We start from the raw sequence: 144,179 nt of genomic DNA on the forward strand, positions 1-144,179 counted from the left end.
TCTGATTGTTCTTGCATATGTTGAGTCTTGACAGTGTTTAGAACATGTGTACCAAATAACCGTGTCTGATTTACATGCATTTATGTGCCAGACCACACCCACGTGAATGTTTATTAGTCTGTAGCTGACATGTTGTTTGAGATGCTAGCTTGGAAAAACATAATTTGTGAGAGCTTGGTCATTCGGTACCAGAGGAGTAGCATTTAAAGTGCAAAAAATATCAAATGAAATGGCAGAAAATCCATCATTGCGGAACTTAAGGATCCTTGAGACACATTTGTTCCTTGTGAGGAGAGGGACCGATGTACCAAATTTCAAGACTCTAGGCCACACGGGGTGAGGGGCGTGCCCTTTCAAATTTAGCATTTTTGGAATTGCATACATAGTCCCATTGCCCTTTACCATCTTGCAAAGTTGCCCCCTCCTGGGACTTTTGTATTTTTTTCACCAAATCGCCGAAAGGAGAATGATATTGAACGCCAACATACAGTATATGCCCAGCTTCGCTACTTGAACCCCTAAATAGTCATTGATCAGTAAACTTGTGACTAAAACACATCAAGGTAACTGATACACTTCCCCATGGCGGTTTATGAATCCCCTCACGTTCAGCAGCTGTCATCAGGTCACCCCGAAAGGGGCTTGTGAGATGGATGACAGGTGGAAGATAGACCAGGAGGGATGTAATGAAAATGGCCCAGCCCGGACTGCATGGCGACAAAATGTTTCAAGAGCCTTAATAGCTACGAGGGGCCAGACAAGCCTGAGAAAAGAGATGCTGTCCAGACTCTCTCCCTGTAAGTGTTCATTCCACGAGTCACTGGGTGGAAGAGTGTTGTAAGGAGCCGAGCACAAGTAGCTGTTCATCTGCTGACTGTCCTGTCTATGATCTCGCTCTGCTTCGCCGAGTCAATGGCAGATGGGAATGCATCAATATTAGAGGGAAGCCTCAACCTGCATGGACACGTAGCGCAAAGTACAACAGTGCCAGGCTCCTCTTTGACTGTTGTTTGCCGTTTTAAGGCAGCTTGCTTCTGCCACTTTAAAGAGAGTTTCAATGTTGAGGATTCACCATGTCAACTTGTTGTGGTGGTTTAAATGTTTGGAAACCATGTTATGTCGGCCAAAGTAAATCCTTGACAGAAACCTCTAAGAAACTAAAAGAAGCCAGACACACAGAGAGGTCATTATAGGTCATTCAATATAGTCAGTTGTGAAAGGTGCCTGTAAAAAAAAAAAGAGTTGTGAACCGTTTGACCCCCCATCCAAGACCAAGACTTAACTCATAGAACACCTGCAAGGCACACAAAGCTCTTATCATTGATGGCATGAAACAAAAATAAGACGAGACTTAGTCACCCAACCTGGCATAAATTGACTTATATCCTACTCAAGGAAGCATCATATCTGGTTTCCATGGGGTTATTTTTTACTCATTTCCATTGGCTAATGCATTTTCCTCCTGGAAAAAGGCTAAGTTTGACCAACAGATACATTTCACATGACATGTTGAAAAGGGTGTCCACCTTACTCACTCTTAATCCAGATATCTAAATCTTGACACTTTTATGGAAGGATAGGAAAAAGAGCGTGGAAGTTGCATTACAGTGGAACAAAACAATCTCTTGGCTACAGTAGCTAGGAATTTGTCCATGGTGGAAAGAAGCAGATATGAAAGATTAAGTTTCAGATGTGTGCTGACACACCAATAGCCAAGAAGCCTCTGCAACAGCTCACTGAGGAGATATGCACTACACTTTCCGTAGGCCACGAAGCTAGTACGAGATTAATTTTGCTGTGATATACATATCACATTTACACATTTAAGTCAGTAAATGTTTGGTCATTAAATAAAATGTAGATAACATGACAGCTGATCATGAAATAGCTGACAGGCATCTTTTGGCACTATGATCATGCACCTCCTAGTCACCGCAAGTGGATTGACCCCCTTTGAAATTTGAGACTTAGTTGTACTGTGGAATTTACAAACTTTCATCTCTATAGTCAAAACCTTTCACCGAAAACAGCTTAAAGGGTTGATCTGCCGTCAGTTATCTCAAGTAAAAGTAAACACTCTGAAAAAGGCATACACTTTGGAGAAACGAAACACTTTTTTTAGGATTACGTGAACTATGAAATCAATTTCAATTGTGAGAAAAAAAACACTTGTATACTTTGTGTAAGTTAACTATAACAAGTGCTATGAAGCAGCCTTCACAAGGTCATGACATCTTGGCAGATAAGTAGGCTATAGGTTTACCTCAATGTTTAATCTCTGTGCAGGCCAGTGGAGTTCTTCCACACTGATCTCGGCAAACCATTTCTGTATGGACCTCACTTTGTGCTAGGTGTAGTCATGCTGAAACAGGAAAGAGACAAACTGTTGCCACAAAGTTGGAAGCACAGAATTGTCTAGAATGTCATTGTATGCTGTAGCTTTAAGATTTTCCTTCAATGGAACTAAGGGGCCTAGCCCGAACCAGGAAAAACAGTCCCAGCCCATTATTCCTCCTCCACCAAACTTTATAGTTGGCACTATGCATTTGGACTGCCAGATGGTGAAGCGTGAATCATCACTCCAGAAAACGAGCTTTCACTGCTCCAGAGTCCAATGGCGTAGAGCTTTACACCACTCCAGCCGACGCTTGGCATTGCACATGGTGATCTTAGGCTTGTGTGCAGCTGCCCGGCCATGGAAACCTATTTCATGAGGCAGTTTGGAACTCGGTAGTGAGTGTTGCATCCGAGGACAGACGAGTTCTGAAGTTGCACGCTTCGGCACGTGCGTCACGCCCTGTTCTTAGTATTTTGTGTTTTCTATATTTATTTGGTCATGCCAGGGTGTGACATGGGTTTATTTTGTGTTGTGTTTATGTATGGAGGTTTTTCGTAGGTTTTGGGATTGTGGCTTAGTGGGGTGTTCTAGCAAAGTCTATGGTTGCCTGAGGCGGTTCTCAATCAGAGGCAGGTGATTCTCGTTGTCTCTGATTGGGAACCATATTTAGGCAGCCATATTCTTTGAGTGTTTCGTAGGTGATTGTTCCTGTCTTTGTGTTAGTTGTCACCAGATAGGCTGTATAGGTTTTCACGTTCCGTTTGTTGTTTTTGTATTGTCGTGTTTATTCGTCATTAAACATGTATCGTATTAACCATGCTGCATTTTGGTCCGACTCTCTTTCGACGGAGGAAAACCGTAACAGAATCACCCACCACACCAGGACCAAGCAGCGTGGTGACAGGCAGCGGCAGCAGGAGCAACCAAGGTTGGAATATACGACTTGGGAGGAAATAGACAGGTGGGCGGTCGACCCAGAGAGAGTGCCGGAGCCCGCCTGGGATTCGCTGGAGCAGTGCGAAGAGGGCTATAGGAGAATGGAATCGAAGAGACAAGCACGGCGGCGCAGAAGGAAGCCCGAGAGTCAGCCCCAAAAATGTCTTGGGGGGGGGGGCTCAGGGAGAGTGCGGCAGAGTCAGGGTTCAAACCTGAGCCAACTGCCCCTGTTTATCGTGAGGAGCAGCGATCACAGGACTTCTGGACGTGGGAGGAGATATTGGACGGAAAAGGACCCTGGACACAGCCTGGAAAATATCGCCACCCCAAAGAAGAACTGGAGGCGACGAAAGCGGCAAGGCGCGGGTATGAAGAGGCAGCACGGCGACGTGGATGGAAGCCCGAGAGTCAGCCCCCAAAATTTATTGGGGGGGGCTCAGGGAGAGTGTGGCAGAGTCAGGGTTCAGACCTGAGCCAACTCCCCCTGTTTATCGTGAGGAGCCAAGGAGGAGACCAGAACCAGAGCCGGTGTTGGAGGTGAGTGAAGCAGAGACTGTGAAGGAGTTAATGGGGAAAGTGGAGGAGAGAGTTATGAGGGAGTTGCTAGGTTGGTGCTTTAGATACGATATTCGCCCGACGGAGCGTGTCGGGGATTTGATGGCATCTGGGTCAGCGCTCCATACTCGTCCTGAGGTGCGTGTAAGTCGGTTGGTGAAGAGTGTGCCAGCCTCACGCACTAGGCCTCCTGTGTACCTACCTAGCCTTGCACGTCCTGTGCCAGTCCTGCTCTCAGGCTCTCCAGTACACCTTCACGGTCCGGTCCATCCTGTGCCACCTTCACACACCAGTCCTCCGGGGGCAGCTCCTCGCACCAGGCTTCCTGTGCGTGTCCTCGGCCCAGTACCACCAGTGCCAGCACCACGCACCCGGCCTTCTGTGCGCCTCGCCTGTTCAGCGCTGCCAGAGCCTTTCTCCTCTCCAGCGCTGTCGGAGTCTCCCGCCTGTTTAGCGCTGTCGGAGTCTCCCGCCTGTTTAGCGCTACCAGAGACTTCCTTCTCTCCAGCGCTGCCGGAGTCTCCTGCCTGTTCAACGCAGCCAGAGCTGCTAATCTGCATGGAGAAGCCAGAGCTGCCAGTCTGCATGGAGCAGCCAGAACTGCCAGTCTGCATGGAGCAGCCAGAGCTGCCAGTCTGCATGGAGCAGCCAGAGCTGCCAGTCTGCATGGAGCAGCCAGAGCTGTCAGTCTGCATGGAGCAGCCAGAGATTCCAGTCTGCATGGAGCAGCCAGAGCTGCCAGTCTGCATGGAGCAGCCAGAGCTGCCAGTCTGCATGGAGCAGCCAGAGCCGCCAGTCTGCATGGAGCAGCCAGAGCTCCCAGTCTGCATGGAGCAGCCAGAGCTGCTAGTCTGCATGGAGCAGCCAGAGCTGCCAGTCTGCATGGAGCAGCCAGAGCTGCCAGTCTGCATGGAGCAGCCAGAGCTGCCTGTCTGCATGGAGCAGCTAGAGCAGCTAGAGCCGCCAGTCAGCCAGGATCTTCCAGATCCGCCAGTCAGCCAGGATCCGCCAGTCAGCCAGGATCTGCCAGAACCACCAGCTAGCCAGGATCCGCCAGTCAGCCAGGATCTGCCAGAACCACCAGCTAGCCAGGATCTGCCAGAGCCTACTACCTGCCTGAGTTTCCTCTCAGTACTGGGCTTCCTCTCGGTACTAGGCATCCTCTCAGTGCTGAGCTTCCCCTCAGTGCCGAGCTACCCCTCAGTCCCGAGCTACCCCTCAGTCCCGAGCTTCCCCTCAGTCCCGAGCTTCCCCTCAGTCCCGAGCTTCCCCTCAGTCCCGAGCTTCTACCTCAGTCCCGAGCTGCCCCTCAGTCCAGTGGGGTCCTTGGTGAGGGTTATTAGGCCAAGGTCGGGGCGAGGGTCGCCAATCAAAGGACGCGTTACAGGGGGACTAAGACTTGGTTGGAGTGGGGTCCACGTCCCGAGCCGGAGCCGCCACCGTGGACAGACGCCCACCCGGACCCTCCCCTATGGGGTGACACGCCCTGGTCTTAGTATTTTGTGTTTTCTATATTTATTTGGTCAGGCCAGGGTGTGACATGGGTTTATTTTGTGTTGTGTTTATGTATGGGGGTTTTTCATAGGTTTTGGGATTGTGGCTTAGTGGGGTGTTCTAGCAAAGTCTATGGTTGCCTGAGGCGGTTCTCAATCAGAGGCAGGTGATTCTCGTTGTCTCTGATTGGGAACCATATTTAGGCAGCCATATTCTTTGAGTGTTTCGTGGGTGATTGTTCCTGTCTTTGTGTTAGTTGTCACCAGATAGGCTGTATAGGTTTTCACGTTCCGTTTGTTGTTTTTGTATTGTCGTGTTTATTCGTCATTAAACATGTATCGTATTAACCATGCTGCATTTTGGTCCGACTTTCTTTAGACGGAGGAAAACCGTAACAACTTGGTGGTCCAGTTCTGTGAGCTTGTGTGGCCTACCACTTAGCAGCTGAGCCATTGTTGCTCCTAGACATTTCTACTTCACAATAACAACACTTACAGTTGACCGGGCAGCTCTAGCAGGGCAGAAATGTGATGAACTGACTTGTTGGATAGGTGGCATCCTATGACAGTGCCACGTTTAAAGTCACTGAGATATTCAGTATGGCCATTCTCCTGCCAATATTTGTCTATGGAGATTGTATGGCTGTGTACTCCATTTTATGCATCTATCAGCAACGGGTGTGGCTGAAGTAGCCAATTCCACTCATTTGAAGGGGAGTCCACATACTTTTGTATTCGGACAGTGCATTCGGAAAGTATTCAGACCCCTTGACTTTTAAAATGTTTTGCTATGTTACAGCCTTATTGTCAACTGGATTAAATGGTTTTCCCCCAACCCCATACTGACAAATTCTAAAACAATGTTTGTTTTTTTAGACATTGTTTTTAGACAAATGTATTAATGGGTATGGCGTTACTAGCTTGGCACACCTGTATTTGGGGAGTGTCTCCCATTCTTCTCTGCAGATCTTCTCAAGCTCTGTCAGGTTGGATGGGGAGCTTTGCTGCATAGCCATTTTCAAGTCTCTCCAGAGATGTTTGATCATGTTCAAGTCCAGGCTCTGGCTGGGCCACTCAAGGATATTCAGAGACTTGTCCCAAAGCCACTCCTGCGTTGTCTTGGCTGTGTTTAAGGTCGTTGTCCCGTTGGAAGGTGAACCTTGGCCCCAGTCTGAGGTCCTGAGCGCTCTGGATCAGGTATTCATCAAGGATCTCTCTGACTAGTCTCCCAGTCCCTGCCGCTGAAAAGCATCCCCACAGAATGATGCTGCCACCACCATGCTTCACCGTAGGGATGGTGCCAGGTTGCCTCCAGAAGTGACGCTTGGCATTCAAGGCCAAAATCCAATCTTGGTTTCATCAGGACAGAGAATCTTTAAGTGCCTTTAGGTGCCTTTTGGCAAACTCCAAGCGGGCTGTTATGTCCCTTTTACTGAGGAGTGGCTTCCGTCTGGCCACTCTACCATAAAGGCCTAATTGGTGGAGTGCTGCAGAGATGGTTGTCCTTCTGGAAGGTTCTCCCATTTCCACAGAGGAATTCTGCAGCTCTGTCAGTGACCATCAGGTTCTTGGTCACCTCCCTGACCAAGCCCCTTCTCCCCCGACTGATCAGTTCTAGGAAGAGTCTTGGTGGTTCCAAAGTTCTTCCACTTAGGAATGATGGAGGCCACTGTGTTCTTGGGGACCTTAATGCTGCAGAAATTTTTTTGTACCCTTCCCCAGATTTGTGCCCCGACATGATCCTGTCTCGGAGCTCTACCAACAAATCCTTCAACCTTAGGGTTTGGTTTTTGCTCTGACATGCACTGTCAACTGTGGGACCTTATAAGGACAGGTGTGTGCCTTTCCAAATCATGTCCAATCAATTGAATTTACCACAGGTGGACTCCAATCAAGTTGTAGAAACATCTCAAGGATAATCAATGGAAACTGGATGCACCTGAACTCAATTTGGGGTCTCACAGCAAATGATCTGAACACTTATGTAAATAAGGTATTGATGTTTTTTTATATATATATTTAATCCATTTTAGAATAAGGCTGTAATGTAACAGAATTTGAAAACATGCATCACACGTTTGGCTCTAACTTTTGAACGGTTGGGGCTATCAACCCATGGAAAAGAGGCCATTCTCAGCAGCATTTAGATAAGGAACAATGTACTTACTGTGTTTACTGTACTTTGTCAAATTTACCTGGAACATAACTTGTGTACAGCCGAATCGAATATAAGGGAAGGGTAAAGATCCTGTTATAATGACCAGTTGTTGATCTAAAATCTGCTCAAATCAAATGTCATTGGTCGCATACACATGTTTAGCAGATGTTATTGTGGGTGTAGCGAAATGCGTCTAACAGTGCAGTAATATATGACAATACACAAGAATACACATAAATCTAAAAGTAAATGAATGGAATAGAGAACTAACGAGTGCGGCGCTCAGGTCAGGATGTATGCTTGCCACAAATTAGCTGTTGTGTCCTTCTTCAATCTGTTTTGTACAGGCAGTTATTAAGTAATGAAAATGTATGTGTGTGGTTAAATACAGAGAAACAGGAAACTCAAACTCATCGGCTAGAAGGGGAATTTATTTGTGTTAAGATTACATTGTTATTAATCTTTGTTGTACCAACTTCCCACTGGGCGACAAAAAAAAACCTGGTTGAATCAACGTTGTTTCCACATCATTTCAACAACAAAAACTTCAATGTGAGGACATTGAATCAATGTGGAAAAATGTTTAAATTTGCGATAAGTCCTCAACGTAAGGGAATTTTGTATTTTTTTTCACCCAACTTTTATCCTAAATCCAATGACATGGTGACCTTTCTTGTTGACGACACGTTGAATTCATGTTAGTTGACGACTCAACCAAATGTAAATCAAAACCAGACGTTGAAATGACGTCTGTGCCCTAGTGGATTAATGTAGATGTTTTTTTTTTATGCAACCCCAGTTGCTTCAGTGGTGAAACTTAACATACTCAACAATGACATTCTGTGTGTGTTTTTCAAGGCTTCGTGAAGGGAAATACTTATGTTGAGATTTGTTAGTTGCCCACAGATGATTTGAATGAATGAGAAAAACAGTGGAGCTGTCCATAAGAGAGTTCCACTGCCTTAAAGATTCTTTTCTCCCCTCTACTGAAAGTGCAATCATTTCTTCATTAGTCCTTTATTTGTTTCCAAGTGTTCGTCTTCAGGGCTAACATCTAGTTTATTTGGATACTCTTAATTACAAATGGGAGAATGGGTTCCCCCCTTCGAAAACGAATCTCTATTGCCAACTCCTAAAGGGCAAAAATAACTTAGGGGTGGACAGCGGGCAATTGTATTTCCAAGATTGATGAAGTTAGTAAAAGACTGACCAGATCAATTTGACCCAATTTCATAGTGTTGTGATGAAGTTATTATATTGGATCTTTTTGTTGAACCACAGAAAAGGAAGATGATGAGTTAATGTTCTTCACCTGTTTGGTAGTTTTGGGATTTATTAAAGAAAGCCTGAGGTGGTAGACTGAACCACAATAAATTACATTTATGGCAGTGTCTCTCCGGATAACAACATTTGGTAGCACAGTTTCCTTAAGGATCTTTTCATTGTTCTCTGTGTTATTAAACCCAAAGATGAAACTCACAGAGGTCTACCAAGACATTCCTTCCAACCTCAGTCTCTTGTCCGTCACTCAAGGTTCTATCAAGGGGTCAGACCTGACGACACAAGCTATAGTTATCCATCATCACCTCAAGACACAGCTTGTCTCAAGTCACAACAGAGTCACAGCATTGGGTTGGCATCAAATCACAGAGCATGGCCCTACACATCAACTCCTCCCCAGTTAACTACAACCAAAGGTGACATCATGATTCATGCATTGTTTTATTTTAAGTCATCACCTCAGAGACACCTGCCAAAACATCTCCCTGAAAAAACAAATGTGAATGAATGCTAAAAGGGGCAACTCATCCACAATTGATTGTAGACATGGAACATAGAGCACAGAGCACATTAATTTGACGGAGCACAGAGCACATTCATTTGGTTTAAAAGCCATTATTAAAAGAAGAAAAAAATTGTGCTGGAGCTTGCAAATAGCAAACTACAACTGTCAGAGGCATGATGCAGGATGGGTTATTACATTGCCTTCATTATGATTAATAACATCGGAAGGATCCTCCACTCTTCTCGTCGAGATGGAAAACATAATTAGCCCGACCGGTTGGCGCTAAGGCAGGGCCTCGTCTTGGCTGAGCTCTCACATTAAAACACCCAGGCAGCTATAGAAGAGAACATGGAGGCAGCATCCACCGTATAAAGTGTACCGGTAATGCATTCTGTTTCCTGACAGCGAAATCCTATTTATTTCAGATTTCCTCTCCCGCCTGAGGTTTTATTAAAAGCTCTATTGAGCAAATAAATATTGTTGTGCAACAGAGGTCCTTTCGCTTTTTATGAACGACGACGGCGGAAAAAGGCCCTTTCCCGGTGACAGAGAGGGCATTGAGGTTGGGAGGTAGAGAGAGACTGAGAGAGAAATGGAGGCAGAGTGCGTTCTCATCGGTCTGTTGGTGCACCTGCGTCAGGCACCTGGGAAATGGATATTACTAATGATAAATGTCGTATAGGCAATATCCTCACAGCAGCAATGGTCACACTGAGTGACCTGCATTGTGTTACTTTTTTGCCTTTCATTTTCTTTCCCCTTGTTTCCCCAGCCAAACATACTGTTATCATTGATCCAGCCTCACAGTTGAAGGTTCTTCGTGAAAAATGACTGCTCGCTGCTGTAAGATCCAACTAAACTTAAAAAGGCGAGGGATGGTCAGCCAACAGTGTTTTGGGTACACCATGTTATGTCACAGACTCACTGTACATCAATGTTTTGACTTGATTTGGTCTACCTGGCATTCCACCTTTCAGTGACACATTTCAGGAAAAATGTTTTCGTGGGCGACATGTTATTTTTATATTTACCTTGCAACACTGCTTGGGTTAGTGCTTCCTTAGTTTTCCTTCTGGTTCTGTATAGTGTAAGTACAAGAGTGAGGCTTGGGAAATGGCACCTTCAATGTAGCTTATTTTACAAGCAGTAAACATTTAATTTTCAGAAAGCATTTAGGACGAATAAGTGCTTAAAATCACCGCGCCAAATACAAAGACATTGCTCTCACCACATGAACAACATGCTTACTTATCATTAGAAGTACACAAATGACCTAAATCCAGTTATTAGCTGGTGGGTAAGACTTTTAGCACTCATCAATCACTCTCCATGCTCATCATCCTGGACAGGCTAAGGAAAACACAAACAAGCAATCAATTGTTTGACTTGAGTCTGGTTACAGACCAAACACATTTATCGAAACTCGATGGAGGTAGCTGAGGTAGTTCTTACATTTGTGAGACATTATGTTAAAATAATGCCTGCTACATGACTCATTCCCACAGTCTAAATTACATTCTCATCTTTCCATTCTGTTGTTTTGGCCTGGTTGCAGTAAATACTTTTATTTTGAAGTAGGGACTCCTTTATATGGAGCCATACAACGTTTCCTTTGGTCCAGGATAGCCTCTTCCTTTGCACAGACAATGCAGGTTATGAGAGAGAGAGAGAGAGAGAGAGAGAGAGAGAGAGAGAGAGAGGCCATGCAGGTTTTGTAATAATGATGTGCCCTCAGGCCTCTGTGGCTGTGCTGTCTATCACTCTGCTCCATCCCGCCCACTTCCCTTCTCCCTCCCTCCCTCTCTCTCTCTCTTTGAAACGAGAAATGCACACAGACTGTAAATTGAGGAAATTTGACCAGATTTCTGAAGGTTTTAAGCAATTGAATTTCCCAAACCACTAGCTCACCACAATGCCACAGAGGTCATTGTTGCATTCCGCCACCCCTCATCTTAAAGAGATATTCTGCCTCTAACTTAGTTGAAATCCTATTACATCGTTCATGTTCTTCCGATCTGTATAGGCCTATGAACGTTGGTCCAGTATGTTCTCAAGACATGGATGAGTTCCCTCATTTAATGGGTTTTCATAGGGTTTGGGGTATTGGGTATCATTGCCAACAGTGGCTAACAGAAGGTCCCTCTCTACATCATGCCTCCAGGCCACACTACTGCGACAGAGCCCGGGGTGGCGAGATGACAGCCGGCTGGTGGCTCCTCAATGCGTCGGAGGAAATTAAATTACTGCTCGTGCTGCTCAGTTTGTAAACAACACAAAGACAATGATACGCCCAATTACACTTCAATGCAATACATGTTAACAACCATGGAGTGTCCTGAACCCCAAAAGGCAACCACAGCCATACACACAGAAAAAGTTTGGGATAAAATGAATGAAAAAATGATATGTCAACGTGCTCTAACAACTCACGTGTTCTGACAAATGATGGGTGCCGGTAGTGTGGAACTATTTTCTGATATACAACATGTTATGTTGATGTTTTTTCTCTCACAAAACCAGGTTTAACAGCCCACTTGTTATTATATGTTATTGAGCCGCAACATACATTTTCACCACGTCCTTGTTGTAGTGCTTGTAACAGAACGAAACCTAAAAACTATCTGCAATTCATTTATGATCTGTATTGCATCATTATTACAAGGCCCATTTGGTTACCGTAAAGTGGATTATTAGTTTCTAATCCTTTTCTGTCTTCTTATTTGTTTATGTTTAAACGAGCAGAAATGTTTGACAAACATCTTGTTCAATAAGATTTTACATCGAAATCATGGAATTCTTCTTTGGGATAATTTTATTTTAGTTGAAGTCATAACCTTAATAATTTGATCACGTCGAAATTATTTGAATTGCTTACCACCAGTCAGACAGTAAGGATTTGGGGCGGAGAATATTTACCATGTATCTGCACACTTGTTTGTAAATTACCCAGCTCCAACTTCTTAGACAATAATATATTTGACGAACACCAGAGGAGAATGATTAAATAAAAAATGATTGATTATATCATGGGTAAATTACATTCATCTAATTGTCATGAGACCGAGAAGTAGCCGATTCTCGAGAATTCACTTTGAAACGAAAAAGTTGGGGTTGGAAGTGAAACTGATATCTAATCGATATTAGAGGACAATATTTTAGACACAATGCTGAAATGCTGAAATTGGTCATTTCATGTATTTTGTAAATTGGATAATGGTTCCAGTTTTCAGAACAAAACACTTCAATTTCAATTTCAAGTTGTCAGCGTGAAAAAGTCAGCTATATAAACCGATGTGATTGATTGAGTAGGCTACCAGCCTCTGCAATTACTTTCAGAAGACATTTATTTGATTTGACAAAGATGATCAACAACCCAACGTAAACACTTTTCAGAAACACAGTCCATGGAAAATGCAAACGTGGGACATTGTTTACTTTATAATGATTAAATGTTCTGATGAGGCAGAACAGTGCAAAACAGTATTGCTGTATAGCTCTATTAGAAAACATCAGTAGCAATAATGATGATTATAATAATATAATATGAATAATAGCTTATTAACACTAATAATAGCACGTCTAATAATAACAATGATAAATTGCCTCCATAATTATCTAATAATTTTTTTATTAAAGCAAGACATGTTAAAGCCAATATAATCACTATAGAGACCCTACAGCAGTCTTCATGCAATTTGATGAGTGAATATCATTTGCACAAAAAAATTCTTACATCCCAATATTGCTATGGCGACAATAACAGAAGGGCATAATATATCTTCTACAAATTAGTAAAGCAACAGTCACCTTTTCCAGTGCCTTGTCAATTTACGTTATTCAAGATGCTATTCTTGAGCGATGCAGCTTCTGTACGGTTCATCCTCCATACAAGATGACGTCTCTCAATACTCCTGAATAGCCTGCATCTCAGCGTTTTTCTTTTTTCCCCCGAGTGGTCGGTCGACTCAGTCCAGTTACAGTCGTCTGATCTGGGCAGGAGGCGCCAGGTTATCCCCGGGGAGCTGGAGAGTCAAGGACTGTAGCTCGAAATGCAGAATAATGTAATTCTATCTGGTCTGAATTCAACCTAATTACAGCAGAAAGCAAAACAGGCAGAGAGGCTAGCGACTGCAAATGGGTCGGGATGACAGGCCCATCAGCTTAATGCCCAACATCCTCGAGTGGAGAGCTTTGGAAAAGACTCACCAAAGTGCGCGAGCCTGCCTGAGTGACGGGAGTCAATGCATCTCAGAAAACACATTCTCTTTCTTGTGATTATCGAAAATAAAGGCTCCTTTAGGCCTATAAAAACACAAATAGACATAACAGCAAAATGATAATAACAATTCGCCTACAACAACGTCATAATTATAAATACTGAGTGATAGGCTGTTAGGCTGCATTATTAGTAGTATTATTGTTGTTGTTATTATGCAGTCTGTGCAGGCTGCTATTTACCTATTATTATTTTCACAGAACCTTGAGAGAAACCTTTGTACGAATTATGAATGCAGTTGTCTGCCTTTTGATGATAGTCACGAATTCAATCAGTTAAGGTGGATAACCAACATCATAGAATATCAACTGCATATACGGCATCAGTATACGTATATACTGTACTCTATATCATCTACTGCATCCTTATGTAATACATGTATCACTAGCCACTTTAACTATGCCACTTTGTTTACATACTCATCTCATATGTATATACTGTACTCGATACCATCTACTGTATCTTGCCTATGCTGCTCTGTACCATCACTCATTCATATATCTTTATGTACATATTCTTTATCCCCTTACACTGTGTATAAGAGAGTATTTTTTTTTTGAATTGTTAGTTAGATTACTTGTTGGATTATTACTGCATTGTCGGAACTAGAAGCACAAGCATTTCGCTACACTCGCATTAACATCTGCTAACCATGTGTATGTGACAAATAAAATTTGATTTGATAACTGCACAGCACAGAATACAGGCCTATAGCTTAAAACGAGCCAACAGGTGCCTGTGCCCTACAATGATCACAAACAGCCTGTTTTTGTTCCAATTTGACGGTTTGTTTCACATGTCACAGCCCATCGCCGCTTAAATGCAGCATTGAATTGTTAATTTGACAAGTTCTTAGAGGACTGATCTTTAAATGGCTCCTAACTATCGCAGTTGTTTGCAAACCTCTTGAAGCCTTCTGCAGAAACGTTGCACTGGGGGGTGGGGGGTCACTATAATATTTCGGGGATCCAACTGTGACAAATTCCTTTTGTCTGTGCTTTGCCGCTACTTTATTACCCAGACGCGCAACACTGCCTGGAGACAACGATTCATCACCGGCTGCATGGAAGTCACCATAGACACCGCCTCCGGGCAACCAGCTAAAGGCTTTCATATTTACATTTGAGAAGGGGATTGGGGGGGGGGGGGGGTTGATTTAAATTGGCTTAAGTCTTAATATGGATGAAATCGTTGTCAAAGTTGGACAGAAAAATCTATGATTTTCTGATGGCAAATGTTTAATGTCAAATCCACTCCATAGTTTCACATGTATTAATGTGCCCGGTTCATAATTAACTTACGGTTTAGGCCTATTGCTTAGGCCTATATATGTTGTCTTGGAGTTTTATTGGATTTGATGCTATTGGTGGCTTATCATATTCAATTGTGTTAAAAAATATATATGGTGCATCAAAATAGTTTTTAACTGTTTGTACCTGGCTGATTCATTTCATTTCAGAATGAGGCGTTAAAAACAGGTTGTGAAATGAAACACGAGTTAGGTATGTTCAAGTTGTCAGGTTCCATAATGAGAGATTCTTACTGTTCAAAAATAATTGGGACATAAACGAATTAAAGCTAACCTTTTGCCTCTTCTTCGAATTGGTTTTGAGTTTAGCATAAGTCTATATGTGTTGGTGAAAGTAACTCGCAGGCCTATAGGCAATGATGTATCCCATACCCATAACATATGCCTATTAAACTCAATTAAACTCGCTGCCAAGCGATAGGACTATATGGTATAGGCCTATACATGACTCTCATTCGGCTAATTCACAATGTGCTCCATGAGTATCTTAAATAACTCTCAACTGCGCCCACACCTCGCGTATGACCTAAGGGCGCGCGCAGATACACCGAGACATCTTTTGCTCTCGAGGCTTCGTTGTGAAGAACCAAAGAGATAGCCTCTCCGATAACCATTATGTCACCAATTGGAGATGATGTGTGATACATCATGGTCGTTTGCACATTCATAAAGCCATAATGACGCATTCATCGTCCAAATGTCCAGTGGCATAGCCTGTCATCCCCAACGTGACATCAATAGGTAGGCTAGGCAGTTTAACAGCAATTGAGTTACATTTTACGCGCTTCCCAGGATGGCTCTCCAACATATTCGTTGCCTCTTTATTTTATTCGATCATGTTTAAAAACAAACACATCTTAGGTTTACAGTATCCCCATTCTCGTCGCCTCACGTATCAACGTCCATTATTGATATAGCTTTAAATTCATACAATTGATTTTTATGCTTCCCTATAGCCAGTTTGAGCAGTTGAGAGATATCTTTATTCACACGGAAGCTGAAATAAGCCTGGCCTGAATAAGTGCGTAATAAAACGAAGATATATTAAATCCGTTTTCCCCGTGTTGCAGTTTTATTATGAGTCATTTTTCATTTTTATTAAATTTAGACCGGGAAATCCGCACTCTTGCTTCAGGCAGAGAAAGGTTAAATAATTTGTGCCAATCAACACTGTGTTTTGCATTGTCAAGGGTAAGCCATGATTCTCTTATGGACTTTATTGGCATAGTCATAGGCTGGTCTAATAATCTGTACTAATCCAAAAATAATAGTTTTAAACATATGCTGAGGCTATATAGTGTTAACAATTGCTTTGTTTATTTAATCAAGCTTATATTTTGGGTTCTGACCCCTCGGCAGTTGAACTAAGCTCATGAGGCAATTTAAGTCATATTTTTGAAGAATCAATGGGTACATATCATTCATTTATAAGTCAAAAAATTGATGGGCAACTGCAGATTGCCGCTTTAATTTATAAACCTTATTTTGTGTAGGCCTATCGGAGAGTGTGTTTACGTCTTTCTGAGTTGTTAATGCACAAGTGTTGTTGGACAAGTGCAACATTCACAGTTTGCTTTGCAACATATTTGTTGTCTTCTTGAGTGATGTTACTAATTGAAGACCATCTTATCATGATTATAGGCTATATAGCCTGCCTTATATTCCCACTCCTCGCTAACCGGTATCTTCTTGCATATCAAATGTTATTGGTGCGTAAAAAGGACCACATAGGCTTAATTGTAAATTAGTTGAAATTCTCGTGCCTCGATTGTCTAGTTAGGCTATTTGGCTGCTATCAGGCTTTACAATGCAAGGGCAATAAACAGGGATGTGTAATATCAAATCAAACCCATAGTTACATAGCAATTAAACCATAGTTTCATGCATGATAGTCCATATCTATTAGCTAGTTGTTCACGTCTTATCGTTTTATAGTGGGATTAAGGTTGGTGATAGCCTATGTGCTTAAACTCAGTTCTATTCTGATATACACCGCATGTCATATTATACAGCACAATAAAACTGGGGCTGCGGGTTCTTTAAGAGAAGGGAGCAGGCTGCAAAACATTGAAATGCGTGGGCCAATGGATGACCGAATGGCAAGAGTTAGGCAGGAGGGGTGTCTCGACAGCTGCTAAAATCACTTCAGATTCACTGGAACGGAGCTATCTTTTCCAATTAATATTCATGTTTAGCACAGTCAACACTTCATTTCGTTACATATTTTGATACGATGAGGATGAGTCGACAATGGCCTCTGCCTTTGTAGATGTTGCAATATCAATGCCAGAGAAAAGAGCCGGTATCCGCTTCACAGGAACTTGGGAACTCCTCAAATTGAAGATTTGGCTGTAAGTAGTCTGGCTAACTATTTTTACATTACCAATAGGCTACTCATCTCTTTCGATTAATGTGCAAGTAAATATGTTAAAGATCATGCTACAAGGTGATGGATATGCATTTTAAGACTCCCCCAGAACCTATCCCGATGGATTATTAACAGTGCATTTTAGTACACTCCAGTTCTATGTCTTCCGGACAGATAATGGAAACGCTTCGGACGGTGTTGGTCGCGCACTGCTCAAGGAAGTATCTTTAGGCTAAAAGATCTGAACACAGACGGGGGGCATCATTTCTGCATCCGATACTGCGACAATAAGGGAAACAAATAGCATACCTTTTATCAACATATGAGACGTTTTGAGACGCTAATATGAATACAACAATGGAGCACACTGGAATTGAAGAGGTAAACCAGACACACCAGCAGCACGAGCCCATCAGTTTTGGAATAGACCAGATTCTGAACAGCACGGACCAGTCCAGCAGCTGCATGCTGCCCAACCGAACCAGCGACACGGATTACACGCTTGCCCCAAACGTTTACACCAATGGCTATAACAGCGTCTATAACCCGGCCTGCTCTATGGCGGCTGGACTCGCAGGTTCCTATAACGTGAACATGAACATGAATGTCAGCATGAACATGAACGTTAACGTGAACGGTGGGAACGCCGGTGGTGTTATCAGGGTGCCAGCTCACAGACCCATGCCACCGAATCCACATCAGCCCCCGCCTACCCATCCACCTGGCTTTGCTGGTGGCATCACCTCAGTGACTTCAATGCCAAGTATGGGAAATGCAGCAAACTTTACCTTCCCGTGGATGGAGAGCAGTCGAAGGTTCGCAAAGGACAGACTCACTGGTAAGATTCATCTAAACTTCTGAAAATGTATGTTTCTGTAGACCAAAAAAAAAAACATGTCACAAAATGGGAACATTGCTTCGTGGATTTCCCCATAGGCCTATCATACCTGATATATCATTTTCAGTTGAAAAGAGGTTGAAACTTCAATATAATTCGTTTGAAAGTTCACATTTATTTGTTGTTTTTCAGTTTAACCCACATCCTTGCAAGCAGGGCGTATGCCTAAGCAAAACATTTTAGCATCTTGACGCTGTCAATTAAGAAGGCATGGTAGGCAATTCTGTGACAGACTCATTTATCAAATCATATGTGCGACTGGGCATATGGCATGATGTGCGACTGGGCATATGGCATGAGGAATTCGATTTTACATCAAGGTCTGTCTATATGTATCATATTAGTTCATTTAAAATGCAAATAAATACTTGCAGGTATTGTTAAGAATATATGTTGTGTACATTTGTATAATTATATGGTATAATGTCGGCAGTTAAGATTGGCTTTCCGTTTAATAGGAGGGAATAAATGTGATGAATCATGTACGACATGATTCGAAGAGATTTCTCCCTTTCAAAATGCAATAGAACAGATATATTTCTGAAAATAAAATTCACTGTCCAACACCATCCGAAGAATCTTAATAATAACAACATCAATATCAATATACCTATAATACAATTAATAGGTTAACGCCAATAATTCTAACAATCATAATAATAATATCCTAATAATAATATAATAGAGTATTGCTGTTATTAGGCTATTATTATTATTAGTAGTAGTAGTTATAGTAGTATTGCTTATTGTAGCAGCCTAATAATAATATGACAATTTGCTATAATAACAACAATAAAAAACAACCGTTTTCTAGCTTATTATTATCATTATCAGGCCTATGATACATTTACTTTTAGAGGCATATAGTAGCTAAGCTTTGCAGTTGTGGAAAATAGGCCTACTCTAGCTCCTTCCAATACAAAATGGGCCCTAAACTAGCGAGTCAGTTTACGACAAGGTAGGCATTGATGATGCCCGCCTGCAGGTGTGTTACGTAAATAATTCGTACCCTGATGAAGACAGCTTGGCTGTCGAAACGTTGGTAATTACATTTTTGCATCTGAGCTCCTAGAGTGTGCGGCTCACTTTTATATTCACGTTCATAATTTGTGTCTGGGCTCTACTGGCCCATTTAGGCCTATAGTTGTGTATACAGACGACGATTAGAGAAGATAGCAACACTGTCACTATCAAATGATACACTTGTTAGGCGTTTTTGGAATTTCCCTTTCCACGTTGAACGTCACGACAGTAAATACAAATAATCTATTCGTGTAGGTCTTGAATAAATTCTGTCTTATTTGAATAGAACCGTCTTCAACACACTGTTTGAACAACTATCTAGTTACGTCCAACCTAATTGAACCATTGAAATAAAATAAAAAGGGAACATAACTGTGACAAATTCTATACAGACTTTGAAGCATGGCATTTAAACATGTAGCGTACGGCCCGACGTGTTTATTTCATCCATAAACCTTTGAATGTACGTTTATCTTCACCATTGGGGTGTCAAGGTAAATGAGATGACATTGCGAACGCTTCAGGTTTCGCCAGATGTATTGGCCTATATATGTGACATTGGCAGGTGTAATGCATTATCTATCTACTATCATTCACATAAACAAATTATTTTTGCTGTAGGCCTAAGCACAAATGTAATGGCATAATTTATCTCACTCAAGTTCAGATTTCTCTTATCTTCACGCGCTTTTAGTTTAAACTATCAGAAGACCCTATTATTGCGTATAATAGGCCTGTACAATTCAGGCGTTTAATCTGTAGAAGAATAATTAATAAATGAAAGTATTGTGTCTGTTATTGTGAACAGGACTTAGGCCGTACTGTATATCAATGCCTGCAGGTCCTGAATCATTTGACCAACGCTTTTCTCGCATTTTGGGGAATTGGAAAGTGGCATTGGGTTCAAAATCCTTTTTCACGTAGGCTCTAGGTGTCTGGTGTTTTCGATTAGCATAGAAAAGGGCACAACACAAAGGGTTGCATGGGCCATGATAGGCCTATAGGCCTAATGTTTAATATTTTCTAATTCGAGGAACATTTATTTTAACGATTAAGGAAAGAGAAGAACGTGGTAAATTAAATCCTAATTCGATGGCCAGCTCGATGGCCACATATTACAATGACCATAACCTCAGCTCCCACTCGGCCGAGGTATGAGTTTTTCTGGCATGACGTCACCACAATAAAGACGAAAATTAGTATCATCATGTATTAGCCCTCATTAAATATTAACAATGCTATAGCTCTGTGCTTCCCTCATTAATTATTTAAACCAGAACAGATATGTGAACTATAAAATATATGGTGTAAATATGCGTACCTATTGTATTCATAGTCACAAAGGGCCTCTCGTTTAATTTGGATTATCTTTGGTGTTGGTTATGTAGCCTCATTATTACCCAACAACAAACCTTTATTTTAAGTGAGCACTTTTTGTTATCATTTGTGATCAACATTTGAGAAAAAGGCCTATCTTGAAAGTGCTTGAGGTATTTACGGTGTAGCCATTTGTCAACATTGTTTGAGACATTCATTTTTTAAATCACACATCGTAGGCTAATATTCGGATGTTTTTGCTATCGATTTCATTTGAGTTTAATATCATAGGGGCCTAATTGTATTTCCACCGTAAAAATAATAACAAATAAATTCCTTTCGGGAACCCTGATAGGTCTACTAGGCTACAAATGATAGGACAATAGTTTTAGTTGCTGGATGGACTTAGTTCAGCATTCAGCGCCAGTCTTTTTGGTTGACCTATCTTAAAAGAATATCTCAAATCGTAATGCGTTTCTCTGGATACTTGAAATAGACCTCTCCTTTTTTAAATAAATTATTCCCTTTCATATTGAATTGCAGCGCTGCCTTTCACCGCAAGCGTCAAAGCAAGTGAAACAGCGAACAGGCCTAGAATTGGAGATGCGATATTCAGACCGGACAGATTGGGAGGCGCTGAAAGGGAATAACACATGTTTTTATGTTAATTGACTTGGCAGTTTGCAAGTTTGAAAAAGCAGAGAAGTGCATAAACAGATGTGTCCCATCAAGTCAACAAACATTGTTGATCTTGTGGCTCTATAGGTTCTGTGGAAATTGTAGGCCCTTGGTCTGTTGTTAGTTTCATAGCAACATATTCTTACCACCAAAGTCATTTCAACTTTTACAATATCTGCATGTATTACCACAAAAAAATATATCCATACTGTAATACACTATAGTCTTGAAGTGAGGTAACAAATAATACCAATCTATATCCCTATAATCAATGTCTTTTGATGAGATTTCAGCATTAGGAGAGTTGATAAGTGGTTATCACTCGTTAGAGAACTATAAATACCTTAAAATAACGTGATGACATATAATTACACAAACCACGAACAGATATAACAGTTGTAATTACTATGTAATGTGTACTGCGATTACATTGCACCTGCTTGTTGTACCTGTGCAATGTCCCATGATGGCCAGTGAATATAGAGCATGCCTTATGTTAATGCATAGAGTAAATCCAATTGTATTCCTGTAGTAGTGTTCTATCTTAGTTAAAAAGAATGACCTTCCTCACAAATATATACATGTAATGACGGCTACAGTAATTGGATGTTAATGGAAAAAGCCGTACTGTTTTCTCTGGAAGTTGCTTCTATTCTCAGCCAGTGTGACAGGGGCAAGTGGCTCTGTTTTGCCTCACAGTGTAATAAATAGCAATATATGTTCATGTTATATTTCAATACCCCGGTAAGAATCCTTTACGGACATATTTATTAGATTGCTACGCATGTAATATCCGTAGTGGGGAAGAGAGGCGCTCTCACAGAAAGGTGTTATTAAGTATATTTGGCTTTATTATTTCTCCACGGTAGCATTTTATTTTTTGATATCCTTATGCTAAATCATATTACCCAGGCATCAGATTTAGTATTCTCCACCATTTCCTTTGTCATCCGTTGTAAAAAAAAAAACCATTCTCACAGAACAATTCTTGCAATGCTTTCTTGAAAACAAGATACCCACCATTCAAATAAAAATGAAATAAGATCATTGAATCAAATAAAAATGTATAACATTTAACCCTTTTGACCACATTCAATTTTCTCTCCTTTATGAAATACATTGATCTTGGGAATTGAATGGTGATGTGGTAGTCAAGTGAAATGTCCTATAGCCTCTGTGGCCATATTTGGTCTTTCTCAGTTATGGGAAACAGTATTTTCTTCAATGAATACAATTATTGTGGTAAGTGTTTGCGTGTAAACACTCTGACAACTTCTTGCAATATGGGCTGTAATTAAAAGCGATCACATCAAATTATAAAGCCTGTCACTGTAAAGAGGCTGAGGGCTAAATATAACTAACTGCCTCGTTCCATAAATGTCTGCAGGTTTTGATAACAGACAGGTGTGTTCTGGGCTCTTGGCACACTGCTGCATTTAGTGGAATACTACGACACACTTGGCTCTTTATTTTGGAAGCTGGTCTAAACTAGCAACATCACAGACAAGTCAAAGACAAGACAAGTCAAATTAAAACCTATTTTACAACGTCTAGACCTTTTGTCTTTTGTTCTATTTCCACATTAAATTTGTCAATCATCATCAATATGAATATTGTTACGTTTCAACTGTTTATTTGGAATTAAAGTTAGGTTGAAGGGAACCTTTAGCATGTTCGACTGGATGACAGTCTGTTTGCGTGTTACTCTTGGGTTGCATATGAACGTGCTTGTACTGTATGTGCCTGGTCCATTAGCTGGTCCACAGATGGCCTGAAATAGAAGTCTAATGTGGTATTATCTGTACCCAGACCTGCATGTTGAGCCTGGAGCAGACCTGCTTGCTCCAAATGTGTGACCTATTAATCGAAACTCCTCAGGCAATGAAGGGTTGGACCATCTATAGATTATAAATATTGTTTTAAACACTTTTTCAACACTCAACACTTTGAGTCACTGCAAATGTATTGCAAATGTACCCAATTAAAAAAAAAAAAAGTATTGAAAAAAAAATCATGTGTATTTATTTATTCTGCCATTTAGGTTTATAATCAATCAGAGAGGTTGGGAGTGATTCAAAATGATTGTTGAGTGCATTATGTGGCTTATGTTTAATTTGTGTTTTACCTCATCTCCAGAGTGCCTCTGTGGAAAATACATTTTGATTGCTCACACTGAATTCCTGGTTACTAAATTCTCAACACAGTAACATTGGTCCCCCCAGGACACATATGGAGATGTTTTCATATGCATTTTGGCTCCTGGTGAGCTCTCTGACAGAACTAGACACATAAACATACCGTAAGACAACAGCTTGTGAGGAACAGGGAAGCCTGCTTCCGATCCCTTAGACAGAAACATCTGTTTTTACAGGTTATGTTTGTATGACAATATGGCTTTAGAAAGGATTTATATCCAAACATATTATATTGCGTTTATGACTGTTCTGTTTACTCATGCCCGACACCAGGGGCGCAACTTTCACTGGGGACAGAGGGGACATGTCATCGTTGTCTTCACCCCCCCACCACAGATTCTGAAAATGCATTTTTGTCCCAATGCCATTTCTATCATTGAAAAGTGATACAAAACTCCACTTCTAAAACCAAAGTTGCGCTGCTGCCTGACGAATAGACAACATGCACAGATAATTTACCTTGGCAAAGTGCTTGAGATTGGTACTTTTCCTTTGTATCATGTTTTAATTGGTTAAAAAGTTAACAAATGTCGCGTGTACATATCGCCTAAGTTACTATGTTTGGCTGGATAGCTTAAAAAGCTAACTGTAATGATTCAGCATCAAACCAAATGTGATACTTTTGGCCTAACCAATCAGTTTAATGGTCCTGAATGGTTCAGTTGGTAAAGCATGGGATTAGCAATGCCAGGGTGTGGGTTCAATTCCCAGGGCCACCCAAATGTGAAATCTATTCTCACATGACTGTAAGTTGCTTTGGATAAAGCATCTGCTAAATGGCATATATTATATATAGTTATTGTACTAAATGACAAAAAAAGACAAATGTAACAGATCCCCATCTTGACAAAATAGCAACAAGAGGTACTTCCAGAGTACCCCCCACCCGACCCCCACAGCTCCATGTGGGTCCCTGACTGTGTCTCCCTTTCTTTAGCGGAGCAGGCAGAGGACAGACAAGCAGGAGACCCCAGTGGGAGGCCAGGAGCCCCCCCGGCCCTGCCAGGCCTCTGCCCTCTCCCCAAGGGGGACATTGGCAGGGTCCCTACCTGGAGCTCTATGGAGACATTAGCCAAACACTATTACCCCGAACTCGCTCACCTGCGAGACACCGGCCCATTTGCAGACTATCCCTTTCGAAAGGGTACTTGTCCAGGTGAGTCACTTCCCTGGTCTTCTTTTACATGTGTCCTTTATCTTGCCCTGGTTTGTCTTCTCCTGGTTTCCACCAGGGGTGTTAAAATACCAAAATGCATAGCTAGGTCCATAGGACAACACTGTATGTACTGAAAAAATATGCATTTGTTATGAGAAAGGACTGTTTTCACCTTGTAATCATATTACAAAGGTCAATAGCCAGTGATGAATCATTAAATGTTGGCTAATTTCTAGTAAAAATAAATAAAAACAGAGATGATGAAATGTTGAATTGAGTTAGGGATGGACAACATAATCACAATTATAATATGAGTGATCATGCAAGCTAAATACATGGCAAAGAATGATATATGTCAGAGAAGGTTCTCACTTGACCAAGGGTCATCTCTGGAAAAACAAACTTTGTCTCTCTCTCTCTCTCTCTCTCTCTCTCTCTCTCTCTCTCTCTCTCTTGCTCTCTCGCTCTCTTGCTCTCTCTCAGCAGCCCTTTCTCCCTTCTCGGTGACCCGGCGCATTGGCCACCCCTATCAGAACCGGACGCCACCCAAAAGAAAAAAGCCCCGCACCTCATTCAGCCGTGTGCAGATCTGCGAACTTGAGAAACGCTTTCACCGACAGAAGTACCTGGCATCGGCAGAGCGCGCCACCCTGGCCAAGGCCCTGAAGATGACAGACGCACAGGTCAAAACCTGGTTCCAGAACAGGAGGACAAAATGGCGGTAGGGGCCCAATACAGCAACGCATTACAGCAACACACTTCTAGACATTCTTTAACACTGTCTGTATCAACACTCTTAGTGTTTTTTTTTTATTGTCGCGTTTGGACATTTTTTATTTCAAGTTTTTTCCCCAAAACTGCTTTCCATTGTTCGTGCTGCCTTATGTTTTATGCATTTTGATACATCAGATTGATGCAGGAAGTGTCACAAAGTAACAACTAGGCAGCTGTTTAAATTAGAGTATGGTATACTATGTGAATTGCTTTGCTTGAGGTGAGCAAGCATTTGGGATGTTTTAAAGGAATATTCTATGCGCCCAAGGCATTTTGTTGTGACAGGGAAACACCTTTTTTTTGCTTAGCTTAGCTCCTTCTTGTTTTTTGGAGGCCAATTCCCTTGACCAAGCACAATTAGCCCAGTTCTTAAAAGGTTCTCTGGAAAGATGCTGTCCAGAGCAATATTGACACGCTAGTCTGAATAATTGAGTGCATTGTCCATGGCCGAAACTCTTCCCCCTAACTCACACGGTTGTTTATGGTCATTTGAAATGAATGAGTTGGACATTCAAATTATAATGCCTTACTTTTATTTAACCTTTGATGACAAACAAGGAACTAAAGGCAATGCATATACTGTGGTAGTCATTCCTGTACATCTGAGTCATCTTGAATCATAGACTCTGTGATCAGATAGTGGTCATTCACTGAGATCCAACTGATCTGGCTGACCTTCACCTGATGTGGACAAGGATGTATTGTTGTTATCCATATTGTGAACAGCACATGGGGTCGTAGGTCATTAAATGCCGCACGAAATCCAATAGCAATAATTGGATTTGTGATGTGACTCACCTTTGACAAGCTGGCAAATTATGCATTTCAATACCAGGTGGAAAAGTAAAGCCTGGGATCTTATTTCAATAGGTATTTATGTGCCAGGCGTCAACACAGGCCATGTTTTCTACAGAAACATGAAAAAACATAATGGCTAAATGGCATATCATGAATAACCAGGGAATTGGCTAACTCACTTTCCTAATTTCCAAGCTAGTTTTGGTGTGATTTTTTATATTTCCCCATAGTGTGTTGATAGGATGTGCATGAAAGATGTATTTGTGTCACAGCTACGCTAGTAACAAGCAAATGATCAAATGAACAGCAGCGCAATCAGATTACGATAATGTAGTTAACAATAACGTGTGGCTAATGGAAGGAGGATGGTGTGTATAAAACAATATTTTAGAGGTGTTTTTCTGACTGTGCTGCACATGCAGACCTAACCATCACATGGACACAATATATACAAAAGTATGTGGACACTCCTTCAAATGAGTGGAATCGTATATTTCAGCCACACTCGTTGCTGACAGGTGTATAAAATCTAGCACACAGCCATGCAATCTCCATAGACAAACATTGGCAGTAGAATGACCTTACTGAAGAGATGACTTTCCATGTGGCACCGTCATTGGATTCCAGTTTGTCAAATTTCAAATTTCTGCTCTGCTAGTGCTGTCCCGGTCAATTTTAAGTTATTATTTTTTTTATTTTTTTATTTCACCTTTATTTAACCAGGTAGGCTAGTTGAGAACAAGTTCTCATTTGCAACTGCGACCTGGCCAAGATAAAGCATAGCAGTGTGAACAGACAACACAGAGTTACACATGGAGTAAACAATTAACAAGTAAATAACACAGTAGAAAAAAAGGGGAGTCTATATACATTGTGTGCAAAAGGCATGAGGAGGTAGGCGAATAATTACAATTTTGCAGATTAACACTGGAGTGATAAATGATCAGATGGTCATGTACAGGGAAGAGATATTGGTGTGCAAAAGAGCAGAAAAGTAAATAAATAAAAACAGTATGGGGATGAGGTAGGTAAAAATGGGTGGGCTATTTACCGATAGACTATGTACAGCTGCAGCGATCGGTTAGCTGCTCAGATAACAGATGTTTGAAGTTGGTGAGGGAGATAAAAGTCAGCGATTTTTGCAATTCGTTCCAGTCACAGGCAGCAGAGAACTGGAACGAAAGGCGGCCAAATGAGGTGTTGGCTTTAGGGATGATCAGTGAGATACACCTGCTGGAGCGCGTGCTACGGATGGGTGTTGCCATCGTGACCAGTGAACTGAGATAAGGCGGAGAGTTACCTAGCATGGACTTGTAGATGACCTGGAGCCAGTGGGTCTGGCGACGAATATGTAGCGAGGGCCAGCCGACTAGAGCATACAAGTCGCAGTGGTGGGTGGTATAAGGTGCTTTAGTGACAAAACGGATGGCACTGTGATAAACTGCATCCAGTTTGCTGAGTAGAGTGTTGGAAGCAATTTTGTAGATGACATCGCCGAAGTCGAGGATCGGTAGGATAGTCAGTTTTACTAGGGTAAGTTTGGCGGCGTGAGTGAAGGAGGCTTTGTTTGTAGAAAGCCGACTCTTGATTTGATTTTCGATTGGAGATGTTTGATATGAGTCTGGAAGGAGAGTTTACAGTCTAGCCAGACACCTAGGTACTTATAGATGTCCACATATTCAAGGTCGGAACCATCCAGGGTGGTGATGCTGGTCAGGTGTGCGGGTGCAGGCAGCGAATGGTTGAAAAGCATGCATTTGGTTTTACTAGCGGGATCATGAAGAGGAAACGTCAGCGAAGTGGTAGGCCACACAAGCTCACAGAACAGGACCGAGGTGTATAAAATCATCTGTCCTCGGTTGCAACACTCACTACCGAGTTCCAAACTGCCTTTGGAAGCAACGGCAGCACAATAACTGTTCGTCGGGAGCTTTATTAAATGGGTTTCCATGGCCGAGCAGCCTAAGATTACAATGTGCAATGCCAAGCTTTGGCTGGAGTGGTGTAAAACTCGCCGCCATTGGACTCTGGAGCAACTGTAAAGTATGGTGGAGGAGGAATAATGGTCTGAGGCTGTTTTTCATGGTTTCACCACAACCCCATCGAACATCTTTGGGATGAATTGGAACACCGACTGCGAGCCATGCCTAATCGCCCAACATCCGTGCCCAACCTCACTAATGCTCTTGTGGCTGAATGGAAGCAAGTCCCCGCAGAAGTGTTCCATCATCTAGTGGAAAGCCTTCCCAGAAGAGTGGAGGCTGTTATAGCAGCAAAGGCGAGACCAACTCCATATTAATGCCCATGATATTGGAATGAGATGTTCGACGAGCAGGTGTCCATCCACACATGCTTTTGGTCATGTAGTGTACATACAGCATAATATTCATGTAAGAATGACATACAATCCAGGGCCTTAACCAGAGTCTGAGTTGTAGTGAGGTCCTAAAATTATATTTAGAGAACAAGCAAAAATTACCCCAGCCATTATCACATTGGTTGCTGTAGCTTCATTCACCTCAGTCGATCTACAAACACGTAAAGCTGTGTTCGAATACTCATACTAACCACACTAACCACGCTATTTGTGATGTAAACTGAGTATGTAGTATGCTTATTGGTCATAGTATGGATAGAGTTAGTATGCCATAAGTTCCCGGATGTCGTACTACATTCGTCAAAATATGAAGTGTACAAGCAGTGGACACTATTTCCGTGATTTTCGGGCCCGTAATGCAATTTTTCAGAAAATGGGCTTGGCATCACATTGTTTTCAGGTTTGAAGAAAATGGCGGAAAATATGCAGCCGAAGTCCGACGAGAACGGATACAAATTCATTGCTTTAACTAATTATGACAAATCTTAAGAAAATGTTGAGCAATGTAATAAAGTAGTGACTTTTCAAATAAGTTACGCTACACGTTATGTTGGCTGACAATTTGTTGGCTACGCTATCCTTTTGAACTGCAGGGCATATCATTACAGCATTAGCTACCGGTATGTTAGCTAGCTACCTAACGTTAGTTGGCTACTAATACATTGAATTTGCCAGTATATTAACTATATGCTATCTAACCAACTACCCAACGTTTATTGACTTGATTATTTGTGTCATTCTTAGCTAGGTGGTATAGTCGTTGTGTGTTCTCAATGGACATGAGTTCACTCTGGCTATTTACTCGGATTTCAGAGCACTCTCCCAGAGTGCAGAATAACTGATGAATTTCCGAATGCTCAACACCTGTTGAATATGGCCGGTGTCAGTAACCAGTTAGCAAGAGGGGGCATAGCAACATCATCAACTTCCGATAGGCAGGCGTAGCGCTAGTATGTACAATTGAAAGGATACTGTTCATTTACAGTATACTAAAATTAACTAATAGTATATAGTATGTAGTATATACTCATTAAGTATGTAGTTTACAGTAGGTTAGTATGGGTATTCGAACACAGCTATAGCCTATTAGCTATACAATTAGCCGCTACGTATTAACTGACATAAATTCAGCACCGGGATTAAAAAGTATAATTTAATATGTACAGAGGGATCTGTTAACAGAAAAAGTATTTTAATAATAACAAAAAGTAAACAAATGAGTTTGTTGTTTATATATTTTTTTGTTGTTGCAATTTAAAGCTATTTTCCTGCAATTCTATACATTTTGCCATTCCTTCAGGAAGTATTCATACGCCTTGACTTGTTCCAAATTTAGTTGTGTTACAGCCTGAATTCAAAATGGATTAAAAAAAGACAATTCCACTTATCTACACACAATACCTCATAATGACAAAGTGAAAACATGTTTTGAGAAATCTAATTTACATAAGTATTTACACCCCTGAGTCAATACTTTGTAGAAGCACCTTTGGCAGAAATTATAGCTGTGAGTCTTTCTGGGAAAGTTTCCAACATTTGTTCATTATTATTTTCAAAATTCTTCAAGCTCTGTCAAATTGGTTGTTGATCGTTGATAGGTTATAGTCCTGCTGAAAGGTGAATTAATCTTCCAGTGTCTGGTGGAAAGCAGACTGAACCAGGTTTTCCTCCAAGATTTTTTCATTGCTTAGCTCCATTCCATATATTTATTTTTATCTTGAAAAACTTCCCAGTCCTTAACGATTACAAATATATCCATAACATGATGCAGCCATCTATATGCTTGAAAATATGGAGAGTGGTACTCAGTAATGTGTTGTATTGGATTTGCCCCAAATGTAACACTTTGTATTCAGGACAAAATGTTAACTGCTTTGACACATTTACTAGTTTAGTGCCTTGTTGCAAATAGGATGCATGTTTTGGATTTTTTTAAATTTTGTACAGGCTTCCTTCTTTCCACTCTATCAATTAGGTTAGTATTGTGGGGTAACCACAATGTTGTTGATCCATCCTCAGTTTTCTCCTATTACAGGTATTAATATCTGTAACTGATTGAAAGTCACCATTGGCCTCATGGTGAAATCCCTGAGCGGGTTCCTTCCTCTCTGACAACTGAGTTAGGAAGGACGCCTGCATCTTTGTAGTGACTGGGTGTATTGATACACCATCCAAGTGTAATTAATAGCTTCAACATGCTCAAAGGGATATTCAATGTCTGTTATTTTTTTTACCAATAGGTGCAACCTGGTCTCAGAGCATTTCGTATTATTCTGTATGTAAATCCGAGAAACTCCTTTAGTATTATATGTAACGTTTCGAATGGAATGTATTAATCTACCCCATAATGACAAAGCAAAAACATGTTTTAGAGATTTTTTTCAAATGATCACATTTACATAAGTATTCAGACCGTTTACTCAGTACCTTGTTGAACCACATTTGGCAGTGATTACAGAATTGAGTACACCTGCATTTGGGGAGTTTATCCCATTCTTTTCTGCACATCCTCTCAAATTCTGTCAGGTTTGATGGGGAGCGTTGCTGCACAACTATTTTCAGGTCTCTCCAGAGATGTTCAATAGCGTTCAAATCCAGGTTCTGGCTAGGCCACTCCAGGACATTGAGAGACTTGTCCCGAAGCCACTCCTGCGGTGTCTTGGTTGTGTGCTTAGGGTCGTTGTCCTGTTGGAAGGTGAACCTTTTCCCCAGTCTGAGGTCCTGAACGCTCTGGAGCAGATTTTCATCAAGGACCTCTCTGTAATTTTCTCTGTTCATCTTTCCCCGAGTCTGACTATTCTCCCAGTCCCTGCCACTGAAAAACATCCCCACAGCATAATGCTGCCACCTCCCTTCACTGTAGAGATGGTGCCAGGTTTCCTCCAGACATGAAGCTTGGCATTCAGACCAAAAAGTTCAATCTTGGTTTCATCAGACTCAAGAATCTTGTTTCTCATGGTCTGAAAGTCTTTAGGTGCCTTTTCGCCAACTCCAAGCGGGCTGTCACGTGCCTTTTACTGAGGAGTGGCTTCCGTCTGGCCACTTCACCATAAAGGCCCGATTGGTTGATGGTTGTCCTTCTGGAAGGTTCTCTCATCTCCACAGAGGAACTCTGGAGCTCTGTCAGAGTGACCATTGGATTCTTGGTCACCTCCCTGACCAAGGCCCTTCTCCCCCGATTTTGCTCAGTTTGGCCAGGCAGCCAGCCCTATGAAGAATTTTGGTAGTTCCAAACGTCTTCCACTTAGGAATAATGGAGACCACTGTATTTTTGGGGACCTTAAATGCTGCATACATTTTTGGTATCTTCCACAGATCTGTTGCCTCAACACATTCCTGTCTCGGAGCTCTATGGACAATTCCTTCGACCTCATGGCTTGGTTTTTGCTCTGACATGCACTGTCAACTGTGGGACATTAGAGAGACAGGTGTGTGCCTTTGAAAATCATATCCAATCAATTGAATTTACAAATCAGGTGGACTCCAATCAAGTTGTAGAAACATGTCAAGGATGATCAATGGAAACAGGATGCACATTAACTCAGTTTTGAGTCTCATAGCAAAAGGTCTGAATACTTATGTAAATAAGGTATAAGGTCATTTTTGTCATCATAGTGTATTGCGTGTAGATTGATGGGGGAAAATGTGAATTTAATACATTTTAGAATAAGGCTGTAATGTAACAAAATGTGGGAATGTCAAGATGACTTTCCGAATGCACTGTATGTTACATTTTTTAACTAGGTGGCTAACGTTAGCTAGGCTAGGTGTTAGGGGTTAGGGTTAAGTTTAGGAGTTATGTTAAAGGTTTAAGTTTAGGGTTAGGGGAAGAGTTAGCTAGACACATTAAGGTTAGGGCTTGGGGAAGGGTTACCTGAAAGGGTTAAGGTTAGGTTTAGGATTAGGCTGAAGGGTTAAGTAGTTGCAAAGTAGCTAAAAAGTATTACGTAGTTGTATAGTTACTCATTAGCTAAAATGCTAAAGTTGTCAGTGATGAGATTCAAACTGACAACCTAAGTAGTTGCAAAGTAGCTAAAAAGTAGTTAAAAAGTTACTAATTAGTTAAAATGCTAAAGTTGTCCGTGATGAGATGCGAACTCGCAACCTTTAGGTTGCTAGAGGTTCACATTATCTCTATTATGTAGCCATACCAAACTTAACATATCATACTAATTTGAGTGTCCCAGGTTTACTTTTACTATGTTACGTCTAATCTATGAGACCAGGCTTATAGGTGCCCTTCTTGGTGAGGCATTGGAACACCTCCCTGGTTTTTGTGGTTGAATCTGTGTTTGAAATTCATTGCTCGATTGAGGGACCTTACAGATAATTGTATGAGTGGGGTACGGAGATGAGATGGTCATTCAAAAATCATGTAGTCCATGCAACTCATTATGTGACTTGTAAAGCAAATGTTTACTCCGGAACTTATTTAGGCTTGCCATAACAAAGGGGTTGAATACTTATTGACTCAAAACATTTCAGCTTTCATTTTGAATGAATTTACAAAAATCAATTGGGGCCCCCTGGAGGTCAGGGCCCCTGGGCATGTGCCCTGTGTGCCCGGTTGGTAATTCAGCCATGATTATTAGCTTAGATTGCTGGCTAGACTAACTAGACAATTTGACCAATAAATAAATAAAATAAAACATTTTTTATTGACATGGGCTAATTCAGTGACTGTCAGTGAGTGACATCTAACAAGAGGAAAACTGCTGATGCACAACAAAGTTTTGAAATAGCACCTTGTGTATTCTAACTTTTAACAGTAGGTTGAGACCCCAACCCCAAGTCCCCTTGGTGTCCTCATATGTAGTTACGACATACATCATTGTAAAAAAATAAAATGGTTTCCATCATAATTAATTAATGGTAATCTAAAATAATTAAGGGTTAAAATTAAATGATTAAGTAATATAATCATGTTTATATATAGTAGTTATTATAAAGTAGTTATTTTGATCAATGTCACTTTTTGAGGGCGTTTAACACATTTCAGGAAGTATCTGGCTTTTTGCTTTTGAAAGTAGGATTTATGATGACATGAATATGAATATTTAGGCACTGTTTTGACAACAACAACAAAAATATCTTCTTCCCACTGTGGAACCAGGAGACAGACAGCCGAGGAGCGCGAAGCAGAGAGACAGCAGGCCAACCGTCTGATGCTGCAGCTCCAACAGGAGGCCTTTCAGAAGACCCTGAGCCAGCCCCTGCAGCAGGACCCCTTGTGCCTGCACAACTCCTCTTTGTACGCCCTACAGAACCTACAGCCCTGGGCGGAGGACAACAAGGTGACCTCCGTCACCTCCCTGGCATCTGTGGTCTGACTGACCGTGTGTGCGTGCGTGCATGTGTGTGTGTGTGTCGGGGGGAATGGTGTGTGTGCATATGTGTAATTCATAATAAGAATATAATAGTAATGTTGAGGATTTTTCTAAATGTGGGTGGGCCATTTGTTGGGGAGGGACCACATATCTACAGTAGACATATGCACATAAAAATGCATTTTATGCAGACTTTTGCATTGTGGAATTGTACAGTAATATGTTTTGTTATTTAACGTGCATAACAACCGACAATAAGGACAAGGAGGAAACCTATAGTATATGACGTTTTCTCTATGTATTTCTTTATAAACCACGTATTCTCTTTTATAGATCATATGTGGACTTCTTGGCGTGGACAGACATACATTTAGTTCCACTGAAATGGACAATGATCAATGAGTCTTCTAAGTTTTTTCAGACCTGATTCTGTCAAGTAATTTTCCTACCTTACACTAGATTTTCACTCTCCCTTCAGCTGTCGGTCTAAACAGAGGACGGAGCTAAATCCTACCTGAAATCTAACGGACACATCAGTAGATGCCTACCATCAAGACTGTCCTGTTGCCAACAAGGAAGCACTGACTCTCAGCCATATGGCAACAAAACTGGATCTGATTCCTTTAACTGGATCGGATTCCTCTAACTGGATCTGATTCCTTTGCGTTTGGCTTTGTACAATGTAGTAATGCATGTTTCCGATATTTCTGTGTGCACTTGGAATTGCCGTTGAAGTCACCAGCTTTCCAGGTGGATCCCTTCCCTGACTGCAGTTTGCAAGTGGTATTGTGGAATATCTCTTCGAGGATTCCTCATAACTTACTACATTTAAAGGTGTTTTATATTAAATGATATTGTGACTTTTTGAAAAGATGATCAAAATTGAAAGCCTCTTTTGTTGTTGTGTCTTGTGGTTTCTTTCACCAGAAAGGATAACTGCATAATTTCACAAAATCACACCTCCTAAACTAAGAGTGTCCTTTACTCTAACAACCTAATGTTGTTGATTATTACACACTTATTTGCATCTTTCAGTGTTACTCTTTCATTTCAATATTCCATCCTTTATGACAACTTCCTCTCCATAGCCAAACCAGCAGGGCATGTTTCATATAACACCAGAAAAGGCTGTATAAAGTTTTAAACAGCATGCTTTTATCAGTAAAGTGAGTGTTACTACAGTATATACAATTTAGTGCAACAATGGTTTTTCTGAGATTTCTTGGATGCTATCGATGTAATGATTAGCCTAACTCAACACATTTTCTGGGAAACGAGGCCCAGGTGGGAGGTTTTCTGAACAGTTTGTTCTAAAACGCTAGACCTTGTGGGTAGAACAGTGTCGGTGATGTCTGTGAACCATGTCCACCCATAAACTGAACAGTCGTCAACATCCAATATCATCCATGTCAAGTCAAAACAAAAAGGTCCTATCTGAAGGCACAAAACACTGCTAATCTAGATAGATATCTAGGGTGGGGCATATATAACTGCATTTCTCTTGTATGTAAAGGAGCTTCACTCTCTCTACTTCACATAGATCACAGATGGTTGCCCAAACCAGGAAGTAGTACTTTTCCATTGTTCAGTGTTCCCATGTTGTACTGTTTACAAAAAGTCCATACAACGCATCAGTCATTGATATCAAGAGAATCTGGAGAACCTTCCTAGTTGAAAACAACTGTCAGCCACCCTTACTGCGCAGAGATGGCATGTTTTTTCAGTTTCGAGGGCGTCTCACCTGGTTGAGATCCTGTCAACTGCAGGCAGTTGTCCAGGTGACGCCTACTCAACCCCCATTTCCTCTGCCCAGACCTTGGGCCTCTTTCATCCTGTTGTCTCCAATGCCATGAAGACGTGACTTGGCCCATTTTACAAAAATTCCTCAGCCTTACTGTTTTCAAAACCATTCACTGTGTTTTGCTACAGGTGCTTAAAGAGGCTGAGTGTGTTTTTTGTTTTTTTTGTTTTTTTACCTCTCTGCCAAATATAGCCTTATCAGTTTCCAATAAAATGTCTCCACACAAAAACAAGTTTTGGAACAGGGCACCAAAATATACATCACATGTTATAAGTTTCACTCTACCATTTTCTATTCATTAATTTTCCAGTTTCGTAAAGTGTATTGAAAGCAAAAAACTACATGGTCAGTTGTGATTTTGGATCCATTTACAAAATAAAAGGCCTATATAAAAAACTTGTTTTGGAGACCATACCAGCATTCACCCAACCTCTTTAGCTGCCTTTGTGTAAATGAAACCTGTTAATAGACAAACACATAAACAAGTGGTTCACACTGAGAGAAGTATCGAAGACCTCGTTTAATTTTCAAATTTGTTCCAACACTCAATCTGCTGAGCGTGTGACGAAACCCCAAACCTTATGTTACGGTTTAGTTTCTTTGTCCTCTGCCTCAACCCTCAATGGGATCCGGCGTCTTTAGTAGAATGTATGAATTGAAAATACTTATGAATGACTCACAAATGTTTTGCATTGAAGATTTGCTTCGGTGGGAAGAAGTCAACACACATCAAAGATAAACCAATCCGTAGGTCTCACAGGAGATTGGGATCTTTATTGTTTTCTTTTCAACAGATATAATTTGTGAAAAATGTTTTAGGCTTTTACTTTGTCCTGAACTAAAGTATTAAGAATAGGGTCACAATAATATTACATCCAAATGGATTTATGTTTATCAAACTAAATGGATTTATTCAAATATTACAAGTTGGGGCTCTCCTGAAGGTATATGTAGCTATCTACTAAGGGCATGTGTACAGTGAGCATGTTGTCACCAACCCAGAGAAATAAGTAGCATTGGCTTTCAGTGTTTTTTTTTTTAACACACAAAGACAAGCTAGCCTACTGTATCATATGATATTTTACGTAAAATGGAATCTGACATGTGGGATGGAGGAGTCACCTTGAGGTAGTGACAGTAGTTTTTGTGGCATCAGTCCAGAGTTACCTGATCGTGCTGACACAAGTACTCTTATGATTCAGAGGGCGCCTGGAAGAAAAACTGTTGATTGAGTGCAGGGGCCAAGTATCACCTGTATAAAGGGCTCTTGAGACAAGCCAGAGCAGACTTTGCTGCACAAACAAGACTTCAAACCACATGCATGAAAAGCCGCCATTCCTTGATACGGGTCAGTCACCTTAATGACTGCTCTGTTCGTATGTAGTCTTAGCAAAATACTTGAACCGGCATAAGGTTGCAACACTAATTATCACCATCACTTTTCAAAGAGAAGGACAGCTGACAAGCCAACAATAACATTTAATTGATGTAGAAGAAACAAAAATGTCAAATCCTTAATAGGAATGAAGAATACATTAATGTGAACCCTTAAAAGTGGTCCTGTTCTTTTGACCCACAGCAACATGTTACATTAAGTTAGTCTTGTACCTAGTAGTGACATTGTTATTTTTACACAACAACACTGAATCAACATGTTGTAGATAGTATTTTTTCTTTTGCTTAGCAATGGCGTTGAGTGATTTCTGTAATTAGAGAAATATGCACAGGTCCTTATTGCAAACACTACTTCATTACTGTGCAATAACAGAAGTAGTAATGCTATTGTAGTAGATAGTATTACAACACAAGTATAAACGCAATTGTATGTCATGTAAAGTGTTACACACCATTACAAAACAGCAGCATCATACTACAGTAATGTTCCAATCTCTGGAATTATCACACATACAGACTTATTTTTTAAGTTATTTGCAATGACTCCATCTAGCGGACGTAAACCAAAGTGTATGTTTCCCCCTTTTGTCCCACCCCAGCCTTTGTTTCGATTGGACGTTTGATTTCCACTACTACCCTTTCAGCTATCCCATTGGCTTACTGAATGTCACTTGCTTTTACGGAACAGAACAATAACATTCAGGGGAAAATGGCTGACGATAGCGTTCCAGATATAACCAAATTTCAAATGTATTTATTTGGTGAGCACGTCTGCACTGCCAAGTTTAATTTTAGTGAACTGTTAGTAATAACAGACGTGAGTCTTTCGTTGTGTAGCTAGCTATAGCTGTCCCAAACACACCATATGTATCTAGCTAGTTCAATTTAAGCTAGGTAACAGTAATGCGCTTCTCGCGCCAATTCAACAAACCGCTCTTAGTTTGCGTTTTAGCAAACTAACAGGCTAACTAGATTAATTTGTTGTCAATGATAATGTTATATTTCCGTTTTTGAATTGTAGTACGCCAACAGCTATTTGCTTTGAGTTTGCTAACCCATGTGTTGTCAACTTAAGGTTGTACACTCAAATCGGACAGAAAGGAGTTCAAAGTTGAGGAGGACGACGATGCGGATCATCAGCTGTCACTCAAAGCAGTAAGATCATCACTATGCCAATTCTGAGCCCGAGCTTGTGTTAGACGAGAGCAGCATTTCCCAAACTCGGTGCACGTTTTTCCCTACCACTACACAGCTGATTCAAATGATCAATGCTTAATGGTTAGTTGATTATTTGAATCAGCTGTGTAGTGCTAGAACAAAAAAAAAGACGAGTTTGAGGAACCCTGGACTAGAGAATATCATAACACTGTACTTGGCCAAAGGTTAATTATTTAGTTAAAAAAAGAAAATAAAAATGTCCTGATGAGTTAAAAAGGTCCATCGGGATTAGGTCTTGACAACTGACACGTTTCAATTAAACTACACTGTGAGAGTTTCTGTAATTGGAATGTTTTTATATATTCTTCATCGATTCCTTTTATTTGTACACTTTCTGCAGTATATTTATCTTTGCACCTGTGCACAAATGTGCACCTGTTAGAGAAGAATGTAAGACATACATTGCATATGCATACATTGCATGTACCAAGTTCACCATTGTCAATATTATAAATGTCAGAAAACGTGACTAATAATACAATGAATACAATATCTAGTCATAGTTCTTTGATGTGTATTTAAAGGAATAACATTTTAATCAACAATGTGTTTTCTTATACTTAGCTAACCTTTTCCTACCATTGCAAATGACTCAGTCCCTGTCCTCAAAATGGATATCATCATAGTAATGTGCTTTCAGTCACTCTCCCTTTTTGCCACCAAGCAGAGGTGATAGTTGACAGAGAAATGTGGGAGACTGTAGGTTGCTGGCGTGTTCCAACGTGGTCGAAACATACAGTATCATATCTGTGAAACAGCTGTGTGTGTTGGTGTTGCAGGTGTGCCTGGGTGCTGAGGCAGAGGAGGAGTTTCACACGGTGGAGATCGAGGGCATCACATACGACGGAAAGACCACCAAAATTCCACTGGCTGTGCTGAAGCCGTCTGTGCTGCCCTCTGTGAGTGTTTTCGAATGATGAATCGCCATAGTTCTGTGCTGTTACTTACCTGAAGCTTCTTTGGCTACAGGTATGGCTACAGGTATGTTTGGCCATGATACAAGCCACAACACTGCTGGATGCAATGAACCACACAACCCATTTCCAGTGTATTTCACATGATTTTGCACACACTACATTGGTGGCTCTAGAGACAGCTACTTGTTGCTTGTTAATGACTCTGAAGCAGACCATGAGCGGCTATGTCTCCATTATGTCAGGCTTGTTGCTCCTAAAGTAATCCAGTTTCCACCTATTAAATTGAAAATATGACTGCTGCCCTGATCCAGAGAACACTGTCACCATTGCTTGATCTTTGGGGATTTAGGCTGGGTATCAGTATAAGCAATTTTGTGACAACTGCTGATGTAAAAAGGGCTTTATAAAATACATTTGATTGATTGTCTCTGTTTATGACCTCCATTGTTTAAACATGCTTGGCTTGTTGCCTTCTGCATAGCTCGGGCCAATGTTACAAGCTAGTGTGTATTTTGGTTCTGGTTCAGGGCTTGAAAACACTAGCTGTGAGTGGATAATTATGTTATTTATGGAAGTTATAACTACCTGAACACTTTTACAGTAGTTATTCTAACACATACATCTGTGTTTTGTTTGGTTGCTATCGCAACCAGAACAGTGGCCTGGCAGTTTGGAATTCACATTCACAACTGTCTGGCAGCACCCACTTCTTTAATGTTTAGCAAGCAGATACATCTGAATAGATGTTTTGATAAGATAATGTAGTAATAGATCATTTGATAAGACACCTTTGCTTGCAGGTGTGTGGGATCCTCCCTTCCTCAAGTTGAATGTACATTCTGTAATAAATGTAGTTTGTGACGTTGAACATCTATGGATTTTTTGTTGAATCGACTTCCTTATTTTATTCTTAATTTTGGCAGATGAGTTTAGGAGGGTTTGGGATCACCCCTCCAGTAACCTTCCGCCTCCAGTCTGGCTGTGGGCCAGTGTACATCAGTGGACAGCATTTTATCAGTGAGTGACTTCATTTGCACTCTGCTGATTTAGTTGTTTCTATACTCTCTTTGGGCTAGATATAAGGTGACATTTTTGACAGTACAAGACAGCAGCAGCAGCATTGAGATCAGGTGTAACCTAATCTCAATTTGTAGATGTGAAGGACTCTGATGACGAAGAAGAGGAAAACAGCTCGTCACCTGTGACGAGGCCATCAAGCTTGAACTCAGGGAAGCGTCCAGCTCCGGTATGTTCCTCCTGCTGTTTACTTAGCTCATTATTGGATTGGATTCAACTGCATGCATTTAGGTCCAAAATGATTGGCACCCTTGATAAAGCCAAAACAGACTCAAAAATAAATAATACAAATACTGAGCTATACAAATACTGTATTCTTAAAAATAACAATGGGAAATTATGTTATTTTATTCTAATTCTCTGAGAAAGACAACAAATAATAAAGAAATAATATTATAGGGGTCAACATTTTTGGCAACCTTGTTTTCAATACCTTTCACTACTTCACATTTCGAGGATAATGTCACTGAGGCTTTTTGTCATATGTTTTATGAGAACATGGAGAACATATTGGGAAAAAACGTAGAGCATTCCTCCACACAGAATCTTTCCAGATCCTTGATCAAGTTCATGATGCCGTTAACCTTATTTATTTATTTACCTTTATTTAACCAGGTAGGCAAGTTGAGAACAAGTTCTCATTTACAATTGCGACCTGGCCAAGATAAAGCAAAGCAGTTCGACAGATAAAACGACACAGAGTTACACATGGAGTAAAAACAAACATACAGTCAATAATGCAGTATAAACAAGTCTATATACAATGTGAGCAAATGAGGTGAGAAGGGAGGTAAAGGCAAAAAAGGCCATGATGGCAAAGTAAATACAATATAGCAAGTAAAATACTGGAATGGTAGTTTTGCAATGGAAGAATGTGCAAAGTAGAAATAAAAATAATGGGGTGCAAAGGAGCAAAATAAATAAATAAATTAAAATTAAATACAGTTGGGAAAGAGGTAGTTGTTTGGGCTAAATTATAGGTGGGCTATGTACAGGTGCAGTAATCTGTGAGCTGCTCTGACAGTTGGTGCTTAAAGCTCGTGAGGGAGATAAGTGTTTCCAGTTTCAGAGATTTTTGTAGTTCGTTCCAGTCATTGGCAGCAGAGAACTGGAAGGAGAGGCGGCCAAAGAAAGAATTGGTTTTGGGGGTGACTAGAGAGATATACCTGCTGGAGCGTGTGCTACAGGTGGGAGATGCTATGGTGATCAGCGAGCTGAGATAAGGGGGGACTTTACCTAGCAGGGTCTTGTAGATGACATGGAGCCAGTGGGTTTGGCGACGAGTATGAAGCGAGGGCCAGCCAACGAGAGCGTACAGGTCGCAATGGTGGGTAGTATATGGGGCTTTGGTGATAAAACGGATTGCACTGTGATAGACTGCATCCAATTTGTTGAGTAGGGTATTGGAGGCTATTTTGTAAATGACATCGCCAAAGTCGAGGATTGGTAGGATGGTCAGTTTTACAAGGGTATGTTTGGCAGCATGAGTGAAGAATGCTTTGTTGCGAAATAGGAAGCCAATTCTAGATTTAACTTTGGATTGGAGATGTTTGATATGGGTCTGGAAGGGGAGTTTACAGTCTAACCAGACACCTAAGTATTTGTAGTTGTCCACGTATTCTAAGTCAGAGCCGTCCAGAGTAGTGATGTTGGACAGGCAGGTAGGTGCAGGTAGCGATCGGTTGAAGAGCATGCATTTAGTTTTACTTGTATTTAAGAGCAATTGGAGGCTACGGAAGGAGAGTTGTATGGCATTGAAGCTTGCCTGGAGGGTTGTTAACACAGTGTCCAAAGAAGGGCCGGAAGTATACAGAATGGTGTCGTCTGCGTAGAGGTGGATCAGGGACTCACCAGCAGCAAGAGCGACCTCATTGATGTATACAGAGAAGAGAGTCGGTCCAAGAATTGAACCCTGTGGCACCCCCATAGAGACTGCCAGAGGTCCGGACAGCAGACCCTCCGATTTGACACACTGAACTCTATCAGAGAAGTAGTTGGTGAACCAGGCGAGGCAATAATTTGAGAAACCAAGGCTGTCGAGTCTGCCGATGAGGATATGGTGATTGACAGAGTCGAAAGCCTTGGCCAGATCAATGAATACGGCTGCACAGTAATGTTTCTTATCGATGGCGGTTAAGATATCGTTTAGGACCTTGAGCATGGCTGAGGTGCACCCATGACCAGCTCTGAAACCAGATTGCATAGCAGAGAAGGTATGGTGAGATTCGAAATGGTCGGTAATCTGTTTGTTGACTTGGCTTTCGAAGACCTTAGAAAGGCACGGTAGGATAGATATAGGTCTGTAGCAGTTTGGGTCAAGAGTGTCCCCCCCTTTGAAGAGGGGGATGACCGCAGCTGCTTTCCAATCTTTGGGAATCTCAGACGACACGAAAGAGAGGTTGAACAGGCTAGTAATAGGGGTGGCAACAATTTCGGCAGATAATTTTAGAAAGAAAGGGTCCAGATTGTCTAGCCCGGCTGATTTGTAGGGGTCCAGATTTTGCAGCTCTTTCAGAACATCAGCTGAATGGATTTGGGAGCAGGAGAAATGGGGAAGGCTTGGGCGAGTTGCTGTTGGGGGTGCAGTGCTGTTGTCCGGGGTAGGAGTAGCCAGGTGGAAAGCATGGCCAGCCGTAGAAAAATGCTTATTGAAATTCTCAATTATGGTGGATTTATCAGTGGTGACAGTGTTTCCTATCTTCAGTGCAGTGGGCAGCTGGGAGGAGGTGTTCTTATTCTCCATGGACTTTACAGTGTCTCAGAACTTTTTTTAGTTAGTGTTGCAGGAAGCAAATTTCTGCTTGAAAAAGCTAGCCTTGGCTTTTCTAACTGCCTGTGTATAATGGTTTCTAGCTTCCCTGAACAGCTGCATATCACGGGGGCTGTTCGATGCTAATGCAGAACGCCATAGGATGTTTTTGTGTTGGTTAAGGGCAGTCAGGTCTGGGGAGAACCAAGGGCTATATCTGTTCCTGGTTCTAAATTTCTTGAATGGGGCATGTTTATTTAAGATGGTTAGGAAGGCATTTAAAAAAAATATCCAGGCATCCTCTACTGACGGGATGAGATCAATATCCTTCCAGGATACCCCGGCCAGGTCGATTAGAAAGGCCTGCTCGCAGAAGTGTTTCAGGGAGCGTTTTACAGTGATGAGTGGAGGTCGTTTGACCGCTGACCCATTACGGATGCAGGCAATGAGGCAGTGATCGCTGAGATCTTGGTTGAAGACAGCAGAGGTGTATTTAGAGGGGAAGTTGGTTAGGATGATATCTATGAGGGTGCCCGTGTTTAAGGCTTTGGGGAGGTACCTGGTAGGTTCATTGATAATTTGTGTGAGATTGAGGGCATCAAGTTTAGATTGTAGGATGGCTGGGGTGTTAAGCATGTTCCAGTTTAGGTCGCCTAGCAGCACGAACTCTGAAGATAGATGGGGGGCAATCAGTTCACATATGGTGTCCAGAGCACAGCTGGGGGCAGAGGGTGGTCTATAGCAGGCGGCAACGGTGAGAGACTTGTTTTTAGAGAGGTGGATTTTTAAAAGTAGAAGTTCAAATTGTTTGGGTACAGACCTGGATAGTAGGACAGAACTCTGCAGGCTATCTTTGCAGTAGATTGCAACACCGCCCCCTTTGGCAGTTCTATCTTGTCTGAAAATGTTGTAGTTTGGAATTAAAATGTCTGAATTTTTGGTGGTCTTCCTAAGCCAGGATTCAGACACAGCTAGAACATCCGGGTTGGCAGAGTGTGCTAAAGCAGTGAATAGAACAAACTTAGGGAGGAGGCTTCTAATGTTAACATGCATGAAACCAAGGCTATTACGGTTACAGAAGTCGTCAAAAGAGAGCGCCTGGGGAATAGGAGTGGAGCTAGGCACTGCAGGGCCTGGATTCACCTCTACATCGCCAGAGGAACATAGGAGGAGTAGAATAAGGGTACGGCTAAAAGCTATGAGAATTGGTCGTCTAGAACGTCTGGAACATAGAGTAAAAGGAGGTTTCTGGGGGCGATAAAATAGCATCAAGGTATAATGTACAGACAAATGTATGGTAGGATGTGAATACAGTGGAGGTAAACCTAGGTATTGAGTGATGAAGAGAGAGATATTGTCTCTAGAAACATCGTTGAAACCAGGAGATGTCATTGCATGTGTGGGTGGTGGAACTAATAGGTTGGATAAGGTATAGTGAGCAGGACTAGAGGCTCTACAGTGAAATAAGCCAATAAACACTAACCAGAACAGCAATGGACAAGACATATTGACATTAAGAAGAGGCATGCTTAGTCGAGTGATCAAAAGGGTCCGGTGAGTGGAGAGGTTGGTTGGTGATTTAGACAGCTAGCCAGGGCATCGGTAGCAAGCTAGCATAGGATGGAGGTCTGTTGTTAGCCACCTCTTGCGTTCCGTCAGTAGATTAGTGGGGTTCCGTGTGGTAGAGGGGATTAATCCAAATCACACAACAACAACAAAAATAAAAACAATAGATATAGTTATAGAGGCCCAAGAAGAAAACATAATAATAATAATAAATAAAATTAAAATAAAATAAAAAAATATAAAAAAATATACCTTAACAAGGGCCCCAGGACCATTGGAAGCAAAATAGCCCCTTAACATCAAAGATCCACCACCATATTTTACAGTAGGTATGGGGTTCTTTTCTGCATATGCATCGTTCTTTCAATGCCAAATCCACCAATGATCTGCGTGGCCAAAGAGCTTTATTTTCATGTTATCTGACAATAGCGACGGTTCTAATCCAAGTGTCAATGCCATTTAGCAAACTTCAGACATTTACATCAAATCAATAAACTTTTTCGGAAACACATGTTTAGCAGATGTTATTGTGGGTGTCGAGAAATGCTTGTGTTCCTATCTAACAATACACACAAATCTAAAAGTAAAACAATGGAATTAAGACACTTAAAAAATATTAGGATGAGCAATGTCTGAGTCCGGAGTATAAATATATACAGTATATATGTGATGGGATGTATAGACATTATGGACAGTGTGGATAGGATATATAGTATATCAGTGTTCCATGATTAAAGTGACCAGTGTTCCATGCCTGTGTACGTTGGGCAGCAGTCTCTATTGTGCAGGGATAAGTAACCGGGTGGTAGCCGGCTAGTGACAGTGACGTAAGTTCAGGGCAGGGTACTGGGTGGAGGCTGGCTATTGATCCAATATGTTCTCCATTCTCAAAAAACATGTTAGAAAAAGGCTCAGTGCCGTTATCCTCGCAAGGTGAGGTATTGAAAGGTCTAGAAAACAGGGGTGCCGATCATTTTGAATACTATCTTTTTGAGAGAAAAAATATTTCTTTTTGAACCAAATCTCTTTCACAGAGCAATTGTATAAAAAATATAATTTCCCAATTTTTTGGAGCGTACAATAATAGCTCAGTATTTGTATTCTTTATTTTGTATTCTTTTTTTGCTAATCTTTATCAAGGGTGCCAATAATCTTTGTCCTGACTACATACTGTACCATATTCCTCAGCATATTCCTTTATTACCAAAAGTTTGAAAATATTGTATCCCTTTGCAGAAGAAACTGAAAATGGAGTCAAATGATGATGATGATAGCGATGAAGATGACGACGATGATGAGTATGAATCTTCTTTTTTGTATTTTAGGTTTGTTGGTGTGTGTCTTGCGTCATGTATCTTTGTTGGACTACCATTAGATAACGTGACATTCATTTTCGTGTTCTATTCTTTTGTAGTGATGATGACAACGACGATGATAGTGATGAAGATGAGAGTGACGTGAAAGTACAGAAGGTCCCAGTCAAACCAACCATAAAGAAAGTAAGCCCTTTTATTCTGTTCTACTAAAAACATGATACTGGGCATAGATGATGTATCTTATGTCCACTAGGTGTCATGCTAGACAAGGACTTGTCCATGTAGCAGAGCATGCCAATAGACCACGTTCCCATAGGCAGCCCATTTCTGATATTCTTCCCACTAAATTGGTCTTAAACCAATCACATCAGGTCTTTTCATGTCAGATCTTTTTCAGGGCTGATCCGATTGGTCAAAAGACAAATTAGGGGGGGGGGGGGGGCATTTGAATTGGGCTGCCTGTCTAAACACAGCATTAGATCCAAAAAGTACTATTATGTTGATATTTTGCAGACGAGAGCGACTTACAGTAGTGAGAGCATACATTTTTTCGCCGGTCCCCCATGGGAATCAAACCCACAACCCTGGTGTTGTAAGCGCCATGCTCTACCAACTGAGCCACACGGGACCATCTTTGAAAGTTAGGATTGTGACATATTGTAGGCATATTATATTTGATATATTTTTTGTTGTTGTCTAACATCATGTCTTATTTGTGTAGTGCATATCAGTGTCAAATACAATTTTGTAAATGTTTCATAGTTATTGCATGTTCTGTAAACTAGACATGTTTTTAGCTCTTTCATTTCTGCACCCGTTGACCTGCGGCCATTTTGCTCGAGACGGAGCGGAGGAAACTTTTTCATCTTGTTCCCTCTTGTACCCATCTGTTTTTTCGAGACTAAAGCACAGGGTCTGCCGGGTATAATGATGGGATTTCTCCTCTGTAATCTACCTGAGCACTCTACCAGCACTGTGCAGAGTGAGACACATACTATCGCAGTAAAGACAACTCGACAAACACAGCCTACAAGTCTAGGCATTGGGAGTTCCTATTTCCCCCACCCCACCCCCTCTCCTCGATAAGGCACCCAGAACTCCATGTCCTGTCCCCCAGTCCTCCCACCTTTCTCTTTCGTTGCTCTGTTTATCCTCTCTTTCTGTCTGATACCCCCTTCTCTTGTTCAACAGTCCGTCATTGCACCTGGCCTTTGTCTTTGAACAGTGTGCGTGTTCGTGTGTGCCTGTGTGTGTGTATCATTGTGTGCGTGTGTCTGTTTGTGATTTTAAAGGCAGCGTCCAAGTCTTAACTGTGCCAGACCGCGAGAGATCAAAGCAGGGCAGATGCACATACCTGCGACATGAGCACTGATTCTAGCCCCAGAGCCAGACGACAGCTGAGCATTTCGGTCACCTGTTGATTTATCCTGCTACACACACAGCTCCTCTCGTTCATTAATTATTTATTTGTCTTTTCTTCTACTTCCTCTTCTTTTCTTTGCTCTCTGTCTCTTTGTCATGCTCATACTGTATTATAGTGATGAGCAGTGGCAGCATGGATATTAATATGCTTCCTGGGTTGAAACACAGAGGACAGAGAGCATACTAATTGCCCTCCTTTACTCCCCAACGACCTCCTTTACTGATCTGACTGAAGTAGTGTACAGACAGACGGACAGTGAGATTAATGCTGTTCAAACTGAAAAGTATTAAAAGTGCTATGGTCTATTTTGACAAAGGCAACACTTTTTTTGCAGTGTCAACATGTCCTCCCAAATGAAACGATTACTGTAATTGGATTTTCGATTGTGTATAGTGCTTCCCGCATCTCTCCCAACTAATGCTGTTGTCTCTCAGAGCCCGGAGCCTTTGGGGCAGAAGCCTAAAAGTGTGACATTGGCGCAGAATAGCTCACCAGGGAATCAAGGGGGACCATTGGCTAAACCTCAAACCAAACTTTTATACCTGTTTAGGCCTCTTTAGGCCATGAAGCCAGAGTAATTACGCACATCCAAATGAATCACTGTTGGCTGCTCCCAAAAGTGGTATTTTCATTTGCCAGATAAATTGTAGAGTTTTCAATCTATGGGAAAAGGTCATGTGATTCCAAAATAGTCCTAGAGCTGAGGAGGCAATGAGAGTTTCCAAGGAGTTGTTTGTGGTTAGGCAATCCCAAAGCAGACAGTTTAAGGGGGCATTTGTGGTCTGGGCTTCAAAACAAACTCCTGGAAAACACATGTTCTCTGCCAGCTAGTTTAGAAAGAAGATTCTTAAGGTCGCCATTATGCTGCTGAACATGAAAACTTGCAGACATCTTTCGCCATATAGGAGTTGTGATGTGTAGCGAACAGACGCATCAGCTGTTTCCTTCCATGAAATTGTTCATGCGGGACAATGTAGAAAATCCTGCGGGCTCTAGAGACATTTCTGTTGCCAGTCTTGTCACAAGAGACGAGATTACATTTTTAAATGTAAATAAAGCTTATTAAAACCTGTACATTTTCATAGTAGTTACATTTGAATGTTCATGTCAAGACAAATATTTATAAGACTTGTCTGCTTATAAGACCACTGTCCCAGAGGTACTTGCCAGACTCAGCAAGCTGCATGGAATCAAAGCACAGCAAAGAATGTGATGAATCCAAGTAGCAATTAGCTCTAGACTGGTACTTCATTTCTCAGGTGGAATGTCTTGGACGACAGCCTTACAAACCCAAGGATTGAACTCTCTCTGTGTTAAACAAACACATCTGACCCCTGAACACGTTTCCCAGGACGGGGTTTAAGACCACGACCCCTCGGCCTGACCTACCGTTTTGGGTTGAAGACCACTTTGATGCTAAAATGTCCCTCCCCCCACCTCCCACCTTTGCAACCTTCTCATTTTCCACCCGTCCTTAAGAATGCCCTAATCAGCCCCCACCCCCGTAGCCCCCCAAATGACTCCAGCTTGATTTTAAACATTACCAGTGACCTGTCATTTCTCTCTTGTATTGACATAACATATGCTAGACTTTGATGAGCATTAATCAAGAAAGAAATTAACCATGTGAGAATCTCTTATTTCGTTTTTTCAAAACTTGATAGCAGTGTCTCAAAGTCAACATGTCCTTTTCTCTCAAACAATATGTAAGGTAAAACGCCTAAAACACTTCCTGTCATGACAAGAAATGATCAAGATCCTCCTAGAACATTGTTTCGGACAGAAAACTGTACCCTTTGTCTGTGATGTCAGACGCTAATGCACAATGAGGTGAGACTTGCTATGCTAATCACCCGGGGCATTGCGTAGCCCTCAGGGAAGCGTGCGGTGTGTGGTAGAGCGCGCTGGCTAATCTATTTAATTCTGTAATGGCCGCTGTTCAGCACGTTACGACAGCCGTTGTTAAAGTGCTAGCGTGGATTAACCAGCAGGCTAACCTCTGAAACCTGCCAGTTTAACCCTCCAGTCCCACCCTACCTAATCCTAACCCCGACCCCCCCAGCCCTCAGCCACCCCTCCCTCCCTCTCTCCCTCTCAAACAGCCTCCTCACACCCTCGCTTCCTGTACACACCTTCTCCCAATTGCTCTCATTACGGGTGTTTGATGCCTGGGGCAGCAGGCAGGTTGCTCCCAGATGCCCCTGAGGTTGGAGGAAGCAGGCGTTTTCTTAGTGCAGGTGACTGGTCATTAGGGTGGCTCGTCAGATCCTTTGCCAGTGCCTCTCACCATATTTCTAAACTCTTTGCCCCGTCATCTACTGTTTTTGGTGGAGCGAAGTGGGTCGATATGACTGCCGTTCAAGTTTGTCGGTCTGAATTTTATAGTCGGTAGTGTCTTAGTACTTTTTGATTGATGGAAGTGGAAGCAGGCTGCCTGTTCTGTGGTGATGCCTCCGAGCATGCGCCACGGTCGTAAAGCTGTAAGATGCTCTGCCTGGGATTCTCCTTGGAAGACATAAATCTTCACTATTGGCAAATGTTTTATTTTATGTTTTCACAAAAACAATTATCACAGTGCAGTTAGCACAAAACCTATAATATTCTGTGTTATAGCCTAACTAGACAATAGGCTATAAAGGCCTGGGGAAAGTTGTGTAAAGTTAGCCGGCAAGTGAGGCTGAACATCTCCGCTGTTTTGGTGCCCTGGCTACCACTCTGTGAACAGCATGAAGCGAACCCATGCACATGCACCCATACTGTGTGTGACTGTGTGAGAGTCTCAAGTGTTGCATCTCACTCATCTCATCAGTATCCTATCCTATTCATTGATATTAGGCCCTGCTTTACTGAAATTGTGAGACATTACAAGCCAAGAAATTGCGAGATATACAGTTGAATTCAGAAGTTTACATTTAGGTTGGAGTCATTAAAAGTTGTTTTTCAACCACTCCACAAATTTCTTGTTAACAAACTATAGTTTTGGCAAGTCGGTTAGGACTTCTACTTTGTGCATATCACAAGTAATTGTTACAACAATTGTTTAGAGACAGATTATTTAACTTATAATTCACTGTATCACAGTTCCAGTGGGTCAGAAGTTTCATACACTAATTTGACTGTGCCTTTAAACAGCTTGGAAAATTCCAGAAAATGATGTCATGGCTTTAGAAGCTTCTGATAGGCTAATTAACATAATTTGAGTCAATTGGAGGTGGACCTGTGGATGTATTTCAAGGCCTACCTTCAAGCTCAGTGCCTCTTTGCTTGACATCATGGGAAAATCAAAAGAAATCAGCCAAGACCTCAGAAAAAAATTGTGGACCTCCACCAGTCTGGTTCATCCTTGGGAACAATTTCCAAATGCCTGAAGGTACCATGTTCATCTGTACAAACAATAGTATGCAAGTATAAACACCATGGGACCACGCAGCTGTCATACCGCTCAGGAAGGAGATGCGTTCTGTCTCCTAGAAATGAACGTACTTTGGTGCGAAAAGTGCAAATGTCCTCAGAAATGTCCTCTGGTCTGATGAAACAAAAATATAACTGTTTGACCATAATGACCATCGTTATGTTTGGAGGAAAAAAGGGAACGCTTGCAAGCCGAAGAGGGGGTGGCAGCATCATGTTGTGGGGGGTGCTTTACTGCAGGAGGGACTGGTGCACTTCACAAAATCAGTCAGGAAGCTGAATCTTGGTCGCAAATGGGTTTCTTAATTGACAATGACCCAAAGTGTATTTCCAAAGTTGTGGCAAATGGCTTAAGGAAAACAAAGTCAAGGTATTGGAGTGGCCATCACAAAACCCTGACCTCAATCCCATAGAAAATTTGTAGGCAGAACTGAAAAAGTGCATGCGAGCAAGCAGGCCTACAAACCTGACTCAGTTACACCAGCTCTGTCAGGAGGAATGGGCCAAAATCCACCCAACTTATTGTGGGAAGCTTGTGGAAGGCTACCAGAAATGTTTGAACATTTTACTAGGATTAAATGTCAGGAATTGTGAAAAACTGAGTTTAAATGTATTTGGCTAAGGTGTATGTAAACTTCTGACTTCAACTGTAGCATTCCATTGCGAGATACAGCTTTTGATTGCCTATAAACTGTTACAGACCTATATCCATCCTGCCCTGCCTTTCTAAAATCTTCGAAAGCCAAGTTAACAAACAGATCACTGACCATTTTGAATCCCACCGTACCTTTTCCACTATGCAATCTGGTTTCCGAGCTGGTCATGGGTGCACCTCAGCCACACTCAAGGTCCTAAACGATATCATAACCGCCATCGTTGAAAGACAGTACTGTGCAGCCGTCTTCATCGACCTGGCCAAGGCTTTCGACTGTCAATCACCACATTCTTATCGGCAGACTCAATAGCCTTGGTTTCTCAAATGACTGCCTCGCCTGGTTCACCAGCTACTTCTCAGATAGAGTTCAGTGTGTCAAATCGGAGGGCCTGTTGTCCGGACATCTGGCAGTCTCTATGTAGCCTCCAACTGCTTTTAAATGCTAGTAAAACTAAATGCATGCTCTTTAACCGATTGTTGCCCGCACCCGCCCGACTAGCATCACTACTCTGGATGGTTCTGACTTAGAATATGTGGACAACTACAAATACCTAGGTGTCTGGTTAGACTGTAAACTCTCCTTCTATAATAGTTATTCTATTTTCATGATTACTACACCAAAGTGTGTTGCTCTAAATTGCAATTACAACATTTGGAGGAAAGGCAGAAACGTATGAGTCAGAACCGTGCACTAGGTCTATCTTTTTTATTTCGTTTTATTTTGTTTGTATTTCACCTTTATTTAACCAGGTAGGCCAGTTGAGAACAAGTTCTCATTTACAAGAGGGTGTCTTGTCCTGTTTCTGAAATCGACTTTCATCCCAGTCACCAGCAGCAGAGCATTTGCGTTGGTGCATGTCTGACATCAATGTGTGCGCAATTACAATGATCATTTAATGTGTAATGGTGTAATGGAATGTTTTGCCTTGTGGTAGGTTTTGTGGGTTTTGACACTCTTATGTAGGTGTCATAACCAGCCATAAAATAACTACCATGGTAGGTTTTGTGGGTTTTTACACTCCTATGGAGGTATCATAACCAGCTATAAAATAATGTCACAACAGGTCTAAATATATGTGTCATGACAGTGTTATGACCATATGATAACAGGTTATGACAAGTTATGTCTGTTGTTATGACATATAATGACATGATTATGATTGTGTCATAGCGTGTTATGACACTGGGTGTCAACAAAAGTGTTACCAAGTAAACAATAAAAATGGACGTTACACGGCATATCACATTTAACAAACTAAACATTGAAATGCAGTCGAGGAATCAATTATTTTTGAGTCGACTCTCAATCACTACTTCATCGTCGTTAACAGTTGGAAAAATGGCAGGGAAAGGCAAGCAACCGCAGTGAAGTCCTGTATGACAATACTTTGAGAAGGAAATGCTAACTTTGTGAGGGGGAATTGAGGTACAGTAATGGTAGTACAGGTGCAATGTTTAACAATCTGAAAGGGACGCACCATGAGACCCAAACCGTTGCTGGCAGCAGCATTGTGAATTCACATGGAATTTTAAGATTTAAAAAAAATGTTTTTACTGAAAATCAAAGAAAAGAAATGTGTTGTTTGAACATTGTCCATTTCACACATCCCTAATGTGCACCTGTGTCTTGCCTACCTGATCACGATTGTTTTTATCCTTTTTTCAATGGTCATATATTGTTCTATTTTAATTAAGTTGAGCTCTATTGTTTTATCAATAAAAACAGGACTTTTTTTGTCCTGGTCTTGAGAGTGGAAGTTTCTCAGCGAAATGTCTTTTGTCTCCTTACCTGGCCCCATAGCCCTCCTACAAGACACCAAAGGAACAATTACTACCTCAGACAGTCTGACTTAGCCGGCAGAAGTGTCATCATGACCATGTATTTGTAGTGAAGACGAGCGAATCGGAGACGAGCGATTACATCAAATGATAGTGTGCAAGTGATTAAGTCACATGTCCCGTGGCATCTGTAATAAGTGTCTGGCGCAGATTAAACAGCTTGCTCTGCTCTGTCTGTTTATCAGCTGTTTCAGTTCCACAGCTGTCCTTTGGAAGTGGAGAGCCGCCCCCCAAATAATAAATTGCCAGCCATTTCTTGGCCAGTAGCCAGTGGCATGTGGGTTTTTTCAAGTCGAAGGTGTGAGGGTGTGTGTGCATGTGTGTGTGCGTTTTTGCCCTCATATTTGATACCTTTCATCTGTGCGATGGAGGCCAAAAAAAGAGGTTCCTTTGTCCATCCCACAATCAAGATATCTGGTCTGTTATTATTTTGGGTAATGATCAGTTTACACAACTTTTAATATCTTCCAAATACAATGGAACGCATCTACTTTCAATATGTTTCAAATGCAATGGTTTGAATTAGCGACATGCCTATTATATTCTCACTGTCCGGGTCCACACGCTTGTTGTGGACGCACACCGCCTGATGTTTCCGTGGTGATTCTGAGTGACATGCCATTTGAATGTGCCAACTTTGAATATACTATCCTCATTTGCTCCCATCACCTCTTTAGCGTAGATTCTGCTATCTTTACATCAGTTATTGTATGCTGATATTTAACATTCAAAATAGCAAAGATTGTCTAAAAACCTTTTGACGTCACGTCAAAACACTAATACGCACAATCGGAGAGTTAATATGATACTTTTCACAAATGTATTTTTGACAAGTGGCTTTGGATTGCGTGCGGGTCATTATTTTCACTGTACTATGGTGCTGGTATGGGTAAAAAAAAATAAGGCAAGTGTCAAGTGTTCAATAGGAGCAAAAATATCACTCCTTGGTCATAAAAAGCAGAATGCTTTCTTATTGTTAGTTCCTCAGTCGCATGACAGAAAGTCTCTCCAAGAAGGTCCCTCTCCCCTAGTTTTAACACAGCTCCGTCCATCAATGAAACCCTGCAATCACAGTGGATTCCAGCCGGGCCTGCATGTAGCAACAGGCTCCCTTGTATAACGCGAAGCCACGGTGTATGGCGTGTCAAATTGTATCACACTCACACACTCCTAATTGATGACTTCTGGGGCCTTGTCCGCCCAGCTCTGGACACACCTGTAGCCCTGTTAACGCCATGTTCACAGAGGACTCTCTGAGGCTCACACACACTGTATGCATGCCTGCATGCACACACATACACGCACAGACAAACAAACAAAGGGCCTCTTTGTGTTGTAAAGGAAAACAATGACGATGGAACTCAAACGTTGTCAGTTTACATAACTGCTATGAGGAGGGAAAGTCTCTCACCACTATATAGAGCATCTGGGTTTGTAATATTACTCAATATTACTTCTCAAAGTGTTCGTTGGTAGCTTGGTAGCTTTTCACTCTTAGCTGTAGCGCAAAACGTTTAGGGAAATGTGAGCAAGCGGCCGCTGCGTTTCCCATTGTAGAATGACCCCTTTCACAGTGTCAGTCTAGGGGAGTTAACTAATATTTTAGTTTTTCTCTGTTGCTCAACGCTAAAGTCTGGGTTTGCTCTCTTCTGCTTGGAAGCAATAAAAGGATCATTTTTACCCCCCATATTTGTCAAAAGGTGCTGTAATTAGGGTAGAATTTGGTGTCCGTTTGCTTTAATCCCCTTCCAGCTGGCTGCTCAAGCTGTCCCTAATGGAGGAACCTCTCTGTCACACTAAATCTGTCAGGATAGGGGCTGTAGCCAGCATACTAAGCACAGGCTGGTCTTGGGCTCACAAGGCCAGTTCACTAGCTACCACCAATCGCATTGTTATGGGACAGTTGAAAATGGGCGAATGGCATAGATGCCCCTCACAGATACATTGATTGGATGTACATGAAGTGTTTTGGCCAGTAGAGAATGATTTTCTTATGTTGTCATGGTGAGAAGAGGAACACACTAAAGACCTACAGTACCAGTCAAAAGTTTGGACACACCTACTCATTCAAGGATTTTTCTTTATTTTATATATTTTCTACATTGTAGAATAATGAAAGACATCAAAACTATTTAATAATATATATGGAATCATGTAGTAACCAAAAAAGTCTAAATATATTTTATATTTTAGATTCTTCAAATAGCCACCCTTTGCCTTGATGACAGCTTTGCACACTCTTGGCATTCTCTCAACCATCATCACCTGTAATGCTTTTCCAACAGTCTTGAAGGAGTTCCCACTGCACATGTTGGCTGCTTTTCCTTCACTCTGCGGTCCAACTCATCCCAAACCATCTCAATTGGGTTGAGGTCAAGTGATTGTTGATGCCAGGTAATCTGATGCAACACTCCATCACACTCCTTGGTCAAATAGCCCTTTCACATCCTGGTGGTGTGTTGGGTCATTGTCCTGTTGAAAAACAAATGATAGTCCCACTAAGCGCAAACCAGATGGGATAGCATAGCGCTGAAAATGCTGTGGTAGCCATGCTGGTAAGTGTGCCTTGAATGCAAAATAAATCACATACAGTGTCACCAGCAAAGCACCCACACACCATCACACCTCCTCCGCCATGCTTTACGTTGGGAACTACTCATGCGGAGATCATCCGTTCACCTACTCTGCATCTCACAAAGACACGGCTGTTGGAACCAAAATGTTCAAATTTGGACTCATCAGACCAAAGGACAGATTTACACCGGTCTAATGTCCATGGCTCGTGTTTCTTGGCCCAAGCAAGTCTCTTCTTATTATTGGTGTCCTTTAGTCGTGGTTTCTTTGCAGCAAATCGACCATGAAGGCCTGATTCACGCAGTCTCCTCTGAACAGTTGATGTTGAGATGTGTCTATTACTTGAACTCTGTGAAGCATTTATTTGGGCTGTAATTTCTGAGGCTGGTAACTCTAATGAACTTATCCTCTGCAGTAGATGTAACTCTGGGTCTTCCTTTCCTGTGGCGGTCATCATGATAGCCAGTTTCATCATAGTGCTTGATGGTTTTTGCGACTGCACTTGAAGAAACTTTCACAGTTCTTGAGATTTTCCAGATTGATTGACCTTGTCTTAAAGTAATGATGGACTGTCGTTTCTCTGCTTATTTGAGCTGTTCTTGCCATAATATGGACTTGGTATTTTACGAAATAGGGCTATCTTCTGTATACCACCCCTACCTTTTCACATCACAACTGATTGGCTCAAACGCATTAAGGAAGAAATTCCACAAATTAACAAGCCACACCTGTTAATTGAAATGCATTCCAGGTCACTACCTCATGAAGCTGGTTGAGAGAATGCCAAGAATATGCAAAGCTGTCATCAAGGGAAAGGGTGGCTGCTTTGAAGAATTTAAAATATATTTTGATTTGTTTAAAACATTTTGGCTTACTACATGATTCCATGTGTTATTTCATAGTTTTGATGTCTTCACCATTATACAACCATTATACAATCCATACAATGGAGAAAATAGTAAAAATACAGAAAAATCCTTTAATGAGTAGGTGTGTTCAAATACAGAAAAATCCTTTAATGAGTAGGTGTGTTCAAACTTTTGACTGGTACGATATGTAGCCTATGTAGAAACAAGTGAATATTGACACCAATCTAAGCCTAAGTTTCAACTTTTCAGTTAGGCTAGTTAGTTACTGGAACAAGCACACCACTGAATGATACTTTGAATGATGTTGATCTTGTTTGACTTGCAGACACCAGTGGGAGGAAAAGACAAGAGTCAGAAGGAAAAGTCTGGAGCTGGCCCATCCAATGTTCTCACCGTGCCTGAAATCAAGAGCAAGCTAGCGTTGTTAGCCAAAGAGGTAACACGTTCATTTTAGGGTTATGCGGTATAATGTATTTTACTATAGACCGGTATTGATGCACGGAACAGTTTTTTTTTTTTTACCTTACCTTCTATAACTGTATTTCAATGTTTGGTTTGTTAAATGTAAAACATCACTCTGTTTGTATAGTTTATTCCTCTACTTGAATGGTCTTTCTCTCTCTTTCTCTCAACAACCCCCACCCCCCCCCCCCCCCCACCCCCCACCCCAAGTGACCTCGACCACAAGGTCACTTGGCGACCGTTCACTCTTCAGTGTGCATGGTCAATGCAACAATATGTTGATGACAACAATGCTGCTTTCTACTTTGCTTCTTAACCCTATCAGTCCCGAGACCCCAGGAAACATCTGCTTTTCATTTTTCTGACATTCATTTATCTACATGTCCAGCCCTTATATTTAGCCTCACAATGAAGTGTTTTACCATTTTCTTTTCAGGACAACCAGGGCTACAGGTAGAACACAAAACAATTTGACATAAATGTCAATAAAAAAACAAGGTCAGCCAAAGCATAAACCCGATAAAAAGGAATGTATATGAATGCTGTAAGTACAGAATAGTATTTATTTTTTATTACTTTTTTTGCTCACTGGGAATTTAATATCCAACGAGTCAGTGACAACTGTGTGGAGTTTGTGAAAGCAACTATGTGAGCTTATTACAGTATTATAGACCCTGGCCTTCTAATGACTCTTGTGTGTCTTGTGAGCGAAACAGAGCAAAACATTTGTGGGTTCGTGACAGTCTCAGCTTTTCATAAATAGTTTTTAATAGTTTGTAGCTCAAACCATTCGGACTCTACAGACGTTTTTGTACAAAAGACCCAGCCCAGGCCCCTTCGGGGTCCACCCTTGTCTCACAAACACCACTCTAGCTCACAGACGAATTGTTGGTATCTATGGATGCAAAAGAAATCGTCGAATACAATGGTACAACTCTGAAGTCTTTAGCTCAAACACACTATGTTTAAAAGGGGTTAGAAGTCCAAAACGTGCCAGCCATACGGTGGGCCTCATTGAGTTAATATAAATCTGTTTTATATAAAGAGTTTTGTATATTTACACTATTAGTTTGTGTATCTTACTGTCTACAAACCGCCAGTTTGTCTTTTCTGAGCAGGTTGTGGCTAAAATAAATTGTGTCAGCCGCTAATGCTAATCGCTAGTTAGCTGGCTAGCTAGCTAACTAATAAATGTACTCAGAGCAAACGTAGCTCGCTAATGCAGCCTAATACCAGTGCTGGAGTAGGCGTAAATTAGCATGTTGTTTGTGCAACAGTATCATCTAAAATCAGAGAACTATGTTAGCTATGAAGTAAGAGAAAACATTTAATGTAGCCAAAGACTATAGGGTCCCACTCTCCTGGGAAACACTGACCAACACTTTTGTTCCTACCCTGTCACAATAACGCCTCCATAGAGATCCCATTAGTATTCTAATTCCTAATTCTATGAACACCTCCCTGGCTTTTTCATTCGTTGTCATGTCAAACACTGTATTCAAAGTGCCCACAATTACATTCTAACAATTTTCAAGAGTTTACACAAGTGTTTAGATCTAAATCGCAAGTCAAATCGCAATAGCAATTTCTGGTAAAGAAAAATAAGATATTTTGCCCATATTGTGCAGCCAAAAGTAGCAGTGTGGAAATTATCTCAAATGAGAGCAACTTTTGGTTGAAGTTTGATTGAACAGTATAAAACATACAGAATGGAAAAAGCCCCATTGAAATCAGTTAGAATGTATGTGTTGACATCCTAGGGTCATGCACAACTCATAAAGTCAATTTAGAACGTATTATTGAAAAACACAAATTTGAAAAATACGGTGGCTTGCGAAAGTATTCACCCCCCTTGGCATTTTTCCTATTTTCATCCCCCCTGGCATTACAACCTGGAATGAAAATAGATTTTTTGGGGTGGGGTTTTATCATTTGATTTACACAACATGCCTACCACTTTGAAAATGCTAAATATTTTTTATTGTGAAACAAATAAGAAATAAGACAAACGTCCGTGGGATGTTCAAAGTTTTGGATATTTTTTTAGAACCCAACCCTGATCTGTACTTCTCCACAACTTTGTCCCTGTCCTGTTTGGAGAGCTCCTTGGTCTTCATGGTGCCGCTTGCTTGGTGGTGCCCCTTGCTTAGTGGTGTTGCAGACTCTGGGGCCTTTCAGAACAGGTGTATATTTACTGAGATCATGTGACAGATCATGTGACACTTATATTGCACACAGGTGGACTTTATTGAACTAATTATGAGACTTCTGAAGGTAATAGGTTGCAACAGATCTTATTTAGGAGCTTCATAGCAAAGGGGGTGAGTACATATGCACGCACCACTTTTCTGTTTTTTTATTTTATGAAACAAGTCATTTTTTAAATTTCACTTCACCAATTTGGACTATTTTGTGTATTTCCATGACATGAAATCCAAATAAAAATCAATTTAAATTACAGGTTGTAATGCAACAAAATAGGAAAAATGCCAAGGGGGATGAATACTTTTACAGGGCACTGTATTGTGATATCATATTTTGTTCTTATCGACCAGCCATAAGTCATTTTCATGCTTCATAGTTAAAGCTTAGAGCGCCAAGTCTTTAGCAAAAGTCCACAGGTTATCTTGTGGTGTTCTCTCCCTCTGCATGCTTCCATACATAACATGCCATAAACGCCAAAGTCTGCTTGGCATCAAAGGTGTTCTCTGAAGATAATTCACATTGATGTCTTGTTTTTCCCACTGATTCCATTCAAAAAGGGCTGCAGCAAAGCCTCAGTGGAACACATGAAACACATCCTCCATAGTTGTGTGGGAATAACCTCTGACCTCGCCAATTGCCACCAGGCCTGAGGTGGGGGGTGACTGACCACTGGCGCACACACAGCCATGTCATCATAGAGAGGGATTAGCTTCTCTCTTCCTCTTCCTCTCTTACAGTAACCTCTTCCAACTGTATTGGCAGACTCAGCTGTACAAGGCCCACCTCATATTTGCCTCGTGAATAAAACAGAATTGTAGGTTATACATGTTATTACACTGTAATAATGTTGTTTTTCCCTCTAGTGTGATTAAACATTAGTTTGATTAAATGTCTCACCCAGATTAAAAACATATTTACTGTCTCTTTTCCAATCAGGGAAAACCTCTTCCGAAGACCGAGGCAAAGTTTGAAAATTATGCCAAAAGTTCTTTAAGGATGTCAGATAAAAAAGTAAGTATTCTTGTTGCCTTGATAGTGAAAGCATCTGCTGTAGCATCAGCATCGTAGTATGTATGTAGTTATTATAGACTGTTGACATGAATTGCTGAATAAAAATCTGAAACATTGAAATGTATAACACACAACTTAGAAACTGTCCCAGTTATTTTAGATAGTTTTGTTGCAAAGTGTGTGCAGTGAAATATGTTCATCTTGGGTCCGCGCTCTCTTTTTGGGATGGAATGGGAGTAGACCTGCCAAGGCAAAGTCTTCCCCATTGATTTAATGTCGTAGTTCTCTCACAAGTGTGTCTTTTGTAGCCCTAATTAAGGGACTTGAGGTTTGTGAATGGTACCAGACTCTGTCATGTTCAAGGTCTTTGACCAACTGAAGGAATATTCCTCTAGATGAATCTAGGGCTACTGTACGTAATGCAGTAATGCAGGGACTTTATGTACACTGAAGATTGTTTTTACTCATGTCGATGCAGCACCCTCGCAGTATTTTACTTGGAGTCCTTTTATCTTGACCACATGGGGCCAAGATGGTGATGACACTGCATTCACTAATCACCATTTTATTCCAGTTTAGTTTCTGGGAAACTATTACAACTGGAATTGGAATGTTTTTGTCAAACAAGAACAAGCCCTCTTAAATGGTTGGGTGTGTGCTTGACTTGAGAGTGTGTGTGCGTGCACGCGTGCTTTTGCGGTTGTATTTGCAAATGGGAACATTCAAATGTGTGTGCGTGCGCAAGAGTGTGTGTGCACTAGGATGGGTCAGGTCACAGACCAGGCTGTCTTTTTATTGATGAGGAATCCTTTGAGATGAATCCAACAGCCTGACATATTAAGGCCTCCATTAAGAACATGCTGTCATCATCGGCAGTTGTTGTGCAGGTGAAAAGTCTTTAGACTGCAAGGTGCGGTCAGGGGAGGCTTGATCCCAATGTGTAGAAAACATCTGTGGAAGTGATTTGGTTCTGAAGCCAAAGACTCTGGGATGTGTCAGACTCGAGCACCTAGTCATTCTTTCTGGTATGTACTATTGCCCCCCACCTAACCCCTTGTACCCCTACATGCTGTCTCAATTCATTGTTCCCCAGGCATGGCAAGGCAAGGCGCACAAAATACATTCTTTAGTAAAAAATCATAGCTCTCTGCTATGCAGCATGTAATTTGCATGCATTATAATTAGTTTCTCTCTATCTCTCTCTGTCTCATACAGGTGGTTAAAGACCTCTGGAACTTTGTACAAACATTGAAAACAGAGAAGAAATAAGTCATTGCTTTCTTACAGTTATGTTTGATTTTTTTGTTATCTCCTCTATGCTTTCCCCAAGAACATTGAAGCTCTAATGTTTTAACCCATTGCTAAGAGCATCAGGGAATACATGTGTAACAATGCCCCCCCTCTAAAGAAATGGTGTTAGCCTACTGTTGGTGTCCATCGGGGAGCCATAGGCCTTTGCACTATGTGGATGTTTTGCAAACTGTTTCATATGTTCAATCAAGTCCCTGCTTATTAAAGGAATAGTTCATACATGATTTTCTAATTACTAACTGTTGTTATTATTTAGTCATTTTCACCAGCATCTGGTTAGCTCAGAATGTTAGTATTCTTAGCATGTCCATTGGCATCAATTGTGGCAATGCTAGAATAAACGTTCCAAAATTACCAAATCACTTCAGAGATTATCATTCGTAATTAAGGGAATGATTTCATTACCGTCACTTTGTAATAATAACTGGGTTGCTCGACGAAAGCCTAGGTAATTGGGAAATGATGTGTTTTTATCATGTACTTTGTTAACTGTACCTTTAATGAGGGCGGCAGGGTAGCCTAGTGGTTAGAGTTTTGGATTAGTAACCGAAAGGTTGCAAGTTCAAATCCCCCAGCTGACAAGGTACAAATCTGTCGTTCTGCCTCTGAACAGGCAGTTAACCCACTGTTCCTAGGCCGTCATTGAAAATAAGAATTTGTTCTTAACTGACTTGCCTAAAGAAAAAAGGTAAAATAAAAAAAATGATGACATTGTTATTTGTAAATAGTCCGTACAATTGAATGCGCTGTTATGGCAGAAATCGGTTATCGAAACAAACTCCTCTGGTTCTGGCTTGTATATTTTTGTTTCTAATGTTCGTTTTAACATTGCTCTCTAATTTTGCATTGAGTTTTGTTTTCTTTACACTTTTGTATACTGTAACACATTATGGAGGAGAATGGCAAATGTTTATTGAAGAGATTGCATCACTCATTGAGCTAAACTATCAATGAACCACACTCCATTGACCACAATTGGATTTAGGGTCTTAGCCAATTGAAGCTTACATTACAGTTAAAGAAGGATTTTTAAGCTTTGAGACAATTGAGACATGGATTGTGTATGTGTGCCATTCAGAGCATGGATGTAGCAGGTGACAAGAGCTCCAATTGGCTAAGATATACAGTTGAAGTCGGAAGTTTACATACACCTTAGCCAAATACATTTAAACTCAGTTTTTCACAATTCCTGACATTTAATCCAAGTAGAAATTCCCTGTTTTAGGTCAGTTAGGATCACCACTTTATTTTAAGAATGTGAAATGTCAGAATAATAGTAGAGAGAATGATTAATTTCAGCTTTTATTTCTTTCATCACATTCCCAGTGGGGCAGAAGTTTACATACACTCAATTAGTATTTGGTAGCATTGCCTTTAAATTGTTTAACTTGGGTTAAACATTTCAGGTAGCCTCACAAGCTTCCCACAATAAATTGGGGGAATTTTGGCCTATTCCTCCTGACAGAGCTGGTGTTACTGAGTCAGGTTTGTAGGCCTCCTTGCTCGCACACGCTTTTTCAGTTCTGCCCACAAATTTTCTGTAGGATTGAGGTCAGGGCTTTGTGGTGGCCACTCCAGTACCTTGATTTTGTTGTCCTTAAGCCATTTTGCCACAACTTTGGAAGTATGCTTGGGGTCATTGTCCATTTGGAAGACCCATTTGCAACCAAGCTTTAACTGATGTCTTGAGATGTTGCTTCAATATATCCAAATAACTTTCCGTCCTCATGATGCCATCTATTTTGTGCAGTGCACCAGTCCCTCTTGCAGCAAAGCACCCCCACAACATGATGCTGCCACGATTTGCTTCATGGTTGGAATGGTGTTCTTCGGCTTGCAAGCCTCCCCCTTTTCCCTCCAAACCTAACGATGGTCATTATGGCCAAACAGTTCTATTTTTGTTTCATCAGACCAGAGGACATTTCTTCAAAAAGTATGATCTTTGTTCCCATGTGCTGTTTCAAACCGTAGTCTGGCTTTTTTATGGCAGTTTTGGAGCAGTGGCTTCTTCCTTGCTGAGCAGCCTTTCAGGTTATGTCAGAATAGGACTCGTTTTACTGTGGATATTGATACGTTTGTGCCAGTTTCCTCCAGGATCTTCGCACGGTACTTTGCTGTTGTTCTGGGTTGATTTATACTTTATAAAGTATAAATCAAAGTATAAAGTACGTTCATCACTAGGAGACAGAACGCGTCTCCTTCCTGAACGGAATGATGGCTGTGTGGTCCCATGGTGTTTATACTTGCGTACTATTGTTTGTACAGATGAACGTAGTACGTCCAGGTGTTTGGAAATTGCTCCCAAGGATGAACCAGACTTGTGGAGGTCTACAATTGTTTTTCTTAGGTCTTTGCTGATTTCTTTTGATTTTCCCATGATGTCAACCAAAGAGGCACTGAGTTTGAAGGTAGGCCTTGAAATAAATCCACAGGTAGACCTCCAATTGACTCAAATGATGTCAATTAGCCCGTCAGAAGCTTCTAAAGCCATGCCATCATTTTCTGGAATTTTCCAAGCTGTCTAAAAGCACAGCCAACTTAGTGTATGTAAACTTCTGACCCACTGGAATTGTGAATTATAAGTGAAGTAATCTGTAAACAATTGTTGGAAAAATTACTTGTGTCATGCACAACCTAACCAACTTGCTAAAACTATAGTTTGTTAACAAGAAATTTGTGGAGTGGTTGAAAAACAAGTTTTAATGACTACAACCTAAGTGTATGTAAACTTCCCAACTTCAACTGCCTCTATACGCCTATGTAGATATTCCATACAAAATCTGCCATTTCCGGCTACAATAGTCATTTACAACATTAACAATGTCTACACTGTATTTCTGATCAATTTTATGTTATTTTAATGGACAAGAAAATAGTTTTTCTTCCAAAAACAAGGACACACACTACCGTTCACTTAGGGGTTCACTTGGGATCACTTAGAAATGTCCTTGTTTTTGAAAGAAAAAAGAAAAAAAGTCCATTAAAATAACATCAAGTTAATCAGAAATACAGTGTAGACATTGTTAATGTTGTAAATGACTATTGTAGCTGGAAACAGCAGATTTTATATGGAATATCTACATAGGCGTACAGAGGCCCATTATCAGAAACCATCAATCCTGTGTTCTAATGGCACGTTGTGTTAGCAAGAGCACCAGTACATTAGAGTGTGTAGTTTGAGAAACAGACACCTCAGAAGTCCTCAACTGGCAGCTTCATTAAAAAGTACCCGCAAAACACCAGTCTCAACGTCAACAGTGAAGGGGCGACTTCGGGATGCTGGCCTTCTAGGCAGAGTTGCAAAGAAAAAGCCATATCTCAGACTGGCCAATAAAAGGAAAAGATTAAGAATGGCAAAAGAACATAGACACTGGACAGAGGAACTCTGCCTAGAAGGCCAGCATCCCGGAGTCACCTCTTCACTGTTGACGTTGAGACTGGTGTTTTGCGGGTACTTTTTAATGAAGCTGCCAGTTGAGGACTTGTGAGGTGCCTGTTTCTCAAACTAGACACTCTAATGTACTTGTCCTCTTGCTCAGTTGTGCAACGGGGCCTCCCACTCCTCTTTCTATTCTGGTTAGGGCCAGTTTGCACTGTTCTGTGAAGGGAGTAGTACACCGTGTTGTATGAGATCTTCAGTTTCTTGGCAATTTCTCGCATGGAATATCCTTAATTTCTCAGAACAAGAATAGACTGATGAATTTCGGAAGAAAGTTATTTTTTTCTGTCCATTTTGAGCCTGTAATCAAACCCACAAATGCTGATACTCAACTAGCCCAAAGAAGGCCAGTTCTTAAAAAATATATATTTTACCTTTATTTAACTAGGCAAGTCAGTTAAGAACAAATTCTTATTTTCAATGACAGCCTAGGAACAGTGGGTTAACTGCCTGTTCAGGGGCAGAACAACAGATTTGTACCTTGTCAGCTCAGGGGTTTGAACTTGCAACCTTCTGGTTACTAGTCCAACGCTCTAACCACTGTGCTACCCTGCTCAACAGTTTTCAGCTGTGCTAACATAATAGAAAAAGGGTTTTCTAATGATCAATTAGCCTTTTAAAATGATAAACCTGGATTAGCTAACACAAGTGCCATTGGAACACAGGAGGGATGGTTGCTGATAATGGGCCTCTGTACGCCTGTGTAGATATTCCATAAAAAATCAGCCGTTTCCAGCTACAATAGTCATTTACAACATTAACAATGTCTACACTATATTTCTGATCAATTTTATGTTATTGTACAAATGTTATGTTATTGTACAAAACGTTAAGAACACCTTCCTAATAGAACAGCCTCAATTTGTCGGGGCATGGACTCAACAAGGTGTCGAAAGCGTTCCACTGGGATGCTGGCCTATGTTGACTCCAATGCTTCCCACATTTGTGTGAAGTTGGCTGGATGTCCTTTGGCAGGGGGACAATTTGTGATACACACGGGAAACTATTGAGTGAAAAACCCAGCAGCGTTGCAGTTCTTGGCACATGGTCAGTCTCTGTCATGGAAAGAGCAGGTGTTCTTCATGTTTTGTACACCCGTTTTACAGTTGCATGGCGGGAATGTCGACTGGAGGAAGGAAGGCAGGCATTGGGCAAGTTCAAAAGACTACTTGTAATTTCATCTGATATTTCAAATATTCTTGATACGTATGACGCATGACGGTTCATAGTGAGTGGTTGTTTATTTATGGCTTGTTGAGATCAACATATCCGTCCATTTTTTTGTCTGTTCTTTCCCCCTTTTATCAGAATAAACGAAACCTAGCCCTGAGGCATTTGTAAAACAGCTTCACTTTTAGTAGTGTAATCAGATAGCCGTCAACACCTGGCTCTCACACTGGTTCCTTTCACTAAATAAATGCTGTAGTCTAGTAGTTTAATGACTTATGTTAGGTGACATTATGATGGATCCTAATTGAAGGGTGGATTGCTTTCTAATTGCTGTAAGTTGCATAACTGAATGCACACTACATTGCATCATTCAAGTAAAGCTAATACATCATGCTTCATGTTTGACTACTTCACATTACATAGAATATATTACCCTTTTAGCCATGGGTAATGTATAATGCTGGGATCACACCAACTTTGGCAACAGCGGGAAGCACAGTCCTTTCAAAAGGAGAAGTCTGGCTCTGCAGGGACAAGGTTACATTGCCGTTGCCTCATCAGAAGATGATTTTAAAATGGCATTGTTTACACAGAAATATGACATTTATGGGCCACTTATCTAGATTAGAGAACAAACTCAAAAAGTGCGCTCACCTGACCTGAGACATGAGCTTACCCGTTCTTACCATCCATAAATATGACGCACATTAGTTATGAATTATGATTCCAATTAATCACTTAGGACCAGTCACCACTTGGTGGCAGTAATGTCCATGGCTTACTTCAAAGCATGCTTCACCTAAGTATGAATTGATTGTCCCCCAACTGTGATATAGCTCAGACCTTCCTTCTGTGAGCTATGAGAATCGTTCCCCCAAGTCAGTGAGTTTTCCCTGTAGCTCGTAGGAAGTGAGACACGCTAAAGGATGTAAGCAGCACGATGACACATCACTTTATAGTCCTTGGAGACGACTGGCAGGCACGTGGAAAGCCCCCTGCTGTGCTTGACTTGAATTCCAGGCCAGGGTTTGACTTAAATGCAGCCTGGAGGTACGGGAGATAGACGATGGGAGGAAAAGATTGAGCGGAAGGCTAGGAGATGTGCGTCAGGTCTGAGGTTTATCGGCCAATGCCAGTGAGACTTGACAACGCATAGGGAAATGTCGCCCTTTACGCTCACTCTCTCTCTGCACGTTGTGGAGCGTGACATTACTGGCCACATTCGTGACAACCTATGAAGGGTTATCATGGGCATCTGAACAGCACTGAACATCACTGTTCACATCTGAGATATGTTATTTGTGCTGTTGGTCAGTGTGTTCTCCTACACTACTGGGTGGACTGGTTGTGGTAGAGTATGGATACAGAGGATGTGTAGATTCTGCAAAATTGTACAGTCCTGAGTGGACCTCAGCCACCTGTCCTTAGACTGATCTCAGATCTCATTGTTTTACCAATGTTTTTACATCTTGATCCTTTGGACCTACAACCCAGTTCCAGCCTTGTACTAATCCTCCTTCAGTCAGTCAAGGGCTTTTTTTGATCATTAGATGAGTTTAATTGTGTGTTAGTACAAATGGTTACACCTCGTTAAACTGTAATAGAAATGGAATCAAATTGACCTCACCTCTGGCAAACTACAGAGAGGCGTACTGCAGCCACCTCTGGCTGACTACAGAGACATGTACGACAGCCGAGGGCCCTATGAATAGCTGAGGTCGACTGGTGTCTTGACCGTGTCAAATCCCCCCCCCCCCCCCCCCCCCCCCCCGAGATCTCTTTTAGAAGTATTGTTATTTCCGTACTTAGCAGACAACTGTACCCGGACCGACCGACATAGCTTACATTTCAGTCCTTACCAATTCGTAATGGCTGCATATTCTACTCAGGCTGACTTGCACTCAGAGACATTCTAGCAGTAACCTTCAGCCTCTCACAGCTGATATCGAATTGGACATAACTATAATCACAACGCTCTGACAACGTCACTTCAAACATGTCCAGTGCTGCAACGACATTAATGTAGCGTTAGGGGTGCATAGAGTCTTATAGCTCTGGCGTAAGGCATACAGCCAAGGTGTAGATGTTGTTGACCATAGATCTTTCCTCACGTTAGGGGCATATCAATGGGCTGAGTGTGGGGTCTACCTCCCTCCCGCCCCCTTTCAAATGTTGTGACCTTTCTTTTGAGGAAACACTGTTCTATATGCCAGTAAGTGACAGGCTGACACCACCTAGATACAGCCAATTAAATGAACAAGAAGAAAAAAAAGAGGGAACATTTTAAGCATTCATGGAGAGCTTTCAAAATGGAACTGGAACAATGAGTTGGCCTCGGGGGAAAAAGTGATCATGCTGGTATGTTTATATTAGACAGAAAGGAAGCCGTCATTGTAAGGGATTTATTTTCACAGGAACCACTTTGACAGTCTACTGTCTCTTGACAACAATTCCTTGGATATACTTCTTACTTCCACACATATGTACATCTTTATAGGCAGAACGCAGGCAGCGTTTATTTTTCAGCTCTTCTTTTAGACGGTTACTTCTAGGCCAATTACATTGTAAGGAGGTTTTGGGGAGTAGGGTTTATCCAAGGATGGGGGACTTTGCTAGAACAACTTCCCAAAACACACGTTAGGAAGAGATCGTCTGGAGGAGGAGGGTGGGATAGAGGATGTGAGGGGGTTCATCATCTATTCCCATAAGTGTCCCGGACCAGTAAAATACAGTGTTGGGTACAGCAATAGGCCGCGGTTATTAATAAGAGGGGAGGTGTGCTTTGCTCGACAAGCGCCAACACGCGGGAGCATTACCTCCACGGCTGGCTATGGCAAAGATGTGAGCTGCATTCCTCTGCCCACAAACCCAGGCTTTTTTCTAACCAACAGAGCAGAAGCAGTAACAGTAGTTGGGAGATGTCTCACTTTAGCAAGATAGTGAGGACATGTGGATTTGTTGTGGACTTGTTCAGTAGTGTCTGTGTTGCAAGTTTGTGTTTCACCTCTTTGGAGCTTGGATAGAAAGAAGTGCATGTGTGTGATGGACACGTTAACCTTTAGCATGCAATGTCTTTCATCAGCTTTTGCTCCAGCCCTGCTGCTCTAACACACCTCATTCTGCTCATAAAGGTCCTGAATCAGGTGTGTTAGAGTAGGGCTGGAACAAAAGCCTGCACACCCAGCAGGGTTACAGGAGGAGACTTGGCCACCCCTGTATTAAAGGCCCAGTGCAGTCAATATTCTGTTTTTCCTGTGTTTTATATATTGTACAACTGCTGATGAAATTTAAACTGTGTGAAAAACATTAGCTCAGTGTTATTTCCTAATAATTGCTGGTTGAAAATACAAGATACACAGGACCTTCTAATCAGCAGGTTTGCATGGGCGGGAGTTTCAGCTTTCCATGGTGACATCACCATGTGGTAAATTGGTTAAAGTATCAGGAATCAAAGTAAGACCCAGATGCAGACTGTCGAAGTAACAATGTTTAATGTTCCAACAGGGACAAGCAGAAAACAGGTCAAGGCAGGCAGAGGTCGGTAATCCAGAGGAAGGCAGAGGTACAGCGGGCACAGAGTCCAGAAAACAGGCAAGGGTCAAAACCGGGAGAACTAGCAAAAAGAAATAGACAACAGGAGCAAGGGGGGGGGACGGGACACTGGTAGACTTGAAAACATACAGGACAAACTGGCACAGAGAGACAGAAAACACCGGGATAAATACACTGGGGAAAACAAGCGACACCTGGAGGGGTTGGAGACAATAGAGACAAGTGAAACAGATCAGGGTGTGACATAAAGGTACAGTGCAGCCATTTTCATCTCAATATCAAATCATTTTCTGGGTAACAATTAAGTACTTAACTGTGATTGTTTTCAATTATAATGGCTTCTTAGCAAAGATCAATTTCTCAAGCAAGGAATTTGAAATAGTTTTCCGCTAAAAAGCAATTTTTGCCAATTTTTATTTATAGTAAGGTACTTAATTGTTACCTAGAAATGCTTTGATATTGATATAAAAACAGATGCATTGGGCTTTTAAACAATCAATTAGTGTTGCGATTCACCATAAGTAGTGACACATAACCCACCATGTCTGCCTCTGTAGACTTTGGCCCTTGAATGAGTGACCCTTCGATTGGTCATTTTGTGCCTGTGAATTCATGCAAATTGTTTGAGTTGGATAACAAAAGCTATTATTGAACCCATAATAAAGTAACATCATGTTGTGAGTGTTCAGAAGTACCCTACAACAGCCCGTTTGAGGACATTTTATTGTAACCGCTCTCGTCATGTGGTTATTTAGAGTGTCACTGCAAAGGTGAGATATGCTACGTGGAAAATACTTCCAATTGAGAGCCCTCATTTTCCTCATAAAGGTCCCCTGTTGCTTCCCTCCATTTGAGTCCAACCCCAGCACAAGCCTCGGGCTGTAGGTTATTTAAGCAGACATTTGGCTAACATGTCTCACTCACAACAGTGGAGTTGAATAAAGCAATTTGTCAGTCCCCAAACACTTCCAAGAATATGATTGTATCTGTGATGAGTATAGCCCCCGAGGTGTGAGGGTATTTAGTACTCTCACTTAACCGTAATGGGGGAACCTTCAGTATTCAAAGAATGATGGTAGCTTTTTTTTCAGCTAAAGCGTATCTGCTCTGGAAGCTCTTATCAAGATGAGTTGAACCCATTTACAGCTAAATGGTGTGTGACAAGCGCTATGATTTGCTGCCTCACTCTGTGCCAATGTGATCGGTTCTGCATATGTTGTCTAACGCATAACCTATGTAGTTTACAGTGGTGGAAAAAGTACCCAATTGTCATACTTGAGTAAAAGTAAAGATACCTTAATTGGAAATGACTCAAGTAAAAGTGAAATTCAACCAGGAAAATACTACTTGAATTAATGTCTAAATATACTTGAAATCCTTTCAAATTCGTTATATTAAGCAGATCAGACGGCACAAATTTTATTTTATTTTATGGCTAGCCAGGGGCACAATCCAACATAATTTACACACAAAGCATTAGTGTTTGGTGCCTTTGCCAGATCAGAGGCAGTAAATATTACCAGGGATGTTCTCTTGATACAGTAAGTACGTGAATTGGACCGTTTTCCTGTCCTGCTAAGCATTCAAAATGTAAAAAGTACTTTTGTGAGTCAGGGAAAATATGTGGGAGTAAAAAGTACATATTTTCTTTAGAAATGTAGTGGAATAAAAGTAAAAGTTGTCAAGAATAAAAATAGTATTTTTACTACCCCCACAAAAAACAAGTAGTACTTCAAAGTATTTTTACTTAGTTACTTTACACCATATCATATTTCAAGTTAGCAGAATCACATGAATGTGTTGGGCTGATCATTTATGTATAATATAGTGCTTTTAAAAGTATTCTTCTGATATCTATTTTGGGAAAAACATTTTATCTAAATTGCTACATATTCATAGTATTATGTATTGTTTTGCATGTAAAACAACATATTGTATATTGTTGTAGACACAGTTTACACTAGTCCATGAGCTTAATTGTCAACATGCACTTCATTAGAACAGATTTAATATCTATTTCTTTTGCACGGAAGACACACCTGGCTTCAAATGCGATTTTTGCACAGAACATGAATAAATTGTAGCGCACGTGTAGCATTGAACACTGAACACTCATAAAACAATGTTCCCAGACAACTCATCTAGTGGAAGGATCAGTTGCTGTTTGGCCCCACTTAACGTCCGCCCCTGCACATTCTGCTAAGGTTGGAGAATATACAGGTCTTATTGCAAAGAAAATGTACCATTTTACTCAAGGGGTGCGTGCGGTGGTGGATTGATTTATAACTGACAATGCAAAACACCCAGGTGTTATTCAACTCAGCCTATTTGAGCAAAGAGAATTGGTCATTTTCTGCAACACCGTTGTGCATGATTCTAGACACTCCTCACAGTTAATATCATGATGTTAATAACTAGTGTTTAGTGAGTTATCATAAAGGAAATCCGTTGTTGCAGATTTCACAGGAAAAATGTAGTCTATAACATAGTGTTTCCCCTCCTCAAAAATGAAGACACTCAAGCAACAACAGAAACTCGAAAGGTGTTGACTAATTCCGTGTTTTACAGTGGGTGGAGGTATCAGTCTGCTCGCCTTTTTAAATCTTCAAATCTACATCTGGAAAAGCACATTTTTTTCCTTCTGCAAATAACATCTGCAGCTAAAAGCCCAGACAGGTAGTTAGAGCTGATTGGTCATGGATGGATTCCCCCCCCTCTCTCCTTCTCGTTCTCTCTCTCTTCTTCTCTCTTTTTTTCCTCTCTACAAAGCCCAGAGGCTAGTATTTCACTGATTACAGAGTCCCCCATTTGAATGGCCGTTTGTGTATTGTCAGAACAAAGGGGCGAGGAGGCTCTAAAGAGGTGCTAGACAGGGGAATGGATTGGGCTCAACCATTAGGCTGAGTGGAGTTGCAGGTTGAGGCTAGCTGCAGGGGCACCCTCCAGCGCTGAGGGGACTCCTCCTACCTACTGCGGTTGCTGCTATCGCTAAGAAGCTACATGGCTTACTGGCGGTCCATCAGAAGGGGAATTGTATCAAATAAAATAAAACTGTATTAGTCACATGTGCTGAATTCCTTACGAGCCCCTAACCAACAATGCAGTTTAAAAGAAAATATGAATAAGAAGTAAAAGTAAAAAGTAATTAAAGACCAGCAGTAAAATAACGAGACTATATACAGGGGGGTACCGGTACAGAGTCAATGTGCGGGGGCACCGGTTAGTTGAGGTAATATGTACATCTAGGTAGAGTTATTAAAGTGACTGCAGAAATGATAACAACAGAGAGTAGCAGCGGTGTAAAAGGGGGGGCAATGCATATATTCTGGGTGGCCATTTGATTAGATGTTCAGGAGTCTTATGGGTTGGGGGTAGAAGCTGTTTAGAAGCCTCTTGGACTTGGCGCTCCAGTACCGCTTGCCGTGTGGTAGCAGAGAAAACAGTCTATGACTAAGGTAGCTGGAGTCTTTGAAAATTTTTAGGGCCTTCCTCTGACACCGCCTGGTATAGAGGTCCTGGATGGCAGGAAGTTTGGTCCCAGTGATGTACTGGGCCATACGCACTACCCTCTGTAGTGTCTTGCGGTCAGAGGTGGAGCAGTTTCCATACCAGGCAGTGATGCAACCAGTTAGGATGCTCTCGATGGTGCAGCTGTAGAACCTTTTGAGGATCTGAGGACTCATGTCAAATCTTTTCAGTCTCCTGAGAGGGAATAGGTTTTGTTGTGCCCTCTTCACGACTGTCTTGGCTTGCTTGGACCATGTTAGTTTGTTGGCGATGTGGACACCAAGGACACTTGAAGCTCTCAACCTGCTCCACTACAGCCCTGTCGATGAGAATGGGGGCATGCCTGGTCCTCTTTTTCCTGTAGTCCACAATCATCTCCTTTGTCTTGGTCACGTTGAGGGAGAGGTTGTTGTCCTGGCCTACCACTGTTGTGTCATCTGCAAACTTAATGATGGTGTTGGTGTCGTGCCTGACCATGCAGTCATGAGAGAACAAGAGGGGACTGAGCACACACCCCTGAGGGGCCCCTGTGTTGAGGATCAGCGTGGCGGATGTGTTGTTACCTACCCTTACCACCTGGGGGCGGCCCGTCAGGAAGTCCAGGATCCAGTTGCAGAGGGAAGTGTTTAGTCCCAGGGTCCTTAGCTTATTGATGAGCTTTGAAGGCTCTATGGTGTTGAACGCTGAGCTGTAGTCAATGAATAACATTTTCACATAGGTGTTCATTTTGTCCAGGTGGGAAAGGGCAGTGTGGAGTGCAATAGAGATTGCATTATTTGTGATCTGTTAGGGCGGTATGCAAATTGGAGTGGGTCTAGGGTTTCTGGGATAATGGTGTTGATGTGAGCCATGACCAGCCTTTCAAAGCACTTAAGTGCTACGGGTCGGTAGTCATTTAGGCAGGTTACATTAGTTCTTGGGCACAAGGACTATGTTGATCTACTTAAAACATGTTGGCATTACAGACTCGGACAGGGAAAAATTTGAAATTGTCAACGAAGACACTTGCCAGTTGGCCAGCGCATGCTTGCAGTACACGTCCTGGTAATCCGTCTGGCCCTGCGGCCTTGTGAATGTTGACCTGTTTAAAGGTCTTACTTACATCGGCTGCAGAGTGCGGGATCACACAGTCTTCCAGGACAGCTGGTGCTCTCATGCATGTTTCAGTGTTATTTGCCTCAAAGCGAGCATCAAAGTAGTTTAGCTCGTCTGGTAGGCTCGTGTCACTGGGCAGCTCTTGGCTGTGCTTCCCTTTTTAGTCTGTAATGGCTTGCAAGCCCTGCCACATCCGATGAGTGTCAGAGCCAGTGTAGTATGATTCGATCTTAGTCCTGTATTGACACTTTGCCTGTTTGATGGTTCGTCGGAGGGCATAGCGGGATTTCTTATAAGCTTCCAGGTTAGAGTCCCACTCCTCGAAAGCAGCAGCTTCAACATTTAGCTCAGTGCGGATGTTGCCTGTAATCCATGACTTCTGGTATGTACATACGGTCACTGTGGGGACGACGTTATCGATGCACTTATTGATGAAGCCAATAACTGATGTGGTGTACTCCTCAATGCCATTGGAGGAATCCCGGAACATATTCCAGTCTGTGCTAGCAACAGTCCTGTAGCATCTGCTTCATCTGACCACTTTTTTATTGATCGATTCACTGGTGCTTCCTGCTTAATTTTTGCTTGTAAGTAATCAGTAATCAGGAGGATAGAATTGTGGTCAGATTTGCCAAATGGAGGGCGAGGGAGAGCTTTGTATGCGTCTCTGTGTGTGGAGTAAAGGTGGCCAGAGTTTTTTTCCCTCCATGTTTCACATTTAACATGCTGATAGAAATTTGGTAGGACGGATTTAAGTTTCCCTGAATTAAAGTCCCTTGCTACTAGGAGCGCCGCCTCTGGGTGAGTGTTACCAGACACCGCTGTTCTATCCTGCCAATACAGCGTATAACAGGCCAGCTGTATGTTGATAATGTCGTCGTTCAGCCACGACTCCGTGAAGCATAAGATATTACAGTTTTGAATGTCCCGTTGGTAGTTTAATCTTCCGCGTAGGTCATCGATTTAATTTTCCAAAGATTGCACGTTTGCTGGCAGAATGGAAGGAAGTGGGGGTTTATTTGATCGCCTACAAATTCTCAGAACAGCCCGCACACTGGACCCTTTTTCTCCGCCTTCTCTTCACGTAAATGACGGGGATGACGGGCCTGTTCCCGGGAAAGCAGTATATCATTCCGTCAGACACGTTAAAGGAAAAAAAGGATTCTGACAGTCCATGGTGAGTAATCGTAGTTCTGATGTCCAGAAGTTATTTTCGGTCATAAGAGACAGTAGCAGCAACATTATGCACAAAATAAGTTTAAAAAACAAGTTGCGCAAAAAAACCACAATTGGTTAGGAATACGTAAAATGTCAGCCTTGTTCTCCGGCGCCATGTTATTCCAATCCTAACCATACAGCTGACCTCTGGGAGTGAAATGGGACTACATTCTCAAAGCCCACCTCTACCTGAAGAAGTATACTCGCCCACCCCACAGTTTAATAGCAATTAGATGGGTTGATCCATTCTGTTAACAGTTTTTGACCTTTAAACACTCACTAAATACTTCTCGCCCACTGACTTGAAGGTAATGACTTCAAATCAAAGTGTTTACCGCCTGAGGTGGACTGACTAGGTCATGAGGTTGGAGGGCTGTGGCATGGTGTCGACACGGGCATAATCTCACGGAAGCCTCTTTTTGGAGTTGTTTTTAGTTGGTTGTCGAAGTTACAAAATGGTTACACATTTAGACACAGACACTTCTTTCAAATATATGGTTGTGTATGTACAGTTGTATAGCTTGTTTGACACTTTCCAGTCTTCAAAACTGAAAGCTGACAGTATGGATTGAGTCAACCATTCTGACCAGGTTCTCCAAGTCTTGCAGCAATTTTGTGCCACATTACCAACAACCAGCACCTTAAATGGGTAATTACAGCAATCCAACAAACAATTAGGGGGTCATTTCGATGCAGAAAAACTTCAAGAGCTGACAACAAATTACTTACGTCATTTTGCTCCCTGAAACTTCTTTCACCAGTCCACCCAATTCTTAGCAGTTATTATGTCGTTAGCGCATAACTCATAGAATTCAGCATGGGCTTGAAAGGTTAAATGAGCCTGCACATTAGCCTCTGCTATCCAAGTGAATCTTCATATTGTGCCAAAGATACAAAATGGACCAGAAAAGTAGAGGTATGTGGCTCATTGATCAGTGTTATGAAACAAAAAATTTTTACTACATCATGACAGTTTTTGGCAGTTGCCTTTTTTCACCATCCATTAAGCTGGAGCCTGAGAGTAATTGTAAGAGGAGTTTAGTGAGGCGTGCAAATACATCATGAAAATGATATATGTTCGCAACTAGTGGCGAGGGATCCATACTGTGTGTTTGTTTTTTATGTGTATATGTGAGACCTCTGTTGAACTGAGAGGGAGAAATATCATCATTAGTGTCATGCTGGGTACTGAAGCTAATGGATTTGTCAATAGGTTCTGCATGTATCACGGTACTCTTGAGATTTTTTTGTCGAGGAGCAATAGTTTAATTTTGACCCCACACTCACATGGTCTCTTTCTCTCCCTCTCTCACACACACATACTGTGGCCCCCAACTTCAAGGCACACACCCACACACACTGTGGCCCCAAACTTCAAGGCAAAGATGCCCTAAATGACTCCAAGCAAATGTGATGGGGGACAAATGACAAAATACAAAATACTTCCCGGCTTTTCTTCAAGGCTCGCCCTCTCTCTCAGCGACACTCTTCTGGGCACTCTCTCCGTCACCCTATTGCACACCGAGGTGTCACGACCCCGCAGTGACCTGCTCCTGACTAGCCCACCTTACGCCACGGGACTCCGGGGGCCCAGGGCCAAAGAGCTAAGCCAACAGTGTGAAAGGGGCCGCCAATATACTAATGGGGTTGGGTTGATTCCTGGGAGATGAGAGGAAGAGGCTATCACCCGCCTCCTCACACGCTCGTTGGGCTGTGACTTGGAGTGAAAAGGGTCTGGACGGCTTATACGAGCCACTAGGTCCTTCTCGGCCGTCCCCTCACCTTGAGAATTCAATAGGATGCAGATGCCACCAAACCCCCCCCCCAGTCGATATGTTCGTGTCGGAGATGAAAGTGGGAAGTGAGGGGAGGAAAGGGGGGTGGCAGGGGGGTCCTGACACTAATATAGTACATTGGAATTCACTTACAGAACTTCCAAGTTCTTTTGTCAAGCTTAAAGGCCCGCTAGGCTCTTTGAACCCCTGGCTGACCGCCCTCGGATAGCTTTTTTTTCATCCTGCCTTTTTTTCTAGCGTCAATGAGATATTCTCCACATTCCTGATGACCGTCACGACACAGTCTCAGACATCTACCGGTAGCGATGATGGTGCAAAGCCACGGTGCATTTTGTAACAAACTCTCTTTTGCGGCTGTTACCCCAAGACCATTAGCTTACTTGCTTGTTCTTTTCTTCACTCAGTCAGTCGCTGTGGGTAACCTAATCCTAACTCTTGAGTTGCTGGCTTGCCTGCCCACCTCCCCCTCCTCTCCTCAGAAGGACTGAGACAGCTCCCCATTCATAAACCTCGACTCTAGTCATTGTCAACCAGTAGGCTCCACTTTCCACCCAAGAAAATTCTCAATTGTTGATCACAATTCTGACTAACCTTCATAGACACTTAGCCTAAATTCTAAATGTAAATGGTTCTAAGAACAAATCTGACATACGCCGTAGTTCGTGTCGCTTAATGTGACTGATTAGAGGCCAGAGTCAATGCAATGTATCCTCCATCCTAGAATAAACTATGGAATGGAAAAGTTTCTCCGTGTGTCATACCTGCTGTAACGTGGTTCTACCAGAGAGGTAGATACCATAGAAGTGCCACAAAACAGTGAACAAGTACTTTTTATTTTCACGAGTCTTCATCATTTATTTCAAGATTGCCACCAAGCTTTTTCAACATCTGACCGAGGCAGTCGAAAAAAACGTTGATTTCAAAAAAACAAAAAAAAAGTGAAAATGTGCAGGTAAGCAGTACGCAGGAGCTTCTTCTTTTGAAGCTTGCCACAAGTGTCACACAGTTGAGCAGCACATCAAAAGACACAGCTCTGTTCACTCTGTACCACAGCTCCTGGTTTATACTTTCAAGGCATTGGCACAAGCCTGTGCTTTGGAGGCGATGAGTATCTACTCAATGCTGGCTCCTTTTGTGCAGTATCATAATTATAGTTTATTATGCCTGTGGTTTTAATCACTTTTCATAAAGCTTCATTTTGGACTGCCAGCCAATGCTTTAAACATCTTGTCTTTTGTTGATTGTAAGTATTTTGGATGTACACCAAATGAAAGCCCCAGGTCAATCTAATCATCAGACATTCACACATTGTGTTTATTCCGCTGTTCCTATCATAAATTATTATATTTTGTGTAATTAGGATTTTTTAAAATTTTGTCAATGGAGGACCTAGGAGTTTCACAATTCTGGGGATAATATTTTGGCATTATATTGATTCACACAGCCACCCTACCCTCATTCTTGCCGGATATTCAAAGTGCCATCAACTATAGTTTAAATAGGTACCACTAACCCAATGGGAAAATTATGAATTTTTATTTTAAACGCATTGAGGATGGAATGCTGTAATTCCCGTTGTAATAGGACAATAAAGGGGAATCACACAATGGTCCTAAGTGGCGGGAGGGATGATCGATCATTCCACTGCGAGTTCAGAGGGCCTCGTAAACACATTCACACCTCTCTTTCATTTAAATGCGGGATAAGTTATAGCATATTATTGAAACATCGAGTTCCACAACAACCTGCATTTCAATGCTGTCTGGGAGAGTAAAGCCCAATCCACAAACGAAGTGGCCTCCAACATAACTTGAAACCAAGAGAAGCCGAGAAAGAGTAGTCTTGACTGTTGCCTAACCAACTCGGCACACAATTTTGTAATATTGTGTTCTGAAAATACATTACACAATGTTTATCATTACAAAGGTAATACAACAAAAACTGCAGCAATAATAAACTAATATTAATTCGATATTAATAATACTAACACTGAATAACAAATATATATATATAAAAAACAGATAGGCATTTATGAAAAATACAAAATATGATTTAAGCTTCAAATGAGAATCCACTATTCGCCCAAGTAAGCTATTTTAAACTTGAAATAGGCTTACACCTGCTTTTAAGGTAATATCGAATTTCTCCAAATAAAATGTAGTCTATATACAAAAGTTAAAAAAAAAAAGGTAAAAACAAGTCAATCAATTCGTGTGTTCCTCCTTGTACCAACTCCCTCCCAATCACTATCATTTCTGACTCGAGGAAAACATTCTCCAAACTGATGGCCTCTCAAAGATTACCCTATCAGGTGCAAACCGCTGACACGTTTCCACCCACCACCAACAGAAAAACCTCACTGTGCCCAAATCCTTAGCCGCAGATACTCCACTGACAGGCATTACACCATCGCCCCTGCTACGAAGATCTGCCGCTGCGTTAGATTCAGGTTTCATATTTATAGCTACCCTCTGGATCACACCAACGTTTTATCAGAACGCGAGGTATTCCACGTAAAAAAAAATATATATATATTTTCATATTCGATTTTACGCACTTGTCCCCTTTTGCCATTTTCCCACTGTGGAGTCGGAAGATTTAAAATGATCCTTGCAATGTGTAGATATCCCCCGCAGGTACGGACGGAACTGAAGTACCTCTGATCTTTGGAGGAGCACCTTTGGGAGGAAAGAGGGTGCGCGCAATGGATTTTTAAACAAGGGGAAATCTACTAAGCAATGGTTGCAAGTTGAATATTTCCGCGCCTGGCAAGACACCGCTGTCTAAACGGACCGTGAGAGCGGAGCTAGGAGATTTGGAGGCGGACAAGAAACAATACGTTACCTTTTCCCTCTGGATCATTTTCTTACAACAAGGAAGCACCTAATGTTGCATGCAGTGACATTTTTGCACTCCAGTTATTTATCATTACACTGGGATTCAAAGGCACCTCCGGGATTGTGTGCGTAAGGACGCTGGCGGGTCTATCCTCAACTTCTCTCGGGGCTTTAAAACTGTGGAAACAGGTGTATTTCAGCAAGTCAAGATGTCTGTTGTGCCTTCGAGGTTCATATACCTGTAAGGATTCCATCTTTCTATTACTTTCGTTTCTCAAAACACGTACATTCTTACCAATAGAAGTCGCTAAAAGCTACATAGTTGCTACCGTTGACATTCAGGTATGGATATAGCCGTTTATATTTTATTTAATTGCTTGTGATTAACCCCCTCCTCCCTTTTCTCTCTCCAGGTGTTTACATTTTCTGGTCCTCTATTTCCAGCTCCAGGTAGGTTGATTTGATTGTTCTGGTTTTGAACACTGCGTGTGTGTGTGTGTGTGTGTGTGTGTGTGTGTGTGTGTGTGTGTGTGTGTGTGATTTTGCTGGACCCATTCTGGATTTATTATTAACAAATACTCATACAATTGGATACAGTAACTATACACTATTTTAGCTTGTGGGTACTTTGCAACCTTGAACATACCTTGGTTAGACGCGCGTTCTTTTTCTCAGATTTCAGTTACTTTTTAGTGTTACCTTAATTAGATAAGATGAACACAATTCCCTAATTAAAGATCGATGTTTGTTCTTCATCAAACAAAAATACAAGCAAAGTAACTCTACCCTTGTTAAAATATAGTACATTTTATTGTAAGGAAATTGGAATGTAGAGGAAACTATCCTTTTGCATCTCGCTAATGAACGAGGCATCCCCGAGTGCACCAGATAAACCCACCGCGCTCAATTGAACCAGGCAACCAGCATTGAAACAGAGAAAAATTGAGATGAAAATACATTTCAAGGACGTTTAGATAATGATAATTTGCTGTTTTGATCAATTTCAGACTCGTGGATCTATTTTGTAATAATAGTATAAACCGCACTAACTCCGCATCTTTTACGCATGCGATTTATTTATGAACTTGGTTGTCTATAGCAAACGTCAGTAAAAACCCACATTCATTATTATGGAGTGTAACATGCTGCATGGAGTTAGATTTAACTGTTGCCTAATATTTAAAAAATGAATGCGTTTGGGCATGAATGTGTTGGTTATTTTTAGTTCCGTTTATTTGTCATGATGTATTTGGTGTAAATGAATAGCAGATACAAAGGGTAGTTTGGAAACCAGCATGTTATATTGTTGGATACAGTGAGAGGCAGCGGTTAGCCCACATCCTGAAATGCTTCCATGCCTCTGTTGTTGGGGTTAGTTTTGTAGTCTAGTCAGTATCATATACCAGGGTTGATGCCAATCAAATCTCTCAGGGATTACAGAGAATTACTCGATTTCTTTCCCCTGTCTCCAATGTAATGCTTATTAAAAGTCAGAGGCTATTTATACAGGGATAAGTAATTACATACAATGTGCCCAATCCCTTCCCCTTGATTGAGGTGATAAGATATCACCTAGTTTAAAATCTTAACATTTCCAGAGTTGCTTCAACAAGTAATCCTTTGCATTGAAGATGAGGATTAAGATTGTCAACAAACCACTCATGCCAAACAAATTATTAAAGGAGAAGCCCAATCCATCCAATGATGCTGCAATAGATGAAGACATAGAGTACAATCCCTCATTCTACCTCTTGGACATCACATCTCTGTCGGAGATGTTCTAAACAAATGGGTCAAGGGATCATGATTATAAAAACCTGGCATTACCCTTTCATAATAGAGGGGACATCTTACAAAGACACCCCTCAGCGAAGAAAGAAGCTGGTGGTTTAAAAAATAAATAAAAAATAAAAAGGAGACAACTGGGTTATGTAAGGGTATGTGCTCTTGTTCCAAAGGAATTGGCAAAAACAACACCAGTGTCAACTGTCTGATATCTCCCCCAACCTAGACAGTAATCACAATACTATAGTTTTAATTGCTTCCCATATCTGTGGTGATATATATAAATCGATATATGCTTCATGCTTTGCACGACTAATTGCTTCTGCAAAAAAAGAGGTAGGTCTCATAGAGGCTTTCTTGAAGGAAATACACTTTCGATAGACCAATACAATTGCGCAGCACAACCTTGATGGCATGTATAGTGTTTTGTAAACCTATGTGTGAGGTTCGCAGGTGGTAAGGTGTATCTGAGATGCAAGGGGGCTAAGCTTCCCAGCAAAGATGGTGCCAGACTTTTGAAGTTTCAACCATACCCATTTTCATCCCGCCGGTTGCGTTTACCTTCGGCCCTCTGCAGCGGCTTGCCTTTGTTTCCTCCGTGTGAAATGCAATTGTCTACAAAACACACCTTTATGTTTGTTTAGAGATGGAGAGATTTGATACAAATCCCAAAGCAGTAGTTATCCTAAAAGTATTTTAGTGAGTGCTGTCTTGGTGGTGAACTTTGTGGGTTAGTATAATAGACAGACCATTTCATTCTAGGGTTGTGGTGAGTTTTGGAAGCTCTATTAAGATGCTCTATTAGATTTGGATGTTCTATGACAGTTTTGAATGCTCTTTTAGAGTTGTGGAAGCTTTAGTGGAGATGTTGAAGCTCTATTAGATTTGGATGCTCTATGATAGTTTTGAATGCTCTTTTTAGAGTTGTGGAAGCTTTAATGGAGATGTTGATGCTCTATTAGATTTGGATGCTCTATGATAGTTGTGAATGCTCTTTTAGAGCTGTGGAAGCTTTAATGGAGTTCTGGATTCTCTATTGGATGCACTGTTTCTTAGGTACGGAAGTATGAGGTGTGTCATAATAACTTTCTTAATGTTCCTCCTCCTAAGCATTGACTAAATTCAAAGGACGTTTGACATAGAGATTTCAATAAAATTGCTTATTGATTAAGATGCATCTTTGTTTTAGGCAAACAATTTAATTGTAGTGTTGTACCATGGCATTGTTGAATACATGTTTCTGATTGGCTTGAAGGGGACTATAGAGCGTGTATTATTTCCCTATAACGCACAGTATATTTGCACGGTAGAATTCGATGGCTATAGTTCATTGTTGCATGTTCTATGTTTGAGCTGCTTTTGAATGCAAAAGTCGAATTGAAAACATCATTGGCATTGTTGAATTCAAATTTCATAATAGCAAGCTACGACTGATGGTTTGGTTAGCTAAACCAGCAAGTCTGTTTGTTTGGTTACCACGTCATCTACTGTTGCTATCTAGTGAACTTGCAAGATACTTCAGTGGATGTTGAGCACATTTATACCGGCAAATGAACACATTTTTAGCAGGAAATGTGTTAAATTAGACCCATTAGAAGGGATAGTCAGCTTGGGGCTCTATGTGTTCTCTGGAAAGCAATGTAACTCTGCTAGCGTGTTGTGGAGCACAACTACCACGTCAGTCGCATAGCCCCTTATTGATTATCCCTTACATTAAACATGATGTACAATTGTTTCATATTTTCAATTCATGTATTTGCAGTTGTTTCTAGACCATCCAAAAGTGACTATGCTTCTTAGTTGCTTCAATTTTCGCTGACACCTTGCTGACACTACTGGGATTTGTATTCAGATCAGTGGTTTGTTTTCCCCCCTGTGTTAAAGATTTGTTCTACCATGAGCATATTTCCCCTCTCATTCACTAAATGTCATTACTTTTCTGAGGTTAAAACAACAAGGAGTTGGAGTATGTAATGTGTATATAATTAGCCACCTGAGAGAAGCCACATAAAAAGGCAGTTACTATGTAATTACCACATGATACAGCTGGGGAATGGGATCTTGGCGCAAATCGAGATTCCAAGGGGTTTCGAAAGTATACGTTATCCTTCCCATCCACATATGGGTTTGGGTGACAGGGCACACAGGCTGTGTTCATTTTGACGTGTTGTCGAAGTCAGCGATTTCTTCCGTTTTTTGGGGGGGGGGGGGCTGACTTGTAAGTGCTGAACAGACCTTTCAGGCTAACAGTGTGAAATATTTGAATGGCGAATTTATGTTACAAGAGGCTCCCCTCCGAGTGTGTTTCTGTGGTACAAGCTGCCTCTCGCCATCACATCCACATCTCCACTGTGATTTATGGGCCTTACTGGGCCCTCAGGCAGATATTTGTTTGATGATAGCGTAACAGGGATGGATGCTTCAGGTGTATAATTGCTAGTGGCTTGCTTGCTTGTGGAAATGGAATACTGTTTTCAAGATATCCCCGGGCGCACAGACAGCTGCCTCAATACAAAGACATGCAATAATAATGAAGCATGTACCATGTTGTGCTTTTGTTCTCGGTGAACTTCTACAGTGTGTGCCCTTTGAATTTGTACAATGCCGCACAGTTTCATTACCTTGTAAACATGTCGTGTGGAAGAAACATGTCAGTTTAAATGTGCAAACGGAACTTAAAAATGTCAGCTTACAACTTCCAAGGTGTTACCTCAGTTTCTGGCCTTTAAGCAGAGCTTCACGACAGAGGCCCTGGTAAAAGCGGGTCTATGACCACCTGTGTCATGTCTTTCTCCTATAGGAATCTCAACAGAGCTCAGCCGATTTCAGGATCTATATTGAGAACCACACGCGGAACCCAGACGACCTGAGCCGGAAGCAGATCCGTATCTACCAGCTGTACAGCCACACCACGGGCAAGCACGTCCAGATCCTGGGCAAGAAGGTCAACGCCAACGGAGACGATGGGGGCAAGTACGGTACGGGAGAATTCCTGTGCACTTCACTTACAGACGCTTCAAGCCAGTTCCCCTCATCAATGGTCTTTATTGTGGGAAACATTTCCCATGTGAAACAGGATTCATTCGACCTATTTTGGACCGCTACTGGTCAGAGTTGGGTTTACATTTTTAATGAGTGAACTTTGACCCTAACTCAGCTCCTCCTTGATTGCTTGGTTAAGCCATTAAGATGATGAATAGTGTGGGAATTTGAGGCTATGAGCGTGTCCGGCCACAGATAAAGCACATCTAGAGGTACTGTATATATTGTCTTTATTCACTGTGTCTCAGCTGTGTTCCTTACACTGTTCTGGTCGGTGATTATATTGAGGTGGAAATACATCTAATTGTTGTCATGGAAAGTAATTCTGCGTGATGCCTGGCATAGTTCTTTTCAACTCTGTGGAGGGTTTATCAGTACTTGTCACTGTGGACATGGCCCATTTTCTATTAAAAGTTGGGCTGCGGTCTAGACGCATTTGTATGGGAGTGCTTGCCTGTTTGCACTCACATGTATGAGTCGTCAACAAGCACCGCCGGTCGACTGTGTTCAGTCACAGATGCACCGAGGCGAGGTTTCCTCTTGTTGCTTGTTAGAGCTTGAGTGGAAGCAGATTCAATGTTCCCCATGAGGAATTGCCAACCCTGCCCCCTCCCCTCAGCCCCAGTACCTGGCACCTGTGAACTCCCTGACACTGATTTAACAGGAGGCTCGGGAAGACACTCTTCTCTCCTCTCTGCACTAATCCTCACTCAGTCATAACAGCAACCTCACAATGGAGGGTCAGAAAGCATGGCTGAGAAATGGAGCCTCAGCTACTACAAGGTCAGCTACCCCACATATACACGCGGATAAGACAGAGTTATAATTCTCCCCAGGCAGCAGAGCTGGGCTAGAGAATGTGTCACATGCAATCCCACATAATTGATGCCACCATTTGTCCGATAGCATCTTATGTATCTAAATGCATAGTCACATTTGTTTTAAAAAATACACGTGAAACAGGCAGAAGTATTTTTTTTTTTTAAGGCAGATGTTGCACCTGTAGTTTCCGGTTGCAATTGAAGTCTCCAGTGGTACATGCATAAGTCCGAGGCACAGTCGTTTGCGATTCAGCGCTGAGAATGCTGTGGGGTTTCTTATTAAGCTTGGCCGCAGTGAGCGACACTACACTAAAACCCTCTTCAACCCGGGATATCACGGTACAGCTTGCTTTTTTCCATTGTAGTATGAAAGGGATGGAAGAGGGGCAGCTAAGTGTGGACTTGTGTCTGTCTCTGTCTCAGCTCCTCCAACTCCTCTCAGGAGCGCCAATGTGTTTCTCAAACCTGTGCATTCAGAGAAGTCTCACCAGTCATTTTATCCTCTTTGCTCCCTGGTTGAAAGGGCGGGATGTCTTCTTCCCTCTCTCTCTCAACGTCAGTTCTGAGATGAGTTTCCCACTCACCTACAAGATTGTTTTACAGGACAATTTTGGAGAACCCCCCCCCCCTGCCTGTCTCCGTTCCCTTGAGTGCCACTGAATAGGCCAGTGTGTTAAACAAATGGATCATCTTTAACTTTTTGATTGAGTGAGCACAGACTAAAGAGAACCTGAAACCTAATCCTGAGGGAGCGTAACCGCTCCAAAATGTTTGGCAGATCTCTTGCCCGCGAGGAGCGAACAGAAACAAAGGTGACCCCACAGGGGTTAAGGTTGTGCCAGAGCAAAAGAAGCCGCCAGCGTGCTTGTTTAGAATGGGTCGTTTTCAAATGTTTATGAGGCTAAAGTTGTATATTTGTTATTCTGTGGAGATGGCGAAGTCTATTATAGAGTATATTTCATGAACCAATAGTTATTATCTGTTTCAAATGGTCTGTATCAACTTAATGAATGTACTGTAAGTGGCTATAAGTATTCATTAAGTAAATGTGTTTCTCCTTCACCTTGTAGCTCTTCTTGTTGTCGAGACGGAAACCTTTGGGAGCCATATTCGAATAAAAGGGAAGGAGAGTGAGTATTACATCTGTATGAACAAGAATGGCAAAATAGTTGGAAAGGTAAGCATATCCTTGGTTGTTACTCTCTTGCTAGAGAATGGGGCAAATCTAACCCAAGGAAATACATGTTTTGCCTAGTGTCAATAACAGAATCTTTGAGTGATTCCAGTGGATGAAGACATTACTATAACTAACATTATTATTATTATTATGTGTGATAAAGATCCTCTTCAAAGGGGGAATCTACAGTTGCTACATCTGTTGGGACTTCTAAAAGAATTACATGTACACATTGATTCTTGAAGAATATAGCTTATAAGTGCTTCATGAGCTTAGTTCAACTTGATACTGTATAGTCTCAAGACAATTATAATGTTGATATCATGGATGGTCAGTCCTCGCGTTATAGCGCTGTCTATGAATTTAAGAGTGGTTACATTTCTCCATCCCCCATTCCGTAGATTTGTTACCGAAACTGTGGCGGTTATTTTTTCCAACTGTGGATTTACCCTTTAAGGATATTTTAGCAAGACTAAGACATACAATAATAATAACTTATTTATTTTCAAAACGCTATATCCACAAATGTTTCGCATTTGTGTTTTTCATCAGAAATGATTGCTTATGAGTTCCTTCATATGTGTGTAAAATATTACTCTTATCCGATTTTTCGTCATTTTTTAAATTTAATTAGTTAATGTTTTTTCATGTTTTTTTTTTTTTTAGCAAAACCCCTATATATCCATTGTTTAGCTGGAACGGAATGTTTGTGTCCTATATATTTGTCTGTGATATGTGGTTGTCTCAGCTAGCTATCTTAAAAGTAATGCACTTACTATAAGTTGCTCTGGAAAAGAGCATCTGGTAAATGACTAAAATGTCAAATGTAAATGTTTTACATACCGACCTCCTATTACTGTATGTATTTATTTATTTCTATATTTCAATATTGATGTCACAAATGTATAATTTGTACAGTTCAATTTGTTTTAAATGTAGTTATTTGTTACATTTAACTGTGTAAAACCAAGCAGCACTACTTATTTCTCAGAGCCTGGTGGATGTAGGCCGTCATTGAAAATAAAAATTTGTTCTTAACTGACTTGCCTAGTTAAATCAAGGTAAATAAAAAATATATAGCGTTTTGGAATGAAAATCTTCTTATGTTCACTTGCCGAACATACAAGCCAGGGTGGAGAGTGCTTTTCTCTGTGTACCCCTGACAGAAATCTTTTGATAACTCACTGGCATCCTGTTACGTAACCTGTGCTGTCCTTTTGATCCTCCACCAGTCAATTATAGACTGCAATCGTCACAATGCTTTGACAGGCTAATGGCCTCATAGCAGCATTGCCATTGCAATTATACCTCTTGTTCACCAGGTGGCGCCATGTAAAATAGCAGCAGCTAGGGAAAAAGTACCCAAATGTCATACTTGAGTAAAAGTAAAAATACCTGAATTGAAAATGACTCAAGTAAATTTGAAAGTCACCCAGTAACATTTAACTTGAGTAAAAGTCTAAAAGTGTTTGGTTTTAAATATACTTACGCATCACAAGTAAATGTAATTGCTAAAATATACTTAAGTATCAAAAGCAAAAGTACAAGTATAAATCATTTAAAATTCCTTTTATTAATGAAACCTGACCACATCATTTTCTTGTTCTTTTAATTTATGGATAGCCAGGGGCATGCTCCAACACTCAGACATAATTTACAAACGAAGCATGTGTTTAGTAAGCCTGTCAGATCAGAGGCCGTATGGATTACCAGGGGTGTTCTCTTGATAAGAGTGTGAATTGAAGACCATTTTCCTGTCCTGCTAAGCATTCAAAATGTAACGAGCACTTTTGGGTGTCAGGGAAAATGTAATGAGTAAAAAGTACATAATTTTCTTTAGGAATGTAAAAATAAAAAAATTGTAAAAAATAGTCAAGTACAGATACCGAAAAAAAAACCCAGACTTAAGTAGTACTTCAAAGTATTTTTTACTTAAGTACGTTACACCACTGAATAGCAGCATGTACACTCCCCTCCGTATTTATTTGGACAGTGAAGCTAACATTTTAAAATGTGTCTCTTTACTTCAGCATTTTGGATTTGTTTCATTTAAGGCATTTTGGAAATGTTTCATTTAAGGCGACAGCATGTCACCTTTTATTTGAGGGTGTTTTTATACATGTCTAGTTAAAAGATTAGTATTTGGTCCCCTATTTCTAGCACACAATGACTACATCAAGCTTGTGACTCTACAAACTTGTTGGATACATTTGCAGTTTTTGGTTTTGTTTCGGATAATTTCTTCCCCAGGAGGAACTGAATAGTGAATAGTGTATTGTGTAATTTTGGAGTCACTTTTGTTGTAAATAAGAATAGAAGATGTTTCTGAACACTTCCACGTTCATGTGGATGCTACCATGAATATGGATAATCATGAATTAATCCTGAATAATGATGTGTGAGAAAGTTAGAGGAACAAAGATCATACCTTCCAGAAATGCTAACCTCTCACCATTTCCAATAACAGGGGAGGTTAGTATTTTTTGTGAGGTGTGATGTTTGTTCCTTCACTTTCCAAATACATAAGTATGGAAGTGTATATCACAAAAATGTATAATTATTTTTTAAATACAAACATAGTTTAAAACTGAGAAAAGCAAAGTTTGAAATGTCTAGTAAGGTGTATGTGTCCTTACAAGAGCCATACCAGAAACACAATTTAAAAAGGAATGAAAAACAACTTTATGCAACTGTAGTAGTTCCATCTCTTTCTGGCTTATATGACATACAGAAATGCTTCTTTGGCAGTAGGTAAAATAGGTTTCCTTGATGGTTTGCCATTGTGGAATGCGGAAGTAGTTTTTTCACAGTGTTGGGAAACCAGGTGCTAAGTGTCTAAAACCATGTTGTTTCCCCTTGCAGCTCAATGGAAGGAATCAGGAGTGCGTCTTCGTGGAAGAATTCTTGGAGAACAATTACACAGCTCTCGTGTCGGCCAAGTACAAAGGGTGGTACCTAGGCTTCAACAGGAAGGGGAGGCCCAAAAAAGGATCGCGGACCACACAAACACAACAGGAAGTGCATTTCATGAAACGCCACCCGAAGGGCAAGGTGGACCCACTGGAAGAGTTCCGTTTCACGACAGTAACTAAGCGGACACGAAGGGCGCGTCGCTTAAAACAGAACCCCGAAACGAACTGATGGTCCGATGGGACAGCAGACACACTGTTTTCCCAAGGAAATCACGAGATTCTTGCCTTAAAACACCTTGAAGACTTTTGTAAAAAAAAAAGAAAAAAGAACGACGACAAAAAAAGAACAAACATTTCAAAGATGTTTTATTTTTATATTTCAGGAACATTGAACATCTCCCAAATGTTGGGTGTTTCTGGGTTGTTATAATTATTATAATGTGTCTTATTTTATTTATATCGGATAACTAAGGATGACAAAGGGCCCTTATTGCTTATCTTCAGCTCCTTTGAATTGCAAACTGAAGGCATATTTCTGACAATGAGGGTGGGAAGCATGAGTTTATAAATGTTATAAAAAGAAAGTGCTAGATTTGATTGGAATACCTGTCAGTTTTGTTTGTGTCATCCCCCCCGACAACACGGATCCCGTATTTCTACTGGAATCAGATGCCAGGGAGACGAGACGGAAAGAGGTGACAGTGGCAGGTGACACAGTCTACCTAGATAACTGTGCAGCTTTGAGTGCAATATTTGACAGTGCCCACTCTCCCTCCCCCAACTCTCCCTCCGTGTTGATACCTTCTGCCTGAATCGTTGCCTACTCTGGATGGAATGCGCTGAACACGTTGTGTACAGTGTGATTTCCTTGACATTTTTTTTGTACAACTGATGATTCAACATGCTTTGACTAGCCAGGCATCAGACAGACGGGGTTGTAGTTTTGTTTAACCTGAGTTGATGTGGCTCAGAAGTTAACTGGCTATTACGATGGGAAACGTAATATCACACCTTTAGCCTTACGCGTCTTACTGTGGTAGAAAGTTGGAGAAAAAAAGCCTAATGAATACTGGACAGCTTTTGAAACATTGCCTTATATGATGTTATCTGATATACTTCAGAATCTTTTTTTTTTTGACACAGAGCAAGCTTTCTGTTATTATTAACATCTGCATACACCAATTTTGCCCTGCTTTTCATAGGCCTACAACCAAAAGGTGGATTGTATTTCTGGTTGTTCATGGTGCACCCCAAGCACCCATGTTCAAAGAGACATCCCAAAAACGGTTAATCTTTAACAATGTGTTCAACCAAGCCAGTTATAATGTCGAGAGCACTGAATTGTTCAAATGTGTACTTAGACAGGTATAGAGTCATCCTATCCACCCACTATCTCTGTATTGTAAGACCTAACTCTCAAACCCTGAAAACCGTACAACCAGAAATATGCTTATTTTGGATTCAGGAAACAGACTGCAGCCATTACTAGACCTGACAACCAGGGGAGTTGTGATCCCTACAGAACATTGTAGATCATTACCATAGATGACAAAGTTCAGCCTCTATGCCTGGGTAGAGCCGTAGTAGCCTATATATTTGTCTACCATCTGACAGGTTTTGTATGAGATGCTACTAACAACATGACACATTTATGTTTTTTTTTTAATGTTTTTAAATGTATGCAAAACAATTTTAAGACTATTATAAGATATTTATTGCCTTTGTAAATACAATGTGATGAATTTATTTGGCCTCTGTTAATAAAATGAGGACTATATTTAAAACCATTTTTCTATGTGTTTACTTGTCCTGGTATTATAGTTGAGGGGCAAATGCATGCCTTTTCTCTCCTACACACTGGGGTTATATAAATTCACTAAATGCATTTTCATATACTATACAAACCTAAACGTGTGAAGGCTGCTTTTAACAGCAGTAGATTTCTAGGTTGAGAAATGTTACATTGCGGAATCATTGTAAGAGCTATTCTAAGGATTGGAAATGTGTTGTAAAAGCTGGCACGTTTACTATAACCTAACCATGAACTTTGATAGTACATTAGCTGTGTCTGTGCCAAGACCACATCCAACAGAACTTAGATATTTGTAGTTACTCACTGGGCAGTGGTACAGATGTCAATTCAATGTAATAGTTTTGATTTACATTTGGTTGAGTCGTCAAGTAACGTGACTTTAACGCGAAGTCAACAACAAATTTCACCATGTCATTTGATTTAGGTTAAAGGTTGGTTGAAAAAAAAAAACGAAATTCCCTTACGTTGATGACTTTTTGCAAATCCACCTTTATTCAACGTCAACACATTTACATTTTGAGGTGAAATGACGTGGAAACAACATTGAGTCAACCAACTTTTTCCCAGTGGGTAATTCTCATCACGTCTTTAATATTCTGATCGAGTTTATGTTTTAGGAACAGTGCCTGTATGTGCACTGTGTACAACTGCTAAATCGTATTGGGACTGTAAGGCAAGTTTGTGTACAAGGAACAAAAGTCATTTGAATTTGGTCCACTTGATACGAATATAATATTTGATTCATCTAACGTCTGGGTTTAGATGTGGGCTTGTGCAACCTTTCCCATTACGCAAATTGCTATCATAACTGAAATGTCCTAAACTTCCATGGGATGTTATGCAGACATTAAAATCAAGGCCGGAAACCAGCCTGAAAGGAGTTCGTTTTATATCTCCTAAGAAGTTTGTCATAATTCAAAATGTGGAAATATGAAGAGATATTTTCTGTAGCGAGTGTTGCAATTGGCACCTCACTGGCACAACTACTGTATATTAAAGAGGATATTTTGCCATGAGGATGAAAGACATGGAGTGTTGAGAGAATAGCAGAGAGTTCTCTGCTGTGAACTCTCTGCTATTCTGTAGTTTCACGCAAGTATTTTTTTTTAGAAATGCTATAACTGAACCTTGTGTTACTCTACTACAAATGATGCCACTTTTATATAATGTTGGGAGCTTTCTCTTGGCAAAAGCGTTTGAGACATTTCTCCTACTAAAAAACAGGGTGAAGGAATGTGGAATAGTATGTCTTATAATGTTGTGCGCTGGAATGGTGTTTACAGTAACCGTCAGACTGAAAGATGGCAGTTTTGAAGAAAAAACGTATTTTGTTTAACTTCCTACTGATGTTATCAGACACACAGCAGTCTGCCTAGCCACCTAGCTATACCAGATGAAGACGCTATTCCGTCATTGGATTTAGAGGTCTCATACATGTCTCATGCTCTGTCTGCTTTTAAAAGTACTATTTTACATGAAGTTTCTCCTTTAACACCATGTCTAGGTAAAATATCTCATTACTCAAACCAGAACTCAAAGAAACTAGTATTCCATTCATTTAGAGTATGGTTTTTAGGGATGTTCAGTCATGCATTGCAATGTCTCATGGCCAATTGTTTTCATGTGTGATATTCGTGCAATACTCGTATAATTTAATTATGGAATCCCCTAACAGGTTCATACAGACCAGGGTGAGAAATTTAACAATTTAATATATCTGAATACAGATATTGTGCCTGTGCAAATTACTTACAGAATAGCAATGATGAAAGAATGATATGTATATTAATAATGTCCCTCAACAACTTATGATAGAGAGAGAAGAGAGATAGAGGTTGAGGGTTGTCTAAACGAGCACCAATGGTAACAAATGTATGGAATCTTTCAGAATGATAGGAAGACATTTTGAATAAACCTCCTGCCAATCCTTTATTTGAGTTAACCATTGATCACTGTAGGATAGCCTTGGAACTGAATCGATAACTTTCAAATGAAACATGAAATCCTCTTTCCAAATGTCTTCCGCAGGGAACTGAAACTCTAAATGCAGTAGCGGCAAAAGAGTTTATTCCATTATAAGATATTTTCTTTTCATAGTGAAAAAATGTATAAATTATTCTTTATTAACTCAACGCAGCTCCTAACATCATCCATCAACATATATCAACATATTAAGAATGGCATTACAACGGCCTCTGTCACTGTCTTGAGAAAATCTGTTCTATTTGTGGTGGCACATAAGTCAAACAAATGTCAGTGGAACAACCAAAGTGTTCCTCAGAATTCAAGCATCAGCAACCGCAAACTTAATAAGAAGCCCTGTCAACAGAAATTTGGTGGCACACTATTTGAGACATAGAACCACCTTTGTCTCTCGAAGACTACTTAACTTGCCCTCAGGTTAGAGAAAAACAAAGACAAACCAAAATGGTACCCAAGCTCTAATATAGTCATTTTACATATGCCATTTACTGTAGATCTATGTCACGTCATTTACCATCAAGACACCGCAGTCTTTCTTATTCTAGCTAAACGTTAAACCGCACTTGACTGGTCTTCTTTTATGACTGAAGAATCCACTGGGGGAACATTTTGTGATTCTCAATGTTTTTAATGTTTGTCTTTGAATATACAGCTGAGCAGTGTTTTTACAGGATTATAAATCTGCTTATATACAATTTTTTGTTGAAAATCGTCTGTTTTCTTTGAATAATAGATTTTCATGTAGTATTTTGTGCCTAGGCAGCGGGTAGCCTAGTGGTTAAGAGCATTGGGCCAGTAACCAACATGTCTCTGGTTCGAATCCCAAGCAGACTAGGTGAAGAATCTGTCGATGTGCCCTTGAGCAAGGCACGTATCCCTAGTTGCTCTGGATAAGAGCATCTGCTAAAATGGAAAGTAATGTAGAAACGAGTTACGGACTGATGTTTTGGGGTCTTCTTGAAGTGTAGTTGCTTTAGCCGTTGGCCCCTACTAAGTGGTTCATTTGAGAACTATTGTTCTATTGATAGATTTTTTTTATGATAGATGATATAGAGTACATGTAAAAGTGTTAATTTGATATATTACATCATTTTATTTTATAAATACCTACATATACAGTGCCTTCAGAAAGAAGTCACCCCCTTTACTTAGTCTACATTTTGTCCTACTATAGCCTGCATTTGAAATGTATTAAATTGAGATGTTGTGTCACTGATCTACACACAATACTCCGTAATGTCGAAGTGGAATTTTAGTTGTAGAACATTTTCAAAATGTATAAAAAATGAAAAGCTGAAATGTCTTGAGTCAATAAGTATTCAACCCCTTTGTAATGGCAAGCCGAAATAAGTTCAGGAGTAAAAATGTGCTTAACAACTCGCATAAGTTGCTTGGACTCATTCTTTGTTCAATAATAGTGGTTAACATAATTTTGAATGAGTACCTCACCTCTGTACCCCCCCCCCCCCTCCATTTCAAGCCCAAATTCAGCCACAAAGACCAGGGACATATTTCAAAGCCACGCACAGAAAGGCACTGATTGGTAGATGTGTTAAAATAAAGAAAGCTGAATTTCCCTTTGACCATGATGATTAGGCATTGGATGGTGCATCAATACACCAAGTCACTATAAAGATACAGGCCTCCTAACTTTCTGTAGAGGAAAGAAACTGCTCAGGGATTTCACCATGAGGCCAATGGTGATTTAAAAATAGTTACAGAGTTTAATGGTTGTGATATGAGAAAACTTTGGATGGATCAACAACATTGTAGTTACTCCACAATACTAACCTAAAATGACAGAGTGAAACGAATGAAGCCTGTATATAAAAAACTATTCCAAAACATGCATCCTGTATGCAACAAGGCACTAAAGTAATACTACAAAAAATATGGCAAAGAAATTAACTTTACGTCCTGAATACAAAGTGTTGTTTGGGGGAAATCCAATACAACACATTACTAAGTACCACTCTCCATCTTTTCAAGCATTGCGGTGGCTGCATCACGTTATGGGTATGCTTGTCATCGGCAAGGAAAATGACGTTTTTTATGACAAAAATAAATGGAAGCTAAGCACAGGCAAAATCCTAAAAGAAAACCTGGTTCAGTCTGTTTTCCAACAGATACTGGGAGACAAATTCACCTTTCAGCAGGACAATAAACTAAAACACGAGGCCAAATCTACACTGGAGTTGATTACCAAGACGATATTGAATGTTCCTGAGTGGCCTAGTTAGAGTTTTGTCTTAAATCGGTTTGAAAATCTATGGCAAGACTTGAAAATAGCTTTTTAGCAATGATCAACAACCAACTTGACAGAGCTTTAAGAATTTTTAAAAGAATAATGGGGCAAATATTGTACAATTTAGGTTGCAAAGCTCTTAGAGACGTAGTCAAACTGTAATCACTGCCAAAGGAGTTTCTAACATCTTTAATCTCAGTGGAGTGAAAACTTATCTCATCAAGATATGTGTTTTTTTCCCATACATTTTTCATAAATGTAAGAATTTTTCTTCCACTTTGACATCAGAGTATTTTGTGTAGATCATTAACCAAAAACAACAAATAAATCAATTTTAATCCCACTTTTTAACATAACAAAATATGAAAAAAGTATAGGGGTGTGAATACTTTCTGAAGGCAACTGATCCTAGTTTTGTTGTTGTTTATATACCGGGATTTTATTTTAAAACTGGGATTTTTATTTCCGCAATGATCTCTTTGAGGCACTCCAGGCTTTGGCCCTTCATGCGTATCTCTTCACATCCTTGGCAGACACAACCTGCTGGGTACCCCCCCTGAGGAAAAAAGGGACCTCCAGAAGGACTTCCATAGTCCATAGTCCTGAATACCCCTTGTCCCCCCAACACTCCCCCCTCCTCCCCTCCCACTATCAGCAGCTGCCAGGTGACACACCTCATTAACTTCCCCTTTCTCCTATTCTCTTCGGCCTTCATTGTCTTGAGATATGAGATGAGCCTTTGTTGGGAGTTTTTGCCCTTTTTTCCTCGGGCAGTGGAGGGCCCATAATTAGTGCTTTGCGCTGGGCGTACTTTCTCACAGGGCTACGACACAATTAATCAGCATTTTCCCACCAATGGGTAAAAGCCCCTTGACTCTTTCAAGGCCAAATCTAAGCCTCTTCAAAGGAGCGATGCCTTTTGGCCATCAGATCATCTAAGCACCACTAGAGCAAGTGAACCGAGGTTTTGAGCGAGGGTCACAAGAGTAAGTCTAACTGGATATATACGACTTCATGTTCCGATCATGTACCGCTACTGGTGCTCTTATTTGTCACATTTCTTTCTTCTTTTATTTGATAGCTCATTTTATCTCACTAAATATAGTGTCAGATTATATTTTATCTCAAAGTGTTTTGTTTTAGTGCTAAAAATAAATCTATTAATCATTAGGAAGCAGGATTAACTCCAAACATGGCCAGAGAAACAAACTAACAAACATACAATACACAAACAACAAATACAAAAATATGATTAAAAAATATATATATTACAATATTACAAGCAGCTCGTCATTAGAACATTATTACCTGTGTGATAACTGAGTAAACTATCTAAAAATGTCATTCATTTGTCGTGCTGAGGGATTAGCAATTTTTGAGGTTGGTTCATTATGAAAAAATAATGACGCATTAATGATGCACTATGCATTATGTGTGTTGAATTCTGTAACAATACAAAATTAAAACAATTAATAAAAGTCAAATGATGATATTGATCGCCCATTACTGATGACCACTTATTAACTATAATTTATTCACATTACTTTAGTTTAATAAAATATTTCAGTTGTTGTGAATATTACATTTGTTTTATATGATGACTTTATTATTTCATTTCCATCATCGTATCTCTATAGAGCTGATGCCTATGCTGTCTGACAAAATCAGTATTTTAGTAGTTCATCAAAATAAATAAGGCATACTTCTGTGACTGCTGAATAGCAACAATCAATCACTTAGATGTATTTTCAGGTAGAGATACTTTGCGAGGGAACTGTTCTCTATCTCTCTTGTTCGCACATTCTTGTCTCTTTTAAATAGCAGGCTTAAAATAAACAGACCGGACAAGTAGGCACGCAATGGATTATGGTCATTGTAGTTAATTGCCACATTTTCTGCGCAAAATTATGTAGAATATTGACCCGTTGGAAACTACAACACTCTACTACATCTCACAGTTTGGGCTTGATTTGATTTATCTCTAGAAAAACTGTGCAATGTGTGAATTGAGCTCACAGAAAAAAAGAACAAAATGGAATTCAAATAATTGAACCGATGTTAGTAAATTAGTTGTTTAAAAACCGAAAACGTGGTTAATTACTCAGCACTACTAATTTGAGGTTACTTACAGTATTTTTGTGGCCCCTCAAATGTTGGGGGTGAATGAGCTGAGGCCACATGGTTGTTTGTTAATCTACTTAGAGACAACCGTGTCCTGTTAGCCTGATCTACATAATATTATACAGTATATCAGATAAACAACTCTTGGTTTCAGGTAGTGGCATAAAAATGTGTAGCTGTCTTTATTGAGCAGTTATAGCAAGATCATTTCAATTTTACACATCCTAGAAAATATATGCTGAGTTTTTTTATGAGTTATAGAACATTCACATTTGATACTCATAAATATCTGACAGAGTATAGGCTTTGTCTTTCTAAAGACAATGATAGTGGCAAGTGCGTTTTTTTTTATGTAACAAAGTAGGGTCCATCCCTGCCTTCCCAACATGCAGTAGGACGTGGACCTAGTACCCTCTACATTGTGAGTTCCAGTACCCATCTGTCTCACTCGCATTATCACACGGATAAAGCGTGTGAAGCAGATGAGATCAAGTCAATATCCTCTTGCTAATTTCCGCACTGTCACCTGGCATAAAAGCCCATCATCGGTCACTGAACTTCACACTCTGCACTTTCAGGCCCCGTGGGACAACACTGGCCTATTGTGACTGGTCAGTCCCTGTAATAATGAATCATGGGACTGGGTTCTGCCTGGAGAAGATGGACACCTCCCAAACCAAGATAGAGGAAAGGTCTAGAGACATAGGGAACAGAAGGAACAGAAGCAACTGGCAAGAAAGAAAGATTCCCAGACCTTTCACCTGAGGTCGGAACTCTGGTCCTCGACTGCTGATCTGACATATGTTTTCATAATACAAGACAAGCACTCTGTCATTGTGGCCGCTCTCCAAAACTAATGATGTCAAGTGATTCCCTAATAAAATCCCCTTTTTAAATGGAATGAAAGACCCAAGAGGGGGAGGCCGGGTAGGGTAAAAAAGAGACACAAACATTGAGATAAAAAGCCAAACACAAACCAAATTGATGATTTTGTCTGCCAAGCCTCTCGCCACTATCATATCATTGTACACAGAGAAAAGGGCTCACTTTTTATTTACTCTGGTGGTTATTGCCAGAATATTGCTTTTAATTGCTGTCCTGGATTTCCCGCTACCGTAAAGGGGAGTCAGAGACGATTAATCAAAGTAACGGAGCATAATGATGTCTGGGAATGGCCCCGAAGCCCAGGTCAGGGGTTGGACAATGTGAACATTCAGCTACTTAGCTTCCTTTGCTACTTTGTGACAAAATCTGTTTACCCAACACCAATTAAGATGCCTCTCCGTGCGCTGTGGTCAATGGGTTTGACGAAGGGGGTCGTCCAACGACTTGACATGTCCCTGAGCACGAACAAGCTGGCCTGTGTCCTCGCCCTGATAATTGGTGTCCCTTGCAACGTGCCGCTTCCCAGGGTTGTCCTTTGTGTCCCCGTGGAAGTCCTAAATGAGGGGAATCAGGGATTTAATGGGACTCCTGTGAGTTTTAAACAAACAGAGGGTGACCCCCTACTGTTCAGCATGTTGCATAGAACAGCAGGGAGCCCACAGGCTTTTGCTCGGAGCAAGCGACCATGGGGCCCGAGGCCTCTTGTCTAGTCCCATTGTGCATGGGATAGCCTTTCAAGTTCTATAGGCCAACAGTTGTTGTAGGGAGCACCGAGGTTTGTTATCCTGTTGCGTCAATCTGTACAGGGAGTGTTTGTTTAGAGATGGTATTGTGTTTCAATTGAAATCGTATAGACAGTATTGCCTCTAGAACAAACACAAACACACACGAAAAACAATTTAAGAGTTTATTTCGGAAACATTTTTATCTTCACATTTGTGGGTTTAAAAAAAAATCTGAAATGATTGCTTATGGGTACCTTCATGTGTATGTAAAATAGATGTTTATGAAAATGTTTTTTTTGTTTGTTGCAAAACTCTATATATCCATTGGAATGGAATGTTTATATCCTCTATATTTGACTGTGATAGGTGGTTGTCTCGCCAAGCTATCTTAAGATGAACGCACTTACTGTAAGTCACTCTGGATAAGAGCATCTGCTAAATTACTTAAATGTCAAATGTAAATGTTTTACATACAGATCTCATAGTATTGTTTTGAATTATTTCAATGTTTTAAATATTGATGTCACAAATTTATCATTTGTACATGTAGGTATTTGTTACATTTGACTGTAAATCCCACCAGTACTACCTCATCGAGAGGGAGGTGGATATGTAGAATTTTGCAAAAAACATGATTATTTGTCTCTCTGAAATTAAACCATCAAGTGATAGTTAATACATTTCTGGAATTGAACAACCCCATACCATGACTTTTTCATCATTTCTTTAAACAACAAAAGCTCATTTGCCAACATTTCAGAAAATGAACACAGAGCGGATTGAAATGAAACTCTTTCATTGTGCCTGCTTTCTATGTATAGTTTACTCTTGTTATTCAGGTGATATACTTATGTCATGAAAACGAGCCAATGACAGAACGAAAAGGGAAGTGCCAAGGGAAGAAGAGAACGGTTTAAGTCCTATCATTGACCTGTATCCATGATGTCATCAACATCGTTAAGTGCTTGATTCATCAGAGTAGTGTCTAGTTTCTTAAGCGTGATCCCTTAGGGACCCAACCCACTCTAACAACAAAAGACAAGAATACAATTTATAAAAAATAAAAAACATTGATTTATTTAGAAGGCAATGAGGATCCTCTATCAAATACATTTTCCAACCTGTTTAAGGCATAACACTGGCTTATCCTCCTGGGTCCATTGTGAAAGACTGAAGGATTCGTCAATGGGGCTCTTCGCCTGGGTGTTGATGTTGTGTGCCTAATGTGTTTGCCTTGGCTGTGATGAACGGGATTAGCGGCTGTGTGGTGGTCTCCGTGGATCACAGACTACTGGACTTTGAAAGCATATTTGCTCACTTACTCAGGTGCAAACCAAAGCACTCACACACATAGGACACCCTTCTCTCAACACATAGTTGACCCCGCGCAAACACACATGCGCACACGCACACACACACGCACACGCACACACACACACACACACACACACACACACACACACACACACACACACACACACACACACACACACACACACACACACACACACACACACACACACACACACACACACACACACACACGTCAATGCAAGTGTTTGGAGAGTGTCCGGGGTCAAGGTGAGAAACGACACACCAAATCAATCTTTTCTCAGGTGAACGCCGACTAATGACCCATGGACGGCTGCACAGGCTACCTTAAAGATTTCTTGAAGAGTCATGCTGAAAAATCCTTTGGTAGACGAGTCACTTGTTTGAATAGTTCATGGAATTGCCACTACAAATACTTTGCTATATTAGCTGATGTCTGTTTTTCCATAAGATAAATGTTTTAGAAAAGAAGAAACAGTCAATACTTTTTCCAGGTCAGCTTGTTCTTTCAATCAATGTGGAACCTGTGTTTATTGTACTGCATGAGATAGAAAGACCAAGAAATACAGGTCAGTAAAAACATGACAACTATATGTTGGCTGTTGAACATGGCTGAGTTGTTCCATTGTGAAGAACAATGTCTTTTAACCCAACATGTCCTGTAGGGAACATAAGAAGGGCCCACACATGCATGTGACCTCCTCAGTACCCCTGCCTGTCTGTGTTTACAGTAAACTGAACCAGCCTTCTCTTTTCAACCCCACTCCTGAGGTGTACCCCATGTAGGACCCCACTGGCTTTGTTTGCACACCCAGGGGACTCCCTCAAGGCGGTGAAACTGAGATACGAGGTCTTGGGTTACCTCTTAATGAAACGGATCAGCATAGCCCAATCACAACAAAACAGCCGACTGTGGGCACGCAGCCATGACCGAGGGACGTCACCTGAGAACCTGACAGATTATGCAACTGCCTTTTGTCGATGCTGTGGAACCTTCGGGAAAGAAAGACAGTAAATTGGTCACTCTCATAGACCTCCATGTCTCTTCAAACTGTGATCATGCAAGTTGACAAAATGTTTTGAGAAATGTTGATGGCTGATCACTTGCAAATAAATGAGGAAATTAAAGTCAACCAATGTTGTTGATCTGACTTTTATGCCCATTGTATTGTTGTGACCACAGTTCGGCATCAATAAATCTTCTTCTCCCCCCCCCCACTCACTTAGTAACCTTTTACTGCAGTGGGCTAAATAAGGATCACCTAAGTATACACCTCAAACACATGGTTACAGGCTTATACATTGGTTTGTTAAAATGTATTCAATTTTGAGTTTGCATTCCAAAATTACCTCTTCATATGCATCACAGAAGACATAACTAAAACAAAACTGTTTCTCATAGAAACACCGGATATTCAATGTAAAAGAATGTACCTTTATTAATTATGAAATTATAAATATTAATAACATTCCACCCATGAGGCCAAAGAGGGCACTTTTTGTCATTGATTGCAGGAAAGGGCTACGGCAAGATTTACTAAAGCCTTCTGATTTATCTTAAAGACAATGATACCTTACATACAGTAGTGTATAACACATTGGCAATCATTCTTGTTGGCATCAGTGTCAACTATCAGAGTCAGGGGGAATTCCCTCTATTTAATGAATGACTAAAGCGTATTGAATGTGGAGGCCGCTGCTGTATCCACACTGCTCCATCATGTACAGCTCTGGCAGATGTCTTCTGGATGATGTGTGCTGGAAACAGAGCTTGACTGCCTTCAAGTCTCGATTTGAATGGTATTTTTTTATCAAGTGTCTTTATTTTTCTTTTCAATATAGTGGAGTACTGAGTCCCCCAAGCTAGAGAACCCACACATGTTAAAGTCCTTTTTTTCGTTTTCTTTACCTCACCGGTTACTTGACTCACCACTACCTGCCTACCTGAGACATGCATTCCCGAAGATGAGTAGCAATACAGATGTATAAGGATGGAATGAAAGGATTGTCACATCTATTGTGTTTTAAGAAGACACGTTTTGATTTATTTACTCAATAAAGAAGTGAGTCACGCTAACATTACGTAGGTCGTATACTACAGCAAGTACAAGCAGAACAATCTACGTAATTACCATAGTAGCGGACGAGTAAATACATGCAGCTATGGGTACTTTCACACTCGCTTGTGATCTTCTTGGAAAACAGAATGAACAATGGTAAGTGCCATGTAACTGCCTGTACTAACATTCCTGCTGCAATGTAATTACATAGTCCATTTCCATATACTTACCCTTATAGCTTCCTTATAGGGCCATTTACATTTTTCTGTTTACGTTTTGGTCATTTAGCAGGCGCTTTTATCCAGAGCGACTTACAGTTTGTGCATACATCTTAGATAGCTAGGTGAGACAACCACATACAGTACATGTAACTGACAAAATAATGGAAACACTTGAGTAAATGAGGGATATAAAGAATATTGAAAACAGGTGCTTCCACACAGGTGTGGTTACTGAGTTAATTAAGCAATTAACATCCCATCATGCTTAGGGTCATGTATGAAAATGCTTGGCTACTATGGCTATGCCCCCCATAGGATGACAATGCCCCAATTAACAGGGCACGAGTGGTCACTGAATGATTTGATGAGCATGAAAACTATGTAAATCTTATGCCATGGCCATCTCAGTCACCAGCTCTCAACCCAAATGAAAACTTTTGGGAGATTCTGGAGCGGCACCTGAGACAGCGTTTACCACCACCATCAACAAAACACCAAATTATGGAATTTCTCTAGGAAAAATTGAGTCGCATCCCTCCAATAGAGTTCCAGACACTTGCAGAATCTATCAATCAAATGTATTTATAAAGCCCTTCAGCCGATGTCCAAAAGTGCTTTTCAGAAACCCAGCATAAAATCCCAAACAACAAGCCATGCAGATGTAGAAGCACGGTGGCTAGGAAAAACTTGCTAGAATGGCAGGAACCTAGGAAGAAACCTAGAGGGGATCCAGGCTCTTAGGGGTGGCCAATCTTCTTCTGGCTGTGCCGGGTGGAGATTATAACAGTACATGGCTAAGATGTTGAAACGTTCATAGATGACTAGCAGGGTCAAATAATAATAATCACAATGGTTGTAAAGGGTGCAACAGGTCAGCACCTCAGGAGTAAATGTCAGTTGGCTTTTCATAGTCGATCATTCTGAGTTAGAGACAGCAGGTGCGGTAGAGAGAGAGAGAGTCGAAAACAGCAGGTCCGGGATAAGGTAGCACGTCCAGTCAGGTCAGGGTTCCATAGCCGCAGGCAGACCAGTTGAAACTGGAGCAGCAGCACGACCAGGTGGACTGGGGACAGCAAGGAGTCATCAAGCTAGGTGCATTGAAGGTGCATTGAAGCTATCCTGGTTCATGGTGGCTCAATGCCCTAATAAGACACTATGTTGGTGTTGACTTTATTTTGGCAGTTACCTGTATCGTAGTCCTAGCGAAGTCGGTGCTAGTAAGTATTAGTTCAAGAAAGGGTGCTAGTTTATTTTACATTTTTATGTGGGGGGAGGGGGGGGTCGCTGTGGGATTAGTCAAGATACCTAAAGAAGAGGTAGGGTTTCAGACATTTTTCGAAAGATGGGCAGGGGGGAGCTCATTCCACCATTGTGGTGCCAGGACAGAGAAGAGCTTTAACTGGGCTGAGCGGGAGGGCCATGATACCATATGTGGCAGAACAATTAGTTGCCAAACAAGGATTACTGAGTGTATCAACATGAAATTAACAGGCTTTCTCACAGTACAGGAACGATGTTGTCTTACAATACTTCTATCATAATACCTGATGGGTGGTCAACAGGGAGCTTTACAGCACAAAATGGCCACCATGGCGTCACCCCGGTGGGTGCTACACATTAGTACAGTGCCTTGCGAAAGTATTCGGCCCCCTTGAACTTTGCGACCTTTTGCCACATTTCAGGCTTCAAACATAAAGATATAAAACTGTATTTTTTTGAGAAGAATCAACAACAAGTGGGACACAATCATAAAGTGGAACGACATTTATTGGATATTTCAAACTTTTTTAACAAATCGAAAACTGAAAAATTGGGCGTGCAAAATTATTCAGCCCCCTTAAGTTAATACTTTGTGGCGCCACCTTTTGCTGCGATTACAGCTGTAAGTCGCTTGGGGTATGTCTCTATCAGTTTTGCACATCGAGAGACTGACATTTTTTCCCATTCCTCCTTGCAAAACAGCTCGAGCTCAGTGAGGTTGGATGGAGAGCATTTGTGAACAGCAGTTTTCAGTTCTTTCCACAGATTCTCGATTGGATTCAGGTCTGGACTTTGACTTGGCCATTCTAACACCTGGATATGTTTATTTTTGAACCATTCCATTGTAGATTTTGCTTTATGTTTTGGATCATTGTCTTGTTGGAAGACAAATCTCCGTCCCAGTCTCAGGTCTTTTGCAGACTCCATCAGGTTTTCTTCCAGAATGGTCCTGTATTTGGCTCCATCCATCTTCCCATCAATTTTAACCATCTTCCCTGTCCCTGCTGAAGAAAAGCAGGCCCAAACCATGATGCGGCCACCACCATGTTTGACAGTGGGGATGGTGTGTTCAAGGTGATGAGCTGTGTTGCTTTTACGCCAAACATAACGTTTTGCATTGTTGCCAAAAAGTTCAATTTTGGTTTCATCTGACCAGAGCACCTTCTTCCACATGTTTGGTGTGTCTCCCAGGTGGCTTGTGGCGAACTTTAAACTACACTTTTATGGATATCTTTAAGAAATGGCTTTCTTCTTGCCACTCTTCCATAAAGGCCAGATTTGTGCAATATACGACAGATTGTTGTCCCATGGACAGAGTCTCCCACCTCAGCTGTAGATCTCTGCAGTCCATCCAGAGTGATCATGGGCCTCTTGGCTGCATCGCTGATCAGTCTTCTCCTTGTATGAGCTGAAAGTTTAGAGGGACGGCCAGGTCTTGGTAGATTTGCAGTGGTCTGATACTCCTTCCATTTCAATATTATCGCTTGCACAGTGCTCCTTGGGATGTTTAAAGCTTGGGAAATCTTTTTGTATCCAAATCCGGCTTTAAACTTCTTCACAACAGTATCTCGGACCTGCCTGGTGTGTTCCTTGTTCTTCATGATGCTCTCTGCGCTTTTAACGGACCTCTGAGACTATCACAGTGCAGGTGCATTTATACGGAGGCTTGATTACACACAGGTGGATTGTATTTATCATCATTAGTCATTTAGGTCAACATTGGATCATTCAGAGATCCTCACTGAACTTCTGGAGAGAGTTTGCTGCACTGAAAGTAAAGGGGCTGAATAATTTTGCACACCCAATTTTTCAGTTTTTGATTTGTTAAAAAAGTTTGAAATATCCAATAAATGTCGTTCCACTTCATGATTGTGTCCCACTTGTTGTTGATTCTTCACAAAAAAATAGTTTTATATCTTTATGTTTGAAGCCTGAAATGTGGCAAAAGGTCGCTAAGTTCAAGGGGGCCGAATACTTTCGCAAGGCACTGTAAGTGATGTGAGTTGGCCCTATGTAGGATCTCACACATGCATCTGTGTGTTGAGAATAGGAGGTTGTTTACCCTTTGACCAATAGAACAGAGAATGGTATCCGGCTTCAGAAGTGTACAGGAAGGCAGTAAGGCATCATTTGGATGAGCTCAGTCTTTATCCATCTCCAGACTTCCCACGCACCCCACCAGGGTGTCCTCTGTGATCCAGCCACCAAATTAGAAGCTTCAGGTTGGAGCTGGGCAGAGCCACACTTATCTTTTTCCTGTGTAGACAGAGATCTGTATAGGCACTTAGGCACAGCTAAGGGTTTTATCCTACCCATCAGGTCAATTTCGATAACAATACCAGGCATGATGAGACCCATCTTTTGATCTTACCAGGGAGTGAAGGTGGAGTTTTGGATCATTCACACCCTAAACATTTTTTAAATTTGACCTTTATTTAACTAGGCAAGTCAGTTAAGAGCAAATTCTTATTTTCAATGACAGCCTAGGAACAGTGGGTTAACTGCCTGTTCAGGGGCAGAACGTCAGAAGTTTACCTTGTGAGTTCAGGAATTTGATCTGGCAACCTTTCAGTTACTAGTCCTATGCTCTAACCACTAGGGTACCTGCCACCACAGCAGGTAGCCTTTCTAGACTTCCGCTTTAAAGATCTAAGGGGAAGTTTTACTTCATGCATTGTTCACTGTGTTGATTATACAGTAGATGAACTCTGCATCAGCAATCAGTAGTAAGCAATAAAACAAGCCTCTTCAGATCTCTGGGTTGGGGTGCCAAGTTTGGTAGTTGGGTCGTTCCACGAAATGAGTGCCTTTGATGTTCCCTTTGATATTTTAAGTAGAAATTGTGCACCAATATCGAATTTAAACATGAAATATTTGAAATTAAAAGGCTGTTATTTTCAATGAAGGTTCCTTTAATATAGAACACACAGAGAATTAAATTCCTCTGTGCACCCTCTGTGACTTCTAAGAAGATTTTAACCCACTTAACCCAAACATTTCTCCAAGTTTTCACCGTCATTGTAAAGCCCTAGTTATTTTATTGCTTTGACAAAGTCATTTCCGAAGATTATTTTTTCATAATTCATGTGATTGGTGATTCATTTACATCTGTCCCTCATTTTAAGGTCAACTTAGATACATACATTTTACTGCCATTTTAATATGGTGAAACTATTCATTTTTTAAAATCTTTTTTTTTTTTCAAACATTGAACTGATAGTCAAAACAGTGTAAAGGCAGCTGGACTTTTTGGTCATTTTCAGGTGTTTTGTGGTGGAAAACTGAGTGGGTTGAGCTGAACTTTTACCCATAGATAGACAGGCTAGAATAAATCAACAATTGACATTTTTGTAAAGCTTGCATTCAATTGACCCTTCACTAAGCCATGCTCTCTTGGACAACATTTTCCCGGGAAGCCCAATTCCTCACTCAGAACACTGGAGAAAACCCATCACAATGATCTCAAACTGTGTTTTTACTACACAATGACATTTAACAGGAGACTCTCAGATATGTTGTGGTGGGCTGTCATTACATTTGCTTCACAGGAACCTGGTAAGATCAAGTTTGTAATGTTGCTAGCATGGATGGCTCTAGCCCAATAAATGGACTAAAGGAGTCAAACACAACTCCTTATGGTTCAAGGACCTTAAATGTTGTTTAAAAGTAAATTGACTCTGACACACAAAACAGACAAATATTCCATCTAAACGTAAATCGATTCTCAACTGTGGTACGGTTATAGAAACATGAAGACCTCTACTTTCATATCACATGAAAATAATTTCACAAATGCAAAACACACAGTTACTGTACACCAGGGATCATGTACTAGATGGATGGGGGACAGAAGATAATTACTAATAATTTGAAGACCGCAAATTGACCGAAAGAAGCCCAAATAGATACAGTGCATTCAGAAAGTATTCAGACCCCTTGACTTTTCCACATTTTGTTATGTTACAGCCTTATTCTAAAATTGATTAAATATCCATCAATCTACACACAAAACCCCATAATGACAAAGCGAAAACAGGTTTTTAGAAAAAACTGTCATTCTACTTTGTTGATTCCTGCCTAATTTCGGGCTTTGGGTACTTTTGTGTTCCGGTTCCTTGTATTTTGTGATTTATTATTTCATAAATTGTCCTTTCTTTTATTTATTTATCAATACCATACATAAAAAAATAGAATAATTGTACAACATTCCGTAACTTGAAACTTATCTATAGTTTCTTTATAAATTGTTGTATTTTATTATTTCAGTTTTTTTTATTATTACCTTCCTTACCATTAATAGTGTTGGATGTTCCATTTTATTTAGAATATCCATGGAGTGGTGTTGGTGTCTCAGAACAGTTGATTATCAATGTATAGCTTGTCGACTACAAGAGCTACATGTCTTCCTTTTAGTATATGGTCTTTGAAGAGTGGATACAGTACTTCACTTCATTTAGCAATTTCCTGATAGTTCATGCCTATTTTATAGCTGGCGAATCTGTTGCCCAGGCTTTTTACCCTTATTTTATCTTTAAAGGGTGCACATTTGGCAATGATTGGCCGCTGGTACCGCTGTCCTCTCAGTCCAAAAAACGATGTATGCGTTCAAGTTTAATTGACAGTATCGCCTGGGATCTGCAGTGCTTTAACCATGAATTTCACCAAACTCTGGATCTTCACCTTCATCCTCTTTAATTCCGTAAGCACTAGATTTCCATTGAACTGGTCTGTATATCAAGTAGGGATTCTCTGAACATCTTGTGCCTTTTTTAAAGTTCATTAACGTCATCTTCGATAACATTGACTGTACCCTTCAGCTTTTTAGTAAAAAAATTTCCATTGTCGAGGCTTTCTCATCACTCATTACAAGGCTGGCCTTCACATCTTGTACATCTTTATGGACTACCTCAAGCACACCTAATTCATACCTTATAGATTTTAACAGTTTGGTTTCCACACTTACTGTACAAGTTGGTGAAAAAAGCTAATCTGTGTTAGGCGAAGAGTCTCTTCATTTTCTTTTAGTGTTTGGTTCTCCATTCTTTCCATGTCTACCCTCTGCCATGTTTTGGTGTTGACTGCTTTTGTATTATTTTTCTATTTTCACGACTTCCACCGAAGGTGACTCCTCTCCCTGTTCGGGCGGCGCTCGGTGGTCGTCATCGCCGGTCTACTAGCTGCCACCGATCCTTTTTCCTTTTCTTTTGGTTATATCTGTCTTGTGTTTCACCTGGTTTCATTTTGGTTAATTAGGGGGGGGGGGGGGGGGGGGGGTTTAATCTCGACATTTCCTTTTGGTTTTTGTGCGGGATTGTTTTTGTTTGACTGTCAGTTAGTTTTGGGTTGCGTTTTCTTTAGTTCATGTTAAACAGGTGGTTTTTCCCTGGACTGTGTCTGAGTGGGGTTTTGTGGCTACTTTGTAGTCCGGTGTTATTTTGAACTTGTTTAATAAAACACCCTTTTCCTTCGGAACTTGTTTCTCCTGCGCCTGACTCCACACCCACATCTCATTGGGGAGATCTGAAATCTATACAATTCTCTAGCCTTACAAGTTGTTTTGAGTTATTATTCGGTTTGGATGTTGTTGCCCACGAGTGAGCATATCAGCATAAAAGTACTATTATTTAGTCCGTTTTATGGACATTTATTTCAAAGCTTTTTCATGAGACATTTTGCACTGCCATCTTCAGTCCACGATACTCTTACTTGCACTAAAGATAGTTATGAATAGGATAGGATGGCTCTGATTAATGCTTTGTTAGCTTGCAGTCAAAGCTACAAACCACCTTTGGACCTAATTGGTGCTCTCAAATTATATTCATTACATAACTCACTTAGCTAGCTAAAATACATTTGGAGAAAATAAGTTATATTAACTGGCTAGCTAGCTATCATTAGCAGCGTTTTCAAAGTTGGCCAATGACACAAAGCTACCTAACCAGCTAGCAAGCAATACAACAAAAGTATAATTTCGTATTAAAAAAAATATGACAGCCTGCATTTCAGGAATAACACTGTTCAATTATTTAGCCATACAAATACATTTAAAAAATGTTGTTTTTGCCATTGGCTTCCATGCTTTTGAAACACGCGCTTGTCCGATGGCGTCCGACATGAGCTTGTTTCGAGGTTCTTGCGATCCAACGGAGCGCTGCGATCGGTTGCCCAAAATTATGTCACGGGGCTTAGCGAAAGGTCAATTGGTCAATATTCTACTATTCTAACTCCCAACAGTAAGTTGAGACCCTGACCGCCCACACGTATTTTTTGTTAAGGAAATGGAAATGGTTCCGCGGGGCCACCAGTTGCCTATCCCTGTTATAGAGCTACATTTCTGACTCAAAACTTGAAAAAAGTTACGTATGTAAAGGTAGCCCAACATCTGCATTCACGTCATAAACAGTTATGAACGTAATTTTGCTGACATCAAAAGGAATTTTTCCAGGGAAGTTCTCTTTGCTACAGTGCTTTCAGAAAGTATATTTTTCCACATTTTGTTGTGTTACAAAGTGGGATTAAAACGTATTTGTGATTTTTTGGGCAATGATCTACATAAAATACTCTATAATGTCAAAGTGAAAGAAAAATGTACAATAAAAATGTTTAAAAAACACTAATATATCTTGATTAGATAAGAATTCAACCCCCTGAGTCAACACATAGAATCACCTTTGCCAGTGATTACAGCTGTGTCTTTCTGGGTGAATCTCTAAAAGCATTCCACACTTGGATTGTTCAACATTTGCCAATTATTACTTTCAAAATACTTCAAACCATTTGTAGGGCTTGCCATACATTTTCAAGTAAATGTAAGTCCAAACTGTAACTCTGCCACTCGAACATTCACTGTCTTCTTGGTAAGCAACTACAGTCTAGATGTGGCCTTGTGTTTTAACCCTTGTGCTTTGCTAGAAAAAATACATCCATTGTGGTATTGGTCAGATTGACCCGCACAGATTAAACACACTCAGTCAAAGAATCAAGAAAAAACTGCCAAAACTTTATTTTGTCTTGCCAGACCTTCCAGAAAGAAGAAATACAAGAACATCTGATTTCCAAAACTAATTTTAAGGACGATTTGATAAACATATTTCCTTTCTCACAAACAATTGTTTTCTGTTTGGAGCTAATTTTTGAGTGTCTGTGTCAGAGATCTGCTGCTCTCGCACTGAGAAGGAGAAGCTTGTGAAAGCTCCTTTTCACCCAAACATAATTATAAAAGTGCAACCACAACCAGTCAAAACTAAATACATCAGAGACACTTGTTTATTTTGGACCTGTGCAAATATCTATACACATGAAAGTCTCTGTGTCAAAATGACCAACAACATCATGTTTGTATACAAAATCTACACAGACATTCTACAACACATCAGTGTCTCCGCATTTTGAAGTTAGGTTCATGACCCTAAATGGGGAAAAGTAATTTAATTTCATAGAGAAAAGTAGAGGTTAACTAGTATTTTAGACAACTCAAATGTGGAAATGGGTCAAATTAACCCGCAACATAATAGGAAGGTTAAGTTATTGTAATGCTGAAAGGTGAATTAATCTCCCAGTGTCTGGTGGAAAGCAGACTGAACCTGGTTTTCCTCTACTATTTTGCCTGTGTTTAGCTCCATCCTGTTTCTTTTTTATCCTGAAAAACTCCCCAGTCCTTAACAATTACAAGCATACCCATAACATGATGCAGCCACCACTATGCTTGAAAATATGGAGAGTGGTACTCAGTAATGTGTTGTATTGGATTTTCCCCAAACATAACACTGTGTTTGAGGCAAATCCAAACATAATTGCTTTAGCACGCTTTTTTTTTTACCCTGTTTTCTCCCCAATTTCGTGGTATCCAATTGGCAGTTACAGTCTTGTCTCATCACTGCAACTCCAGTATGGACTCGGTAGAGGCGAAGGTTGAGATCCGTGTGTCCTCCAAAACCCAACCCAACCAAGCCGCACTGCTTCTTAACACAATGCCCACTTAACCCAGAAGCCAGCTGCACCAATGTGTCGGGGGAAACACATTGGAGAACACACAGATTTCACCTGGCGACCGTGTCAGCGTGCACTGCGCCCGGCCCGCCACAGGAGTCGCTACTGCGTGATGGGACAAGGACATCCCTGCCGGCCAAACCCTCCTTTAACCCAGATGACACTGGGCCAATTGTGCGCCGTCACATGGGTCTACCGGTCGAGGCCGGCTGCGATAGAGCCTGAACTCAAACCCAGAATCTCTAGTAGCACAGCTAGCACTACGGTGCAGTGCCTTAGACCACTGCGCCACATTTTTGGGAGTATTACTTTAGTGCTTTGTTGTAAACAGGATGCATGTTTTGGAATATATTTATTCTGTAAAGGCTTCCTTCTTTTCTCACTGTCAATTAGGTTAGTGTTGTGGAGTAACTACTATGTTGTTGATCCATCCTCAGTATTCTCCTATCACAGCCATTACATTCCGTAACTGTTTTAAAGTCACCATTGGCCTCATGGTGAAATCCCTGAGCGGTTTCCTTCCTCTCCAGCAACTGAGTTAGGATGCCTGTATCGTTGTAGTGACTGGGTGTATTGATACACTATAATTAATAACCTCACCATGCTCAAACGGATATTCAATGTTTGCTATTTTTTATAGTTAACCATCTACAAATCGGTCCCCTTCTTTGCAAGTCATTGGAAAACTTCCCTGGTCTTTATGGTTGAATCTGTGTTTGAAATTCACTGCTCGACCGAGGGACCTTACAGATAATTGTATGTGTGGGGTACAGAGATGAGGTAGTCATAAAAAAACATTATTGCACACAGAATGAGTCCACGCAACTTGTGACTTGTTAAGCAAATTGTTACTCCTAAACTTACTTAGGTTTGCCAATACTTATGGAAGTCCAATTAGCACATCTCGTTAGATGACTTAGATGACAGACTTCACCCTCCCTACACCTCTGATAAATATAACAGGAAACCTGTTCGATCACCATTCACTGCAAAATCATCCTGGCTACGGATACGGAGAACATCAACACATTAACGTCAACATGCCAGAAGATGCGCCCATTGGACTTGGGGCTCTGCTGGGAGTTTACCTCACCTTTAAATCATAATAAACACTGAGAACTAAAATATTGGGTTATTGTTATGCATATTACTACTAATAATAGGAGAGGAGGGGGAGTAGTTAAAAAATGTACCCCAAAAGGTTATTCAGAAGGTTCTTCTAAGGATCCAATTAAAGGGGTTCTTTGAAGAACCCTTTTAAAGGGTTATTCTAAGAACTTATAGGGGTTCCCCCACAGTTACAATTTGAAGAACCCCTAAAGGATACTCCAGGAACCTTTTCTTTTTAGAGTGTACTTCACCACAGCAAATTGTTGATACAGTATTTTGACATCCATCATCCATCTTTCTCCAGCTTAAGCAATTCATTTGATAAGTCTATTCATTTATTCACACGTGTTCAAGAATTTACTGCAAACAAGATGAAATGAACCACGACAACATTTGAATTATGTGACAATTGGGTCCCATCGGCTCCGTTGGTAGAGCAGGTGGTTTGCAATACCAGGGTTTTAGGTTCAATTCCAATGGGGGACCAGTGCAGAAAAGCATGAAAAACGTATGCACTCTGGATAAGAGCTTCTACTAAAATGTAAATTCTTTATGAATTTTGTGACACTGAGGTAAGGATTCAATCCAATCGCACGTGAGCAGGTTGGATAAAATCATTTCATTTTATTTAGCAAAGTTCACGCATCTCCTTTTGACCGGCCAGTCAAAGTTCAGAGTTCGTGAGTTTATGTGACTCAAGGTATGTGATTATTATTAGCTATATTAAAGCAATCTTTCTTCCCAACAGTGATGTATGAACAGAGTGTGCCAACTCAACATAGCTGGTCTGTGGTATAAGTTAACTCAGAGGTGAAGCTTTTGATCAACAAAGTCAACAAAGTAGTGCAGACAGAGGCACCGGTGCTTAGTCAGAGAGGGCAACCCAAGAAGGACCTTGAAGGTAGCAAGCTGCCATTGCAACCCTCTTATGCATAGGTCACATCCAGGGTGTCCATGTTCCCAAATGAACAGGGAAATGCTGAAATTAGAGAGTACCCATCTTTTCCATTCAATTGGGATTGAGGCCTAGGTAGTTCTACACTACAGCTGGCGTGGGACAGGGACTCATCTCAACATTAGAACACTTTGGAGGTCAGAAAAGGTCTAACAAACGTTGGTTTTGAAGTGAACTATCACTTTAAGGGACCATCACCTGACGTGCAGTAAGTGTCCTGTCTTTGCTTGTAACTCCTAGTTCTAGTTCTGTCATCAAACCCGAATATATGATTTCTATCATACCAGAAGGAACAGTATGCCTGATTCCAAATATGTTAGAGCTCAGTCATGGGGGATGATAGGGAATTGCCCACCAGATGTTATGTCAGGGAATCAATAACACAAGGACACACAGAGTGGGATTGCACTGATACAGCGCTTAGCGGCTGTCTTCAAAACCGTTCAGGACTTTCCACAGCAGCTATAGCTACAGTCATTAATCAGCTCCAAACCCGATGTCAAACTGTCACATTTTAATGATTCATTCACTGGAGAGAGAAAAAAATCTCAACCCCGAAGCTGGGTTTTCACCATGGAGCAATTCAAAGGCAATTTGTAGATGTTGCTTTGTCATGTATTCTGGTGGAAAGAACAGATTGTGAAAGATGATGATGACCCATTTAAATGTTTTGTTTACACGGTTTTTCACCGTCAGACACAGCTTCTGAGCACTTCAAGGCTCCAAGGGGAGAATGAAGAGATTCTTTTTGAAAGGTGGGCAGAGGATAGCCCCTTCAACTTGAAAAGTAAAAGTGGCCTTCGGTAGTGTGTTTTTCCTGGATATAACTGTCATAATTTGTGTTCAAATGGTAGTAGAAATGGAACATGTGACATCAAATCAAATCAAATTTATTTATATAGCCCTTCGTACATCAGCTGATATCTCAAAGTGCTGTACAGAAACCCAGCCTAAAACCCCAAACAGCAAGCAATGCAGGTGTAGAAGCACGGTGGCTAGGAAAAACTCCCTAGAAAAGGCCAATACCTAGGAAGACACCTAGAGAGGAACCAGGCTATGTGGGGTGGCCAGTCCTCTTCTGGCTGTGCCGGGTGGAGATTATAATAGAACATGGCCAAGATGTTCAATGTTCATAAATGACCAGCATGGTCGAATAATAATAAGGCAGAACAGTTGAAACTAGAGCAGCAGCACAGTAAGGTGGAAGTTGAAACTGGAGCAGCAGCATGGCCAGGTAGACTGGGGACAGCAAGGAGTCATCATGTCAGGTAGTCCTGGGGCATGGTCCTAGGGCTCAGGTCCTCCGAGAGAGAGAAAGAAAGAGAGAAGGAGAGAATTAGAGAACGCACACTTAGATTCACACAGGACACCGAATAGGACAGGAGAAGTACTCCAGATATAACAAACTGACCCCAGCCCCCCGACACATAAACTACTGCAGCATAAATACTGGAGGCTGAGACAGGAGGGGTCAGGAGACACTGTGGCCCCATCCGAGGACACCCCCGGACATCAATACGTAATACATTTAGAATCAAGCATGAATTACATTACCTGCACGTGTTTTTGTCTAAGATTCTCTTAGTGGTACTTATTTTGGATCAACAATGGAAATACCCACATACATGTATTCTTCTAAACTTTATTGCAAATGTCACCTATGGAATTTGAGTTTAGTTCTAAAGACAGAATGGTACTGTATGGTACAGTTCAAGGTACTGTATGTTCCTTAATCCACATAAATGACTCATGTGAACATGTTTAACATTTGTTGACAACTCTGACAAACACATTGGAAAATTTAAAAAATCAAATACATTTTCTCCTTTTGAAAAGATATTCATCAAGTGAAGGGTTGAAATCAATTTTCTTCAAATCCTTGGCACAAACGTTAGCCTAAACAGAACAACATGGTAAGTTGGTGGTTGAAGATATCCCTCTAGTGGTGTGGGGGCTGTGCTTTGGCAAAGTGGGTGGGGTTATATCCTTCCTGTTTGGCCCTGTCCGGGGCCACAGTGTCTCCTGACCCCTCCTGTCTCAGCCTCCAGTATTTATGCTGCAGTAGTTTATGTGTCGGGGGGCTAGGGTCAGTTTGTTATATCTGGAGTACTTCTTCTGTCCTATTCGGTGTCCTGTGTGAATCTAAGTGTGCGTTCTCTAATTCTCTCCTTCTCTCTTTCTTTCTCTCTCTCTCTCGGAGGACCTGAGCCCTAGGACCATGCCCCAGGACTACCTGACATGATGACTCCTTGCTGTCCCCAGTCCACCTGGCCGTGCTGCTGCTCCAGTTTCAACTGTTCTGCTTATTATTATTCGACCATGCTGGTCATTTATGAACATTTGAACATCTTGGCCATGTTCTGTTATAATCTCCACCCGGCACAGCCAGAAGAGGACTGGCCACCCCACATAGCCTGGTTCCTCTCTAGGTTTCTTTCTAGGTTTTGGCCTTTCTAGGGAGTTTTTCCTAGCCACCGTGCTTCTACACCTGCATTGCTTGCTGTTTGGGGTTTTAGGCTGGGTTTCTGTACAGCACTTTGGATATCAGCTGATGTACGAAGGGCTATATAAATACATTTGATTTGATTTGAATTGAATATAAAACAGAATTCCTTAACGGTGTCAGAAGAGCATTGCAGACGTATCTCATAGAGTCTGTGTAAGGAAAATATGTATCTATTTGTCTTACATCTGGGGTTAAGCCATGTCATTTGTAACAAAGACATAACACGAAACCCAAACTCTTTTATTCAAGTACGTTCCTCTACAAAAAAAATATGTTCCCACCAAGTTCACAATTTAATAAAGTCTGGTTTACATTCAAGCGCACTCTATATAGAAAAATGCTCACTATTCTCAGCTGAGGTCAAAATAAAGTATCAAACTATCCAATCTCGTTCAGTGTTTCAATGTCTGGTTATTTTATTCGTTTTTACGGGCGAGTGGAGGGAAGACAAAATAAGTGAAATATCTCAAGGTGGGAGGGTTCCAAGAGATCATAAAACAGGGAGTTCTCTCTCTTCACTTGATCTCAAATGACACATGAAGATCCATCTCTCTCATTCAGCTCAGTCCGGTCTGGAGATAGGTGTTCCACAACCATCTAATAGTGGGCATCATCACTAGTAGTCTTTCAATCTCTAGGGTATCCAGAGCAACAAATCCATCTGTCAATAATCTCCCCAAGGAGAAGTGGGTGTGGAGTCAGGCGCAGGAGAGAGCAAATTCCGAAAAAGGGCGTTTTATTACACAAGTCCAAAGAACAGGAACAGAACTACAACAGTAGCCTCAAAACAACAGGACACCGTCCAGAAAAAAAAACACCTGCTCAACAGAACACAAGAAAACGCAACCCAAACAAAATGACAGCTAAAGTAACAATCCCGCACAAAACCCAGAGGGTATGGCGAGATTAAAATACCCCCTTAATTACCCTAAATCTAACACAGGTGAAACACAAGACAGACATAAACAAAAGAAAAGGAATCGGTGGCAGCTAGTAGACCAGCAACGACGACCGCCAAGCGCCACCCGAACAGGGAGAGGAGCCACCTTCGGTGGAAGTCGTGACACCATCGGACATCGTTATGTCCTCATTAACATTCATAATACATATAGAATTGAGATGTGATTCAGATCCGCGATACAATATCAGATCAAATTCATGTAATACAAGTATCCTACATGTACGCTTCCTCTGGATTTAGTAAGGGGAGAGGAACAGACTGAGACCATGAGAGCAGAGGCCTCTTGTTCTCCATCACATAAGGAAAACGAATACCTCGTGGACTATTGCCAGTCACAGCTTATAGGGGCGGTGATGTAATGTTTATACAATATAGGAATAGTTCACGTCGCTGTGAAAGTGCCTACTCACCTGTGTTTATTCAATCCCCAAAGAATCCTCGCAGTCCAGAACCAAGGTAGAGGCAATGATCCGTCTGTGACAGAGGAAGGGTGTGTTGAAAGAGACCACTCTACTGAGGCCACACTGGCTGAAGCTCAAGCGTGGTGGGGAGAAGAGATATGTCAGCCGCCAAACAGAACACTTTTTTTGTGTTTGTCTTTTATTTGACCGCCTTCCTCCAATGACCACTCAAGCCATGATCTTTCCGACCCGTTCATGACCTTCCGTCTCATGAATGTCGTTGTTGTTTCCTAAATGTATTGTCTTCTTTTGTGTTGCTTTAAAGCGCTTTGAGATTATTTATGTAATGGATTGCGCTCGAGAAGAATACATTATTATTATACAAAGTGAATGTTAAATCAGGTTGAATTAGCAGAATTCCTGCTCAGCTCATGAGGAACAGCTGTGTTCCAACCAGTTTATTGGAACTGTCTGTGTGACTGTGCATGTGTGCATGTTATTTTCTGTAGCGTGTGTTTGGATGTACACTACCGTTCAAAAGTTTGGTGTCACTTAGAAATGTCCTTGTATTTGAAAGAAAATAACATTTTTTGTCCATTAAAGTAACATCAAATTGATCAGAAATACAGTGTAGACATTGTTAATGTTGTAAATTACTATTGTAGCTGGAAACGGCAGATTTTCTATGGAATATTTACATAGGCGTACAGAGGTCCATTATCAGCAACCATCACTCCTGTGTTCCAATGGTACTTGTGTTAGCTAATCCAAGTGTATAATTTTAAAAGGCTAATTGATCATTAGAAAACCCCTTTGCAATTATGTTAGCACAGCTGAAAACTGTTGTTCTGTTTAAAGAAGCAATAAAACTGGCCTTCTTTAGACTAGTTGAGTATCTGGAGCATCAGCATTTGTGGGTTCGATTACAGGCTCAAAATGGCTAGAAACAAATAACTTTCATCTGAGACTTGTCGGTCTATTCTTGTTCTGAGAAATGAAGGCTATTCCATGCGAGAAATTGCCAAGAAACTGAAGATCTCGTACCACGCTGTGTGCTACTCCCTTCACAGAACAGTGCAAACTGGCCCTAACCTGAATTAAAAGAGGAGTGGGAGGCCCCGGTGCACAACTGAGCAAGAGGACAAGTACATTAGAGTGTCTAGTTTGAAAAACAGATGCCTCACAAGTCCTCAACTGGCAGCTTCATTAAATAGTACCCGTAAAACACCAGTCTCAATGTCAACAGTGAAGAGGATTTCTAGGCAGAGTTCCTCTGTCCAGTGTTTGTTCTTTTGCCCATCTTAAAAACTTCTTATGGCTAGGCGTCCTGCCAGAGGGACACCAGTCGACAACTTCCGGTGAAATTGTAGGGCGCGCAATTAAAATAAATAATCATAAAATTATGGATATTAAACATTTAGGTACATACAAGTGTCTTATATTGGTTAAAAGTTTAAAGTCTTGTTCATCTAACTGCATTGTCCGATTTACAATAGGCTATACAGCGAAAGCATGCCATGCGATTGTTTGAGGACGGCGCTCCACATCAAAATAAAACAACAGTTTTCACTGTGGTAACATAATTGCAAAATGGTTTTCTAATTATCAATTAGCCTTTTAAAATGATAAACTTGGATTAGCTAACACGTCGCCAAACCCACTGGCTCCATGTCATCTACAAGACCCTGCTAGGTAAAGTCCCCCCTTATCTCAGCTCGCTGGTCACCATAGCATCTCCCACCTGTAGCACACGCTCCAGCAGGTATATCTCTCTAGTCACCCCCAAAACCAATTCTTTCTTTAGCCGCCTCTCCTTCCAGTTCTCTGCTGCCAATGACTGGAACGAACTACAAAAATCTCTGAAACTGGAAACACTTATCTCCCTCACTAGCTTTAAGCACCAACTGTCAGAGCAGCTCACAGATTACTGCACCTGTACATAGCCCACCTATAATTTAGCCCAAACAACTACCTCTTTCCCAACTGTATTTAATTTTTATTTATTTATTTATTTTGCTCCTTTGCACCCCATTATTTTTATTTCTACTTTGCACATTCTTCCATTGCAAAACTACCATTCCAGTATTTTACTTGCTATATTGTATTTACTTTGCCATCATGGCCTTTTTTGCCTTTACCTCCCTTCTCACCTCATTTGCTCACATTGTATATAGACTTGTTTATACTGCATTATTGACTGTATGTTTGTTTTACTCCATGTGTAACTCTGTGTCGTTGTGTGTCGAACTGCTTTGCTTTATCTTGGCCAGGTCGCAATTGTAAATGAGAACTTGTTCTCAACTTGCCTACCTGGTTAAATAAAGGTCAAATAAATAAATAAATAAAACACAAAATGCCATTGAAACACAGGAGTGATGGTTGCTGACAATGGGCCTCTGTACGCCTATTCCATAAAAAATCTGCCGTTTCCAGCTACAATAGTCATTTACAACATTAACAATGTCTACACTGTATTTCTGATCAATTTGAAGCTATATTAATCTACATTTTTATTTTATTTTATTTCAATAACAAGGAGATTTCTAAGTGACCCCAAATGACAGTGACGACAGTGACATTTTGATGATTTGCGTGACTGCATTAAAGCGCGCGCGAGAGAGAGAGAGAGAGAGAGAGCGAGAGAGAGAGAGCGAGAGAGAGAGAGAGAGAGAGAGCGAGAGAGAGAGAGCGAGCGAGGGCACAAGTGAGCGGGATCAAGGTTTTGCATTGCTCAGTCATGTTCTCATCAAGCCCTGTGCAGACAGCCATGCCAAGTCCAAGCCTCATGCTTTATGTAACGCTGCGAGGTGGAATGCTAGGCTCTGCTCAGAATCAAATCCGCCTTTGTTTAACAAAACACCCACTAATCTGTGACGTCGGAATATTTTCGACAACTACTTCAATGGAATCAGCTGCCGTCAGGTAAACGCAGAGCACCCAAATGTTTTGACAGATTCCAAGGTTACTGAAATATTTTGATGAAAGTTGGAGCAAAATATTATGATAAGGAAACCCTAGAAGATGAAATTAATGGCACATTGTCGAGGTGATCCGTAACTTTCTGGGGCTTGATGGAGGTACAGTATAATGAATAAAGATATGGCTTAGCATTTGGCAAAATATCAAGTGATTAAAAAAAGACATTAAGCAACCCCATCTCTGAACGCAGTCATTTGATCATAAAGCCATAGCACCGTAGATCAGCACTGAAAATTCATCTGATGAATACATTTCTACATAAGGGGTTGTCTGTCCCTGACAGGTTACATTGAAAACATATTAGGCTGTAAAATGAAACAAGATGTCTTTTTTCATATATCCAACTTCCACCTGGAGCCAGGATGTTATCATAAAAGCGAGACGGGTATAATGAACCAATTTGTAATTTAGCCTCGAGACGAGGCATATCTAAACATCACCCACTATGACAGGTGAGAGGCTGTGACAAGAGGTGAATGAGGATGAACAGAGTAATGGAGTTCAGTGCACACAGTCAATGGAACAACAAAGAACTGGCCAAGGGGTTGACTCTGCCTTGGCTGGCTCGAATGCAACCACCGTGCAGAGAATAGAATGACAAGAACATGACAACTGTCTGTCCATGTTAAAACTGTTGTGTGAAATCAATTTATGTTGAGGTGACACTCAAAGTCGTAATAATGCATGCAATGACAATGGCACATGCAATAACACTGATTTATTAATGTGGCCAATTGTAGTGCTTGTGAGCAAAAAGGGGTGACTTACCACACAATTGGAAAATCATTGAGCATCTCTGTGCCCACCGGGTGCCATCGAAATAATTGTACTTTCCTGTCCGCCTATCATCATTATCCAAAGTTAATCGCTACTGTTTCTTCTACTCCTATAGGGAACAGCAAGCCATTGAGAGGGAATGTGTTTCTAGGATAAACATTAGATGATAAAAATACCAGATTGCAAGAATTATGATCCGCTAAAAGCAACATAAAGCATTAAAAGGCTGAGCAGCTCAAGCCCCTGGTTCACCTGGAGAAGATTGACCCCAAGAGACACATGCAAGAAGGGGTGTGTTATGATGAGCCTCTGTTGGCTGTCATGGACAAAGTGGGTTTTTTATTTCATTTTATTACATTTAAATGGATTATAGAGCCTAAAAGACAAAGATGGCTTAATAAAGGGCAACTCTGTCACTTTTAACATTTAGGTTGTTGTAATGAAGTATTTGGTGATATCCTACACAGTCTTATTAAAATATAACTGTTTAGTGACGAGCTTAGTGACGACTGTTTAGTGATGAAAAAAGAAATACCTTATTTACATAAGTATTCAGACCCTTTGTCTGAATACTTGAGCTCAGGGGCATCCTGTTTCCATTTATCATCCTTGATATGTTGCTACAACTTGATTAGAGTCCAGCTGTGGTAAATTCGATTGATTGGACATGATTTGGAAAGGCACACACCTGTCTATATAAGGTCCCACAGTTGACAGTGCATGTCAGAGCAAAAACCAAGGCATGAGGTCAAAGGAATTGTCCGTAGAGCTCCGAGATAGGATCGTGTCGCAGCACAGATCTGGAGAAGAGTACCAAAACATTTCTGCAGCATTGAAGGTCCCCAAGAACACAGTGGCCTCTATCAATCTTAAATGGAATAAGTTTGGAACCACAAAGACTCTTCCTAGAGCTGGCTGCCCGGCCAAACTGAGCAATCGAGGGAGAAGGGCCTTGGTCAGGGAAGTGACCAAGAACCCAATGTTCACTCTGACAGAGCTCTAGAGTTCCTCTGTGGAGATGGGAGAACGGACAACCATCTCTGCAGCACTCCACCCAGAGCCAGGCAGCCCCATACGCTCACTACGCAAGTTGCGTAGGGCCCGCAAATTACGCAAGGGCCCCGCCTCCCCCTCATGTCAAAGTGGGTGTCAATGTTTACAACTTTGATGAGAGGATGAAACAGAACTATCTTTCTGGTCACGAAAAGAGAGAAAAAAACACAATGAGAGTGAATTGCGGGATCAGCAATCAGGGAAACTTGTGTTCTCTCCTCTCCACGTTTGATATCAGCAAATAACAGTAACGTTAAGTTGATATGCTAGCTTGCAGTGCATCTCTCTCTAGTCTGTCTCTTGCTAACCTAGCTGGGCAGTGCATCTCTCGGTTTGTCTGTATCTTGCTTGCTTGCCAGCCACTTCCAGGGCTGTGTTCTGTGACTTTGTGACTGACAAAAGTGAGAGTGAAATACAACTATGTATTACATTTGATAAACGCCAACTGGCAACGGTGTTTATAAACTGCAGCTTGGAAAAGATAATTGCGTTGCGCGGGTACATGCGCTCATATGCGTGTGCATGAAATGAAACTTGTGCTTTCCTGCAACAACCTCTGTGGGGACCAGTCCAGACTGGTGTGATGGCACTCCTCATAGGCGCACATCAGTTTAAAACAAGACAATGATTATCTAGTCTATTGATTTATATATTTCATTTAAAATGTTGATTAGCTGGGCATACTGGGCAATATGGATACACATGTCTCAGTAAATAATAAACCATCAAATATTCAGCTAAGCCATAGTATAAATCGTATTTTCTATAGGAAAATGTATAAACGGACATCTGGGAGAGCCAGTTTGAATGGGCCTGATGCAGCTGGTAAAATTAATAATAGTATTGTTATCTATAATTTACAGGTGCTATGCTTAAGTTTGTCAGTAGAGGAGATGCTGGATCAGTACAAGCACAGACTCAGTTGATCCACATCCAGCCACAGCCAGTACTAACACAGACCCAGTACAGCCGGCTTCAGCAATTACTAACACAGACACAGGACTGGCAGCTTCAGCAAGTACTAACACAGACCCAGTACAGCTGGCTTCAGCAAATACTCACACAGACCCAATAGGGCTGTCATCAGCAAGTACTAACCCAGGTGAAGTACAGGCAGCCCCAGCCAGTACTAGCACAACCAGAGATGTGCAGCCAGCATCAGATACAAGCAGCTCAGAACCTAATAGAACAGTTTCTGCTCCATCAAGTGACCCAGCAGATTGGTCCCCAGTCTTAACAGACTTTATGAGGACTGAGTTAGTGCGCAGAGGTCCATTCAAACCAGGACTGGATTTTTCTTACCCTAAAAACAAGTCTAGAAGAGGTTTTCATTCAGGCTTATTACAGAGACAGCTGTCAAATGGGGAAAAGATTACCAGGACCTGGCTTTCATACTCAATCAAAAACAACACAGTGTATTGTTTTTGCTGTAAAGCTCTTTTCTATAAAATACTACAATGACAACACCATTCCAAAATATCAAATATCAACACCATTCTAAAACACCATGAGGGTAGTCCTGAACACACAAACAATATGATTAAGTGGAGAGAACTTGATCTGTGCCTAAGTCGGGGACAGACTCTTGACCAGATGACAGTTTTAGAGGCTGAAAGAAAGAGATGGTGGGATGTCCTTACACGTTTAATAAGTATCACCCAGTCTCTGGATGAAAGAAACCTAGCATTCAGGGGTTCATCAGACAAACTCTTCCAACCAGATAATGGAAAGTTCCTAAAAGAGGTTGAATTACTGCCAAAATTTGACCCCATTATGGAAAATCATCTCAGCCAAATTAAAGATGGGAAAGACACATGCTCATTACCTTAGGAAGCGCATACAGAATGAGCTGATACAGGTTGTGAGTGACAACATTCTGGAAGCAATGGTGACTCAAGTAAGAGACTCAAAGTACTTCTCCATTATCTTGGACTGTACACCTGACATTAGTCACCAGGAGCAAATGTCCATTACTCTGAGAAGCATGGCTTTAAAGGGAAAGCCAGAGAACAAGGAGAACTTCCTCGGCTTTGTGAATGTTGAGGTTACAACAGGCTTTTATCTGTCAACTGTCATCTTAGATAATCTGAACGAACTGAAGATTCCATTTGACGATAGCAGAGGGCAAGCTTATGATAATGGGGCCAACATGAAGGGCAAGCACCAAGGAGTACAAGCCAACAAATCCCAGAGCCGTGTTCATCCCATGTGGAGCCCATACTCTAAACCTTGTCATTGCAGATGCTGCCAAATCTTCAAAAGATGCAGTTGGGTTTTTTGGGCATGTGCAACAGCTCTTCACCTTCTTTCCAGCTGGCATGCAAAGATGGAGTGTTTTGAAGAAACACGTGAACATAACCGTGACACAAGATTGGAGAGTAGACTCCAAAGTGTTCATGCAATCAGGCATCAGGCTTCTGAGGATCGGGAGGCATTACTGGAAGCCAGACAGATGATCAACGATCCTGTGCTCAAAGTGGAGGCAAAAGCACTTGCAGAGGAAGTTGGGTCCTACCGCTTCTTGATTTGGTGTGTCGAATGGTGTGAGATACTGACAATGACAAACAAGGTGAACAAGCTTCATCAATCCGCCTCAATGCAGTTGGATATCATAGTGAATCTAATCTCAAATGCAAAGGCCTCCCTCACTACATACCGGGAAACTGGATTCTCTGAGGCCCAGACAACAGCCAAAAAGCATCTGTGAAGAAATGAATGTGGAGGCTGTTCTGAAAGAGAAGAGACTGAGAAACAGCAAGAGGTATTTCAGCTATGCGTTTCCTGATGAAGTAGTGACTGATGTATTGAAAAACCTTGAAGTCAACTACTTCAACATTGTGGTCGACTCTGCTGTGACATCGATGGATGAGAGATTTGAAACACTCACCCAGGTGAAAACCAAATATGGAGTGCTGCTGAACTTTTCAGCACTGCCTCACAGATGTCCAGTGAATCTTTAAAGGCTCACTGCATGGACGTTGAAAACACTCTAACCGTCAGAGATGACTGTGACATCAGTGGAATGGATCTGGCACATGAGATTCAGAATTGACCTGATCTGCCATCAGATAAGATGACTGCCTTTGAGCTGCTTTCCTTTCTCTGTGAGAACCTGGAGGAACTCTATCCTAACCTTTTGGATAGTTCTAAGAATTTCAATCACCCTACCAGTAACAGTAGCATCAGTAGAAAGGAGCTTTTCAAAATGAAAGCTTTTCAAAAGCTACCTGAGGTCTTCCATGTCACAGGAACGTTTGAGTGGTCTGGCCATCATGAGCATAAATCATGACATGGGGAAACACATGTCCGATGATGACATCATTGATGATTTTGCCTTTAAGAAAGTGCAGAAGAGGAATAGTTTGACAGTAAGATTTTAATTCAAACATTCAAATGTTTACACACTTTGTAACATTTAAGATTGTATGGCAGAAGTACATCTGTGCAAATGACTGGTTAACTAACTACGTGATTTCGTCCAGACAGTCCAGATTGACTTATGGCCATGCTGATAATGCCCAGGCTGTAGAGGGAACCAAAGTTAATCACACAGATGTATAGGTTTTATTTGACTATTTTAAGACATATAGCTGCAGCCATAGTCTATAGGCTTATGTTCACAATGTATAGTCAAAGCTAATTGTAAAATATTGTGAGAACTGGACTAATTACCAGGCAGCAGAGCTAAAGCTCAGTGTTATATTTGATTATTTTCTACATTTTATATTTTAGACAATTTATTTTGTGAATATTAATATTAACTTATCTTAAGATTCTATAGAAAATATTATATTCAATAAATATTGTTTGTTTATACCTCATTATGTTCTGTATAGGTCTACTTATTCTTAGACCGACAAATGGAGCAAACTGTTTTAAAGGAGGGACGATTGTAATGGGTACACTGGGGTGTCAGGTGTGACTGTGTGGCAATGGCAAATGTTTATGTGGCTCACGGGTCAGGTAGGAGAGCCCCTTAGCAGAATTTTGCATAGGGTCCCAGGGAGGTCAGGGTCGGCTCTGACTCCACCAATCAGGCCTTTATGGTAGAGTGGCTGGACGGAGGCCCCTCCTCAGTAAAAAGCACATGACAGCCCGCTTGGAGTTTTCCGAAAGGCACCTAAAGACTCTCAGACCATGAGAAACAACATTCTCTGGTCTGATGAAACCAGGATTGAACTCCTTGGCCTGAATGCCAAGCGTCACATCTGGATGAAACCTGGCATCATCCCTACAGTGAAGCATGGTGGTGGCAGCATCATGCGGTGGCAATGTTTTTCAGCGGCAGGGACAGGGAGACGAGTCAGGATCGAGGCAACGATGAACGGAGCCAAGTACAGAGTGATCCTTGATGAAAACCTGCTCTAGAGCGCTTAAGACCTCAGACTGTGGCGAAGGTTCATCTTCCAACAGGACAATAACCCTAAGCACACAACCAAGACAACAAAGGAGTGGCTTTGGGACAAGTCTCAGAATGTCCTTGAGTGACCCAGCCAGAGCCCGGACTTGAACCCGATCAACCATCTCTGGAGAGACCTGAAAATATCTGTGCAGCAATGCTCCCCATCCAACCTGACAGAGCTTAAGAGGATCTGCAGAGAAGAATGGGAGAAACACCCCAAATACAAGTGTGCAAAGATTGTAGTGTCATACCCAAGAAGACTCCATTATCTAATCGCTGCCAAAGTTGCTTCAACAAAGTCCTCAGTAAAGAGTCTGAATACTTATGTAAATGTGATATATTTGCTTTGTCATTGAGGGGTATTGTGTGTAGATTGATGATGGAAAAAAACAATTTAGTCAATTTTCGAATAAGGCTATAACATAACAAAATGTGGAAAAAGTAAAGTGGTCTGAATACTTTCCGAAGGCACTGTATACTAAAAGTATAATAACTTGTTATAAAGTGGTGGAATTGTCCTTTAAGGCAGAAATCTGGAGTAAATCCACTAACTTCTCATTTAAAATGAAACACTTGTTGGAGTTAAGAATTTTTGTAAGAACGTTTTACAAAATATTTAATTGGTGTGAAAGAAAGTGTAACTGTTTGTCCTGTGTTGAATCCACAACCGACTGATTCTTCACAGTGAAGTTAAAGCATAGTATGGTGTTTTGAATCATAATTGATGGATATTACTTGCTGAAAAGGCTCACTACAAAGATCTAAGCCTGCTGAACAGGCTCACTTATGTCTTATCATCCTCATTCTTACTCAGAGACACAGAAAACACTAAATAAAAGGGCATTAAGCTAACTGTAATGATGCTACCACTAGTTACCATTAGCATACATTTGAAACACTTCCTTTGATCCGATCAGGCTTTAAGAGGAATGGCTTTGATATATTTGGATAATAGACCTACACTGAAAAAAAGTATTCAAAAAGAAGAATGTCTTAAACTTTCACCATGAGTTTTAAACCATTAGGGATGGGATGCTCAAACAAAATGCCTTCCATGCTTTGCTCCTCATTCAGCCTTACTACTGTAGACCCAGTTGGATTCTTCAGCACATTGCACTGGTACACAGTAGCTTTTGTATGCACTGTACTGGATCACTGAGCACGGCGAGGGAGAAAGAAAGCGTATTCTCTCCTCTTTCCAGTTCTCCTTTTTTAGCTTGTGTAGCATTCTCCTCACTACCTCATGTATGGAGCCTTTTCAGAAACGAAGTTGCTTTGCTTTTGTGGAAAATCACAGGCTGTGGACTTGCTTTCCAGCCCCCCCCCCATGTGTGTTCCCTGAGTTTGTGTTGCATATGATTTTAAGTAAAGGGGAAAGGTGTCTCTGGTGTCCTATCGACAACATTGTAAGCTATAGATTTTGGTGAAGGTTCCACTCAATAATACACTCATTACACTTTAATCGCAACATTGTAACACATATCTCTGACTAAAGTGTTACATTCAGCGGACTACATTCTTTTACTAAAGGAAAAGCAGCAGCGATTTAAACTTCATCATGATGTGGCCGGTGACAATTTGTTTGTTGTAAGTTATATATCTTGAAACCTTGATTGCTGTGATGTGCAAAACATTTTTGGGACTATCAACAGCGGACTAATGAAAGAAAAACACCAAACGTTCCTTTAAGGAATGACCACTAACCTATAGAGTTCATGATGCACTTATCAGAAGTTCCATCCTTCAGGTGAACCATCCAATGGTCATCTTCTTATTAGGGGACACATACAGTATGTCTCTACCTTTTCAGTTTTTAAAGAATCTATTTTGTGGGACATTTCATTTGAGTAAGTTTCGATTGTCTGGTTAGTAAGGCCTATGAGTGATTCCCTGAGTGATTATCCTATGACGGGTGGAGACACACTAATCTGGTTTGTCATGGATTAGTGGACGGGTAAAACGTCTGATTCCAGCTTTAGTTAATTTAGAGACCACATCACTGAATGTTGTTATTCAATTGTTACTGTATCTCAGATCCTCCCGGCAGGCTGATTAAAAGCGAATGTTTAGGACACTACGGTGAACGCCCATTTGTTTTGCTTCATGACATAGTGCCTCCCTTCAGAGTAAGCGAACTTGCCCGATAGAGTGTGAGCAGAACACATGTGGCGGCTGTCAATGATGTAAAAGGTTATGTGCAATGTCACTGTCACTACAAGAAGCGGCTCTGCCCACCACCTTTTACTAGCCTCAGATCTCTTTTCTCATGCAATGGGGTCCACAAAGGCTCCTCATGCCCCCTTGTCTGAGTGCTCACCAGGATTCATTGACATTCCACGAGGGTGTCAGTTGCTGCTGGTGTGATGTCACTCCTAGGCGAGGGGCGAGCCCGCAGCCTCGGGGCAAGAGGACAAGGGCGAATCTAAACATCTGAGCGAATGTGCAACTTTGTTTAACAAGGAGAGGGAATGTCCTCATGGAGAAAGGCCCACCTCTCACTGGAACATCTGAGGGGTATTTGCTCTGATAGGTTTGTGACCTCTTGGTTGGTGGATCAAAGGCTGCAGTGCTTTCAGTGGAACACCATGTGGCTCACCCAGCCCTATGTGTAAGCAGGTTATTTTCAAAATAGCACTTTCAACTGCAGTGGGAAGTAAGGTCCATTGCGTCCTTGACTGCAGTACTTGACCTAACAGAAAGCTGTGGATGTTGGAGATGCCTCAGGACAGCTAATATTGACTGTTTCGGGCCTTAATGGACAGAAATCCATTGCTAACCAGCAGCCCTTGTGCTATCAAGGTCCAGGCACCTAATAACATCGGCTATCTGGTGTTAAGGCCTTTTTATCCACTCCTTCCACCTCCATCTCCCCACCCACCCCAATATTCCCTGGCCCTTTTCTCCTTGTAACACACTGTTACTGGGCTGTGATTGATTCTTGGGAAATAGCAGTAATGTAGCCAGGCAGGAATGCCATTACTGCAATATTCACACACCCCTACGAAATTCCTGTGCGCCGGTGAGATCGAGCGTCAGAGACAGGAATTTACATTAATTCCTGTTTAAAAGCTCAGGGAGGAATTATTGCTCACTGTTTAGAGAAAGGCGTTCCACGAATCAATTGCTCTCCTTTTTCTCTCTCTCTCTCCCTTGCTCTCCTCCTGGGTCCATTTAAAGGCTCCAAAGCAAACACTCTATTTCATAAACAAGCTTTTAGGCCTGTCCTCTCCGGCGTCTCCGCCTATCCGTCTCATAAAGTTGATGAAGCTTCTCGGACTACTGGCTCACATGAGAGGGGAAGGTTAAGTGTTGTGCCGCACTGTAGTCACATGTAGAAGAAAGGGGTGGGGGGGGGTTGTGGTGGCTCTTCGACAAATCTTTTTACTTGGCTTCAGGCAAAAAAAGCAACACAGGAAGTATTAGGAATAGAAATTGTATGATCGTCTTACAATTCTTCCGTTTGCTGATGATGTGTCTATAGGATGGGCTTTCGCTCTTTGAATGACATTCACCTGTATTGACGCACAGTAGGCCTAAAGGTCTAACTAAGGAACATCTTTTTTTCTGTGATATACAGTTATTGTATTTTGATGATCTACAACGAAGGCCATAAGTCTGAATTTTATTTCTAGAAATCACTTCAGAAAACCCACGGCTTCATGCCAAAACCTGCTAAGGATGATATGGGAATATAATGAAGACATTATTCATACTCCCTAATGTTACAGATCTTACATCTCAAGATGATGTCCTCTAGGTATACTTCCAACTGGGCCCGCAAAAACTGGTTGAATTCAGTGTGATGACGTTTAATCAACATGGAAAACTGATTCGATTTGAAAAAAGTAATCAGCGTGAGGGAATTTAGCATTTTTTTCACCCAACTTTTAACCTAAATCCAATGACACGTTGACATTTTTGGTTGATTTCACATTGAATTCGCATTAGTTCACAACTCAACCAAATGGAAATCAAAGCTAGAAGTTCAACTGATGTTTATGCCCAGTGGGTTATGACATTTTTTGTGCTGTCCCTGCCCAAAGCACCTGCTGGGAATAGGCTAGCCAATGAAGGGCAGGTCTTCTCTGGATGCTTTCCCACATGACAGCAATGGTCATATTGTGGCCGAATGCCAATCTGTTGCTGATTAGTACAATGGGCCGAGGTTGGGCGTGACGTGATACTGGCAGTGATGTCATGAAGCCCAAGAGCCATGCAGGTCGACTGCCACATTTGCATCCGGAGGACCTCTGAGTCATTCCTTATTGACCTGGTGTGGCACTGTTATCAATTTTCCGGGCGGTTCGTCAACTCTGGCCAAGAGGACCATCTGAGAAGTCCTCTCCCACACAGCGACGTTCTCTGAGCCATGATGGCATTACCCATAAGACGTGCTTGTTGGGATGAATGAGCCTGAGGCTGTGAGGCCACTGTGAAGCCACTGTTTTCACTAAGTGGGAAAGGACAACAGGCTACCTCAGACATAACACTAACTCATAGGTCAGTAATTTCAGGGGCCCCTCCCTATGCTACTCCTTAACAGGGTCTCAGTTTTCATGTGCTGGTGTGTCCCATAATTGTGAATGTGTGTGTTGAGCGGGGTGTTGTTCAGGAACCCCAAGCGCTTAGATGATCCCAGTGCTGCCCTCCTACAGAAACTGAATGAACTTGCATAGTTGCTACTTGCTAGTAAGTGAGGGTTATATTTTAACAAACCTAAAGCAATGGTAAATCTGGCAATAGTGTTATGACTCTTGTGATGTGTCCTATTTTTTGTTGTTGCTATTTTCACGCGGGAATTATAAGCGCAAGAGCTGGAGGTGCTGTGTAAGGGATGGGTTTTGATGAATAAATAAAAATGTAACTGACAAGTGTTTCAATTACTTTGCAGATATAAAACAAATAGAATCATAATATCAGTTAAAATGATCAATTTCCTAGTTTATGCTACAAAACCAACTTTAGAAGAGGCTTTAATAAAAAATAGGTTCTATTTGACTCAACATTCCATGACATACACTCAAACATTTTTGGCAGAATAGATGGATCCAGTTCAATGCATGATTATTATAATTCACCAATACATTTCTTTGCAGTCAAAGAAATATTGCTATCAGGTTGTAAATCACAGCTAGCCTGGTACATTGTTTGCTGCCTCCATTCCTGGATGCATTGTTTCAGTTTCAATGGCTCAATAGTTTGGAAAAAAACAGCTAGAGATGCAGGTGTCATTTGGTTAGCTAGCAAGAACTGGACAACAACTGTTGTCTCTTGCGTTTACAAATTCACTCTGGCCATCTGCTTTGATTTCAGAGCACTCTCGTTTGAATTTGCCAGAGCGCAGAATAACTGAGGAATTTACTAACGTGCAACACCCGCTGAATATGACCGGTGTCAGTAAACGTAGGCAAAAATAATAATAGTTAGTCAAGAACTCTGTAGTTAACATGTAAATAGCATAGTTAACCAGCTCTGCTTGGGTGGGTAAAATGGTCACAGTGAGGTGTTCTCACATTTGAGTCTGGAAGTAGATAGCTAGCAAGCTAGCCAACTTTAGCCAGTTAGCTTGGGTACTTGGTTGGGACAAGCATGCATAGGCAGGCAAGCTGCAGAAGGATGAGTAGGCTACAATTCCCCATCGTTTATCAGTGCAATTTTTACAGCAAACAAGCTGAAAAAGTTTGAAAAGGTTTATCTAATGTTCCTTCATTAGATTTTAGCTCATCTTGCTGTGGCTAGCATTAGTTGTTGATCTTGTTGTTGTTGATGTGCATAACTGATGGAGCGAAAGCCTACCTTTTCATGGTTGTTTGATCAATAGGACTAAAGTTCCCAAATGTAAGAGGACTCCCGTGGTACTAACATATTTGCAGATATCCATTCAGGTGTATTTTGTGGCTTTTGGCGAATGCGTTCTAATGATCTAAAGTCGTGCTGTTGAAACTGCCTGTAAACACACAGTCCAGTCAAAGTGAATGATGGCAGGCCCGTGTGGCAAATTAATTGTTTGCATAAAGGCTTACAGTAGCTCCGATTGGCTATGGTGCACTGGTCTGCGTAAACTCTGGATGAGACAGATGTTTTTTATCAGGTTTTATTTGCTGCAGTGTCTATTAAGTATCTAAAGTATCTGCTTTCCCATTGTAGATTATTGATTTTTCGCAAATGCCTTAGTATAAGTAATTCCCAAACATTTGAAAAATTTATACAAATGTGCTAAGTGCTCGCTTGTCAGAATGTCATTCTTCCTGGGGGTGTATATGGACAGATTTTATGTTACAAGAATGCTGTCTGTTCAACTTTAATTGTACTGTAGATGTGACAAGAACTTGGCCACTGACTCTGCCAATCAACGCGTTTCGTGGCTTAATGCATGCCGTTGTCTCAAGTTCTGTAGGTTATGGATGGTATTTGCATTGTCATCAACTCCCATTTGTCTGGGGGCACAGAATATTGTCATCCTAGTCCATGGTGGATTGATACAACAGTTTATTAAAAAGCAAAAGGTTACAGTAACGAGAACAGTAAAAAAAAAAAACACATGCTGGGGCCATACTTGCAAGCATTAGAAAACGTTTAAGTTCAAGGTTAAGCATCAGCCAATTAAAATCGTAGATGTAGTTGCACATGATCAACGGCGATATGTTAGCTGTTCCCATTACATAAGCTTGCACATTTAGCCCTATGCTAACCTCAGCAGGTGGCTGTGATTATTTCCTGTAACAAATTCTGTATCAGCCAATAAAAATCATTGACATAATTGGACGTGTTCCAAAACCTGTTAATGGAATCATCCTTAATAAAGCTAGGGGGCAGAATTTTCACTTTGGATAAATAGCGTGCCCAATTTCAACTTCCTGCTACTCATGCCAAGAATATAAGATATGCATATTATTCATATATTTGGATAGAAAACACTCTGAAGTTTCTAGAACTGTTTGAATCATGTCTGTGAGTATAACATAACTTATGTAGCAGGCAAAACCCAGAGGACTAACTGTTCAGAATATTTGTATTTTTTCCCCCTCTCTGTTTCCTAGATTGTCTTTGCCATTGGATATTTAATAGGAACCTATTTTCAGGTGCTACCGCTTCCACTGGATGTCGCCAGTCTTTGGAATATGGTTGAGGTTATTCCTTTGTGCTATGAAGAAGTAGGCCAACTCGGAACTGGGGACACTTTTGTGAGTTGCGCAAGATGTGAAGAGCAGTGCTGGTTTCTTTTCTTTGCTGTATTGAATACAGATTGCCCCGTCTACAATTTGATAGATTATTAACATTTAAAAATACCTAACGTTGTATTACAAAAGTAGTTCGAAATATTTTGGCAAAGTTTATAGGCAACTTTTGAAATATTTTGTAGTGACGTTGCGTTTTTGTAACCTGTTTTTTTCTGGATCAAATGCGCTTTATAAATGGACATTTTCGATATATATGGACGGAATTAACATAGGTACAACAGCATGGTCTGATAATCAAAGCAACATCATGTGAATTTGACTGACTGGACAAATTGCTCTCTGTGTAGAGTGCCTAGCTCCACATAATTGTTGCAGATTGTGGCAAGGGTTTGAATCTCACATTCGTTTTTTTCCCCCTTTGAAATTTAGAAATGACAAGTATTGTCTTAGTGTTGAAATGATATGCATACTACAGCTTGAAAATTATAAATAATTCATTACATAAGTCTTGCGGACACACTGCTATGTCCTAATAATCATATTGCATAGGCTATACTACATGGACGAGTAACCCTAAATATAGGCCTACAATGTTTTATGTGTTTTTAGAATCATCTACTTGTTACACAGAGTGGAACAGGGGAACCCCAGAGCAGACACAGACAAGGAGAAGGGGATGAAGTAACCAAGGTATTTATTGAAACGGGGAGATGGAGTGCAGTTAAAGGGAAGCTCGGGCGGGTTGCTGGAAACCAGGTACGGAGGATGAGGCGAGAAGGGTTGATACAGGGTAAGCAGGTCCAGAGGGGAATCCAAGGGAGTAGCAGGATAAGGAGACATGGGACTGGGGACAGGGACCAGAGTCAGAGTGGGCAGAACTGTAGTGGAGAGGAAAATAGCATCAGGCAAGGAAAACAGGCACAACAGGATCTGAATAGTAAGAAACGGCTAGAAACGTAGACTGACTGAGCAGAGATTACGATCTGGCAGCGTGGAAGTGGCAGGGCTGAGTATTTGTAGAAGTCTTGATTATTTAACAGGTTGCAGCTGGTGGGGATCTGCTCTGACTCCAGCACACCTGTCTCTTCTGCCCACACAATCACACACACAGTGTGAGAGGGCGAGAGTACTGGGGGAGTCGCGACAGGTCAAGGAGCACATGATGAGCAGTAGAGGGCGTTGCATGAGCAGATGTGACCACCTGGCACCCGACCAGGCATAGAAATCCCGTAAGGGAACAGAATGTGATGGTGGGGAACCCAGCAGCGCTCCTCAGGCCCATATCCCTCCCAGTCCACCATGTACTACCAGCCACAACCCCGATGGCTCACGTCCAGAAGCCACCGGACGGTATAGGCAGGATGGTCATCAATGAGCCGAGGGGGTGGAGGAGCTGCTGCAGGAGCAGACAGGTTTCATCAGGGATACATGGAAGGTAGGATGGATCCTAAGAGAGGCTGGGAGTTTCAGGCGCACGGCAGAGGAGAATGACACATAGTCAATTTCAAAGGGACCAATGAATCGGGGGGGAAGTTTCTTTGAAGCCACCTTCAATGGCAGGTCCTTTGATGAGAGCCATACCTTTTGACCCAGGGTGTAGACTGGAGCTGAGGCCCGGTGACGGTTGACTTGGGACTGGGTCCTGTCGGAGGCACGAAGCAGGGCAGCCTGAGCCTTCCTCCAGGTACTGTGACAACGGCGCAGATGGTCCTGGACATAGGGAACCACACCTCAACCTTTTTTGGCGGGGAACAAGGGGGGTTGATAACCCAGAGCACACTCGAAGGGTGACATACCTGATGAGGCATTGGTGAGGGTGTTGTGGGAATATCCAACCCAGGGTAGCGGAGTGCTCCAGGAGGAAGGGTTAGCAGATGTCACGCAGCGTAGGGCAATCTCCATCTCTTGGTTGTCCCCATTCGGTCTGGCCGTTGGTCTGGGGGTGATATCCAGAAGAAAGACTGACATTTATACCAAGAGCTGAACAGAAGGATCTCCATACCTGGGAGGTAAACTATGGTCCTCTGTCGGAAACGATGTCAGTGGGGATGCCATGCGGACGAAACACCTGGGATACTAACAAATCAAATCAAATCAAATTTATTTATATAGCCCTTCGTACATCAGCTGATATCTCAAAGTGCTGTACAGAAACCCAGCCTAAAACCCCAAACAGCAAGCAATGCAGGTGTAGAAGCACGACAAATCTGCAGTCTCCCTGGAGGACGGGAACTTGGAGAGGGGAATGAAGTGAGCCATTTTGGAAAACCTGTCAATAATGGTGAGGATGACGGAGATACCATTAGATGGGAAAAGGACAGTGACGAAGTCCAGAGCTATGTGTGACCAGGGGTGACGGTATGTGTTACGTTCCCCAGTTTCTGTGATTGCGGACTGCCCGGGTTAGAAAAATAAACCAGTCCCTGCCACTATCCCCTAAATTGAAAAGCAGTGGTTCAGTTCAGTCTTTGGCTCATCCGTTGGACTGAGTTATTGATTCAGCATTTGGGAAACCGGATCATATCAACACTCCGTTTAACTCTGCCGGTTGTGTTTCCTTAACTGGAGAACAATCGGATTAAAAGCCCATTCAAATTTTACGGATGCTTTACCCTGGTCTCCTGAAATGTATTGTGGCTCGCATGTCATATTACAGGGTATAGAGACAAAAAACGTTCCTGTACCATTACACTGGGTCCACTTAGTGTCAGACTTGGTATCAGGACATTTATGTGTTGGTGTAGTGTCTACATTGCCAGTAAAAGGAGTCACATTGCTACTAGGGAACAATATCGCTGGTGGTAGTCCTGTGTTAGAAGTAGTAGACAACCCAGAACTCAAAACTATAGATGATAAATTGGTTCAAGCATTTCCCCATGTTTTTCCTGATTGTATGCTAACGAGGGCACAATCTCGCAAGCTGGGAGATGTGGTGGATTTGGCTAGTTCCATTTTTGAGAATGTTGAGGTAGAAGACAATGCACCGAGCATTCCTTCTGCAAGGCTGATGGTTTTTACCCCTGTAAAAACTAAGGCAGGGGAAAGCAAAATCTCGCCCCAATTACATGACATTCTGTTGTCTGTCACCCCTGAGAAGGTGATTGAATGTGAAAAAGGAGACACCAGTCTTTGCAAGTGTTTTGCTTCAGTAATTTCTACTGAGGAAGCTAAAACTAGGGAGACTGCCTACTTTATGGAACCAAGACATTTGATGCGTAAATGGGCAACTAATCTTGTACCAAGATGGCGTAGCAGTCAGACTTTGTCCTCGTCTTGTCCCGTGTATATATCTTTTTATATGTTTTTTCTTGGTATATTTTTCTTAACCTCAACATACTCTCTTGCAATCCGCCTCACTAAATGTGGTATGGATCTGCTATTTTCTTTACTTTTGAATCAGAACCCCCAACAGAAGCTAGCTAGCTAACTAGCTGCTAGCCACTGCTAGCGGTCATCAGCTAACCTTTAGTCCGGACAACTCTTGCCAGTCTGCACAGAGCGACTCAAATTATTTTTCTCCATATCTTCAGATTCCTACCGCAACCTCTGAACCTTTTCACCTGGATCATAGCAGCTAGCCAGCTGCTATCTGAGTGGCCACTCCTGGCTAACGTCTCTGTCCCGAAGCAATTAGCCTGGAGCAAGCCTTTGCTAGGCCCATCTCCCAGGTAGCCGAAGAGGTCCTTCAGCCAGTCTTTGGGCTACAATACCTATTTTGCCAATTTGAACCCTTTTACTGCTGACACGGAGCCCCGCCGACCCATCACGACTGGACGACCAATGTAACCTGCCCGAGTTTTTTTTTGAACTGGCTCCTCTGTCGCAACGTCCCCTGAATGCCCATCTGCTAGCCTGCTAGCCACGGCCCGATAGCTGTATAGAGCATATGGAACTGTTAGCTGAAGAGGCCCATCGGACAAATCCTTTGGCCACTATCTCTATTTTGCCATTTGGCCTGGACCCTTTTACCACACGGAGCCCTGCTGATCCTTCACAATTGGTCTGCCGACGTTACAGCACGAGGGGGATACAATAGACTTCTAATTGCCTTATTTCACTGTAGAGCCTCTAGCCCTGCTCAATACGCCTTCGTCAACCTTTTAGTTCCAACCCCCAAACATGTGTTGACCTCACCTGGTTTAAATTATGTTTCTGGAGACAATATGTCTCTCATCGTCACTCAATGCATAGGTTTACCTCCACTGTATTCACATCCTACCGGGCCTTTGTCTGTACATTATGCCTTGAATGTATTCTACCGTGCCCAGAAACCTGCTCCTTTTACTCTGTTCCAAACGTACTAGACGACCAGTTCTTATAGCCTTTAGCTATACCCTTATCCTCCTCCTCCTCCTCCTCTGTTCCTCTGGTGATGTTGAGGTTAATCCAGGCCCTGCAGTGCCTAGCTCCACATTCAATCCCCAGGCGCTCTCATTTGTTGATTTCTGTAATCGTAAAAGCCTTGGTTTATTCACTGCTTTAGCACACTCTGCCAACGCGGATGTCCTAGCCGTGTCTGAATCCTGGCTTAGAAGACCACCAAAAATCCTGAAATTTCAATCCCTAACTATAACATTTTCCGAAAAGATAGAACTGCAAAAAGAGGGGCGGAGTTAGCCTGCAGAGTGCTGTCTTACTATCCAGGTCTGTGCCCAAACAATTTCAGCTTCTACTTTTAATCCACCTTTCCAGAAACAAATCTCTCCACGTTGCCACTTGCTATAGACCACCTTCTGCCCACAGCTGTGCCCTGGACACCATATGTTAATTGATTGCCCCATTTATCTTCAGAGCTCGTGCTGTTAGGTGACCTAAACTGGGACAAGCTTAACACCCCGGCCATCCTACAATCTAAGCTTGTTGCCCTCAATCTCACACAAATTATCAATGAACCTACCAGGTGCAAACCCAAATCCGTAAACACGGGCACCCTCATAGATATCATCCTAACCAACCTGCCCTCCAAATACACCTCTGCTGTCTTCAACCAGGATCTCAGTGATCACTGCCTGTGTCCGTAATGGGTCTGCAGTCAAACGACCACCCCTCACTGCCAAACGCTCCCTAAAACACTTCAGCGAGCAGTCCTTTCTAATCGACCTGGCCCAGGTATCCTGGAAGGATTTCAACCTCATTCCGTCAGTAGAGGATGCCTGGTTAATCTTTAAAAGTGCTTTCCTCAACATCTTAAAAAAGCATGCCCCATTTAAAAAATGTAGAACCAGGAACAGATATAGCCCTTGGTTCACTCCAGACCTGTCTGCCCTTGACCAGCACAAAAACATCCTGTGGCGGACTGCATTAGCATCGAATAGCCCCTCGATATGCAATTTTTCAGGGAAGTAAGGAACAGGCAGTTAGGAAAGCTAAGGCTAGCTTTTTCAAACAGAAATTTGCATCCTGTAGCACAAACTACAAAAAGTTCTGGGACGCTGTAAAGTCCATGGAGAATAAGAGCACCTCCTCCCAGCTGCCCACTGCACTGAGGCTAGGAAACACTGTCAACACCAAAAAATCCACGATAATTGAGAATTTAACTAAGCATTTTTCTACGGCTGGCCATGCTTTCCACCTGGCTACCCCTACCCCGGTCAACAGCCCTGCACCCTCCCACAGCAACTTGTCTAAGCCTCCCCCATTTCCCCTTCATCCAAATCCAGAAAGCTGATGTTCTGAAAGAGCCAGGCTAGACAATCTGGACCCTCTCTAAAATTATCGAAATTGTTGCAAGCCCTATTGCTAGCCTGTTCAACCTCTTTCGTATCGTCTGAGATCCCCAAAGATTGGAAAGCTGCTGCGGTCATCCCCCTCTTCGAAGGGGGAGACAATCTAAACCCAAACTACAGACCTATATCTATCCTACCCTGCCTTCCTAAGGTCTTTGAAAGTAAAGATAACAAACAGATCAATGACCATTTCGAATCCCATTGTATCTTCTCCGCTATGCAATCTGGTTTCCGAGCTCGTCATGGGTGCACCTCAGCCACACTCAAGGTCCTAAATGATATCATAACCACCTTCAATAAGAGACAATACTGTGCAGCTGTATTCATCGACCTGGCCAATGCTTTCGACTCTGTCAATCACCACATTCTCATCGGCAGAATCAACATTCTTGGTTTCTCAAATGACTGCCTCGCCTGGTTCACCTACTTCTCAGATGAAGTTCAGTGTGTCAAATCGGAAGGCCTGTTGTCCGTAACCTCTGGCAGTCTCTATGGGGTGCCACAGGGTTCCACCCTTGGGCCGACTCATTTCTCTGTATACATCAATGATGTCGCTCTTGCTGCTGGCGATTGTTAATTTAAATTTTATTTAATTATAAGTTTATTTTATTCATAATACAAAAATCTACTTACATTGCTACATCAAACATGTCTAGCAAACCAAACAGGTATTAACAATGCTCAAACATACAAAAAATATAAATAAAAATAAAAAACAAAAAATAAACAATTTAAGTGCAATTATATTCACTCTGAAAATATCTTATTATAATGATTCATGAATATGCTTTTCTTGTTGTTATTCACTAGGGTTAGCAAGATAACAAGATAATTAAATTAAATCAGAAAAATGTGTAATTTTGTAATAGAATTTTGTAATTTTTGTTTGTGTATAAAGTATTTGCCAACAAGAATAAAAACATTAATAATTTCTGTGGTTTTGTTACCATTGCAATAGTAACATATTATATATTTTATGTTAAAATTATAGGCAGTGTTCATAATGGTAAATAAGTACTTTGCAAGGTTTTCCCAAAATTCTGACACAAATTTACATTCAAAGAACAAGTGAGACAGATTCTCACCTTCTTTTTCACAGAAAACACAGATATCATCAATAGCCACAAATGTGGAAATCATAGAATTACATGGATATATCTTATGTAAAATGTTGACGTGCACTTCCTTAATCTAGTGACTGCCCATCCCGCATGCGGTAGCATAATCATCGCCTGACACTAATTAGAATAACGCAACGGACATAAATATCCCTAGAAAATATTCCTATTCATGAAAATCACAAATGAAATATAGAGACACAGCTTAGCCTTTTTTTAATCACCCTGTCATCTCAGATTTTCAAAATATGCTTTACAGCCAAAGCTAGACAAGCATTTGTGTAAGTTTATCGATAGCCTAGCATAGCATTTTGTCCAGCTAGCAGCAGGTAACTTGGTCACGGAAATCAGAAAAGCAATCAAATGAAATTGTTTACCTTTGATGAGCTTCGGATGTTTTCACTAACGAGACTCCCAGTTAGATAGCAAATGTTCCTTTTTTCCCAAAATATTATTTTTGTAGGCGAAATAGCTCCGTTTGTTCTTCACGTTTGGCTGAGAAATCGCCCGGAAATTGCAGTCACGAAAATGGCCAAAAATATTCCAAATTAGCTCCATAATATCGACAGAAACATGGCAAACGTTGTTTATAATCAATCCTCAAGGTGTTTTTCAAATATCTATTCGATAATATCTCCATCGGGACAAATAGTTTTTCAGTAGGACCGATTGGAGTAATGGCTGCCTCTGTATTTTAGGCGAGAATCTCTCTGGGAGCATCAGGTGACCACTTGCGCAATTATTCTTCAACATAAATGCGTAAAACTACGTCACAATGCTGTAGACACCTTCGGGAATACGGAGAAAGATTAATCTGGTTGATAGCCCATTCACTGCTCAATAGGGAGTCATTGGGATGCAGCGCTTTCAAAACATGGGGCACTTCCGGATTGGATTTTTCTCAGGCTTTCGCCTGCAACATCAGTTCTGTTATACTCACAGACAATATTTTTACAGTTTTGGAAACTTTAGAGTGTTTTCTATCCTAAGATGTCAATTATATGCATATTCTAGCATCTTGTCCTGACAAAATATCCAGTTTAATACGGGAACGTTTTTTTTCCAAAAATGAAAATACTGCCCCCGAGTCACAACAGGTTTTCCTTAACTTTGTTTGGTATACAGTATTTGTAAGGCCTTAACCATGCATTTTTCCAGACAATGTCAGGAATAAGCATGTTCCAGAAAAACTTTCCTCTTGGTGTAAGTTGGTTTTGTGAATGAAGAATTTGTCTTATATATTTATTACAACAAAATGCATCAAGTAAGCCCACGCCTTCCAATCTGAGTTCTGGATAAACTTTGTGATCATTCCCAAAATTAAGATAACTTTTCATAAGTGTAGTTAGACCACTGGGAACGGCTTTGATCACAGAAATAAACTCTCTGAAAGGTATTGGGAACTCTTTCAATGTTATAAATTGTTCATATGTGAGAATATTACCCTTGTTGTCGAAAATATCAAGAACAAAGTCAATATTCATCTCATGCCAGCTGGGGTAGAACAATGACTTATTCCTTACAGTTATGTCTGAATTATTCCACAAAAGAGCTTTATGAGGGGAAAATTGTGCAGGAAACTTTCCAATCCAGTAAAGCTTGTTGGTGAAACCTAGCCAATTTGGCAGGTAATCTTTCAGGAATATAATTACATTTCAGTAAAAATTGAAGACCTCCCAATTTATTAAACACATTATTTGGAATGAAATACCATATTGAATCAGTATCGACATTTTTTCAACCAGTTTATCTTGAAAGTGTTATTTATGTCAACAAAATCCAACACTTCTAGACCGCCTTCAGCTCTTTTGTTAGAAAGGACATATTTTTTTAGTTTGTGAGACTTATTTTTCCAGATGAAGTCAAGAAAGGTCTTATTGATCTCTTTACAAGTAGCTGGATTTACACATAACGATAATGAGGGGTACACAAAACGAGACAGTCCCTCTGCCTTGGACAGAAGTACTCTCCCAAGTATAGAAAGATCTCTTTGTAGCCAATTATTAAATGTATTTTTAGCTCTCTTAATTTTAGGAGAAAAATTCAAATGTTGTCTGGCTAAGTGTTTTTTTTGACAGATGTATTCCTAAATATTTAACACAGTCCTTTACAGGAACATTTTCAATTTCTTTATCATCAGAGTCAAATAAACATAAGATTTCACATTTAGAAATATTCAGCATTAATCCTGATGCAATAGAAAATGCAGTTATAGCATTAAGGGCATGTCTTTGTCTCTTAAGAAAAGAGTGGAATCATCAGCCAGTTGAGAAATTTTGCTGCTGGCGATTTTCTGATCCACCTCTACACAGATGACACAATTCTGAATACTTCTGAACCTTTGGACACTGCGTTAACTTCTCTAGGGTAGGGGGCAGCAATCAGAATTTTGGTGGAAAGCATGTCAAAATTAAACGGTCTACTACTCTGGCCCAGAAGATATGATATGCATATAACTGGTAGA

The 144,179-nt window shown here is 41.2% G+C and overlaps 3 protein-coding genes across 5 annotated transcripts; all 3 read left to right on the plus strand.

The window, feature by feature from the left end:
* The first annotated feature begins 17,010 nt into the window (after positions 1 to 17,010).
* LOC109906022 (T-cell leukemia homeobox protein 1-like) lies at positions 17,011 to 34,641 on the plus strand. Of its 3 annotated transcripts, none has more exons than XM_020503662.2 (5): positions 17,011 to 18,057; positions 24,268 to 24,486; positions 24,970 to 25,207; positions 33,549 to 33,729; positions 34,096 to 34,641. In XM_020503662.2, exons 1-5 carry the CDS (start codon positions 17,565 to 17,567, stop codon positions 34,162 to 34,164), a joined length of 1,200 nt encoding a protein of 399 aa, XP_020359251.2. In that variant the 5' UTR covers positions 17,011 to 17,564; the 3' UTR covers positions 34,165 to 34,641. The 3 variants fall into 3 exon arrangements, with proteins under 3 accessions (XP_020359251.2, XP_020359253.1, XP_020359252.2); XM_020503664.2 differs by having other exon boundaries at positions 34,241 to 34,641; XM_020503663.2 differs by having other exon boundaries at positions 24,973 to 25,207.
* Positions 34,642 to 37,571: 2,930 nt separating this feature from the next.
* Positions 37,572 to 61,915, plus strand: LOC109905250 (nucleophosmin-like). The gene is made up of 10 exons (XM_020502524.2): positions 37,572 to 37,719; positions 38,034 to 38,113; positions 38,956 to 39,075; positions 40,017 to 40,110; positions 40,248 to 40,339; positions 45,722 to 45,783; positions 45,900 to 45,984; positions 56,898 to 57,008; positions 60,176 to 60,250; positions 61,466 to 61,915. Exons 1-10 carry the CDS (start codon positions 37,623 to 37,625, stop codon positions 61,517 to 61,519), a joined length of 870 nt encoding a protein of 289 aa, XP_020358113.2. The 5' UTR covers positions 37,572 to 37,622; the 3' UTR covers positions 61,520 to 61,915.
* Positions 61,916 to 79,488: 17,573 nt separating this feature from the next.
* Positions 79,489 to 91,699, plus strand: LOC109905251 (fibroblast growth factor 18). Its single transcript, XM_020502525.2, has 5 exons — positions 79,489 to 80,416; positions 80,589 to 80,625; positions 84,761 to 84,938; positions 86,894 to 87,000; positions 89,863 to 91,699. Exons 1-5 carry the CDS (start codon positions 80,385 to 80,387, stop codon positions 90,139 to 90,141), a joined length of 633 nt encoding a protein of 210 aa, XP_020358114.1. The 5' UTR covers positions 79,489 to 80,384; the 3' UTR covers positions 90,142 to 91,699.
* The last annotated feature ends 52,480 nt before the right edge of the window (positions 91,700 to 144,179 follow it).

Source organism: Oncorhynchus kisutch, linkage group LG15 (assembly GCF_002021735.2).
Source record: "Oncorhynchus kisutch isolate 150728-3 linkage group LG15, Okis_V2, whole genome shotgun sequence".
NCBI classification, from domain to species: Eukaryota; Metazoa; Chordata; class Actinopteri; order Salmoniformes; family Salmonidae; genus Oncorhynchus; species Oncorhynchus kisutch.

Coding starts and splice junctions, on each gene's coding strand:
- LOC109905250 (XM_020502524.2), top strand. CDS start 37,623: ATGTCACTTGCTTTTACGGAACAGAACAATAACATTCAGGGGAAAATG. Junction 40,340..45,721: donor CAGGGAAGCGTCCAGCTCCG/GTATGTTCCTCC, acceptor ATCCCTTTGCAG/AAGAAACTGAAAATGGAGTC. Junction 60,251..61,465: donor TAAGGATGTCAGATAAAAAA/GTAAGTATTCTT, acceptor TGTCTCATACAG/GTGGTTAAAGACCTCTGGAA.
- LOC109906022 (XM_020503662.2), top strand. CDS start 17,565: ATGAATACAACAATGGAGCACACTGGAATTGAAGAGGTAAACCAGACA. Junction 18,058..24,267: donor CGCAAAGGACAGACTCACTG/GTAAGATTCATC, acceptor CCCTTTCTTTAG/CGGAGCAGGCAGAGGACAGA. Junction 25,208..33,548: donor AACAGGAGGACAAAATGGCG/GTAGGGGCCCAA, acceptor CTGTGGAACCAG/GAGACAGACAGCCGAGGAGC.
- LOC109905251 (XM_020502525.2), top strand. CDS start 80,385: ATGTCTGTTGTGCCTTCGAGGTTCATATACCT. Junction 80,417..80,588: donor CCTTCGAGGTTCATATACCT/GTAAGGATTCCA, acceptor TTCTCTCTCCAG/GTGTTTACATTTTCTGGTCC. Junction 80,626..84,760: donor TCCTCTATTTCCAGCTCCAG/GTAGGTTGATTT, acceptor TTTCTCCTATAG/GAATCTCAACAGAGCTCAGC.